The following is a 139,584-nucleotide window of genomic DNA, read 5'->3' as shown; positions in this document are numbered from 1 at the left end:
TCACTCTACTGCCCTTGCAGTGCCATGTGTGCAAAGTTGGGCAAAGCTGACTTAGACAGTGATGAGTCCACATATAACCAGAATCAGTCATGCTTTGTCATCACAACAGCCAATGCAGCTTATGAAACAATATGTCCAAATGCACTTTGGCGATGAAAAAGTCAGTGCTCCAGCTCTACAGGTAGAAGCTGTTCACACCATTCAGCCAACCTTTCACTTAGTCCAGGGATTGACAGTCATGGTCGAAACCCGCAACACCCCCTTCTACAGTTTCAACACAGCACAGAGTTGCTACTGATGCTAATCTCATCTGCACAGGCATGGACAGGCTGAGCTTCAATCCATCCAAGGACACACGTTCAGCAAACCAGTCTCCACAATATCCTCATTCAGGAGCTGCAGGTGCATTAGATTTGGCTTGGTATCTGGCTTGTTAAGACCTAATCATTGCAGGACTAAAAGTGAAAAAGGATCTAGCCGAGAGAAATCATCAGCAGCAGAACATTACATTCACAATGACCATAGGATTGATTTCGACAGCACAGAACTGCTGTGCCACGCCAGTGGCTTTGAGGCCACCTGGTGAAGGAAGCCTCTGAGGTAGAATGAGAGAAAAACAATTTTAACAAAGATGAAGGTCAAAAATCACTAAGCAATTACCATCAACGGATTACTTGCAATACCAGAGGAAACAACACACTGGACCATCGCTACACCACCATCAAGAATGCCTACCGTGCTATTCCATGCCCTCACTTTGGGCAGCCTGATCATCTGGATATACTTTTAGTCCCTGAGTTTCGGCAGAGACTGAAAACTGCAGCACCAGCAGGAAGGACGAAGAAGGTATGGACAAGGGAAGCACAGGGGGCAGCTACAGGACCTCTTTGAATCAGGTGGACTGGACTGTATTCAGGGATTCATCTTCCAACCAGGATGAGCATGCTGCAGTTGTTTCCGACTTCATTAACCTGTGTGGATGAGTGTGTGCCGACAAAGACTTACTGTATATTCCCAAACCAAAAGCTGTGGATGAACCAGGGGGTACGTCGTCTGCTGAAGTCTAGATCTGTGGCATTCAAATCTGGCAACCCAGGCCTGTACCAGAAACCCGGTATGATTTGTAGAGGGCTATTTCAAGGGCGAAGAGACAACGAGGTTGGAGGTGACATCAGATGCACAACAACTCTGGCAAGGTCTGCAAGACATTACTTCCTGCAAAGTGAAACCCAATAGCACTAATGGCAACGATGCTTCACTACCAGATGAACTCAATGCCTTCTATGCACGCTTTGAAAGGGAGAACACAACTACAGCTGTGAAGATCCCTGCTGCACCTGATGACCCTGTGATCTCTATCTCAGAGGCTGATGTTAGACTGTCTTTAAAGAGAGTGAACCCTTGCAAGGCCAAAGGTCCCGATGGAGTACCTGGTAAGGCTCTGAAAACCTGTGCCAACCAACTAGCGGGAGTATTCAGGACATTTTCAACCTCTCATTGCTTCAGGCAGAAGTCCCACTTGCTTCAAAAAGGCAACAATTATCCCAGTGCCTAAGACGACTAATATGGGCTGCCTTAATGACTATCACCCAGTAGCACTCACATTGACAGTAATGAAATGCTTTGAGAGGTTGGTCATGGCTAGACTGAACTCCTGTCTCAGCAAGGACCCAGACCCATTGCAATTTGACCTATTGTGCTGATAGACAATGGCAGACGCAATCTCAATGACTCTCCACACAGCTTTAGACCACCTGGACAACACCTACATCAGGATGCTGTTCATTGACTACAGCTCAGCGTTTAATACCATCGTTTCCACAATCTTGATTGAGAAGTTGCAGAACCTGGGACTCTGTACCTCCCTCTGCAACTGGATTCTCCACTTCCTAACTGGAAGACCACAATCTGTGTGGATTGGTGATAACATCTCCCCCTCGTTGACGATCAACACTGGCACACCTCAGGGGTGTGTGCTTAGCCCACTGCTCTACTCTCTGTATACACATGACTGTGGGGCTAGGCACAGCTCAAATACTATCTATAAATTTGCTGACGATACATCCATTGTTGGTAGAATCTCAGGTGGTGACAAGAGGGCATACAGGAGTGAGATATGCCAACTACTGGAGTGGTGCCGCAGCAACAACCTGGCACTCAACGTCAGTAAGATGAAAGAGCTGATTGTGGACTTCAGGAAGGGTAAGATGAAGGAACACATACCAATCCTCAGAGGGATCAGAAGTGGAGAGAGTGAGCAGCTTCCTGAGTGTCATGATCTCTGAGGATCTAACCTGGTCCCAACATATCGATGCAGTTATAAAGAAGGCAAGACAGCAGCTATATTTATTAGAAGTTTGAAGAGATTTGGCATGTCAACAAATACACTCAAAAACTTCTATAGTTGCACCATGGAGAGCATTCTGACAGGCTGCATCACTGTCTGGTACGGAGGGGCTACTGCACAGGACCGAAAGCAGCTGCAGAAGGTTGTAAATCGAGTCAGCTCCATCTTGGGTACTAGCCTACAAAGTACCCAGGACATCTTCAGGGAGCGGTGTCTCAGAAAGGCAGCGTCCATTATTAAGGACCTCCAGCACCCAGGGCATGCCCTTTTCTCACTGTTACCATCAGGTAGGAGGTACAGAAGTCTGAAGACTCACACTCAGCAACTCAGGAATACCTCCTTCCCCTCCGCCATCCGATTCCTAAATGGACATTGAATCTTTGGACACTACCTCACTTGTTTTAATACACAGTATTTCTGTTTTTGCATGTTTTTTGGTAATCTATTCAATATATGCAATTGGTTTACTTGTTTATTTATTATTTTTTCTCTGCTAGATTATGTTTTGCATTGAATTGCTGCTGCTAAATTAACAAATTTCACGTCACATGCCGGTGATAATAAACCTGATTCTGATTCTGAGTAACGCTTGCAATTTTCCAGTGATCCAGTACAATGCCAAAATCTATCAATTCTTGAAAGATCATTGTTAATACCTCCGCAATCTCCCCAGCTACTTCCTTCAGAACCTGAGGGTGAATTCCATCAGGTCCAGGAGATTTATCCAGCCTCAGACCATTAAGCTTCCTGAGCACCTTCTCAGTTGTAATTTTCACTGCAATACTTCACTTCCCTAACACTCTTGAATGTCCGGTATACTGTCTTCCTCTGTGAAGACTGATGCAAAATACGCATTCAGTTCCTCTGTGTCTCTCATCACAATATCTCCAGCATCATTTTCTATGGGTTCTATATCTACCCTTAACTCTCTTTTACCCTTTATATACTTAAAAAGGCCTTAGTATCTTCTTTGATTTAGTCACCAGCTTCTTTCATAATTCATCTTTTCCTTCCAAATGACCTTCGTTTCTTTCTGAAAGTTATTAAAAAACTTCCCAATCCTCTATTTTCCCACTAGCTTTGGCTTCCTTGTATGCCATCTCTTTTGTTTTCACTTTGGCTCTAACTTCACTATCAGCCATGGTAATGTCCTTCTTCCACTCGAAAATTTCTTATTTGAAATATATCTGTCTTACCCTTCCCCCATTTTTCGCAGAAACTCCAGCCACTGCCGCTCTACTGTCCTTCCTGCTAGTGTCCCTTTCCAGTCAACCCTGGCCAGTTCCCTTCTCCTGCCATTGTAATTTCCTGTATTCCACTGAAATACCAACACATTGATATTTAGTTTCTCTTTCTCAAATTTCAAAGTGAACTCGATCATATTGTGATCACTGTTCCCTACGGGTCCGTTAACCTTAAGCTCTCTTGTCACCTTCGGATCATTGTACAACAGACAATCCCCTGGCAGGCTCAACGACAAGCTGTTCGGAAAAGCCATCACTTAGACATTCTACAAATTCTCTCACTTGACGTACAGTACTGACTTGGTTTTCCCAATCCACTTTCTTGTTAAAACCCCCAACAATTATCATGACATTGCCCTTCTGACACACCTTTTCTATCTCCTGCTGTAATTTGTAATCCACATCCCAGCTGCTGTTTGGAGGCCATTAGGGTCCTTTTACCCTTGCCATTGCTTAACTCAACCCCTAGATACTCTACACTCGTGGTCACCAACCTTCTTAAGCCCAAGATCCCCTACCTCGACCTTAGTGAAAGGCAAGATCTACCAACTAAATCGTTCAGAGAAAAAACAGCTCAGATTGTACTTCCAATTTGAGGCCTTTTGAGCTGATTGTATTTGAATTACACAAAATACTTCTGTTAAACTTTCAAATTAATTCAAAAAAGAAAACACTGTAACTAGCATATCAAACAGGCCATAGTTGCCTTTCTGTAAGAATATTACAATACTTCACACCTTTAATTCTAAGTTTCATTATTTAATTTTATTTCAACATGAAAAATAAATGAATAAAAATTGACTGTTGCACTCAGTGTGATGACTGGGGCTGAATACTTTCTGCTAGTTCCTGAAATTTGGCTCATAACTACAGACAGCCAGTCTGAGACAGTCTGTGAGGTGTGAGTCAGTAAGATAGCTCCAGTACTTAGATTTAATAATTTTCATCTGTGAAAATGGAATTTCACATGGCGAAGTTGACCCGAAGTAGGCACTGACTTTTAGTGCTATACAGTAAAACCAACGTGCACACTGCGCATTGATGGGGCCCCATCAGTAGTAATTGCCACCAGTTTATGAATCGGGATGTCATTTTCACAGACATATTTTTGAAACTCATTGTAAATATCCTCACCTCTCGTTCTCTCCTTTAATTGCAAAAGAGTGAGGAAGTCCTCCTTTGCTGTAAAATCCTGGAAAGCCATTCTGACAAATACAAGCTGAGCTGTTTGCATTACATCCAGGGATTCATCGAACTGTAGTGAAAAATATCCACGTCCTCTGACAGTGATTCTACCCCCCTTGTCACTGTTGCAGGGCCAAGCGGTATATTATGTATTGCGGTTGTGATGTTGTTTTTGTTTTTAAAGTCATTAAAAACAGTCTCTGCGGTAACGGCCATTGCTTCCTTGAATAAAAATCGACATCTGTAAAAGGCTTCTTGTGTTCCAGTGGTCCCCAACCTCTGGGCTGCTGACCGATACATTGCCACGAAGAATGCAGGGGTGCAGCGGTAGTCGGAACACACCCAGCACTTCTTTAAGAAAAAAGCCAAAATAAAGATCATCTGGGCCGACATTAGGACATTAATTAGGGCGGCACTTAATTAATTAGCTTGTTTATTTTGGCTTTTTCTGGTGGTTGGTTTTGTGGTGCCGCTCCAGATTCCCTCTTTTAGTCAGTACTTGTGTTTGGTGGCACAACATACATACACACTTGTCTTTCACCAAAGTAAATAGAAATTCCTCTTCCCATTCTGGATGGGATTTGTAAGTTGTTGCCTTCTTTCGTGTAGCCTCCGCCATGCTATCAGGATATCACCAGCTAGTGTTGTATATTGATGTTTGCGACGGTTTATACTCTTATCTAATCTAATTGGTCGCTTTAATGTAGCACAAGCTACGCTGAAAACACGGTGCATGGCGGGGGAGCTACACACATGCACACTGGGGAGAAAGAACAGAACTAAAACTCCACAACCCGGAAACAGCTTTCAGTAGTGAAAGGATTGCTATATTACCATTATCCTAATTAGTATTACTTATTTTTATAATGCTCACATTACAACAGTATTTGTGTATTTATTTTTGATTTTTTTCGGGATCTACTGGGAAAGTCTGAAAGATCGACCAGTCGATCATGATCGACGGGTTGGCGACCATTACTCTACACCTTCTTATCCTTTGTCATCCCTTTCTAATGATTTAATATTATTTCTTATAAACGTTTCCACACCTCCCCCTCTGTCTATTAACATCTAGGCAATATCTATGGGATGAGAAACAGAGTTAAAGTTTCAGGTGCAAGAACCTCTACCTCAACGAGAAAAGAGCAATAACAAAGAAAGTTAAGATGCAGAGAAGGCAGCAGGATGAATGAGAAGGACAAAGGTGAAGGTCTGTGAAAAAGGTGAAGCCAAGCTCAACCTGCCACAAAGAGTCATAGAGCCCTTCAGCACACAGAAGATGAACATGGACCATCTAGTCCATGCCTAACTTATTCTGCTTGGTCTCATAACCCACACCTGGGCCATATCCCACCATACCTTCCCTTCCATGTACTTATCCAAACTTCTCGCGTGTTAAAATCAAGTAACACTCTGAGTGAAGAGGTTCTCCTGAAATATTTCACCTTTCACCCTTAGCCTATGACTAGAGCTCTAGTCTCACCCAACTTCAGTGGAAGGAGCCTGCTTGCATTTACCCTCTCTATACCCCTCATAATTTTGTATACCTTTATCACGTCTCCCATCATTCTCCACATCAACCTGAGAATTCCTAGTGTATTCTTACCATGTGGAGAAAGATATCAAGTTGACTTCATTCGAGATCGTTAAGCTAAGTATTGTACTGTGGTGCAAGATATGAACAAGACTCTTAATACTAAATACTGTGACTGTCCTCAAAAAAGGGGGCAGTAAATCATAAATACAAGAGACTGCTGGAAATCGAGAGCAACACATACAAAATGATGGAGGAACTCAGCAGGTCAGGCAGCATCTATGCAAATCAATAAACAGTTGACATTTTGGCCCGAGACCCTTCATCATAGTTGGAAAGGAAGGGGAAAGAAAAAAATGGGGGGAAGGGAATGAGTACAAGCCAGAAGGTAATACAGGTTTCCCCCGCCATCCGAAGGTAGAGCGTTCCTATGAAACAGTTCGTAAGCCAGAATGTCGTAAAGCAAAGAATCAATTACCATTTATTTATATGGGAAAATTTTGTGAGCGTTCGCAGACCCAAAAATAACCTACCAAATCATGCCAAATAACACATAAAACCTAAAATAACAGTAACATATAGTAAAAGCAAGAATGATATGATAAATCCACAGCCTATATAAAGTAGAAATACCTTTCCACAATCATTGCTGGCACTGTTCCCGTTAGCGAAAATCTCACGCAAGCGCTCTTGGCAAAAACACTCTCTCCAGTAACCTTTAAGCTATGAAGTTGCCAATTCATACCAAATAACACGTAAAAATACACAGCCTACATAAAGTAGAAATAATGTATGTACAGTGTAGTATCATTTACGGGAATCGTGAAGACATCGAGCACACTTATGATGGTGTGTTAGACTGAGTTATCGGAGTTTGGGGTGGTGTAGTGGCCCCCACCCTCCGGGCCACCCACCGATACTGATCCACGAAGCATGCAGGGCTACAGTGGTAGCCAGGAGGCACCCAGCACATCTTTAAGAAAAAAGCAGAAATAACCATGCTAATTATTCAGGTCCTGGCAATTATCGGCAATCGCCTTTGATCTGGGCTGACATTTACGTGACGGGCGGCACCTAATTAATTAGCATGTTTATTTCGGTAGCCTCCTGGCTACCGCTGCATTCTCCGCGAATCGGTATCTGTTGCGGCCTGGGGGTTGAGATGGTGGGACACTGGGGTGTCATCTCGTCGTCGTCTGTTTCCATTAGGGCAGGCAGCTCATCTTCTCCTATGTCTGCCTGCCTCGATGTCAAAGGTCGAGGTTCGTCGTCTGCTGTGGCTGATTTGGAAGGCTTGCTTGACTGCTGAGCCTCGCGCATTTTTCTATCATACAGTTCTTTGTAAGGACTCAAACCATCTTGCAAATATGCCCTAAACCGATGTACCCTTTCAAAATTAAAGTCGTACTTTATCATTGTAGCGAAAATCTCATGCAGTTGCTTCACATTCAGTTCCCGGACGAGTTCACTTTCGCTGCTGAATTCGGTTTCGATTGTTATCCTTTCCTCTTCCAATTGCATCAGCTTTTCATCTATCAGTTCTTGGTCATAGGATGCCAAAACCTCTTCAACATCATCTTCGTCAGCTTACACAAGCCAAACTCACGTTGTCCTTACTTCGTTCACCACGATCGAAACGCTTAATTATGTCTAGTTTTACACTAAGTGTACCACCCTTACGAGTTCTTTTAGGCTCTTCCGATGCCTTAGAACTCATCTTGCTAACGGATGCTCACAGGTACGTGTTTAAGCAATGCCAGCGAGAATGCTGTTCTGAATCCAGGGAGAACGGCTGCTCGGGGCGCGTGATTTTTTTCATCGCACGCTGATTTTTTCTTGCGCTGCTTTTTCCGCACGCTGCCTTTCTCGTAACAGTGAAAACATCTTCTGTTAGCGAAAACAGGTAACTAATGTAGGCCTTTCGTAACAGTGAGGTTTCGTAAAGCGGAAGTTCAAAAAGCGGGGGACACCTGTAGGTGAAGCCAAGTGGGTGGGGGGGGGGTGAAATAAGAAGCTGGGAGGTTATAGATGGGAAAGGCAAAGGTCCGGAGAAGTAATCTGATGAGAGAGATTGGATCATGGAAGAGAAGGAATGAGGAAGGGCCTGGGGGGAGGTGACAGGCAGGTGACGAGACTTGAATTGAATTGACTTTATTTCTTACATCCTTCACATACATGAGGAGTAAAGATCTTTACATTACATCTCTGCCTGAATGTGCAATGTGCAAATTAGAGTAATTTGTAATAAGTAATATGATTAACAACACAACATTAAGACATACAACAGAACAGTCAATATAGCTAAGAAATACAATTCTGTCAGTGTGATTGCCTGGTGGAAGAAGCTGTTCCAGAACCTGTTGGTCCTGGCTTTAATGCTATGGTACCGTTTTCCGGATGGCAGCAGCTGGAACAGTTTGTGGTTAGGATGACTCGGGTCTCTAATGATCCTCTGGAACCTTCTTACACACCTGTCGCTGTAAATATCCTGAATCATGGGAAGTTCACATTCACAGATGTGCTGGGCTGTCCACACCACTCTGCAGAGTCCTGCGATAGAGGAAAGTACAGTTCCCATACCAGTCAGTGACACAGCCAGTCAGGATGCTCTCAATTGTGCCCCTGTAGAAAGTTCTTAGAATTTGGGGACTCATGCCAAACTTCGTCAATCGTCTGAGATGAAAGAGGTGCTGTTGAGCTTTTTCTACCACACAGCAGGTATGTACAGACCAAGTGAGCTTCTGGGTGAGGTGTATACTGAGGAAACACAGAAACATAGAACATCTACAGCACAATACAGGCCTTTCGGCCCACAATGCTGTGCCAAACATGTGCTTACTTTAGAAATTACCTAGGGGTACCCTTAGCCCTCTATTTTTCTAAGCTCCATCTACCTATCCAGGAGTCTCTTAAAAGACCCTATTGTATTCACCTCCACCACCATCGCCGGCAGCCCATTCCACGCACTCACTACTCTCTGCATAAAAAACGTACCCCTGACATCTCCTCTGTACCTACTTCCAAGCACCTTAAAACTGTGCCCTCTTGTGCTAGCCATTTCAGCCCTGACTGAGGGAGGAAGGAGAAGATGGCAGCACGACATAGCTTGCAGCAGCCACTCCGGTGATGAATATCTGTTATCTGTCAAGTAGGGTGCTGTGCACAATCCTGATTTGGTGGAGGCAGATGTGAGAGCACGGAGGAACATCTGGCGAAACTTTTGCCTGCTTTGCTGCCGCTGCTCCTGTGTGATCCAGAATCTCCGGAGGAGAAGGCCCCTAGTCCTCGGCCTTGCTTGTTGCTCGGCGGCCGTGGTGGGGTTGAAGCGCTCGGCAGAGGATGGTGCTCGGTGTCGGAGAGCCGGTCGGATGCTCGAAGTTTTCGGACGGACTCAGAGTCCGCTGCGGTCGGGTGCTTCCAATGGCGCTGCATCGGCAAGTTTGCGGCGCTTGGAGGTTCAGGGCAGGGAGAGTTTCTCCCTTCTACCACCTGCGTGAGATGATGGGGCTATGAGGACTTGAGACTTTTTTTATCGTGCCCATGGTCTGCTCTTTATCAAATTACGGTATTGCTTTGCACTGTTATAATTAAGTGGTTTTGTCAGTTTTAGGCTTGGTTTGTCCTGTGTTTCTGTGATATCATTCTGGAGGAACACTATCATTTTTTAATGCATGCATTTCAAAATGACAATAAACGAGGACTGAGTGTCCTCATAATCTAATCTATCCATGCAACCTATCATCATCTTATACACCTCTATCAGGTCACCTATCCTGCTCCATCGCTCCAAGGAGAAAGAACACTGATCACCTGGAGTGGTCAAAGAACACTGAGGCTGTCAACAAGAAGGGTCAGAGCCGTCTCTATTTCCTGAGGAGACTGAGGTCCTTTAACATCTGCTGGACGATGCTGAGGATGTACTATGAGTCTGTGGTGGCCAGTGCTATCATGTTTACTGTTGTGTGCTGGGGCAGCAGGCTGACGGTAGCAGACACCAACAGAATCAACAAACTCATTTGTAAGGCCAGTGATGTTGTGGGGATGGAACTGGACTCTCTGACGGTGGTTTCTGAAAAGAGGATGCTGTCCAAGTTGCATGCCATCTTGGACAATGTCTCCCATCCACTACATAATGTACTGGTTGGGCACAGGAATACATTCAGCCAGAGACTCATTCCACCAAGATGCAACACAGAGCGTCATAGGAAGTCATTCCTGCCTATGGCCATCAAACTTTACAACTCCTCCCTTGGAGGGTCAGACACCTTGAGCCAATAGGCTGCTCCTGGACTTATTTCCTGGCAAAATTTACATATTACTATTTAATTATTTATGGTTTTATATTGCTATATTTATACTCTATTCTTGGTTGGGGCAACTGTAACGAAAATCAATTTCCCTCGGGATCAGTAAAGTATGACTATGACTATGACTAAAAGGCCAACCTTACTCAACCTATTCTCATAAGGCATACTCCCCAATCCAGGCAACATCCTTGTAAATCTCCTCTGCACCCTTTCTATAGTTTCCACATCCTTTCTGTAACGAGGTGACCAGAATTGAGCATAGTACTCCAAGTGGGGTCTGACCAGAGTCTTATATAGCTGTAACTTTACCTCTCGGCTCATGAACTCAATCCCACGGTTGATGAAGGCCAATACACCGTATGCCCTCTTAACCACACAGTCAACCTGCGCAGCAACTTTGAGTGTCCAATGGACTCAGACCCCAAGAAACCCCTGATCTTCCACACTGCCAAGAGTCTTACCATTAACATAATATTCTGCCATCATATTTGACCTACCAAAATGAACCACCTCACACTTATAGACAATTGACAATAGGTGCAGGAGTAGGCCATTCGGCCCTTCGAGCCAGCACCAGCATTCACTGTGATCATGGCTGATCATCCACTATCAGTATCCAGTTCCTGCCTTATCCCGATAACCTTTGATTCCACTGTCTTTAAGAGCTCTATCCATCTCTTTTTTGAAAGCATCCAGAGTCTTGGCCTCCACTGCCTTCTGGGGCAGAGCATTTCACATATCCACCACTCTCTGGGTGAAAAAGTTTTTCCTCAACTTCGTTCTAAATGGCCTACCCCTAATTCTTAAACTGTGGCCTCTGGTTCTGGACTCACCATCAGCGGGAACATGCTTCCTGCCTGCAGCGTGTCCAATCCCTTAATAATCTTAAATGTTTCAATAAGATCCCCTCTCAGCCTTCTAAATTCCAGAGTATACAAGCCCAGTCGCTCCAATCTTTCGACATATGACAGTCCCGCCATCCCAGGAATTAACCTTGTGAACCTACGCTGCACTCCCTCAATAGCAAGACTGTCCTTCCTCGAATTTGGAGACCAAAACTGCACACAGTACTACAGGTGTGGTCTCACCAGGGCCCTGTACAACTGCAGAAGGACCTCTTTGCTCTTACACTCAATTCCCCTTGTTATGAAGGCCAGCATGCCATTAGCTTTCTTTACTGCCTGCTGTACTTGCACGCTTGCTTTCAGTGACTGATGTACAAGAACACCTAGATCTCGTTGTGCTTCCCCTTTTCCTAACTTGACTCCATTTAGATAATAATCTGCCTACCCGTTCTTATCACCAAAGTGGATAACCTCACATTTATCCACATTAAACTGCATCTGCCCACTCACCCAGCCTGTCCAAGTCACCCTGCATTATCATAACATCCTCCTCACATTTCACACTGCCTCCCAGCTTTGTGTCATCAGCAAATTTGCTAATGTTACTTTTAATTCCCTCATCTAAATCATTAATATATATTGTAAACAGTTGCGGTCCCAGCACTGAACCCTGCGGTAACCCACTGGTCACCGCCTGCCATTCCAAAAGGGACCCGTTAATCGCTACTCTTTGTTTTCTGTCAGCCAGCCAATTTTCAATCTATGTCAGTACTCTGCCCCCAATACCATGTGCCCTAATTTTGCCCACTAATCTCCTATGTGGGACTTTATCAAAGGCTTTCTGAAAGTCCAAGTACACTACATCCACTGGCTCTCCCTTGTCCATTTTCATAGTTACATCCTCAAAAAATTCCAGAGGATTAGTCAAGCACGATTTCCCCTTCATAAATCCATGCTGACTTGGACCAATCCTGTTACTACTATCCAGATGTGTCGTAATTTCATCTTTTATAATTGACTCCAGCATCTTTCCCACCACCGACGTCAGGCTAACCGGTCTATAATTCCCTGTTTTCTCTCTTCCTCCCTTCTTGAAGAGAGGGACAACATTAGCCACCCTCCAATCCACAGGAACCGATCCTGAATCTATAGAACATTGGAAAATGATTATCAATGCGTCCACGATTTCTAAAGCCACCTCTCTAGGTACCTTGGGATGCAGACCATCAGGTCCCGGGGACTTATCAGCCTTCAGACCCAACACCATTTCCTGCCTAATATAAATTTCCTTCAATTCATCCATTACCCTAGGTCCTTTGGCCACTATTACATCTGGGAGATTGTTTGTGTCTTCCCTAGTGAAGACAGATCCAAAGTACCTGTTCACCTCGTCTGCCATTTCCTTGTTCCCCATAATAAATTCACCCGCTTCTGTCCCAATTCAAGGGCCCAATTTTGGTCTTAACTGTTTTTTCCCTTTTTACATACTTAAAGAAGCTTTTACTATCCTCCTTTATATTCTTGGCTAGTTTACCTTTGTACCTCATTTTTTTCTCCACGTATTGCCTTTTTAGTTACCTTCTGTTGCTCTTTAAAAGTTTCCCAATCCTCCGGCTTCCCACTCGTCTTTGCTATGTTATACTTCTTCTCTTTTATTTTTATACTGTCCATTACTTCCCTTGTCAGCCACAGCCTCCCCTTAGGATCGTTCTTCCTCTTTGGAACAAACTGATCCTGCACCTTCCGCATTATTCCCAGAAACACTTGCCATTGCTGTTCCACTTATCTGGGTTGAACTCCATCTGCCACTTCTCAGCCCAATTTTGCATCCTGTCAATGTCCCATTGTAACCTCTGACAGCCTTTCACACTGTCCAAAACACCTCCAACCTTTGTGTCATCAGCAAATTTACTAACCCATCCCTCCCCTTGCTCATCCAGGTCATTTATAAAAATCATGAAGAGTAGGGGTCTGAGGCACCACCAACCTCCATGCAGAATATGACCCGTCTACAACCACTCTTTGCCTTCGGTGGGCAAGCCAATTCTGGATTCACAAAGCAAGGTCCCCTTGGATCCCATGCCTCCTTACTTTCTCAATAAGCCTTGCATGGGGTACCTTATCAAATGCATTGCTGAAATCCATATACACTACATCTACTGCTCTACCTTCATCACATCCCCAAAAAATTCAATCAGCTCGTAAAGCACGACCTGCCTTTGACAAAGCCATGCTGACTATTCCTAATCATATTATGCCTCTCCAAATGTTCACAAATCCTGCCTCCCAGGATCTTCTCCATCAACTGAAGTAAGACTCACTGGCCTATAATTTCCAGGGCTATCTCTACTCCCTTTCTTGAATAAGAGGACAACATCTGCAACCCTCCAATCCTCCGGAACCTCTCCCATCCCCATTGATGATAGTCTTTGCCAAAGCCTCAGCAATCTCCTCCCTCGCCTTCCACAGTAGATTGGGGTAACCTCATCTGGTCCTGGTGACTTATCCAACTTGATGCTTTTCAAAAGCTCCAGCGCATCCTCTTTCTTAATATCTACATGCTCAAGCTTTTCAGTCCACTGTAAGTTATCCCCACAATCACCAAGGTCCTTCTTCCATGGTGAATACTGAAGCAGAGTCTTCATTAAGTATCTCCGCTACCTCTTCCAGTTCCAGACACACTTTTCCACTGTCACACTTGATTGGGTCCTATTTCTCACGTCTTACCCTCTTGCTCTTCACATACTTGTAATCCTGCTTGACAAGGCCTTCTCCTGGCTCTCTCATTTCATTCTTAAGCTCATTCCTGCTAGCCTTATAATTTTCTAGATCTCTAACATTAACTAGTTTTTTGAACCTTTCGTAAGCTTTTCTTTCCTTCTTGACTAGATTTACAACAGCCTTTGTACACCACAGTTCCTGTGCATACCATCCTTTCCCTGTCTCATTGGAATGTACCTATGCAAATATCCCCCCAACATTTGCCACATTTCTTCCATATATTTCTGAGACCATCTGCCCCCAGTTTATGCTTCCAAATTTCTGCCTGATAGCTTCATATTTCCCGACTCCAGTTAAACGTTTTCCTAACTTGTCTCTTCAAAGGAGATAAAATTGTGATCACTATCTCCAAAATGCTCTCCCACTGAGAGACCTGACACCTGACCAGGTTCATTTCCTAATACCAGATCAAGTACGGCCTCTCCTCTTGTAGGCTTATCTACATATAGTGTCAGGAAACCTTCCTGAACACACTTAACAAACTCCACCCCATCTAAACCCCTTGCTCTGGGGAGACACCAATCAATACTGGGGAAAATAAAATCTCCCATCACGATGACTCTGTTACTACTGCACCATTCCAGAATTGTCTCCCTGTCTGCTCCTCGATGTCCTTCACCCTCTCAACTCCAGATCCGTTGATGTCAATAGGCCTGTCTCTATTTCTCCTGTAGCCCACAACCACCTCCTTTGTTTTTGCAACATTGAGGGAGAGGTTGTTTTCTTGACACCACTGTCAGGCTGATGGCTTCTCCTCTGGAGGCTGCCTCGTTATTATTTGAGATAGGGCCAATCAATGTAGTATCATCTGCAAATTTAATTAGCCAGTTGGAGCTGTGGATGGCAACACAGTCATGCGTGTACGGACAGTAAAGGAGGGGGCTTAGGACACAGCCCTGGGTGGCTCCTGTGTTGAGGGTCAGAGGGGCAGAGGTGAGGGAGCCCACTCTTACTATTTGCCAGCAATCTGACAGGAAGTCCAGGATCCAGCTGCACCAGGCAGGTGAAGGCCGAGGTCTCTGAGCTTCTTGTCAAGCCTGGAAGGGATTATGGTGTTGAATACTGAACTGTAGTCCAAGAACAGCGTTCTCACATAAGCATCCCTATTCTCCAGGAGTGTAAGGATGGTGTGTACAGCTGTGGCTATTGCGTCACTTGTCCATCGGTAGGCGAATTGTAGGGGGTCCAGTGTGGGTGGTAGCATGCTGCAGATGTAGCCCTTGATCGGCCTCTTAAAGAGATAAGAGACCAGAGTGGGGAATAGAAGAGGGAAGTGTAAAGGAAAAAGTAAAAATAGCAGCAGGAGAAATCGATGTTCATGCCATCAGATTGGAGGATACCTAGACAGAAGCTGAGGTGTTGCCTCTCCACCCGGAGGGGGTCTCATTGTGGCAGAAGAGGAGGCCGTGGGCCGACGTGTCAGAATAGGATCGGGGATGGGAATTCCAAAGGAAAGGTGGGAAATACTGACTGAGATTAAACAATCTAAGAGAGAAAATACTGATGGTGTTTGAAGGCAGATAAATCACTGGGCCTGCATGAAATCTAACCCAGACAGTGGAAGGGCACGTTCCATTGGAGCAGAAGGTCCTCTCCAGAGCTGCCTCTCGGTTTTTTTTGCACTATCTTACTTCCCATTTTTCTATTTATGATTTATAATTTAAATATTTACTAATTTTAACTATGTTTAATATTTAAAATGTGTAATCCAGGGAGTGTGAAACGCAGAACCAAATATCGCTGTGATGATTGTACCTTCGAGTACCAATTGTTTGGCGACAATAAAGTATCATGGGGTAAAGAAGGTGCGGACGGTCACAAGTTCAAGTTTATTGTCTTTCAACTGTCAGTATGTGTACCACCAAACAATGTGATGTCTCACACACCTAACACTTCAGATAACATTACCACAAATAAATTAACAAATAATAAGGTGCATATATGATACAAGTTAAAAAGTAAACAGTATAGTGCTGCTGGCACTTCATATGTGAGGAAACCTGGGTGGTGACAGGGAGATCTGTAGTCCTACGGGTTGGGGGGAGGGAGATTTTCCCATCCTAATTCCAATGCTGTGGTACCTCCTGCCTGATGGTAGGTCGAAGAGATTGTTGGACAGATAGGAGAGACCAATGGCAATGCTAAAGGCCCTGCATACACAGCGCTTCTGATAAATATCTCTGATGGGTGTCAGAAAGGCCCGGATGGTCTTTGGATGACAGGGTGAAGTAGGGGAAAGGATGCCACAGGGCAAGGAGTGGGTTATTGAACGATGGGCTGGAGGTCCATAGAGGGGAGGGTATCACAGAATGGGAGGGTCATAGATTGTAGGAGGGTAGCCACAGGGTTGGAGGGAGAGGCAAGATTGGAAAAGGCTGTAGAAAGTGGTAAACTCAGCCAGCTCTATCAAGGGCACTACCTCACTACTACTACTTTATTTCTGCTTTTGCACTACTTACTTTAATTTAATACAGTATTTAATATCTATTAACTGTAATTGTTTGTTATATTTTTCACGTATTACACTGTACTACTGACGTAAAATTAACAAATTTCACGGCATGTGCTGATCCTGAATTGTGATTCCAAAGGTGATGCCTCAGAAAGGCAGCATCTGTCATTCAGACATGCCCTCTTCCCCAATGCCATGAATAGAGAATAAACTATCTCACTACTTTTCTTTCTCTTTTTTGCAATGTATCGCAATGCACTGCTGCAGTAAGACAACACATGCCACGGACATTAAACCTGATTCACGAAGAAGTGGATGAGGTAACTCAGAGAGTGAGAGGGTCACGGGTGAATGAAGTGATATCGGGGGTGAGAGAGTCATGGGTCGACGAAATCGGTAGCAGTAACCATGGCAACAAAGACTTGACTTTACAGGCACCGCCCACTCCTCTAAGGCGACATCCTCATCTTCATCCTTATCCTCTACTGCCGTCCAAAGCTCACCCTCCGACCGCCGTCCCTCTGATCCCGCACTCACTCCACTCACTCCCTCAGGCGTCGCCACACTGAAACTTCCCGCCGTTAGCCGCCTCTCTTACTAACCCGATAACTGGTTCTAGGTTCCGCCCACACCTCAAGACAATTGGCTCTGTCACCACAGCTCCACGAATAGGAAACCAGGGTCCTGCAGATCTATTGGTCCAACTCTCCCGTCAATCACCAGACGCCGGCGGCCGCTCGCGATCAAGTGGGGTTGACACCTTTAAAAGGACGCGCGACTTTCTTTTCAAACTGGCAGTGAGACGCTTTAAAACATATATGTTGTTTTGAATTTGCGTAACGCGTGTGACACAAAGCAAAACGCTGACGTTTATGTTTTATTGTGCTGCTTATTTGCATGAACAGCCACTGCTAGAGGCATTTTGAATCATCTCGGCTGTAAATTATTAAACGTACCATTTAATTTATTGTTTCATTTTACTTAATAGCTCTTTAGAGGTTTGGTAAACGGATTCTTGGCTGTTCTAAATTTGTAATAGCGACATCCAGTTCTCATTTGGGGGGCGGGGGCATTAACTGAGAGGCTGTCACAAACACACATATCCAAGGTACAAATACCATGACAAATGTTTTTTTTACAGCAGCAGCACGCTAGATTACAAACATAAATGTTGCATGAAATTATGGAATCCCTCCAAAAGTCTCTTTGAACCCCAACCATCAGGCAGGAGGTATTGGACAAGGACTGTTTTTTTATATTTCAAAATATACTTTATTCAAAAATAAAATTATATACAATAAACCATTCAATAACTTTCCATCCTTTACATACGTTTCCACTGTAGTCAGTACATATCCACCCACGTGGCACTCCAGTAGTTCACCTTACCACATCCTTGTTGAGGGGTATACTCCCCGCCACCCGACCACTCCTACTCCAGCGGGTGTAGAAACCTATACCGTGGTCCTTCCCCACCGGGCCCTTGCGGTGGCTGCACCGAGTCTCTGTTAGGATGGGAAACAGGTTCATCCTCCAAGCCATGAGGCTACTGAACTCTCCACCACATCACATATAAATAAAGCGCACGTACTTTTAAATTGCCTATACACGTGCCTTACTGTTTGTTAATTTATTTGTGGTTGTGGAACTTCATGTGTGAATGATATGTATGGTGTTTTACAGTTTGGTCTGGAGGCATGTGGTTTCATTTGTCGGTATACATGTGTACAGTTGAATAACAATAAACTGAAATTGAACTTAAATTTGAATTATGAAATTATGGATCTGGTGCTCCCAACATAGTGATACAATTATGACGAAGAGTCGCAGGGGAATGGGAACCAGAGTGCCAGAACAGATAGTGGAGAGGTTGGGGAGACAGATGTTGATAATACATAAGACTAAGTCAGGAATCAAAAGGTTGAGCAGAGTGCGACTACAGTCCTAAACTGCACCTATTTCAATGCAAGAAGTATCGTAGGAAAGGCAGATGAGCTCAGTGCATGGATCAACACATGGAATTATGACATTGTGGCCATTAGTGAGACTTGGTTACTAGTAGGGCAGGACTGGTGGCTCAATATTCCGGGGTTCACTTGTTTCAGATGCGACCGACAGGAGTGATTAAATGGGGAGCGGTAGCAGTACTAGCCAGGGGAGATGTCACGGCAGTGCTCAGTCAGGACAGGCTGGAGAACTTGTCCAGTGAGGTGTCAGGGGTGGAAATGAGAAATCAGACAAGCATGACCATGTTAATAGGCTATATTACAGACCACCTAACAGTCCGAGGGATTTAGAAGAACGAATTTGTAAAGAGATTGCAGACTTGCAAGAATAATAAGGTGATTTTAAGTTTCCACATATTGACTGGGACTTCCATACTGTAAAGGACTGGATGGGATAGGGTTTGTTGTATGTGTTCAGGAACGTTTCCTTCCTCAGTACATAGAAGTCCCAATGAGAGTGTGTGATACTTGATCTGCTATTAGGGAATGACAGGGAGTTTGTGTAGGGGAACAATTTGCATCTAATGATCACAATGCCATTCGTTTCAAAACAAATATGGAAAAAAATAGGTATGGTCCACAGGTGAGATTCTAAATTGGACAAAGGACAATTTTGTTGATATCAGGAAGGATCTGGCAAATGTGGATTGGGACAGGCTGTTTTCTGGCAAAGGTATACTTGGTAAGAGGGAGACCTTCAACAGTGAAAATTTAAGACCACAAAACTTGTATGCTGTCAGAATAAAATAGGGAACCTTGGTTTTCAAAAGATATTGAGGCCCTGGTTAAGAGACAAAAAGGGAGGTGCATTGCAGGTATAGGCAAGTAGGAACAAATGAGCTGCTTATAGAGTACAAGAAATACAAGAGAACACTTCAGGAAGAAATCGGGAAACTAATTCCTGATGAGGTTTCTGCCAGCAGCCAAAGTGAAGGAGAATCCTAAGGGATTCTACAGTTATGTTAAGAGCAAAAGGATTGCAAAGGACAGAATTGGTCCTCTGGAAGACCAGAATGGTAATCCATGTGTGGAGCCCAAAGAGATGGGGAGATCTTAAATGAATTTTTTTTGCATCTGTATTTACTCAGGAGTTGGAAACCCCCAAGTGAGGCAAAGTGACACCAGCTGCATGGGGTCTATAGAGGAGGAAATGTTCACAGGCAGATTAGGGTGGATAAATCCCCAGTGCCTGACAAAGTGTTCCCTCAGATCCTGCGGGAGGGAAATGCAGAAATTACCAGGACCCTAGCAGAGATATTTAAATCATTCTTAGTGACAGCTGTGGATCTGTCAGAGGATTGGAGGATAGCCATAGTTTAACAAAAGCTCTACAAATGAACCAGGAAATTATAGGCCAGTGAGTCTGACATCAGTTGCGAGAAAGTTATTGGAAGGCATTCCAGGGGACAAGATATACAAGTATTTGGATAGACGTGACTGATTAAGGGTAGTCGGGATGGCTTTGTGCACGGTAGTTCATATCTAACTGATCTTACATTGTGTTTCATGGAAGTTATCAGGAAACTGGATGACAGCAAAGCAGTGGATGTTGACTACATGGATTTTAGTAAGATACTTGACAAGTTCCCCCATGGGTGGTTGGTCAAGAAAGTTGAGTGTCTTGGCAGTCAAGATGAGGTAGTAAATTGGATTAGACATCGGCTTCGCTGAAGGAGTCAGAGAGTGGCCAGAAGGGCTTACTCCATGCTGTATCTCTGAATAAATAAACTCTTTGCACATGTAACTGTGATGTTTCCTGATGGTCATCATTGTACACGCCATTGTTCAGTGTGTCCCCCCAGTGGTCATCGTTGTACATGCCATTGTTCAGCATTTCCCCTGGTGGTTACATTTCTTTGAATGATTCCGGAATCTACTCTGGTACCGAATTACAGTATTTGAACTTGGATTATCGGATTGATTAACTCTTATTTACAAATTTGAATGGAGTATTTATCACCTTTGGGTGTAAGTAGGGCTGAACATGTTGGCCTGCCATCCTTTTCTCTTTTTCTATTTTGATCTTAGCCACTGTACTTTAACTCTCGACATTCCTGGTTCCCTTTGTTCTATCAGCACTTGATAAAATTATGAAGAAACAAGTTCAAAGTTCAAAGTAAATTTTTAATCAAAGTACGTATATGTCAGCATTAACCAATCTCCATATCCATCTTCTTGCAGGCAATCACGATTTTATGCCTTTATCTTGAGAGAACGAGACATAAAACTTCAAAGAACCTTGAATGAGAATCGTCAGAATCCAGCAACACGTATATCTAAAAATGAATAAATAAAAATAGAATAAAAATTGTTAAGACTACAGCTGGAGGTCATGGGTTAAGAGTGATAGGTAAAATGTTTAAGGGGAACATGAGGGGAAACATCTTCACTCAGAAGGTCGTGAGAGTGTGGAATGGGCTGCCAGCACAAGTGGTGGTTTTGACTTCATTTAAGGGGTTTAGATAGGTACGTGGTTGGGACGGGTATGGAGGCCAATGGGTTGAGGAAGTTTAAGTGGTTCAGCATGGACTACATGGGCAGAAGGGCCTGTTTGTGTGCAGGTTTTCTATGACAATAAATGAATATAGAAGTGGCAGGATATGTTGCGATTGTACTTGGTGAGGTCTCACTTGGAATATAGTGTTCGGTTTTAGTCACCCTTTAATAGCAGACATCCCACTTCTCCTGGAAGTTCCGGGACTCTCCCGCACAGTGGCAGCGCCAGAGATTTCTTCTTGCTGGTGCTACGGAGGGGCTGAATTATTCAGTGATGGTGCTGAGGGATGCACTGTATGGTAATATGTATTCAGACGCGAGGTGTTAAAAAGCCAGTGTCAAGTATTATGTGCCTACTATAAATGCCTCTTTTGATTCACAAGCAACAGCAATTGATAAATATAATATAGAAGTGAACTGTGACAGTGTCAACAGCATCAAACACAACCCGGGCTACACAGAGCATAAACAAAAAAAACAAACAGAGCATCTGAGCAACAGCAGACAACGTCAATCACGCACCAATTCCACAGTCAGCATCAAATGCGTGCTTTTCAACTGAAAAACACAAAACGAACCCACTGCTATTCGCAGTACATAGACAGCAATGCCAAAAGATACACCGTTAATAAGGTGTACAAATAAGGCAAACAACAGATGCAAGGCTTTACCAGGAGTTGGACAAATCGTACTCTGACCATGCAATACCTCAATTAATTCGGCTATTGAATTTAAAACAAAAATCAAGAGAATCATTGCTTGGAAGTCTAAGCAAAACCCGTAGGCTTAATAGCAGTAAGTGTAATATTTTAGGATTTGCAGAAAACATAAGGACTATGGGGTATCCACCACAAAATAATAACAATAATCAGCATTAGTCTAGGCCCAAATTTTTTAAAAAATCAACTGCACTCACCATTGATGTTTTCAGGGAAGCACAATCCGTCTGTTGTTGTGATTGGTGGTGAAAGCATCAATGATTTTCTGGATGTCAAGTGCTTTGGTCCTCCGGCTGTTTATGGCCAACAGAGCCAAGTTGCTGTTCCGAGCATCGCCGCTGCTATTCCTTAAGTAGTTTTTGAGGCGTCTGAGGCAAGAGAAACTCCGTTTGCATGAGGCAGATGTCACAGGTAGAGTCAGTGATATGCAGATTAGTTTGTATAAATCTATAAATGCATCGTGGTAGGGTCTCATTAGAGCTAGAAATTCCACTGTGTTGTTCGCTGTCTGTCCTTGCTTTTGTTTTGTTTCCAGCAGACACTGAGCCTGATGTAGCTCTGCAGTCAGGTTCACTTCAGTCACTCCATAGTATTGGGCCATTGGCCAAACACAATTCTTGTCTAGGAAGAACTTGTGTTTGGGACTCAATGCTGAGACTCCAGTCAGAGCACTCCCAGTCTCAACTGAGAACCGTCTTTTCATTTCAGTCAGAAGTCTGTCTATAACCGGATAGAAACAGTGGTTGCAAAGGTCATCAGAGGATGTGACAGGTGTGCGTTCAGTTTGGGCCTCAACAACAAAATCATGTCGGCGGTGGGATGGCTGGGCCTGTCTCCTATCATGTGGTCTGCCCTGTATACCAGCCTTGACGCACAGGTCCCTAGCTCTTGTCTGAATTTCACTCCATGATTCCTCTCCCCGTTTTGCTGAGAATGCATCGATAACAGACTGAGCCAAGTCCACAGCGGATGAAAGCTCCAAACTGGGAGATTGTAGCTGGTCTGACATGAATTTAGTGACTCAGAGTAAATTCTCAAACAGAGTGAGAAGTAAAGCAAACTGCTCGTCAATCAGTCCATTTACAGCTCTGGCCTCCGTTTTCCTCTGTGCATTTGGTTGACCCATAATATCCTGTAGTTTAGCTAGAATGGCAGGGAGTGATTTCCTTATGGCCCACAAAGCTGTATACTACCATGCCCAGCGTGTACCTGACAATTTCTTCAACTCCACGGGCTGTGCAGTTGATTCCAGTTCTCTCTGTTTCTTCATGAAAACATCGTGGCAACAGAGTTTGGAAAGAAGTTGTAAAGCAGCTGCACAGTTTCAAAAACTCACCCACTTGTGGTACATTGCTCACAACATCCACTAAAACAAGGTTAAGTCTGTGAGCATGGCAGTGTATATATAATGCTTGTGGGACCTCTTTCCTGAACCTCTCTAGTATCCCGTTATTGCACCTGGACATCACTGCCACCCCGTCATAACACTGACCTATACACACGTTCTTATCAATAACACACTGGGCGAGTATCTGTTCAATGCTTTTAAGAAGCGACTCTGCGTCCAACCCTTCTGCTGGAGTGAAGTGCAAGAATTCTTCAAGCACTGTTTCGTTATTCAAATACTGCACCACCACTGATATTTGCTCCTTTTTACTCAAGTCTTTACTTCCATCCACCATGATGGCAAAATGTCCAGCCTCCTTGATTTCTGCACTTATTTGAAGTCTGACCATATCTGCCATAATACCCATAATTTCATTTTGGATATCGTGATGGGTGTTTTTTGCATTTCCAGGATTGTCCTCTTTTTTTTTTTAGCTACAGTCTTATCAAACTTCCCAATTACACTGAGCAACTCAACAAAGTTTCCCCTATTGCCAGGTCCATCATTCTCCTGGTGTCCCCGCTGGGCAATGCCTTGGCACGCAGTATAGCGTAGAGACTCAACCACTGCTCTCATATACTCACGATTTTCTTGGACAATCTTTGCATGTCCTTTATCAAGCATATTTCCCAATCTTAAACTGTCTTGTTTTCTCAATCTGAATTCGGCCCGTGCCTCCATCGCAAACTTATGAGCTGCACTTACATGGTGGGTTTTGAAAGCTGTTGTAGCTTTCCGCCAGTTACGGTAACTGGTGACAGTGAAGTTAGACTCAGAATGGAACCCATGTTCTCCACACAGGAAATGCCTACATGCTAAGCAGAATGTAGCATCTTTTGTGATTGAATATTCCAGCCAGGAGTACAGGTCAAACCAGCCACGAATAAAACTCCTTTGCTTATTGCCAAACTGTTGCGAAGGGTACTTTACCAATGCTGGCCGACGGGGTCCTTCCTCAGGCTGCTGGCTAACATCGCTAACAGTATTCCCACTCGCACTAAGAGCAGCTTCTTCCATGTTCTCTTCCGAATCCCGCTCCATTTCTTATTCCTCTACTTCGCCCTCACACTCCTTCGATGAACTGCTGTCGTCCTCATCCCCACTTACTTCTTCCTGCATGTCACTTTCAATTAAGACAGGCTCAGGCTGAGACACCACTGATTCCTCTGGATGAGGTCGCTTTCTGACTAAAAATCGATCCACTTTTCACGCCGGCCAAAATAATGCACATGCCAGGCCAACGCTAGCTTGTAAAAGCACAATGTGCGTGTGTAGCATCCGTCAGTCTCGCGAGACCACGGATCTGCGCCTGGATGTATACTATCAATCTCTCGCGTGAGTGAGAGTGAGTGACATCACCACCTTGAGTGATCTTAGATCAGTTTAACTGATCTTAGGACAGCAACGGCAAGACATTGATAACGAACGAATAAGCAGAAGTGTAGAGTGGATCTGAGAGAGTTTATAACTTTATTGCTGCATGGGTGCTATGGTAATTGGGGGCACTGTTTCACTTGATCAGCTGGAAAAACAAGCTGTGTTCAAAACTATACAGAGAAAGCAAAGCAGCTGCAGTTAATTTCTTGGTGGTGCTATGGTGGGGCTACTGCAATTTCTGCTGGACCTTAGCACCGCCCCTGCTCCCACATATTGATAGTGGCTCCTTGACGCCCGCAAATTATATACAATATTCCCGAGGGGGAGGGGGAGAGAGAGAGAGAGAGAGAGAGAGAGAGAGAGAGAGAGAGAGAGAGAGGGGGGGGGAGAGGAGGGGAGAGGGGGAGAGGCGGGAGAGGGGTGGAGAGGGAGATGGGGGAGAGAGAGAGAGAGAGACAGAGAGAGAATCATAGGGGTCAAAAATAATGACAGTGTTGCTCGCTGCACTGTTTGCAACAATGACTTTTCTATTGCCCATGGTGGGTTAAGACTGTAAAAGACATGTTGAGGTGAGTTTAACAGGTGTCATTCATTCATTAGTATAGCTAACGTTATTTAAACTAGCTGGCTGGCTGCTAAGGAGCTACTCTACTGATGTCCTATGTGATGAGGTCAAATTCCCTGTAGTTAGAGGAAGGAGGAATTCACTTCCCAGCTTCTCACTTCATCCACCCACCTACCTTACCCCTCACCTGGCTTCATCTGGTCAGCCAGCCTGTCCTCCTTCTCCTCCACCCACCTTATTATTCTGGCTTCTTTTTCCTTCCATTCCAATGCTGATGAAGGGTCTTGGCCTGAAACACTGACTGTTTATTCCTCTCTGTAGATATTGCCTGACCTGCTGAGTTCATGCAGCATCGTGTGTGTTATTATATCTACTACCTGTTGTATAACAAAAAAGTTTCCCCTCAGGTTCTTATTAAGCTTTTTACTCACCCCTGCACTATTTTTCCATTCCCCATTCTGGTTCCCCTCTCACCCATTCTACTCTCCTCACCTCCCTCTGGGTCCCCTCCTCCTTCCCTTTCTTCCATGGTCCACTCTCCTCTCCTATCAGATTCCTTCTTCTTCAGCCCTTTACCTTTTCCACCCATCTGCTCATTTATTCCAGTTTCTTTCTTCCCCCCCAATGTCCAGCATGAACGTGGACCCATTGTTACTGATCACCTTGAACGGCCCCTCATACGGCCGCTGTAGCGGTGCCCGGTGTGCGCCCCTTCGTACGAATACAAACTTACAGTTCTGCAGGTCTTTGGGTACGCAGGTCGGGATCTGTCTGTGTCGTGAAGTCGGTATGGGGGCCAGGTTGCCGAGCCTTTCGCGTAGTCTGTCCAGGACTGCTGTGGGTTCTTCCTCTTGCCCCCTTGAGGCTGGTATAAACTCTCCTGGGACGACCAGGGGTGTGCTGTACACCGGCTCGGCCGATGAGGTGTGCAGGTCCTCTTTGGGTGCTGTGCGGATTCCGAGCAGGACCCAGGGAAGCTCGTCCACCCAGTTAGACCCTTTCACGCGGGCCATGAGAGCCGACTTTAAGTGACGGTGGAAGCGTTCCACTAGTCCGTTCGACTGTGGGTGGTAGGCAGTTGTGTGGTGTAATTGTGTTCCCAACAGGCTGGCCACAGCCGACCACAGGCTGGAGGTGAACTGGGCGCCTCTGTCAGAGGTAATGTGGGCTGGTATCCTGAAGCGTGCTACCCAGATTGCAATCAGCACTCGGGCGCAGGAATCGGCGGTGGTCTCGTTGAGCGGGACTGCCTCTGGCCATCTCGTGAACCGGTCTGTCATATTTAGGGGGTACCATGCTCCTCATGATGCTGGCGGGGGCCCCATGATATCCACATGAATGTGGTCGAACCTCCGGCGGGTGGGTTCAAACTGCTGCGGCAGGGCTTTGGTGTGCCGCTGCACCTTGGCCGTTTGGCACTACGTGCACGTTTTGGCCCATTCACTGACCTGTTTGCGAAGTCCATGCCACATGAACTTGCTGGAGACCATCCGGACAGTTGTCCTGATAGATGGGTGCGCCAAGCCGTGCATGGAGTTGAAAACTCGCCGCCGCCAGGCTGCCGGGATGATGGGGCGAGGTTAGCCGGCAGCCACGTCACACAGGAGGGTCCTCTCACCTGGGCCTGCGAGAAAGTTTTGCAGCTGCAAACCCGAGACTGCGGTCCTGTCGCTGGGCATCTCGTCGTCTGCCTGCTGCGCCTCTCCAGTGCTGCATAGTCCACCCCCTGGGACAGGGCCTGGATAGCTGGTCTGGAGAGTACGTCCGCCACGACGTTGTCCTTTCCCAAGACATGCTGGATGTCCGTCGTGTACTCGGAGATGTAAGACATATCGCTGCTGGATATGTCTTATTGAATTTTTTGATGATGTTACTAAGAAAGTTGACGAGGGTAAAGCGGTGGATGTTGTCTATATGGACTTCAGTAAGGCCTTTGACAAGGTTCCACACGGAAGGTTAGTTAGGAAGGTTCAATCGTTAGGCATTAATATGGAAGTAGTAAAATGGATTCAGCAGTGGCTAGATGGGAAATGCCAGAGAGTAGTGGTGGATAACTGTGTGTCAGATTGGAGGACGCTGTGTAGCGGTGTGCCTCAGGGATCTGTTCTGGGTCCAATGTTGTTTGTCATATATATTAATGATCTGGATGATGGGGTGGTAAATTGGATTAGTAAGTATGCAGATGATACTAAGATAGGTGGCGTTGTGGATGATGAAATAAGTTTTCAAAGCTTGCAGAGAGATTTAGGCCAGTTAGTTGAGTGGGCTGAAAGATGGCAGATGGAGGTCAATGCTGAAAAATGTGAGGTGCCACATTTTGGTAGGACTAATCAAAATAGGACATACATGGTAAATGGTAGGGCATTGAAGGATGCTGTGGAACAGAGGGATCTTGGAATAATGGTGCATAGTTCCCTGAAGGTGGAATCTCATGTGGATTGGGTGGTGAAAAAAGCTTTTGGTTTGCTGGCCTTTATTAATCAGAACATTGAGTATAGGAGTTGGGATGTAATGTTGAAATTGTATAAAGCATTGGTAGGACCAAATTTGGAGTACTGTGTACAGTTCTGGTCACCGAATTATAGGAAGGATGTCAATAAAATGGACTTCACCTCCACTGCAGCAGAAGTGGTTGAAGCAGGTTCGACGTTGTCGTTTAAAGTGAAATTGGATAGATATATGGACAGGAAAGGAATGGAGGGTTATGGGCTGAGTGCAGGTCGGTGGGACGAGGTGAGAGTAAGAGTTCGGCACAGACTAGAAGGACCGAGATGGCCTGTTTCTATGCTGTAATTGTTATATGGTGCTCTCCACTATCCAGGCATTTTCCTTCCCTCTCCTGACAGTCACCCAGTTTTCTGACCCTTGTAGCCTAGGGATGACTACCTCCTTGTTCCTATCTATCATCTCTTCACTTTCCCTAATAAGCAGGAGGGAAATCTATTCCTCAGCTTTTTTTCTCCAGTTCTGCTGAAGGCTCTTGGCCGGAAACATCGATTGTACTCTTCTCCATAGATGCTGTCTGGCCTGCTGAGTTCCTCTAGCATTTTGTGTGTGTTGTTTGTATTTCCATCATCTGCAGATTTTTTGTTTATGTTTCCAGATTTATAATTTTCATGCACCCTTAGGATCTTCTGAACTCCAAAGAATGCTTTAGCTACTCGTGATTTGACAACCATCTCTTCTCAGAAATTAGCTTGGTAAATCTCTTGGACTGCCTCCAATAGAATCAGGTTTATTATCACTATCCATTGTTTTGCAGCGACAGTACAATGTAAAGGGAAAATTACTGTAAATTGTGACACCACTCAATCAGCTAATCTGCCCTACTCTCTACATCTCTTTGTTGCCATATTACCAACATCAGTGTAGTCATTTACACATTTTTAGAAGGGCATTTGAGTTGTTCTTAGCCACAGACTCTTAATTTCTAAGAAAATAGGTGTGGCTGTGCCGCCTTTGTGATGACACTTGTGTACTGGTCCAGGACACATCCCCTGATATGGTAATACTTCAGGATTTAAATTGAAGATTATTTGTTTTTCAGTCCATTGGTACTCTCTTAGAACTCAAATCTATCCACTGACCCCCGGTTGAGAACCCTTCGTTTAAAAGAAACCTGAGAGAGGCCTTTGCTCAGAGCGTGGTGAAAGTGTGGAATGAGTTGCTGGCAGAAGTGATGGATTCAGGGTAAATGCATGGATGTGAGAGGTATGGAGGGCTATGGTGCATAAGACACAGGAGCAGAATTAGGCCATTCAGCCCATTTAAACTGCTCTGCCATTCCATCATGGCTGATCCCACTCAACTCCGTATACCTGCTTTCTTGCCATATCCTTTGATGCTCTGACCAATCAGGAAACGATCAACTTTCGCTTTAAATATACCCATGGACTTCACCTCCACTGCAGTCTCTGGCAGAGCATTCCACAGATTCAATACTCCAGCTAAAACAAATCCTCCTCAACTCTGTTCTAAAGGGTCACCCCTCGACTTTGAGGCTGTGCCCTCTAGTTTTTGATACCCGCACCATAGGAAACATCATCTCCACATCCACCTTAGCCAGTCTTTTCAACAGTTGGTAGGTTTCAATGATCACTCCCACACCGCCCCCCCCCCCCACATTCTTCTAAATTCCAGTGAGTACAGGCCCAAAGCTGCCAAATGCTCCTCATAAGTTAACCCCTTCATTACTGGAATAATCCTCATGAACCTCCTCTGGACGCTTTCTAATGACAACATATCCTTGCTGAGATATGGAGCCCAAAACTGTTGACAATACTTCAAAGTGTGACCTAACTAATGTCTTATGAAGCCTCAGCATTATCTCCTTGCTTTTATATTCTATTTCCCTTGAATAAATGCCAACATTGCATTTGTCTTCTTTACCACAGATTCAACCTGTAAATTAACCTTCTGGGAGTCTTGCACGAGGTCTCCTAAGTCTCTCTACACCTCTGATTGAACTTTCTCCCCATTTAGATAATAGTTTGCACTTCAGTTCCTTTCACCACAATGCATTAGTTTCCCAACCTTCTACCATCTGTCACTTTTTTGCCCATTTTTCCAATTTGTCCAAGCTCTGCTGTAATCGCATTGATTCCTCAGCACTACATAACCTCTCCACCTACCTTCACATCATCCATACACTTTGTCACAAAGCCATCAATTCTACTACCCAAATAATTGACAATGTGGAAGGTAGTGGTTCCAATACTGACCCCTGAGAAACACCACTAGTCACTGGCAGCCATCCAGAAAAGGCCCCCTTTGTTCCCACTTGCTGCCTCCTACCTGTCAGCTATTCCTCTATCCATGCCGGTATCTTTCCTGTTATGCCACAGCATATTATTTTGCTAAGCAGCCACATGTGTGGCAGTTTATGAAATGCCCCTGAAACGCCAAGTAAATGGACACCTACTGCCTTTCCATTGTCCACCCTGCCTGTTACTTCCTTGAAGAACTCTAACAGATTTGTCAGGGAAGATTTCCCTTCACAGAAACCATGCTGACTTTGACTTATTTTATGTTTAAACTGCACTGTCTGTACTAATTTTTTTTGTATTAATATCTCTTGTAAATTTATATTGCAATTGTGTATCAGTGCTTATATGGTTTACCTTTTGTGTACTAACTCAATAAAAAGATTTAAAAAGAAAGACTTATTTTATCATTAGTCTCCAAGTATCTTGAAACCTCATCCTTATCCTTAATAGATTCCGACACTTTCCCAACCAGTGCAGTTAGGCTAAGTGGCCTATAATTTCCTTTCTTTTTCCTTCCTCCCTTCTTGACATTTGCAATCTTCCAGTCCTCTGGGACCGTGCCAGAATCAAGTGATTCTTGAAAGATCATGACCAATGCATCCATTATCTCTTCAGAAACCTCTCTCAGAGCTCTGGAGTGTAGTCCATCTGGTCCAGGTGACACATCCACCTTAAGACCTATCAGTTTACTTTTTCCTTTGTAATAGCAATGGCACTCACTCCTGCTCCCTGACACTCACAGACCTCTGGCTAGTGTCTTCCACAGTGAAGATTGATGCAAAGTACTCATTAAGTTCATCTGCCATTTCCTTGACCCCCATTACAACCTCACCAGCATCATTTTCCAGTGGTCCAAAGTCAACTCTCACCTCCCTTTTACTTTTTATATAACTGCAAAAACTGCTTTGTATAATCAGCTAGTTTGCCCTGAGTTTTTGTTTTCCTTTCTTATAGCTTTATTAGTGGCCTTTAGTTGGATTTTAAAAGCTTCCCAATCACTTTAGCTATTTTAGATGTCCTTGGCTTTTATGCAGTCCTCAACTTCCCTTGTCAGCCACAGTCGCCTACCCCTGCCATTTGAAAACTACTACTGTACTTCTTTGAGACATATCTGCCCTGTGCCTTGTGAACTATTCCCTGAAACTTCAGCCATATCATTGCAGCGGGCCCGAGTCCTAATGGGAGGCATGATCCTGTGTTTGGCCAATTTAAAAGGTGACCTGGATAGACTGGAAAGACAGGACGTTAGGACTGGAGGTGAGGGTTAGGCCCATTCCGCTTGCTCTGTTGCAATGTTCACTCCTCTGCTGTGCTTCATGTCTACGAGCTTAGCAGTGATTTCTCCACTAATATGATGAACTGAGACAGAGGTTTTGGCCCTACTATGGCTACTCCAGGGATTCAGATCTAAGGACTCAATGTGGTTTGGAGTGCTGTTGCTTGCTGCTATTGTTTGCATGATGTTTGTTTTTTCTCTTTCTCTGTGCATTAGGTGTTTTTTTTTTAAAAAATGGGTTATTTCGTGTTTCTTGCTTTGCGGGTGCCTGTAAGCAGACAAGTCTCAAGGATGTATAATTTGTACATATGTTGATAATAAATGTACTTTGAATCCTTTGTTGCCCTTTGTATCTAGTACTGATAACTGGGAACAAACTAACTAGATCTGTGCCCTCTCATCCCATTTTTAAAAATTGAACTATACTCTGTTCTTAGGCTTCCATTTAAAAAAAACTTATTTCCTGTGCATCAAACGTTGTTTTGTTCCGACACATTCAATTTTTAAATTAGCATACCTCATGATGGTTGTCAATGTTGGGAGTATTCCCTTGCTACCTATAGAATGAGCTTAGGGTCATTTATGTCAGCCTAAGGATGAACAGCATAATGGTGATATCTTATCCAGAAGACCAACTCCGTGCATCACTCTCAGCCTACACTAATTTCCCTGGTTTGAGAAGACAATGCAAGTCTCTGTACTCCACGTTTCTCTTATAACATTTGTTATACAAAATCAAGAGTTGCATAATCTGTTTGTAAGACAATTACTTTTTGGTATTCACTATTTGTATTTGCTTTCTTAAAAAGTAAAACAAACAACAGTGATGGGAAATGCACACACAAATAAGATATGCTGAAAGCAACAGCCCAGCTGTTTGATTAACCACATGTTTGCAATGCAAATTAGGACCAGGTGGCACCTAAAGCTATAAATTCAAAAAGCATTAATTAACATGTTGTAGCCTAAATTTATATCGACTATCTTCCAAATAAAGATTACAATACATGTGCAAACATTTAGTTTTTCAGTGGAATATGGTTAGTACTTTTCTAACCTCTTAAGTGTGTATAGGGGAACACTGGTGAGCATAATTCCATTAGATTCAAGATAATTATGGAAGATAGAATCTCAACCTGAGGACCAGTCCCAAGTTGTTGAAAGGTCAATATTGATGGCATCAAAAGGGATTTGGCAGTTGTGGATTAGGATAGGTTGTTTTCTGGCAAAGGGATGCTTGGCAAGTAAGTGGTCTCCAGAAGTGAACTATTGAGAGTACAGAGTATATATGTTCCTGTTAGAGCAAAAGTCAAGGCTAACAGGTTTAGCATACTTTTGTTTTCTAGAGATATTGAGGCCCTGGTTAAGGCCAAAGTTAATTGGAAGGGGACAACAGCAGGGATGATCATGGAACAGCACTGGCTAGAGTTTCTGGAAGCAATTTGGTGCAAGATAGATTCATCCAAAAGAAGTAGTATTCTGAAGATAGAATGAGGCAACTGTGGCTAACAAGGAAAGACAAAGACAGCATAAAAGCAAAAGAGAGGGCATAAAATATAGCAAAAAAGTGGCAGCTAGATTAGAAACTTTTAAAAACAAAGAGGCAACTTAAAAAAAACATAGAGAAAAGATGAAGGTCAGCTAGCCAGTAATATAAACTAGTTTAAGAGGGCGCTGGTGATGCTCAGTGTACCAGTGGCAAAATACAAAACTATACACTTTATTAATAACAGTCACTGCCAGCAATGGAGAGGCATGCAGCGGCAAGACTAAGTGAATGGAGTTGGCAGGAGGCAGGAGTGAGGGAAGTTCCAATGTCTGATTGACAAACACTAGGCTGAATTGGAGAGTTCAGGTATGAGTGGAATTGTGACGGTGGGGTCCTGGCCCCAGAGCTGTCCAAAAGTGAGGAATGACTCAATGTTTGTACAATTTAAGCACTAGGCCAGATTGAAAAGGTTAGGATGTTGGGTGTTTGGTATTTTTTGTAAATGGGTTCTTTGGGTTTCTTTGTTTTGTGGCTGCCTGTAAGGACATGAATCTCAAGGTTGTATAATGTATTTCGAACTTTGAATAGCTTTTTCAAATGCACTAAAAAATAAAAGAGAGGCGAGAGTAGATATTGGACTGCTGATAAAATGACTGATGGAGAGGTAGTAATGGGGGACAAAGAAACAGCAGACTATTGTCGAGGTTGATAGGACTAAGCAGAATAATTGGCATGGTTGAGATGGGTGGGAGGGCCTGTTCCTGTACTGTAGTGCTCCATAACTCTTCTATCAATTAGATTGGTGACTGTTTAGAAGAAACTTAGCAATTATATAAGGTCCAGATCAAACACTAAATATGAAGTAACAGTACAAGCTTGGTTTTCCCTATTTTGTGCTCTTACATTATAGTTAATTAGCAAACATAAACAAGTTACCAATTACAAATTGCAGGATAATATTCTATAAATTGTATTACCTCATGAACTTAGTGTTCAATGCTTTTATATCTTGAAAATAAAAGTTATAGCAGTCCTCAACTCTGCCTCTCATGCAGAAAAACCACAAGTAAAGAAACACAATGTGCATTTATTTATCACTCACTACTGTGACGACAAACCAAGTTATCAGAAGATTGATGCTGATGAGAGACATAAGTGAGACAATGGAGAAACATTCAAAATGCTAATAAGAGAGAAGAGATAGATTAACGAGAAAGAAACACATTTCAGAATATTGACAGACCGGTTGCTTTGAACCTGAACTGTTTGAAGTTTGATGGACAGGCAATACCCCAACAGGGGGATAAAAAGAGCAGGTTCGCTAAGGCACGACACACACCATGAGATCACGAGATAACCAGACCCTGGAAGTGCAATGTGCCCCCACAAGTTGGTGGAAGTTTGGAGGTCTGGTCGCGGGAACCGACCATAGACGCACAGGGTGAAAGGGTACGATCGGTGGGAATTTGGTGTGTGTGTCCGCCCTTGCCTGGGTGCCGGGTTCACCGCGGAAGAACGGTCGTATCCAGAGCGGAGGAGTCACAGTCGGTGACCACAGAAGACATAACAAAGGGTCCGCCCGAGAGCTAACTGCGAAGAACTTCAAAGGTCTGCTGAATCAGATTTGCATATCTCTATCTCTTTCTCCAACGGCACAACATCGATTACTGCGAACTGTACTAAGCTGAACTGAACTCTGCGTCACTTGAGACTGATCAATTTACCCCTAGATTGCGATAGAGCTTGGTTGATTCCTATTACCCTAGTTCTGTGTACATGTGTGTTTTATCATTGCTAACCTGTTGCATTTATATCCTTACGATTAGAGTACTGTGTTACTTATTTCTTTAATAAAACTTTATTAGCTTCTGTTAAACCAGACTCCAACTAAGTGGTCCATTTCTGCTGGTTTGGCAACCCAGTTACGGGGTACGTAACACTACAAATACATTTTCTGACCGTGGCCCTTCAAAGTTCACTGCCACAGACCGCAAGGAAATATCAACAGATCAGTGGTGTCTGGGCAGAAAGTACACCTGAACATTGAAATGCGGTGCTTCCATAAATAAGTCACAAGCACAACATAGTATGTGCAGCATTTTCTATAATAGTTTAAAATATGTAAGTCAAGTTACCATATCAGGAATGAATGCAGTGTATGTTTCACTAGTTTCTTTCTCAGCTACTGCAGTGCAAGCTTAGTGATAGGTCGGTGGTTTATGTCTCATGTCCAGTTAGTAAAGATGCTTCAGGATTTGATCTAAAGAAATTACCTCAAATCATCAAGTTTTAATATAAATTATTTTTAATTTGGAGACAAAACAAATGCAGTTGTAAAAAAAAAAATTAAGCATCTCAGCCCCAGACAATGCTCAAGTTTTCCTCGATCTACTGCTTTTAATTTGGGACTCACTGGTGTCAAGCATTCCTGCATCAGGAAACTCACAGATCATATGTTAAGCTCCTACCAGTCCATCAAGCACAGTACAGATGTAGAATGTTTCTCAACAGTTGTTCCATTCACCTCATTTTGCTCATCAATTTAGCTATATTAGTTTGAGAAAATGCTGATTGTCCTTCAATACAATGAATTTTCCATTTTCAAATGAATAAAGATTTACATTGCAGTGCCATACTGGCAGATTAAAATGCACCCACTAGATTAGGATAACTCCAAAAATTCTAAAGAAATTTAACATTTAAGTCATTTAAGAATTGGTAAAATTACTTCACTGGACAGTTATACTGGCTACAAAGGAAATCAATTGCAGTTGTTGGGAAATCTCAGCTCCAGACATTGCTATAGGATATTATTAGGGACTTGATAGAATTTTAGCATCGATGAATAACAATTGTACCATTCCATGATTATTTTCATCCAAAACATCTGTAACCGTTGCCTGTCATTTGGTGGCATTTCATCAAGAATTTGTTGAAATGTAATGGAATGAATTTAGTTAAGTTAATTTAGCATTATCATTGTCCTTGAGAAAATCCAGGACATAGGAATATACAAACACTGCTAATTCAAGATACCTTTACTAGCACGTTGTTCTGACTTGAAAATACTTTCTTTATTATTCGGGTGGGGTCAGAATCACAAAAATTCTGTACCTAAAACTCTGGGAATTCCTTAGTAACATAGATTGCACCAATCAAGGCAGTAGCTGATAAACTTCAGAGCCAATTAGGAAGCAACAAAAAATATAGGCAACATACTGTGAATGAATTAAAAACAAATCCCCAAAATGTTAACTCAGACATATTTATTAAGCTATATGAAGCACAACTGGACCCTCTCAAGCTTCCCTGTTTATTAGCACCATCTCCTGTTTTAGCCTTTACTCTTTTCATTCAGTGGTTTACTTCCATGTACAGCTAACCTGAAATGTTGGGAGTTGAAAGGTCATCTTTGTGTACATCCATTTATAGTGAGAATGTTGTGGTGCGATCCAAGAGAAATAGTTTACAACTGGAACTGATCCTTTGCCCAACACCATTATACAAAAAAAAAGCATTTTCTGAGTTCTTGTCATGGTCCGGACGGTGAAGTCCGTATTCCGGTTCACGGTCCGGTCCATCGACCCTTGCTCCAGGTTTTCCTGTCTACCCTGTTTCTGTTCTTGTTGAGCTCTAATTGAGGCAGCTGATGCTCGTTGGGGCTGGCTGCATAAATACCTTCAGAGGCCAGGGTACGGCTGCTGGATTGTTCTTGTCCTTACTCCTTGTATCCCTTCCTCTGCCTTCTGTTTCCTCGCCTGAAGCCCTGCCTTGTCTTGCCGGTAACTCTCACCTCGCCTGACGTTCTCGTCTCACCTTGCTTTGCCAAAAGCCTTGCCTTGTCTTGCCGGTAACTCTCATCTCACCTGAAGTTCTTGTCTCTCCTTGCATTGCCTGAACCCTTGCCTTGTCTTGCTGGTAACTCTCGCCTCGTCTCGCCTGCAGTCTTGTCCTGGAGCCACCCTGTACCTAGCTCCCTTCCTGTCCCTTGCCTCCGCCCAGGTAAGCCAGGCCATCTTGCCGTTACCTGCAGTTGGTTCTGTTCCTTCCTGTCCCTTGCCTCCGTCAGGTAAGCCAGGCCGTATTGCCGTTACCTACGGTTGGTTCCGTCCTTTCCTAACCCTTGCCTCCGTCAGGTAGCCAGGCCGTCTTGCTGCTACTTACGGTTGGTTCTGTCCCTTCCTAACCCTTGCCTCCATTGGGTGGAGTACCGCGCTCTGCCCAGGAGGAGCCTCTGGCCTCAAGTCTCTAGCCCCCTGCCAAGCCTCGCCTCAAGTCTCTAGCCTCAAGCCTGAAGAGTCCAGCCTCACCTCAAGTCTGAAGACTCCAGCCTCCTTCCAAGCCTCGCCTCAAGCCTGAAGACTCCAGCCTCCTTCCAAGCCTCACCTCAAGCCTGAAGACTCCAGCCTCCTTCCAAGCCTCACCTCAAGCCTGAAGACTCCAGCCTTGCCTCGAGTCTCTAGCCTCAAGCCTGAAGACTCCAGCCTCCTCCTGCCTGCCAGCCAAGACTCGTCCTTGCCTAGTTCTGGGGTCCGAGCCAGAGGCAAGACCCAGGTACTGGGTCCTTGTCCAGTCTCTGGCTCGGAGTCCAAGCCCGGGCTCCTAGCTCTCTTGTCCAGTCCTGTTCCGGGTTCCTGGTTTTCATGTCCATGTCCTTGCCCTCTCCCTGTATCCTAGTCCTGTCCCTAGTACTTCAGTGTCTATGTCTTGCACTTGGGTCCATTCCTAGCCACCTCCCTATGACAGTTCTATGTCCATCTGCCTCATCACTTAGCTAGTTATCCCATGGCTTTGATCTGGATGGTCTATTGGCAAGTGAATGAGAAAAAAAAATCACCTGAGGAAGTTATAAAGCTCTGTTGATTTAGCCTGAACCTAATGTTTATCTGACCACCTGTCTTCTACCTGGTTCAAAACAGTAACACCAGGTTCATTCTGTATAGAGAATAGTACAGGAAGTACTTCCCTAATAGACAAAGCCATTTAAAAAAAAAAAATAGGTTACTTAAAAGCCTTTACTATTCAACACCACACTAAGTGCAACTTCAAGGTTAGGCTTATGAACTTGAATATATTAGGTGCTCACATTCAGGACTGAAGTGCAAAGTCAGAAAGAACAAGTATGTGTCTCTGTAGGTTTATTATTAATGTGAGGCAGTTTCTTTACTGTGAAGGTGCAGATATGGCCTGAGGCAATGATGTAGCATTCGCTTCTTATTCCTGGGGTTCAAAAAGTTTCGTCCGCTCTTGCACCATGAGACCTTCTTTCAGACTCTGAAAAATAAAAGACATGGTTAATTGTTATTTCTGTTTTAAAATAAAAGGATGCTTGGGGCTTGGGTTTTTAATCTGTAACATAAGCGGGATTGTTGTTAACTGTGATTCATTGCTGCTGATGGAAGTGAACAGCCTTGAATGATAGAATTTGGGAATTAAACATTCATTGACAATTAATGCAAGAACCACATAACATGCACCAGTTTTTTCCCCATTACAAATTATTATATGAGCTACACATGAAGCAAGTCTATTGCTGGGGCATATTAATTACTGCAAAAACCATGTACAATGTAGTTCAGTCACTTAATGTCCATATTACAACAGCCATCTATGAATAGATTCAATGATTCCACTCCTATATATTAAGGTCTTAAATCAAATTACTGTGCAACAACTAATATCGTAGTTTCTACACCGGTCTAACATTTCAAGAACTGCATTTGCCCCACTAAATCTATCATTGTTGTTTTTATGGCTTCATGCACCTATAAATATATCCAGATAAAAGTTTGAATTAAAGCTCAAATTCTAGAATGTGAACTCTTATTTGAGGGAACGACTTTGAATCACCACACTGTCTGAGATCAAGAAGATGTATAGTTACTCAAATGTTTAATTAACATGTCCTCATTGTATCCAAACCACATTCTGCAACAGTTGTTCACAACATACAGATAATTATTTTTCTCAATCACAAAAGTTTAAACTTAGCAACAAGGGTTGATAAAAATAGTAGGTCCTATAGTCAGTTCAGCATCCTATCATTTATATTAGAGAGCTGAAGGTAAAAGAACCCTTGTATTGGTAGCCTGTTGTTTCTGATGATGATGTAACCTGTGTGGGAGGATTTTTATAGTGAAAAAGCCATTGCACTGGGACAGTTCCACTCTTTAGGCCTCAAAAATCTTGGTCCAGTGGTACGAAAAATCATCACTAGTGGAGACTTCCTCGGCTGCAGTGCATGGCCATGACGCCTTCTGTGTCTTCGCTCTTCATGCCATTGGATCTTGTAGTTGATCTCATCTGCCAGTCCACTGGAACTAGCTTCACATGCTGGGATAGGCATATCCCTATCTCACTAGGGTGGGAGGTTCCCGGCTACCCTCACCTGGTCTAGCCCGCCTGTCTAATACATGCAAATAGTTACTTGGAGCCACAGGTGAGAACTGGGTGGCAAGTGGGTGGACAAGCTGCCCCTGGGTGGAACACAACAAACCTGCCGCCAGAGGTGCTACCCCTCCCCAGACAACCCCAAAAAAAACCCTTGGGGCAAATGGTCATAGTATGATAGAAGCCATCCTGAAATTTTGGAAGGAGAAGCAGATGAGAAGGGCTCTGGGAAACTCAAGACATTGCAAAGCATTTGGACCAGGTGGTGTGAGCCCAAAGATCCTGAAGGAGTGTGCTGAGCAGCTGTGTGGAGTTCTCCAGCACATTTTCAATCTGAGTCTCAGTCTGGAAAGGGTCCTGACTGTTTGGAAAATATCATTTGTGGTCCCATGACCTAAGGGACAATGCAAAATCTTCAATGACTACCGTCCAGTGGCCCTGACTCACCTCTGATCCTTGGTCAGATCAGACATTGATACCCTGCAGTTTGCCTACCAAGAGAACAATGGAGTTGATGATGCTATCATCTACCTGCTGAACAGAGCCTACTCCCATTTGGATAAGCAGGGCAGCCCTTTGAGGATCATGTTTTTTGATTTCTTGAGTGCCTTCAATATCATACAACCCTCATTGCTGGGAAAAAGCTCCTGTATTCCGTGCAGGTTGGCACTTCCATTGTATCCTGGATAATGGACTACCTGACTAGCAGAACACAGTTTGTGTGGCTTCAGAGCTGTGTGTCAGACATAGCTATGAGCACAGGACTGTATTGGTTCCCTTCCTATTTACCCTGTATACCTCGGACTTCAGATATAACACCAAGTCATGTCATCTTATGACTCGGAATAATTAGGTGTATAAAGAGGGGACAAGAGAATGAATACAGGGCCTTGGTGGAGGATTTTATGGAGATGGACTTTAGGAAGACTAAGGCTGTACTGCTCCCTCTTACTATTGATGGTGAGGATGTGGATGTAGTGAAGGCCTTCAAGTACCTGGGGGTGCTGACAGAACCTACTCTTCTCAAGAAAGGTCTGTTTATGTGCACTATGCTTCAATCAACACATATTTCAGAGGACATTAGAAGAATTGTAGAGATGCATGAAGCTGGAAAAGGCCATAAACGCATTTCTAAAGACCTGGGTGTTCATCAGTTCAGAGTAAAAATTGACTACAAATGGAGGAAGATCACACCAAGAGCACAACGTACAATACTGAAGGAGGTGAAAAAGAACTCAAGAGTAATGGCAAAGGACCTGCAGAAACCTCGAGAACTTGCTAAAGTCTCTGTTCATGGGTCCACTATAAGAAAAACACTGAACAAGAATGGTGTTCATGGAAGGACATCATGGAGGAAATCACTGCTCTCCAAAAAAAAAACATTACTGCATGTCTCAAATTTGCAAAAGGCCACCTGGATGTTCTACTATGTTTCTGGAACGATGTTCTGCGGATAGATGAGACAACAGTTGAACTTTTTTGCAGAAATGCACATTGCTATGTTTGGAGGAAAAAGGGCACAGCACACTAACACCCAATCCCAACTCATCCCAACTGTGAAGCACAGTGAAAGAGCCATCATGGTTTGGAACTGCTTTGCTGCCTCAGGCCCTGGACAGCTTGCAATCGTTTTGGGACTCAAAACTTGTATCATGACATTTTACAAAAGAATGTCAGTGTAGCAGTCCATTGCCTGAAGCTTAATAGAGGTTGGATAATGCAACAAGACAATGATCAGAAAGCCAACAGTAAATCAACAAAATGGTTTAAAGAGAAGAAAATTCGTGTTTTGGAATGACCGTGTCAGAGCCCTGACCTTAATCCTATACAAATGTTGTGGAAGGACATGAAGCAAGCAGTTCATGCAAGGAAGCCTACTAACATCACAGAGTTGAAGCAGTTTTTTTTTTTAAGGAGGAATGGCCTAAAGGTTCTCCAAGCTGATGTGCAGGATTGATTAACAGTTTCTGGAAATATTTGGTTGAAGTTATTGCTGTACAAGGGGGTCACACCAGTTCACATACATTTTCCAACAAATAGTGGATCATTTTTCACAATAAATAAATAAATGAACAACTATAATGTTTTTGTATTATTTATTTTATTGGGTTCTCTTTATCTAGTTTTAAGACTTAAGTGAAGATCTGATCACATATTAAGGTCATATTAATGCAGAAATAGACAAAAATCTACAGGGTTCACAAACTTTCTAGCACCACTGTATACTGCATATCCCAAAGAAGTATTCTAAAGGCAAGATGACACAACCATGGCTAACAAGAAAAGTCACAACCAACATAAAAGCCAAAGAGAAGGCATATAATAAAACAAAAATTAGAGGCAAGTCAGAGGATTGGGAAGCCTTGAAAACCAATAGAAGGCAACTAAAATAGTCATTAAGGTAAAGATGGAATACAAAAGTAAGCTAGCCAGTAATATTAAAGAGGATACCAAGAGTTTCTTCAGGTACACAAGTGCAAAAGAGAGGTGAGAGTGGATATTGGACCACTGGAAAATGGTGCTGGAGAGGTAGTAATGGGGGGGAAAGAAAATGGTGTACAAACTGATTTAAGTATTTTGCATCAGTCTTCACAGTGAACGTTACTAGCAGTATGGTGGAAGTTCCAGATCTCAGGGCACGAAGTGTGTGAAGTTACCATTATTAGAGAGAGGCTTAGACGAGTCACCTGGACCAGATAGTGTACACCCTAGGGTTCTGAAAGAGGTGGCTGAAGAGATTGTGGAGGCATTAGTAATAATCTTACAAAACTCACTAGATTCTGGAATGGTTCCAGAGGACTGGAAAATTGCAAATGTCACTCCACTCTTCAAGAAGGGAGGGAGGCAGAAGGAAACAAAACTATAGGTCATTTAGTCTGACTTCAGTGTCTGAGTAGATGTTGGAGTCAATTATTAAAGATGAAGGATGGAGGAACATGATAAAATAGGCTGTAGTCAGCACGGTTTCCTCAAGGGACAATCTTGCCTGACAAACCTGTCGGAATTCTTTGAAGAAATAACGATCAGGATAGACAAAGTAGAATCGGTTGATGTTGTGTACTCGGATATTCAGAGGGCCTTTGACAAGTTACAACACATGAGGCTGCTTAACAAGCTATGAGCACATTGTATTACAGGAAAGATTCTAGCATGGATAAAGTAGTGGCTGATTTGCAAGAGGCAAAGAGTGGGAATAAAGAGAGCCTGTTCTGGCTGGCTGCTTGTGACTAATGATGTTCTGCAGGAGTCTGTTGGGACCAATTCCTTATATGTTATATGTCAATGATTTGGATGATGGAATTGATGGCTTTGTTGCAAAGTTTGCACAGCATATGAAGATAGGTGGAAGGGCAAGTAATTTTGAAGAAGTAGACAGGCTACAGAAGGGCTTAGACAGATTAGAAGAATGGGCAAAGAAATGGCAGATGGGATGCATTTGTATGGGAAGTGTATGGCCATGCACTTTGGTTCACTATTTTCTAAATGGAGGGAAAATACAAAAACTGAGACACAAAGGGACTTGGCAGAATTCCCTACAGGTTAATTTGCAGGTTGAATCTATGGTGAGGAATGCAAATGCGATGTAGAACAGTTAAGGATGTAATGTTGAGGCTTTATAAGACACTGGTGGTGCCTCACTTTGAGTATTGTGAGCAGTTTTGGGTCCCTCATCTTTAAAAGAATATGCTGAAACTAGAGAGGGTTCAAAGGAGGTTCATGGAAAATGATTCCAGGATTGAATGGCTTGTCATATGAAGAGCGTTTGATGGCTCCAGGCTTGTACTCTCTAGAATTCAGAAGAATGAGGAGTGACCTCATTGAAACCTACCAAATGATGAAAGGGCTTAATAGAGTGGACGTGGAGAGGATGTTTTCTTTGATGTCTAAGACCAGAGGACACAGCCTCAGAATAGAGGGGTGCCCTTTTAGAATGGAGATGAAGAGGAATTTCTTTAGTCAGAGAGTGGTGAATCTGTAGAACTCTTTGTCACTGGCGGTTGTGGTTGTTAAGTCTTTATGCATATTTCAGGCAGAAGTTGATAAGATTCTTGTTTGGTCAGGGCATGAAGTGATACAGTGAGAAGGCAGGGGTTTGGGGCTGAGAAGAAAATTGGATCACCCATGAAAAAATGGCGGCGAAGACTTGATGGACCAAATAGCCTAATTCTGCTCTTATATCTTATGGTCTTATCTTGAATGTCTTTATGAAAATGGAGGTTTGGAGAAGGCAATTGTTGAAAGCATTGTGTGAAAGCAGTACATGATCTGATGTCAGTGCTGGTTTTGTTCATTTACAGTCAAAAGAACACAACTATTCAACTATTTCCATGAAACGTTTGCTAATTGGGGCAGTTGCTTAATTGGTTCAAAATGTTATGGTCCCAATGTGTCCCAATGAATTGGAATCTACTGTATACTGAAAATAAGAAAGTAACCAGGGAAAGAGAAGACCCATTAGTCATACTTTATTGATTCCGGGGGAATTGGTTTTCGTTACAGTTGCACCATAAATAATTAAATAGTAATAAAATCATAAATAGTTAAATAGTAATATGTAAATTATGCTAGGAAATAAGTCCCGGACCAGCCTATTGGCTCAGGGTGTCTGACCCTCCAAGGGAGGAGTTGTGAAGTTTGACAGCCACAGGCAGGAATGACTTCCTATGACGCTCGGTGCTGCATCTCGGTGGAATGAGTCTCTGGCTGAATGTACTCCTGTGCCCAACCAATACATTATGTAGTGGATGGGAGACATTGTCCAAGATGGCATGCAACTTGGACAGCATCCTCTTTTCAGACACCACCATCAGAGAGTCCAGTTCCATCCCCACAACATCACTGGCCTTACGAATGAGTTTGTTGATTCTGTTGGTGTCTGCTCCCCTCAGCCTGCTGCCCCAGCACACAACAGCAAACATGATCGCACTGGCCACCACAGACTAAAAAGACAATCTGTACTTCTACTTCCAGTTTACAGGCAGAGAGTGAGGAACGCAGCACCAGTGGTGAGGACCATGAAGGTATGGTCAAGGGAGGTAGAAGAGCACTTACAGGACTGCTTTAAATTGGTGGACTGGACAATATTCAGGGATTTATCCTTGAATCTGTATGCCATAGCTGTCTGTCATTGACTTCATCAAGACCTATGTGGAGGAGTGTGTACCTTTGGATTTGGGTATACTAGATACACCCAAACCAAAATCTGTGGGTGATCCAGAAGATTTGCAGTCTGCTGAAGGCTAGATCTGTAGCATTCAAGAGTGGTAATCCCAAACTATACAAGAAGTCCAGGTATGATCTATGGAAGGCTACTTCAAGAGTGAAAAAACAATTCTAAATTAAGTTAGAGATGGAATCTGATGCACATCAGCTCTGGTGAGTGTTGCAGGCCCTTACCTTCTATAAGGTGAAACCTAATGGCTATGATGCTTCACTCTCAAGATAAGCTTAATGCCTTTTATTCATGCTTTGAAAAGGAGAATAAAACTATACCTGAACAAATCCCTGCAGCATCTGCTGTCCTTGAACATCTTTCAAGGTAAACCTTGCCAAGGCCTTGATGGTGTACCTGGCAGGGCACTGAAAGTCTGTGCCAACTAACTGGTGGTAATGTTCAAGGTCCACAAAGAGCAGCCTCAATGACTATTGCTGAAGTGCACTCACATCTACTGTAATGAAGTGCATTGAGACGTTGGCCATAGCCAGAATCAAGTCCTGCCTAAGCAAGGACCTGGATCCACTGCGATTTGCCCATTGCCACGATAGGTCTACAGCGATGCAATCTCACTGGCTCTCCTCTTGGCCTTGGACCACCCCAACAATAGCAATACCTACATCAGGCTGCTGTTTATTGATTATAGTTTAGTGTTCAACATCATCATACCCTTGGTACTAATCAACCTTAGGCCTCTGCAATCAGATCCTTGACTTCCTCAGTGGGAGACCATAAGACATAGGAGAAAAAGTAGGCCATTCGGCCCAGCGAGTCAGCTCTGCCATTCAATCATGGGCTGATCCAATTCTTCTAGTCATCTCCACTCCCCTGCTTTCTCCCCATACCCTTTGATGCCCTGGCTAATCAAGAACCTATCTATCTCTGCCTTAAATGAACCCAATGACTTGGCCTCCACAGCTGCTCGTGGCAACAAATTCCACAGATTTACCAGCCTCTGACTAAAGTAATTTCTCTTGATCTCTGTTCTAAATGCATGTCCTTCAATCCTGAAGTTGTGCCCTCTTGTCCTGGACTCCCCTACCAGTGCAGATTGGAAACAACATCTCCTCCTCATTGAGGACCAATATCTGCACACGTCAAGGATGTAGCTTAGCCCACTGCTCTACTCTCACCACACCCACAACTGTGTGGCTGGGCACAGCTCAAACAGCATCTATAAATTTGCCAAGACACAACTATTGTTGGAATAAATTCAAATGGTGGCAAGGAGGTGAGATAGGTCAGCTGGTTGAGTGGTGCTGCAACAACATTGCACTCATCATCAGTAAGACCAAGGAACTGATTGTGGACTTCAGGAAGGGTAAGTCGAAGGAACACAGACTAGTGGTCATTGAAGGATCATCTGTGGAAAGGGTGAACAGTTTCAAGTTTCTGAGTGTCAACATCTCCAAGATCTATTCTGAGCCCAACATACTGATGCACTTACAAATAAGTGGTTACATTTCATTAGGAGTTTCCAAAGACTAGCAAATTTCTATAGGTGTATTGGGGACAGCATTCTAACTGTCTGATATGGAGAGGCCACTGCACAGATTGGAAAAAGCTGCAGGAAGTTGCAAACTCAGCCAGCTCCATCACGGGCAAGAGCCTCCCCAGCATCGAGGACTTCTTTAAAATGCAATGCCTCAGAAAGGCATCCATCGTTAAGGACCCCCATCACTACCATCAAGGAGATGCCTGAAGACACACACTCCGTGTCTTAGGAACAGCTTTGTTTTCTTATTTCTGAATGAACAATGAAGCCATATATACTACCTGACATTTTTTTGCTCTCTTTTTGCAATACTTGTTCAATTTAATCCTATACAGGTTTACCCCGCCATCTGAAGGTAGAGCGTTCCTATGAAATGGTTCGTAAGCCGAAATGTCGTAAAGCGAAGAAGCAATTACCATTTATTTATATGGGAAAAATTTGTGAGTGTTCGCAGACCCAAAAATAATCTACCAAATCATGCCAAATAACACATAAAACCTAAAATAACAGTAACATATAGTAAAAGCAGGAATGATATGATAAATACACAGCCTATATAAAGTAGAAATAATGTATGTAATGTATCATCACTGAACTGTTCTCTGGAGCAAAAATCTCACGCAAGTGCCGTCGGCAGAAAATCTCACGCAAGCGCTGTTGGCAAAAACACGCGCAAGGGCTCTCCAGTAACCCTTAAGCTATGAAGCTGACAAATCATACCAAATAACACGTAAAAATACACAGCCAATATAAAGTAGAAATAATGTATGTAATGTATCAGTTACGGGAATCGGGACAGCGCCGAACACACTGATGATGGTGTGTTAGGCTGAGTCGTCGGAGTTTGGCTGGTGCAGTGGCCCCCCACCCTCCAGGCCGCTGAGCTATACATTGCCACGAAGAACGCAGGGGTCCAGCAGTAGCCGGGAGGTACACAGCACATCTTTAAGAAAAAAGCCGAAACAAACATGCTAATTAATTAGGTGCCGCCCGTAATTGTCGGCCCAGATCAGTGCCGATTTCCGATTGCATCGTCTCTGATCTGGGCCGACAATTACGTGTCGGCGGCACCTAATTAATTAGCATGTTTATTTTGGCTTTTTTCTTAAAGATGTGCTGTGTGCCTCCCGGCTACCTTTGCATTCTCCGTGAATCGGTATCTGTCTGTGGCCCGGGGGTTGGGGTAGTGGGACACTGGGGTGTCATCTTGTCGCCTATTTCCATTAGAGCAGGCGGCTCATCTTCTCCTATGATTGCCCGCCTCGATATCGAAGGTCGAGGTTCATCATCTGCTGTGGCTGATGTGGAAGGCTTGCTTGACTGCTGAGCCTCGCGCATTTTTCTATCACACAGTTCTTTAATAAGGACTCAAACCATCCTGCAAATATCTCCTAAACTGACGTACCCTTTCAAAATTAAAGTTGTACTTTATCATTACTCATTCGGTTTTGATTGTTATCTTTTTTTCTTCCAATTGCATCAGCTCTTCATCTGTCAGTTCTTGGTGATGGGATGCTAAAACCTCTTCAACATCATCTTCGTCAACTTCCACAAGCCGAACTCACGTTGTCCTTACTTCGTTCACCACGATCAAAACGCTTAATTATGTCTAGTTTTACCTCAAGTGTAACACCCTTACGAGCTCTTTCAGGCTTTTCCGATACCATGGAACTCATCTTGCAAACGGCTGCTCACAGGCTCGTGTTTAAGCAATGCCGGCGAGAATCCGGGGGAGAGCGGCTGCTCAGGGCACGCTGCCTTTTATCATGTGAAATTTTTTTTTTTTCCGTAACAGTGAAAACATCTTCTGAAAGCGAAAATAGGGTACTAATGTAGGTCTTTCGTAACAGTGAGGTGTCGTAAAGTGAACGTTCGAAAAGCAGAGCACACCTGTATATCTACATCTATACGTGTGTGTGTGTGTGTGTGTGTGTGTGCGCGCGCGCGCGTGCATATGTGTGTCTATATTTTTTTTGTAACTGAAAGCTTTTTTTGTATTGTACTGCTGCCTCAGAACAACAGGTTTCACAACATATGCCAGTGATATTAAACCTGATTCTGATGCTGTGCATAGAAACAGAGAATGTGGGCAAGGTCTTAAATAAATTCTTCTTGTCTGTATTAAGAAAAATATTGTAGTTAGAATTCAGGAAAGGCGAAGACGGAATTCTCAAATTAGTTTCCATTAAGCAGGATGCATTAGTGGACTTAATGAGATGGAAACTAGGCCGTACAGGAGGCAAGGAAGACATTGCTGTGGCTTGATATCTAAGTATCTCAAGCCATAATGAGGGACCAGATAACTAAAGGATAGCAGGTATAGTATCTTTATTCAAGAAGAGTAGTCGGAATAAGCCAGACGTCTGTGTGTCAAAATTGAGCAGTACGGAAATTATTGGAGAAAATTCTGAGATATTGGGAAGGGAGGGCTTAATCAAAGATAGTCAAATAAGGTAACCTGAGGAACTTGAGTGAATTTTTCAGAGGTAAAAAAATGTATTGATGAGGGTACTGTGGTTGATGTAGTCTGAATGGACTTTACTCAGGCCATTTACAAAGTACCACATATGGGTTTTAAGGTAAGTTGGATCCAGACTGCTTTAGTAGTAGAGGATTGCTTTTCTGATTGTATCAGCGTGCAATCGAGATTCATCAGAAATGGAGAGCTTTAGTTATGAGGAGAGAATGAGTTCGTTTTTCTTGGAACAGAGGACTTAAGGTTGATTTATCCTTCTGCGTCGTAGCCTACGCAAGTGGCCTACGCTGTTGTGAGCATTTATACTTGTGCGTTGGAGTGTCTGCGTCGCTCTGCAATTCACCGCCAAGATGCTAGTTGGTGGTGGGGTTTCTATGCCACTGTGTTGAGTTCCTTCGTGTTGAAACTCAACAAGAAGAAACTCAAACTTCAAACAATGGCGACTGAAACTAAAGGAGGGTGAATTTTCTGTGCTTGTCCGGCCATTGAGAGACTTGGATGAGGAAATGCATTTCAAATATTTTCGGATGTCGGCAGGTAGATTTGTCGATTTGGTTCATCATCTCCAACCATTTATTTCGCATCAGTGTACGCACAGTATACTCAGACACCGGCAACTACCATTCGAGTTTTAGCTTCACGTGGAAGTCAACAGGCTGTAGCAGCTAGCTACAAACTGGCGTCAAGCACAGGGTCCTCCATAATTTCGGAGGTCTGTAAAGCTTTATGGAAAGCATTGCAACCAGAGTTCCTTCCCTGCCCCTCAGTCGCCCAATGGCAAGCTATTGCAGCGTAGGAGGAAATGCAATGCTACCAAGCGGACCAATCACAGTTGTTGCGGTCTGCGTCACCACGACACATAGTTACATTTTTGGGGAGGTGTGTGTCAGGCTACGGCATAGGGTACGCGGCTATGCCGTACCTATGGCGTAGATTTGACGCAGAAGTATAAATTGACCTTAAGGGGGAAACAGTGGAGGTATATAAAATAATGAGGGGCATAGTAAGAAACTTATTCTCCCATAGCAGAAGTACCTAGAAATGGAGGGCATAGCTTTCGTGTAAGGGGTAAGAGGATAGAAGGGATCTGAAGAAGAATTCTTCATAGCCAGGAGGTGCTTGAATCTGGAACATGCTAACTGGGAGGGTGATAGATGCAGGTACAGTACTCTCAGACATTTAGCAAGTATTGAGACAAACAATGAATTGCCATGGCACAGAGGGAAATTGCCCAAGTACTAGTAAATATGATTACTATGGATAGGTACTTGATGGTTGGAATATATACGGTTGGCAGATGGGCCTGTTTCCATGCTGTTTGACTCTTCCCATTATGATATATTTACCATCTATGACAGAAAACTCTGAAATGGAACATAATCTTGTCAGGGGTCTATGATCAACCCTCTCCCCCATCACTTTCAATTCTGGACACATCTTATAACAACACACACAAAATGCTGGTGGAACGCAGCAGACCGGGCAGCATCTATAAGAAGAAGTACAGTCGACGTTTCGGGTCGAGACACTTTGTCAGGACTAACTGAAAGAAGAGATTTGAGAGGGGGAGGGGGAGACCTGAAATGATAGGAGAAGACAGGAGGGAAGTTGATTGGCAAAAGGGATACAAGGCTGGAGAAGGGGGAGTATCATGAGATGGAAGGCTTTGCTGAACACCTACGCTCTGTCCGCCAGAGAAAGCAGGATCTCCCACTGGCCACACGTTTTAATTCCACGTCCCATTCCCATTCCAATATGTCAATCCATGGCCTCCTCTACTGTTGAGATGAAGCCACACTCAGGTTGGAGGAACAACACCTTATATTCCATCTGGGTAGCCTCCAACCTGATGGCATGAACATTGATTTCGCAATCTTCTGTTAATGCTCCTCCTCCCCTTCTTACCCTAGCTGTTATTTATTTATTTATTTATTTATCTCTCTCTTTCCCTCTCACAATAACTCCTTGCCTGTTCTCCATCTTCCTCTGGTGCTCCCCTCCCCCTTTCTTTCTTCCAAGGCCTTCCATCCCATGATACCCCCCCTTCTCCAGCCTTGTATCCCTTTTGCCAATCAACCTCCCAGCTCTTGGCTCCATCCCTCCCCCTCCTGTCTTCTCCTATCATTTCGGATCTCCCCCTCCCCCTCTCAAATCTCTTACTAGCTCTTCTTTCAGTTAGTCCTGACGAAGGGTCTCGGCCCGAAGCGTCGACTGTACCTCTTCCTAGAGATGCTGCCTGGCCTGCTGCATTCACCAGCAACTTTGATGTGTGTTGCTTGAATTTCCAGCATGTGCAGATTTTCTCGTGTTTGCGGTTTTAAACACCTCATAACAAGCCATTCTACCTGTGTGCCAGTTATGAAGCAGGCTAGAGAGGAACATCTGTTGGCATGTGGCCCATGTTAACTGTTAATAAATGCCTATATACAGTGCCTATAAAAAGTATTCCCCTCCCCCTAGGAAGTTTTCATGTTTTATTGTTTTTCAACATTGAATCACAGTGGATTTAATTTGTTTTCTTTGACACTGATAAACAGAAAAAAATTCTTGTGTCAAAGTGAAAACAAATCTCTACTAAGCAATCTAAATTCAGTTTTGGGCTTCTTGTTTTAGAAAGGATATACTACCATTGGAGAGGGTTCTGAGAAGGTTCACAAGAATGATTCCGGGAATGAAAAAGTTACCATATGAGGAACGTCTGGCAGCTCTTGGGCTGTATTCCCTGGAGTTCAGGAGAATGAGGGAGGATATCATACAAACATTCCAAATGTTAAAAGGCCTGAACAGATTAGATATGGCAAAGTTATTTCTCATGGTAGGGGAGTCTAGGACAAGAGAGCACGACTTCAGGATTGAAGGGCATGCATTTAGAACAGAGATGCAGAGAAATTACTTTAGTCAGAGGGTGGTAAATCTGTGGAATTGGTTGCCACGAGCGGCTGTGGAGGCCAAGTCATTGGGTGCATTTAAGGAATAGATAGATAGGTTCTTGATTAGCCAGGGCATCAAAGGGTACGGGGAGAAGGCAGGAGAGTGGGGATGACTGGAAGAATTGGATCAGCCCATGATCGAATCGTGGAGCAGACTTGATAGAGACTTAGCCACAGAGACTCTAGGTTGTAATTGCTACCAAAGGTGCATCTATTAAATACTGACATGACAGGGGTGAGTAATTATGCAATCAATTATTTAGTGTTTAATAACTGTAATAAGTTTAGGCCAATTTGTAGAAATTTGTTTTCACTTTTGAAACGAGAGTCTATTCTGATGATCAGTGTCAAAAAAGCTAAATTAAATCCATTCTGATTCAAAGTTGTAAAACAATAAAACATGAAAACTTCCAAGGGATTAAATACTTCTTATAGGCACTGTAAACGCACAGCACATCTTATAATTAACTAATCCTACTAATGTCAACAAAACAGAAGAGTTGGTCACTGACTTCCGGAAGCGGGGCAGAACACAAGCCCCTGTATGTATCAATATTGCTGAGGCGGGAAATATTGAGAGCTTCAAATATCACCAGTAGTTTGCTCTGGTCCAACCAGACACTATAGCCAAGAAGGTATACCAGTGCCTCTGCTTCCTCAGAAGGCTAAGGAAATCTGGCATGTCTCCGTTGTCCCTTACCAATTTTTATAGATTCATCACAGATATCACCCTATACAGATATATCACAATTTGACATGGAAACTGCATTGCTCAAGACTGCAAGAAATCACAGAGTTGTGGACATGACTCAGTACATCACAAACACCTCTATGAACTCTGTGTACAGCTCCCCGCTGCCTTGCGAAAGCAGCCAACATAACTAAAGACCCCTGTACCCTGGTAATTCTCAAGGTAACATGTCTGATCAACTGGTGTCCTGTCGCACTCACCTCAATAATAAGCAAATGCTTTGAGAGGCTGGTCAAGGACTACAACTGCAGCATGTTACCACCCACACCGGTTCCCTACAATTTGCCTACCGACACAACTGATCGACAGATGATGCAATTGCCACAGCTCTACACACCTGGAGAGGAAGGATGCTTACGTGAGAATGCTGTTCTTGGACGACAGTTCAGCATTAACACCATAATTTCCTCCCAGGGCTGTGTCCTAAGCCCTCTCCTTTACTCTATGTACATCCATGACTGTGTCACCACCCAGAGCTCCAATCTGTTAATTAACTTTGCAGATGATACTACATTGATTGGCCTTACCTCAAATAATAACAAGGCGGCCTACAGAGAAGTCATCACCCTGGCACAGTGGTGTCAAGAAAACAACCTCTCCCGCAATATTGCAAAAGCAAAAGCAAGGGTGTTGGTTGTGGACCAAAGCAGGAACAGAGACAGACACACCCATATTGACATCAATGCATCTGGGGTTGAGAGGATGAACAGTTTTAAGTTCCTAGGTATACACATCACTGAAGAACTCACATGGTGTGTAAGTACTGTCTGTGCGATGAAAAAAGCACAACAGCACCTCTTTCACCTCAGACGGTTGAAGAAATTTGGCAGGAGTCCCCAGATCCTAAGGACTTACTACAGAGGCACAATTGAGAGCATTCTGACTGGCTGCATCACTGCCTGGTATGAGATTTCCAGCATCTGCAGATTTTTTCGTGCTGGTATGGGAACTGTACTTCCCTTAATCGCAGGATTCTGCAGAGTGGTGCAATCAGCCCAGTGCATCTCTAGATGTGAACTTCCCACTATTCAGGACATTTACAGTGACAAGTGCACAAAAAGGGCCTGAAGGATCATCGGGGACCCATGTCACCCCAACCACAAAGTGTTCCAGCTGCTACCATCTGGGAAATGGTACCGCAGCATTAAAGCCAGGACCAACAGGCTCTGGGACAGCTTCTTCCATCAGGCCATCAGACTAATTAACTCACACTGACATCATTGTATTTCTGTGCTATATTGACAAATTAGTATAAATTGCACATTCAGACAGTGATGTAACATAAAGATTTTTTACTCCTCATGTATGTGAAGGATGTAAGAAATAAAGTCAATTCAATTCAATTCTCCTCCCCCCCCCCCTTGTCCCCAACCCTTCCAAAAGATACAAAAGCTTGAAAGCACATAGCACCAGGCTCAGGGACAAATTTGATCCTGCTGTTGTAAATATTACATATGTACAGTGCAAGAATGATAATGGAGTAGGAAAGGAAAGGTACGTCGTATCCGGAATTTCTCCGGTTAGCGGACGATTTCCCTCCACGCCTCTCTGACGTGGTGGGGAACTGCGTACGAGGCAAGTTACAGCAGTGGTTTGCCGTTGCCTTCTGCCGGGTGAGTTTCCAAAGAGATCACCAGCTCGTAACCCAGCACGGATGGAAAGCGTGCAGGGGAGCCGGCTGGATGGATTCGAACTCGGGACCTTTCGTCCTGAAGTCTGGTGCTGATGCCACTACTCCACCAGCCGGGTTGATAATGGAGTAGCAGCATACCTTTAAACAACTCACAAGAGTTTATATGCCGGAAAACATTAAAAGCATTAAAATATCAAGCAGTAGTAAATCAAGGCAACTGGACACGCTATGTTGTCTAGAAGACTTTTCACCACTCATCTGAGAGGCTCCTTCAGATCTGATCCATGGGTGGGGGGGGGGTAGTTTTCTGGTTTATAAACTCTGTGAGTTGTTTATAACAGTCACGAGGGCCCTTAAGAGTCATAGAGGTAATAAGAGGGTCATTAGTCTTATCTTTGCATGAATGGAGGTGTGAGCTGTTGTGGAGATGCTGGGGTAAGTATGGTAGGACTGTATTGTAAGTAGGTGATAGGTGTTGTTGTACCCCATCCCCTCTGAGGGTTCAGGTGTGGGTTTTCCAATTTGACAAAGATGGCTTCTTTAACCTCTTTTTCAAACCACCTGTCCTCCCTGTCCAAAATGTGCACATTGTTATCATAAAAGGAGTGTCCTTTGTCCTATAGGTGTAGATATACAGCTGAGTCTTGACCTGAGGTGTTACCCCAAATATGTTGGGCCATCCATTTGCGAAGTGGTTGTTTTGTCTCGCTGATATACAGATCTGTGTAGTTCTTATTGCATTGGATAGCATTAAAAATATTGCTCTGTTTATGTTACAAACATACTCAGACAGAAACTCGTCCACCCCAAGGATCCTACACCCAAACATAAACAGAGCAATATTGTACATGCTATTTAATGCAATGAGAACTGCACAGATCTGTACATCAGCAAGACAAAACAACCACTTCACAAACAATTACATTGTGTTATAAACAGGTAAAATTGCAAGTATTGTTTCTAACAATATTCTCTGTGATATTTCCACAAGATTGGTAGCTGAATAGCAGGTGATAGAGTGTGGACGAACACCAGGCAGTGAAAGTAGACATTGAAAATAGAGCGAGGCTTCTGAACAGAATCTGGGAGAGAGTTGCAGAATAATGGTACGGTTGACCTTCACTAATCCGACTACCTGTAATTCAGTTCCTTCGATAATCTGGCACTGAACAGCAGATACGGAATTGCCAACAGGGTATAATGTTGAAGAATGGATGAATATAGATGAAGATGAGCCTACTGTTCATCATTATACTGACTCGGAAATCATGCAGATGGTTGTACATCCAGAGAAGGAAGATATTGGAGGGGAAAGCAATGATGAAGATGAGGAAGTTGTAGCAGAGAGACTATTGAAGGCTAAGTTAACAGGTGAATTGCTGAAAGGATTAGAGCAACGATGTTTGATAATTGAGCAAGAAATAATGAGTGTTTATAGGCTGCAGGATAAGCTAATCAAACAAAGACCAAAATATATGAAACAACTTACCTTGGAAGATATGTTCAAGAAAATTGCCAGAAAAAGTGCAACAGGGGAGCTAACACTTCAAAATCCAGTGCCATCAACTTCTGCTCACCCAGATGTGCTGCCACCAACATCAACAGTCTTTGAAGAAACTGTTGTGCCAGTTTCAGCACCAACTTCTGATGCTTCGCTCATTTTTCAAGATGAAGATACTGATGATCCTGACAATCCCACACTTGCAGACATGTAACTTTGCCTGAAGGTATATTAAACACCTGTAGTCACACTGATATGCTACGAGTGAAAACAACAGAGTCGAGCAGGGTCGGGTTGACTGTTTGAATCCGCACGCACTTAAGTACCCGCTCCCAGCAACCCCCGCTCTCTGCGGGGCAGAAGCGACGTCGGCCTCTGGGCCGGGGTCTGCCCCGCACTCAGCTTCCTCTCGGTTGCCACTGGCTGCGCGTTCGCCGGCGACTGCTGGAGCCAGTTTGATTGCTGCGTGGGTGAGCCGCCACACGCCTCACTTTAGAAGCGGAATTGCTCAACTTTTCTATATAAGTTAATTCCTGTACATTTACCTGTACCTTTTATTTTATCTGTGCCTGTACAGTATATCACTTTATTAAAATTTCACTTGCTACTCATTTAATATTTCTGTTTCATTATTATCTAACTTGTACTGATTTACATGATATTTTAAAGGTATGATGAGGCGGTTAGCTATTGCTTAATGTAGCGGTCCCCAACCACCGGGCCGTGGACCGGTACCGGGCCACAAAGCATGTGCTACCGGGCCGCGAGGAAACGATATGATTTGACGATATGAGTCAGTTGCACCTTTCCTCATTCCCTGTCACGGCCACTGTTGAGCCATTACGCATGCGAGGTCATTACCCGCGCGTCATCCATTTCAGTGCGGGAAGAAGATCAACTCCTCGAGCTTGCAAATGACGGCGGGCTGAAAAGTATGTTTGACATAACATCTCTGCCGGCATTCTGGATCAAAGTCAAGGCTAAATATCCTGAGATAGCCACGAAAGCACTGAAAACGTTGCTTTCATTTCCAACATTTTTCTGCGAAGCGCAGTTTTCTGCAATGAATGCAAACGAAAACTAAATTGCGGAATAGGCTGGACATAAGAAACCCCCTTTGAGTATCGCTGTCTCCCGTCACCCCTCGACGGGACCGTTTTGTTGCAGGGAAACAAGCCCAGGGCTCCTACTGATTCAGCGATATTGGTGTGTTACAATGATTTTATATGTTCATACGGAAAAAATATGTGCTGTGTGTTTAATATCCAAACGTTACTTAAAATGTTATGATGCTATTGACTTACTTATATAACCATATAACAATTACAGCACGGAAACAGCCCATCTTGGCCCTTCTAGTCCGTGCCGAATGCTACTCTCACCTTGTCCCACCAATCTGCACTCAGCCCATAACCCTCCATTCCTTTCCTGTCCATATACCTACCCAATTTTTTATTAAATGATAATATCGAACCTGCCTCTACCACTTCTACTGGAAGTTCGTTCAACACTTACTTCAAGCTCCCCTGTCCTCCCCTGATAATTGACTTATCGTATATTCATGCGAGGAAAATATGCGCTGTGTGTTTAATATTAAATTTGTTAGGTTAACCCTTTTAGAAAGGAAATTGAGTGTATTAGCCACTTATCACCTATATTCCGGTCGTGATTAACAGCCCCCCCACCCGCCGAACAGAATTGCCAAAAATGATTTAACGATTTGCAGGGAAAAAAAACACCGGCAGGTATACGTATGCGCACTGGTGCTCGCAGAAGGCTTCATGGTCATTGTAGTCTCTCCTGGGGTAAGCTCAACGTATTTGACTGCTACTCTTGTCCGTTGGTAACCTCCCTCCTCCCACCACCCCCCCGGTCAAGAATATTGTCAATATTAAACCAGTCCACAGTGCAAAAATGGTTGGGGACCCCTGGCTTAATGTGATCCTTCTGTAATTCGGCATTTTCACTAATCCGGCACTCCTCAGGTCCCAATGGTGCCAGATTAGTGAAGGTCGACCTGTACTTTGTTCTTTATTATAGCAATAATAAAAAAGTCTTTCTTGGGAAGTATAAGTTAAGGGAAACAGTTGGATCCCTAAAAATGATGGTAAATCTATTAAAATGATAATGAGACTGCCATACCTACAATACTATAAAGCAAATGTAGTAGATATAGAAAAGTATGGCCAAAGTTAAGACATCTACCAGAAGGTTGAAGAAGCTATTTAGATTAGCCAGAGGCTCAGGAGATATTAATCAAATTTCTTAACAGAATTGATCAGCTTAACTCTACAGATGAAGTCTACAGGATTCGGAGCAAGAAGACTGCAACTGAACAGCTGATTTTTCAGAGCAATGAGAGTTTTTTACTACTCGGGGTAAAAGAGAGGCGAGATTGCACAGGCGCAAAACGTCAGCCAGTAGAGCGCAAAAGGCTTAAAAAGGCAAGGAATCTTCAACAGTTTTTGATTCGGAGCAAGGCGGCTGCGAGTGGGGAGTTCCGCCTGCTGCTCAATGGAGTAACATACAAATTCTGTGGCTGCCTTTAATTCCTCCTTTTCCTCAGTTTAATCCTTGAATTATTCAACTTTTATTTTCCGGATCTTGGAGGGAAATAGCGGTTATTATGTCGTATCCTTTAAGAAGTGGAAAACAGCCTTTTGAACTCAGCAATGGAAAGGGCAAAACTTCGAAAGAAAAATCAGAAGACATGCCTGTCTGGGCTGAGCGTTTGGAATGCATGTTGATGGATCTCGATAATAAAATGGATAATAACACTTCTGAGTTGAGGTCGTTCCGACTGAGTTTACAGGCTATTGAGGAAAATATTCTTTCCCTGAATACTGAGCTTAAAGAATCGAAATGTCAGATTGCGGATATTTCAACCCGACTGGAACAGGCTCAACGCAAAATTGTCGATTTAGAGGCAAAGACTCGAAGAAACAACATTCATATTTTAGGTCTTCCGGAAGGTTCAGAATCTGGAGATCTATTGGATTATTTTGCCAATATGTTTCAATCTCTGTTCCTGGATATTCTATCTCAGCCTCTCGATATTGAAAGAGCGCACAGAATTTTCACTGCGTCAGGTAAAGCTCAACCAATTTTAGTCAACTTTCTTGAAGACTGTTTAGTACACGGAGTGAATTAATACAGCGGATAGATTGTGAACTGGTTTGATTATCTGTTTCTATTTTGCTTTTTCTTTATTAATTAAGTGATAGGTTGCTTGCAGTTTATATAGTACTTTTTTTATTTTTTGGAGTGTTTAGTAATAGATAATTAGCTTTAATTCTTTTCTTAAATAAGGCAGTAAGTTAAAGAATAATGGCGCGGCTTTTCTCTCTTTAGAGATTGAACTGTTTAGGTTAATAGTATTGTTTTGGGGCCTTTGGAGACTGTCATTGCATTCTTTTAGCTTATGTTTACTGATTAAGTTTAAACATTTTTTCCTTTGCTGGGCTTTTTTTTAAATCTTATTTTACGTATTTACATATTTTCTTTGTAAAGGGGAGGGGGGAATTGGGAGAAAAAACTTTTAATCATTATTTAAACTGAGCGGCACGCGCAACCCCGTTCTTATGTCTTTTTTCTTGGGGATGCATTCCAGTTCTTTCTTTCTTTCACTGGATTTTCTTCCTTGGGGATGGTGGGATGCCTGGTGGTATTTTTGTATCTTGGGGTTTGTTGTGGGATTTTTGTTTCACACACAACTTTTGTATTTTGTCCCATTATGGAATTCCGGAGCATGCGCATTTTCTACTTGGTTATGTTCATCACCGCCATCTTTGATTAGCCCGCGATGGTATGCGTGTATTGCCGTGTTCAGAATAATATCCAACGGTATTTAAACAGATAAACGTTATTAGTTGGAATGCACATGGCTGGAATCACCCTATTAAACGAAGGAAGACTTTTAAAATTATTAATCGATTCCAGCCCGATATAATTTTTGCTCAAGAAACGCATATCAGAACGGGCGATCAAAATAGGTTTTTTAAAACATGGAAGGGCCTTCAGTATCATGCTACTTGTCATAATAAAACAAAGGGAGTATCTATTTTTATTAAATCTAATATTTTATTTATTCAAGAAGACATTGTTTCAGATAATAATGGTAGATTTTTAATTATTAAAGGAACTACTTGTAATAAAAAAATTGTCCTGGTTAATCTATATGGACCTAATATAGATGACCCTTCTTTTTTTAAAAATGCATTTGGTTTATTACCAGACTTAAATGAATATATGCTGCTAATGGGAGGTGACTTCAACTGTTGTTTAAATCCTTTGATTGACAGAAGTTCAACCAATCAGCAGCTTCCGAGTCGTTCGGCAACACTTATTAATTCCTTTTTAACTGATTATGGTTTGATAGAAATCTGGAGAAATTTACATCCTAATGACAGAGATTATTCTTTTTATTCACATGTTCATAATAAATATTCGAGAATTGATTATTTTATAGCTGATTTCCGATTTTTGTCCGAAGTTCAGAAATGTGAATATGATGCTATTGCAGTCTCAGATCATGCGCCTTTAAGTTTAACTTTTGAGTTAAATGATGTTAGTAATGTAAACTTGCCGTGGCACTTTCCAGAAAATTTATTACAAAGCTCAGACTTTGTTAAATTTATAGAGATTCAGATAAAAGATTTCTTTCTTTTTAATAATACGGGAGATGTTTCGAAATTGATTATATGGGATACACTCAAAGCATATTTGCGAGGTCAGATAATATCTTATTTGGCTAAACGTAAGAAACAGACAAAAATAGAGTTAGATACAATTTCCAAACTAATTAAAGATCTAGATAGTACTTATGCAGTTTCTCCTAATGTTGATCTATTTAAACAAAGGGTTGACTTCAATCTCAATATAATTTACTATTAATTTATCCGATTGAAAGAAATTTGCTTAAATTAAAAAGTCAATTTTATATGTCTGGAGATAAAAGTAACAAGCTATTAGCATCTCAACTTAAAGCAGTTAGAGCTAAAAGACAAATTTTAAAAATTCGTAAGAGAGATGGTAGTTTAGCTTCTAATTATGAAGATATTAATAAAATTTTTCAAGACTATTACAGTGAACTTTATAAATCTCAGTTTCCAGCTGACCCTTCTAATATGTATGCCTTTTTACAAAAGATTGATTTTTCTAGAATATCTGTTGAAGATCAGCAAATTCTTGATGCTCCTTTTACTGAAAGAGAAATTCAGAAAGCTATTCTTTCAATGCAATCTGGTAAAGCTCCTGGATTGGATGGTTTTACTGTAGGATTTTATAAAAAATTTGAACATTTGCTTACTCCTTATATGTTAGAAATGCTTAAAGATTCTTTTATGTCAGGAGAGTTACCTTCCACATTTTATGAAGCTTCTATTTCCTTAATCCTTAAGATAGATAAAGATCCTACTGATTGTGCTTCATATAGACCTATCTCATTATTAAGTGTGGATGCCAAAATTCTTTCAAAACTAATGGCTAATCGGATGGAGAATATATTAGCAAAAATTATCTCTCAGGATCAAATGGGTTTTATAAAAGGCCGTTATTCTTTTTCTAATACTCGGAGATTGTTAAATATTATATACTCATCCCTCTCTAAGACTCCCCAATGTGTTGTTTCTCTAGATGCTGAAAAGGCATTTGATAGAGTTGAATGGAAATATCTATTTAAAGTTTTAGAGAAATTTAGCTTTGGTACTAGTTTTAATAAATGGATTCGATTGATATATAAAAGCCCTATTGCCACTGTTATCACTAATAACTGTTATCCCTTTTTCCAACTTTCTCGGGGTACGAGACAAGGATGTCTGTTAAGCCCTCTGTTATTTAACTTGATGTTGGAACCCTTGGCTATTGCACTTCGTGAAGCTAAAAATATTCAAGGAATTTCTATAAATGGGACTATTCATAAGATCTCCCTTTATGCAGATGATCTTTTGGCTTATATTTCAAATCCCAAAGAATCTATTCCTAGCTTATTGAAATTATTAAATGAATTTGGATTGTTTTCAGGATATAAATTAAACCTGCATAAAAGTGAATTATTTCCTTTAAATGATTCCGCTTCTATATAACATTCCTTTAAAAGTTACGGATTCTTTTAAATATTTAGGTATTAACCATTACAAAAAATTATGGAGACCTTTATAGAGCTAATTTAGTTCCCTTAGTGGATTTTATGAAGCAATTTTTTTCTAGATGGAATCCACTTACACTTTCCTTAGTAGGTCGAATTCATGCAGTTAAAATGATGATTTTACCAAAATTTTTATATGTATTTCAAAACATTCCTATTTTTCTGACTAAGAAGTTTTTTGATCAAGTTGACTATATTATTTCATCTTTTGTTTGGAATAATAAAATACCAAGAATTGGAAAATGTCATTGACAAAAATTAAAAAAGGATGGAGGTCTTACTTTGCTTAATTTAAAAATGTATTATTGGGTGGTTAATATACGTTATGCATGTTCTTGGTTGTGTTGGACCGATAAGAACGACCATCCTGGGTTGACTTGGAATTGAAAACTGTGAAACAATTTCACTTAGCTTCGTTATTAGGAGCTCCTTTACCTGTACAATTAGCCAAAATTTCTATTCTAAATATAAATCCTATGATCAATCATTATGAATTTGGTATCAGTTTTGTAAGTTTTTTAATCTTAAAAAAATTAACCTTCTTAGTTTAATTTATTGAAACTATTTATTTAAACCTTCACTTAATGATCCTACCTTTTCTCTTTGGAGGAATAAAGGAATTTTTTCCTTTATGGACTTGTTTCAAGAAGGTCGATTGATGTCCTTTGAGAAATTAGTAACTAAATACTGTCTCTCATATTCACATGTTTTGCAATATCTTCAGGTCAGACATTTTTTACAAGAATATTTAAGTAATTTTCCATATATACAAGATTCTGACCTGTTAGACATTATTTTAAAAATGAACCCTTTACTGAAAGGCTTTATTGGGAAAATTTATAATTTACTATTACAACAGGACAATTATCCATTACTTAAGATCAAGCAGGATTGGGAAAGAGAGCTTAATATGACCTTGATAACAGAGGATTGGTTGCGAACTTTGAAGCTGGTTAACTCTTCTTCGATTTGTGCCAGTCATTCTCTAATTCAATTTAAAATTGTACACTATTATTATTTGACAGAGGAGAGATGGTCTAAAATTTTTCCTAATGTAAATAATCAGTGTGATAGATGCAAAACTGAGATAGCTACATGGACACATGTGTTTTGGTCATGTTCTGTATTGAAACAATTTTGGAAATCTATTTTTTCTATAATCTCTAAAGCTTTAAGTATCAATTTACAACCTAATAAATTGACAGTTTTGTTTGGTATAATTCCTCAACACATTCACGGTATTTCTATATCTGACCAATATGTAATTGCATTAGTCACATTATTGGCTAGAAGGGCTATTTTATTAAAATGGAAAGATGCCTCTGCTCCCACTTTGATACAATGGTTCTCTCAGGTGATGTTATGTCTTAGTTTGGAAAAAATTAGAAGTCGAACTTTTGATCCTAAATATGACTTTGAGAAAAGGTGGGGCTCTTTTGCCCGTTATTACTATTTGACTTGAGTTAATTAAGATGGTCCTTTTCTGATGCTTGGTTATATGAATTTGGTTGGTGGTTTGATGTCTTTTTTACTATGGAAGCTTGTATGGCGCATAGCTCCGGGTTTGTGCTCCAAATGGGTTTTTTCCCCCCTTTTTTTTTTAAAGTTATTAGGGGTTTTTCTCTGTTTTAGTTAGTAGGGGTTCTTTTTTTTTCCTTCTTTCCTTTTCTCCATTAAAAAAAAGCTTAAATACTTTGTTTATTGATATACTGTTTAGCCTGGTTGATAGTTTAACTTTTACTCTACATATGGATATGTTATCTTGATTATTTTGATGTATTCTTCTCTGTTGTTGATTTTCAATAATAATTAATAAAAAGATTTAAAAAGAAAAGAAGGCTGCGAGTGAATAGCTCGTTTTACTACTCGGGGTAAAGAGAGGTGAGACTGCGCATGTGCGTGACGTCAGCCAGCAGAGAGCGAAAGATTTAAAAAGACCACCATATCCAGTGGGCAGGGTTCGGAGCAGGCAGTGGAGTGAGAGATGGCAGAGTGATAGGGCTTTGGCTCAACAGGCTTAGGCAGTAATGGGAAGAGGCGAGGTAGGTTTACCTGTGTTAATTGAAGAAAGGAAGTAGTATGAATGTGAGGCCAGTTTTCTGTGCTCGGTGTCAGATGTGGGAGGTCCTGGATTCTCCCAGCCTCCCGGATGGCCGTATCTGCACCAGGTGTGTCGAGCTGCAGCTCCTAAGGGACCGAGTTAAGGAACTGGAGATGCAGCTCGATGACCTTCGCTTGGTTAGGGACAGCGAGGAGGTGATAGAAAGGAGTTATAGGCAGGTGGTCACACCGGGGTCACGGGAAACAGACAAGTGGGTCACAGTCAGGAGAGGGAAGGGAAAGAGTCGGGTACTAGAGAGTACCCCTGTGGCCGTACCCCTTGACAATAAGTACTCCTGTTTGAGTACTGTTGGGGGGGACAGCCTACCTGGGGGAAGCAACAGTGGCCATGCCTCTGGCACAGAGTCTGGCCCTGTAGCTCAGAAGGGTAGGGAAAGGAAGAGGATGACAGCAGTGACAGGGGACTCTATAGTTAGGGGGTCAGACAGGCGATTCTGTGGATGCAGGAAAGAAACTCGGATGGTAGTTTCCCTCCCAGGTGCCAGGGTCCAGGATGCTTCAGATCGCGCCCAAGATAACCTGCAGTGGGAGAGAGAACAGCCAGAGGTCGTGGTACATATTGGTGGCAATGACATAGGTAGGAAAAGGGAAGAGGTCCTGAAAACAGACTACAGGGAGTTAGGAAGGAAGTTGAGAAGCAGGACCACAAAGGTAGTAATCTCGGGATTACTGCCTGTCCCACACGACAGTGAAGATAGAAATAGAATGAGGTGGAGGATAAATGCGTGGCTGAGGGATTGGAGCAGGGGGCAGGGATTCAGCTTTCTGGATCATTGGGACCTCTTTTGGGGCAGGTGTGACATGTACAAAAAGGACGGGTTGCACTTGAATCCCAGAGGGGACCAATATCCTGGTGGGGAGGTTTGCCAAGGCTACTGGGGAGAGTTTAAACTAGAATTGTTAGGGGTGGGAACTGAACTGAAGAGACTGGGGAAGAGGAAGTTGGCTCACAAATAGAGAAAGCTTGTAGACAGTGCAAGAGGGAGGATAGGCAGGTGATAGAGAAGGGACGCGCTCAGACCGAAGGTTTGAGATGCGTCTATTTTAACACAAGGAATGTTGTGAACAAAGCGGTTGAGCTTAGAGCACGGAACAGGACTTGGAGCCATTTATTCCTAACTCTTTTTTTGATTCTTTAGATTCGATTCTTTCTTCCTATATATGGAAGAACAGAAAACCCCGATTAAATAAAGCCCACATCAAAAAATTTAAAAGAATGGAGGCCTTGCTCTACCCAATTTTAGGTTTATATTATTGGGCAATTAACATACGAAATCTTACATTCTGGTTATATTATATTAATTGTGAGGACTGTCCAATATGGGTCTTTTTGGAAGCCAATTCTGTTACGAAATTTTCTATTATTTCTCTTCTTGGATCCTCTCTTCCTTTATCTTTAAATAAATTAACTGACAGTTTGGTGGTTAAACACACTGTGAGGGATCTGGCTACAGTTTAGAAAACACTTCGGTTTATTGAGATTTTCCCTTTCTAGTCCTATTTTTTCTAATTTTTTTTTTAAACCATCTACGACCGATCTGTTTTTTAGAGAATGGGATAGATTAGGCATTAAACGATTTCAGGATCTGTTTGTTGGAGGGTATCTTTCTTCTTTAGAGCAGCCCTCAGTGAAATATAACCCACTTCTTTCGATATCTAGAGATTAGAGATCTTTTTTAAGATCTAAACCGCATATATTTCCTACCAGCCCGGATAAGAACATAATAGATGTAATTTTTAATTCGAAACCTTTTGATAATGGTCCAATATCTTATATTTATGGTCTGTTGTTGGGACTGAGAATGGCTCCTTTAGACAAAATTAAAAAAGATTAGGAAAAGGATTTACAGACTTTATTATCTGATGAGGCCTGGAGGGCTATTTTCAAAATGGTTAATTCTTCATCATTATGTGCTCATCATTCCCTCCTACAATTTAAAGTGGTACATAGGGCTCAAATGTCTAAAGACAAGCTCTCTTGTTTTTTTTTGCAGATATATCTCCTTATCGTGAAAGATGTAATAATGGAGAGGCTTCATTAATTCATATCTTTTGATCATGTTCGAGCCTTGAAAAATATTGGAAAGATGTATTCCAAACTTTTTCTGTACTTTTTAAAGTCAATTTTAAGCCCAATCCTTTGACTGCCTTATTTGGTATTGTTGAGGAAAGAGCTGTAATTTTGGACAACACACATAAAAATTGCTGGTGAACGCAGCAGGCCAGGCAGCATCTATAAGAAGAGGTACGGTCGATGTTTCGGGCCGAGACCCTTTGTCAGGACTAAATGAAAGAAGAGATAGTAAGAGATAATTTTGGAGCCTTCTCATTTGTGGGTATTGGCTTTTATTTCTCTTATGGCTAGGAGGGCAATCTTGCTTAAATGGAAGGAGGTTGCCCCCCCCCCCCCACACACATGCTCAATGGTTATGCAATGTTGCGTCATGTTTAAATTCAGAGAGGATTTGTTGTTCGATTTCTGATTCTAATCAAGATTTTCAAATGCTATGGGGACCCTTTCTGAACTACTTTGAAAATCTTCGAATTGTTATTGTTATTAAAATATAGATCTGGGCTATTATTATAAAACACAGTAAGGTAAAGTACTCTTTTTTTCTTTTGTTTTTTTTACCAACCAGCTTTGTCTTGGTAGTGGGTGTAGATTTTTTAATTAACCATATTATTGTATTTAATAATTCAATTTATTTTATTTGATTAATCATTAATATGGGATACCATGATTGTATCTGTGTGATTTATACATAGTGCATTTTGTGCTACCTTATTTTGATTTATAATAAGTATCCTTATGAATTCTGTATTTGTGTATATGAAATATTTAATAAAAATGTTGGAAAATGTACTTGAAGCCATAACGTTGTGGCCATTACTAAGACTTGGGTGGCTGAAGGGCAGGAATGGTTACTTCAAGTGCCGGGTTTTAGGTGTTTCAGAAAGGACAGGGAGGGAGGCAAATGAAGTGGGGCCGTGGCACTGTTGATCAGAGATGGTGTCACGGCTGCAGAAAAGGTGGACGCCATGGAGGGATTGTCTACGGAGTCTCTGTGGGTGCAGGTTAGGAACAGGAAGGGGTCAATAACTTTACTGGGTGTTTTTTATAGGCCGCCCAATAGTAACAGGGATATTGAGGAGCAGAAAGGGAAACCGATCCCTGGAAAGGTATAATAATAACAACAGAGTTGTCATGATGGGAGATTTTTAATTTCCCAAATATCGATTGGTATCTCCCTTGAGCAAGGAGTTTAGATGGGGTGGAGTTTGTTAGGTGTGTTGAGGAAGGTTTCTTGACACAATATGTAGATAAGCCTACAAGAGGAGAGGCTGTACTTGATCTGGTATTGGGAAATGAAGCTGGTCAGGTGTCAGATCTCTCAGTGGAAGAGCATTTTGGAGAAGGTGATCATAATTCTATCTCCTTTACAATAGCATTGGAGAGAGATAGGAACAGACAAGTTAGAAAAGCGTTTAATTGGAGTAAGGGGAATTATGAGGCTATCAGGCAGGAAATTGGAGGCTTAAATTGGAAACAGATGTTCTCAGGGAAAAGTATGGAAGAAATAGGGCAAATATTCAGAGGATATTTGTGTGGAGTTCTGCATAGGTACGTTCCAATGAGACAGAGAAGTTATGATAGGGTACAGGAACCGTGGTGTACAAAGGCTGTAATAAATCTAGTCAAGAAGAAAAGAAAAGCTTACTAAAGGTTCAGAGAGCTAGGTAATGTTAGAGATCTAGAAGATTATAAGGCAAATTTGCCGATGACACAAAGCTGGGTGGCAGTGTGAAATGTGAGGAGGATGTTATGAGAATGCAGGGTGACTTGGACAGGCTGGGTGAGTGGGCAGCTGCATGGCAGATGCAGTTTAATGTGGATAAATGTGAGGTTATCCACTTTGGTGGTAAGAACGGGAAAGCAGATTATTATCTAAATGGAGTCAAGTTAGGAAGAGGGGAAGCACAACGAGATCTAGGTGTTCTTGTACATCAGTCACTGAAAGCAAGCATGCAAGTACAGCAGGCAGTGAAGAAAGCTAATGGCATGCTGGCCTTCATAACAAGGGGAACTGAGTACAAGAGCAAAGAGGTCCTTCAGCAACTGTACAGGGCCCTGGTGAGCCCACACCTGGAGTACTTTGTGCAGTTTTCGTCTCCAAATTTGAGGAAGGACATTCTTGCTATTGAGGGAGTGCAGCGTAGGTTCACAAGGTTAATTCCTGGGATGGCGGGACTGTCATATGTCGAAAGATTGGAGCAACTGGGCTTGTATACTCTGGAATTTAGAAGGCTGAGAGGGGATCTTATTGAAACATATAAGATTATTAAGGGATTGGACATGCTGGAGGCAGGAAGCATGTTCCCGCTGATGGGTGAGTCCAGAACCAGAGGCCACAGTTTAAGAATAAGGGGTAGGCCATTTAGAATGGAGTTGAGGAAAAACTTTTTCACCCAGAAAGTGGCGGATACATGGAACGCTCTGCCCCAGAAGGCTGTGGAGGCCAAGTCTCTGGATGCTTTCAAGAAAGAGATGGATAGAGCTCTTAAAGATAGCGGAATCAAAGGTTATGGGGATAAGGCAGGAACTGGATACTGATTTTGGATGATCAGCCATGATCACGTGAATGGCAGTGCTGGTTCAAAGGGCAGAATGGCCTACTCCTGCACCTATTGTCTATTGAATAGGAAGGAGCTTAAGAAGGAAATTAGGAGAGCCAGAAGGGGCCATGAGAAGGCCTTGGCAGGCAGGATTAAGGAAAACCCCAAGGCACTCTACAAGTATGTGAAGAGCAAGAGGATAAGACGTGAAAGAATAGGACCAATCAAGTGTGACAGTGGGAAAGTATGTATGGAACTGGAGGAAATAGCAGAGGTACTTAATGAATACTTTACTTCAGTATTCACTATGGAAAAAGATCTTGGTGATTGTAGTGATGACTTGCAGCGGACTGAAAAGCTTGAGCATGTAGATATTAAGAAAGAGGATGTGCTGGAGCTTTTGGAAAGCATCAAATTGGATAAGTCGCCGGGACCAGATGAGATGTACCCCAGGCTACTGTGGGAGGTGAGGAAGGAGATTGCTGAGCCTCTGGCGATGATCTTTGCATCATCAATGGGGATGGGAAAGGTTCCAGAGGATTGGAGGGTTGCAGATATTGTTCCTTTATTTCAGAAAGGGAGTAGAGATAGCCCAGGAAATTATAGACCAGTGAGTTTTACCTCAGTGGTTGGTAAGTTGTTGGTGAAAATCCTGAGAGGCAGGATTTATGAACATTTGGAGAGGTATAATATGATTAGGAGTAGTCAGCTTGGCTTTGTCAAAGGCAGGTTGTTCCTTACGAGCCTGATTGAATTTTTTGAGGATGTGACTAAACACATTGATGAAGGAAGAGCAGTAGATGTAGTGTATATAGATTTCAGCAAGGCATTTGACAAGGTACCCCATGCAAGGCTTATTGAGAAAGTAAGGAGGCATGTGATCCAAGGGGAAATTGCTTTGTGGATCCAGAACTGGCTTGCCCACAGAAGGCAAAGAGTGGTTGTAGACGGGTCATATTCTGCATGGAGGTCGGTGACCAGTAGAGTGCCTCAGGGATCTGTTCTGCAACAGATCCTTACTCTTTGTGATTTTTTATAAATGACCTGGATGAGGAAGTGGAGGGATGGATTAGTAAATTTGCTGATGACACAAAGGTTGGAGGTGTTGTGGATAGTGTGGAGGGCTGTCAGAGGTTACAACGGGACATTGATAGGATGCAAAACTGGGCTGAGAAGTGGCAGATGGAGTTCAACCCAGATAAGTGCAAAGTGGTTCATTTTGGTAGGTCAAATATGATGGCAGAACATAGCATTAATGGTAAGACTCTTAGCAGTGTGGAGGATCAAAGGGATCCTGGGGTCCGAGTCCATAGGATACTCAAAGCAGCTGCGCAGGTTGACTCTGTGGTGAAGACGGCGTACTGTGTATTGGCCTTCATCAATCGTGGAATTGAATTTAGGAGCCGAGAGATAATGTTGCAGCTATATAGGACCCTGGTCAGACCACACTTGGAGTACTGTGCTCAGTTCTGGTTGCCTCACTACAGGCAGGATGTGGAAGCCATAGAAAGGGTGCAGAGGAGATTTACAAGGATGTTGCCTGGATTGGGGAGCATACCTTATGAGAATAGGTTGAGTGAACTCGGCCTTTTCTCCTTGGAGCGACGGAGGATGAAAGGTGACCTGATAGAGGTGTATAAGATGATGAGAGGCATTGATCGTGTGGATAGCCAAAGGCTTTTTCCCAGGGCTGAAATGGTTGCCACAAGAGGACACAGGTTTAACATGCTGGGGAGTAGGTACAGAGGAGATGTCGGGGTAAGTGTTTTACTCAGAGAGTGGTGAGTGCATGGAATGGGCTGCTGGCAACGGTGGTGGAGGCGGATACGATAGAGTCTTTTAAGAGACTTTCAGATAGGTACATGGACTTATTAAAATAGAGGGCTATAGGTAAGCCGAGTAATTTCTACGGTAGGGACGTGTTCGGCACAGCATTGTGGGCTGAAGGGCCTGTATTGTGCTGTAGGTTTTCTATGTTTCTATGAAGTGAGTGCGTATCCAGACCACGGATCTCATCGTCTCCAACTCTGGTTCCAACGGCCCTGAATGCCTCAAGACCATGGTCCCTGCTGACTGCCACTTAAACCTCGATTCAATCAGACACTTCCAGACTGCAGATCCTGCCGTCTTCAACTCCAATTCCAAAGGCCCTGGGCAGTTTCAAACGATGACCCTTGCCACCTCTCGCTCGGACTTCGATTTGATCAGATGCTTCCAGACAACGGATCCCACCATCTTCAGCCAAGATTCCAAATGCCCTGGATGCCTCCAGGCCGTGGATATCACCATCTCTAACTCCAGCTCCAATGACATCAGGTGGCTCCAGACCACAATCCCACCTCTGCCAAATTCGATTCCAACACCACCGGCACCTTCAAACCGCAAATTATGTGGCCTCTACCTCTAGTTCCAGCCTCGACCTTGGCTGCCACTACCTCCAGGCCGAGACCTTCTTCGCTCCGCTGGGTCCCTGGGCTTCCCTGCCCCAACACTACTCTCCAATCCCAGGTCTCTCAGGCTGCCCCATCATGTCTTGGGTTTTCAGAGCCTCCATCATTCTCCCAGCCTACCTTCCCTGAACACCCAACCCGCCTCCCTCCTCTAATGCCATAACTCTTCTCCCCCCTCCCCCTCTGATCCCAGTTCTACTCTCTACCATGTCTTCACCATTCCCTCTGACCTTCCCCTCTCCAAGACAGAACATTCTGTCTTTACCTTTGTACTTTTTTGCCCACACCTCAGTGAGTTCTGCACCCACAATGCTGAGCTCTTCTTCATTGCCTCCGTCTCTGAGCCGACTTCTTTGAAGAGAATTCTCCACCCCACACAGATGACTCCTTTTCCCACCTCCAACCTTCCTCCTCTCCTTGGACACCTCTCTTTGGTACTCTGCCTGCTCTGGATCTTTTCATCTCTAATTGCTGACTAGACATCAACCAGCTTGATGTTAGCACTCTTTCCTCAAAGCTTCCCCCCTCTGAACACACTGCCCTCAATTCTCTCTGCATCCATTCTCAGGTTATGAAAATACATCAATGATCATCAGATCTCATGTTTGACAGTTAAATGTGGAGCTAAGGTGATGAACTACAGCAAAGCAGTGAAGCGAGGCCCCCTTAAGGGTCAACGCCAATGGCTGAAAACGTGGCAGGAGAGGTGGAATTCAAACCAGGCTGATGCTCAGGGGGATGAGTCCTCTTCTACCTGGTATTCTGTTGGCAAATATGCAGACACTGCTAAGTAAGTTTGATGATCTCAGGGCAAGATTGCTGAATCAGAGGTAGATCTTAATTGTTTGTTGTACTGAACTTGGTTAATGGCAAATACTCTCAATGCAATGATACAATCAGAAGGTTTTATCAATTTCAGAATGGATTGAACAGCAAACTGTTAAAGAAAAATGTGGCGGCTTTTTAGTCAATTCTCGTTGGTGCACAGATGTTGGGGTTATGATGACTTTTTGTCCCCCTGACTTAGAACAACTAATGACTAAATGTAGACCATTCTATTTGCCTTGGGAGTTCTTATCTGTGATCCTGACCGCAATTTACACACTACCAGTGGCCGATTATAAACAAGCACTGGCGAAACTGCACAATGTTGTCTGTGAACAAGCAACAGCCCACCCTGAAGCATTTCAAATTATAGTCAGTGACTGCTTGAAGAAAATCCTGCCCAATTATCACCAGCATATAACCTGTCCCAACACACTAGACCACTGCTACGTTACGATAAGGAATGCCTGTCGTTTCTTCCCGAGACCGCATTTTGTCAAGTCGGGTCATCTGGCTATAGTCCTACTACCTGCATACAGATAGAGCCTAAAATGTAAGGCTCCGGAGATCAAGACAACTAAGAGGTAGCCATAGGAGGCAGAGGAATGGTCAGTGGACAGACTGTGTTCAAGAATACATGTGAAGACCTGAATGATTACTTCAGGGTCATTACAGACTTTATTAAAACAGCTGTGGATGAGTGTGTTCCCCACCAAAGCATTCAGGGTTTTCCCCAAAAGCCCTGGATGAAGAATGAAATCCGGAATCTGCTGAGAGCCAGATCAGAGGCATTCAAGTCTGTAGATCAAGAATGCGACAAGAAAGCCATCTCACGGGCAAAGTGGAGATTCTGGACTAGATTGGAATCAATAAGGGATGTCAACAGCTGTGGCAGGGTTGCCATAACCTCCTACAAAGTGAAATCTTGCGACATAGGGGACAGCAGAGTCTCACTTCCAGATGAGCTCAATGCCTTATATGCTTGCTAGATCACCAGAAAAGTGAGAACCTGTCACACACCCCCACATCTACTGATGGTTCTCTGGTCTCAGTATATGAAGATGACGTGTGGACTGCCTTCAAGAGACTGAATCCAAGGAAAGCACACAGTACGGACAGAGTACCTGGCCGAGTACGGAAGACCTGTGCTGATCAACTAGCTGGTGTGTTCATGGATATTTTCAACCTCTCACTTTGGCAATGTGTGGTACCCACCTGCTTCAAGCAGGTCTCAATCATATCAGTGCCCAAGAAGAGCACAGGAACCTACCTAAATGACTACTGCCCAGTGGTGCTTACATGCACAGTGATGAAGTGCTTTGAGAGGTTGGTGTAGAAGCACATCAGCTCCTGTCTGAGTGGCGACATGGATCCACTCCAATTCGCGTACCGAAGCAACAGGTCTACAGCAGCATTGCCTCATCACACAATCCTGGAACATCTGGACAGCAAAGATGCGTACATCAAGATGCTCTTTATAGATTACAGCTCAGCATTTAACGCCATCATCCCCTCAAAACTAATCAATAAACTCCAAGATCTGGGCCTCAATACCCCCGTGTCATTGGATCTTGGATTTCCTCACTTGTAGACTGCAGTCAGTCTGGATTGGAAAAAACATCTCCACAATCTCCATCAGTACAGGAGCACCACAGGGATGTGTACTTAGTCCCCTGCTCTACTCCCTCTATACCTATGACTATATGGCTAAGTACAGCTCCAACACCATATACAAGTTTGCTGATGACACCACTTTTGTGGGCTGTATCAAAGGTGATGACGAATCAGCATACAGGAGGGAGAATGAAAATCTGGCTGAGTGGTGTAGTAACAACAACCTCTCACTCAATGTCAGTAAGACCAAGGAACGGATTATAGACTTCAGGAGAGGGAAACCAGAGATCCATGAGCACAAGAGTGCCTCTATTTCCTCAGAAGTTTGCGGAGATTTGAAATGTCATCAAAATCCTTGACAAATTTCCATAGATGTGTGGTGGAAAGTGTGCTAACTGGCTGCATTACAGCCTGATATGGGAACACCAATGCCTTTGATTGCAAAATCCTACAAAAGGTAGTGGATTCGGCCCAGTGCATCACGGGTAAAACCCTCCCAACTATTGAGCACACCTACTTGAAATGTTGCTATAGCAAAGGAGCATCCATTATCAAAAATCATTACCACCCACGCTATGCTCTTTTCTTACAGTTGCCATCAGGTAGAAGGTACAGGTGCCTCAGGACTTACACAACCAGGTTCAAGAACAGTTACTAACCCTCAACATCAGACTCTTGAACAAAAGGGGATAACTATACTCATTTAAGAACTCTTTTATCTTGTTATTTCATTCTCATTACTTGTTATTTATTTATATCTGCACTTGCACAATTAGATGTTCATTGATCTTGTTTACAGTTTCTGTTGTATAGATTTGCTAAGTATGCCTGCAGAAAAAAGAATCTCAGGGTTGTATGTGGTGACATGTATGTACTCTGATAATAAATTTTACTTTGACTTTTGACTTTGACCGATCCTAACTTTAGCATCAAACCTGTAGATAAAGGGGGTACAGTTGAAGTGGGGCAGACTGACCTCTACCTTGCTGAGGCCAGGTGGCAACACTGAGGCATCTCCTTTTGTTTACCACTTAAAAAGGGCCATCAGAAAATTGTCTCCCACACCAATACTAACCTCATAAAATTTTACAGACTCCCATCTACTGCAATCAAACTCATAGTTCCCTTACCTGCACTGCCTGTTTCTACATCCTACCGAGATCCACAAACCTAATTGTTCAGGTAGGCCCATTGTCCCTGCCTGTTCCTGCCCCACTGAACTCGTGTTCGCATATCTAATCCATTCTAACCCCTCCTTGATTCAGACATTCCCATCTATATCTGTACTGAAATGTCAGTTGATGGATGGCCATGAGAAGTTCATGTTTTCTCTAGCTGGAGTAGTGACTACCTAGAAACATAGCCAATGGACCAAAGGTTGTGAAAAATTAAAGGAAGCACTGGTCAGGTAATTGACGATATGGGAATAACCATTTGGAACCCAAAGGTTTTTTCATTTCTACCCTCAATCTGTTTCTTAACCTCTGCTTACAGCGTTATTAGGTAAGACAATGCCTAGAGGCTTCAGAATGGACATCAACATCCATTCATGCAACTTACAACTGGATGGCATGATTAGCATAAAATGAGACGTTTCTGCAACTTCATTACATGAATCAGTTTCACTTTGTTTCCCTACTCCCCAACACACAGAACAGAGGCAAGGCAAGGCCTTTAAGAAAATACAAGAGATGTGCATGCAAAATAGGACATTTAGCCACTCTGATACCTACATAATAGCAAACTTAATACTTGCATCTTTCATCTTTCCCATGAGACCCATTCTATTACAGACTGCTTGAAGAAGAAGAAAAATTTTGAGAACCAGTGGAGAGAGGTAAAGCAATCAACCTTTGTACATCAGAAGTACTGGATACTTGTTGGACAAGACAAAATAGTTATTAAAGCCACATGTGCTTACACCTACAGCTTCATATCAAAGTTTAACTGATATAAATAAATTTCCTTACAGTACATCAGTTATCAGAATGAGAGTGCCATTCTACTGTGGTAGTTAGGTTTGGAACAGCAGAGTGTCACTAATGAACAATCTAAGACTCAATGACATAGCTAACCGGGATTTGTAGAAAAAGCTGGAGGAACTCAGCAGGCCAGGTAGCATCTATGGAAAAGAGTACAGTTGACGTTTTGAGCCAAGACCCTGGTCTCAGCCCGAAACATTGACTGTACTCTTTTCCATAGACGCTGCCTGGCCTGCTGCATTCCTCCAGCATTTTGTGTGTGTTGCTTGGATTTCCAGCATCTACAGGTTTTCTCGTTTGGAATTTGTAGAAATATTTTTATGTTCTTAAGATTTTCCCCAAAGCTTTAAGAACTAAAAAAATCAACAGTGTACTTTATTATGCACAAGACCATAGCAGATCCTAGAACCTGTTCACTTTCCAGCCCAGTGGCAACATATTCATTCCCTAGTTTCCAAAGGTCTATCCACTTCTGACTTTTCTTCCTATCCAAACTGAATAGCCTATTTTTCCAACTAGTCTCATTGAAACATACAAAATTCTTAGGGTAAATGATAAGTTCTTTATTCATCTCCGTAGATGCTGCCTGACTTGTATGTTTTGCTCAAGATTTCCAGTATCTGCAGAACCTCATGTTTATAATAGATGCAAGATGTTTCCCTTTGCTGTCCTATCAAGAACTAGGGAAATACTTTCAAAATAAAGGCTAGGCCATTCAGGACTAAATGAAGAGGAAATTTCTTGACACAGAGATAAATAATCTTTGGATTCTCCATCCACAATGGCTGTGGAGACTCAATTGTTTATACAATGTGGAAATGGGCCCTTAGGCCCAAGTTATTCATGTTGAACAAGATCTATCCAAGCCAGTATATATTAGACAGATTAATTGATTTTAAAGCAATAACAGATATGGGGTTTATATCAGTAAGTACAATTAAGTGAAAGATGAACTATTGAATGGCGGAACTGGTGCAAGGGGTTAAATGGACTACTCCGCCTGTTTATGTACTTTGATACTTCTTACAGCATCAACTTGTCTATTTACAAGCTCTCTGCATCCTTACAGCTCACTTTTCCTCTAAACTTTGAATCATAAGTGCAATTCAATGCAATAAATAATAGCATTTGACCTCAGTTAATGAAGGTTATAGAAAATGATTTAGAACCAAATGTTAGTGGCTTATGGTACCCTACTGAGATAGCCTCCTAATTCTTTACTACTAACCTTATTTAACATCTTTTATAATAGTTTGCCTTTATCTACCCTGATCTCAAAAACTACAAACTCCATTGGACTGAGAAAATTGACCAGACACACAAACTTGGATGGCAGTGTGACTAAAGAAAACAAAAGTAATGTGTCCAAGTAACCATATGACATAACAATTACAGCACAGAAACAGGCCATCTCAGCCCTTCTAGTCCGTGCCGAATTCTTACTCTCACCTAGTCCCACCGACCTGCACTCAGCCCATAACCCTCTATTCCTTTCCTGTCCATACATCTATCCAATTTAACTTTAAACGACAACATCGAACCTGCCTCAACCACTTCTGCTGGAAGCTCGTTCCACACAGCTACCACTCTCTGAGTAAAGAAGTTCCCCCTCATGCTACCCCTAAACTTTTGTCCTTTATCTCTCAACTCACGTCCTCTTGTTTGAATCTCCCCCACTCTCAATGGAAAAAGCCTATCCACGTCAACTCTATCAATCCCCCTCATAATTTTAAACACCTCTATCAAGTCCTCCCCTCAACCTTCTATGCTCCAAAGAATAAAGACATAACTTGTTCAACCTTTCTCTGTAACTTAGGAGATGAAACCCAGGCAACATTTTAGTAAACCTCCTCTGTACTCTCTCAATTTTATTGACATCCTTCCTATAGTTCAGTGACCAGAACTGTACACAATACTCCAAATTTAACCTCACCAATGCCCTATACAATTTCAACATTACATTCCAACTCCTATACTCAATGCTCTGATTAATAAAGGCCAGCATACCAAATCTCTTACTAGCTCTTCCTTCAGTTAGTCCTGACGAAGGGTCTTAGCCAGAAATGTCGACTGTACCTCTTCCTAGAGATGCTGCCTGGCCTGCTGCGTTCACCAGCAACTTTGATGTGTGTTGCTTGAATTTCCAGCATCTGCAGAATTCCTCGAGCATACCAAAAGCTTTCTTCACCACCCTATCCACACGAGATTCCACCTTCAGGGAACTATGCACCATTATTCCTAGATCCCTCTGTTCAACAGTGAAGGACAAATGTTAAACTGAGGAATTTCATGCAGCTCAGATGACAGATCAATCCAGTAAGTAGCTCCAGATCTATGGCTGGTGCAGTGTGATCCAAGCAAGGAATTTATGTAAACCCCTACCATCACCATTTTGCAGAAATTTAGGATGCACAGAGCTGTGGGAGGTGGAGGAGTGGTATTCTAGCTTTCCTCAGAGCATAGACATAAATACAAGACAGCTAGATGATGAGTCTAAATAACAGATAATTTTAGGACCACTGCATCTTCTCAAAGGCAGTAATATTTAGTGAGGAGGACAGCAGGCATCACTGCTTGAATTCCTGAGGGAAATATACTGATTAGATGGCTTTGCATGACAAAATACTAATTCCAATTTTTTCAATGCTCTAGATCCAGCTTTGTTCTTTTTAACTGGATAATAAGCATTATTCATATTAAAGAGATGTCAAAAAAGAGAGGTAGCCAGTAGCTCAATATCTCATAACCCAGCAATGAGCCAGTTTTTCACTGTTTGCCCAGTACTCACCTTTGACCTCAGGGACCTCATAGACCTGCCAGAGCTCAACTTGTCCTTCTTCAAAAAGTCAGGGTTACTTTTTGATTTCATGATATCTGGAAGTGGCGGATAAAAACAAAATAGAAAAGCAAAGATAAATATTTGAAATCACTGCATTGTTAAAAGAAATCAACCTCGTAAAGTTAAGAGGTCTGCTGAACTAAAGAATGATGCAATTTAAACATTTTGAAAGACTTATGCTGTGGGTCAAGATTGAAAATATTCACTAGGGAACTACGGCTAGAGCCCTGTTAAACACATAACTCCAACAAATCTCTGACAACTCAGACACAACAAAATATGTGGGAAGAATATGAACAGAAAAATTGGGACGGCAATCTGTCCATTGAGTATGGTCTGACATTTTTATTAAAAGTGGCAGCTGCCTGTGGAATCCTAATTCCTAGTCTTCATATCATTTAGTTACAAGGTGAATGTTGTTTCTTTTAAATAGCTCTGCAAAGGGAATTAAATGTACCGAGTTTAGGTTGTGTGCAGTCATTATAGAAAACACTAGGTTTCCTCATTGACCTGTGTGCTATTCAAATAATACCTTTCTGAATTTTGAAATAAAGAAACGCTGCCATTTGCTCGAACAATGCTCAACTCAGTGTAGATACCTTTATACTTACCTGTAGCACACTTCTTGTCCTTAAAAGAAGTGCAAACATACACCATTAAATTGGTTTAGTAAAATAAGAAAGAAAATTGTATAGAATACCTTCTGAAATAAAAATGAGTATTTATCAAGGAAAATATCACTAACGTATTTTTACAGCATTGATTTTTTTTAGATGTTATTTAAGCATTAATGACGGTAAGGGGCTGTGTTTGTTAATCAGAATGCTGGTAAAGGAATAATAAAGTTAGTAACATAGGAGTTACTGAACTCTGGCAGATGAATAGGACTTAGTTGTCATTGGCTAGAATTACACGACTGAATCAAAGATCACCATATCAAAAACATCTTAGCACAATCATAAACCAATTATCCTGTCTTTTCCTCACATTGAGCTTAGCTCCCTCTTAGCACAGATTTCAGAATTCTATTTTTCCATTTTCAACTCCTATCCCATTTTATCAAGTTTTTTAATAATTAAATTAAGTTACTTTTTGAATGTAGCAATTTTGTTTAACAAGAAACACCACTTGTATTAATCTAATCTGCTTCTCATTGTTCTCATGTCTTTAAATCTCTGCCCCATCTATTCCATTTTTCATTTTGAACAATTCATGTCTCCCGCTTGGTTTTATTTTCTGAGAAGGTGGTCCTAATTTCTTCATATTTCTGCACATTTTAAACTTGATATGATTTCCATTAATTTTGCGTTGCATTAGGTCTTGTGTAGTGATGATAACAAAATTTCAGATGTGACCTAACTTTAGTTTTATATAATTACTGTAATTAATTAGTTACACATCTGTATTCACTTACCCTCAGTGCAGACTGTAGTTCATCCTTTAGAGGATTAATTTCCTGTTTCAGATACTCAATTTCAGATTCTTTGACCCGCAATAAAACCTGCAAATTTAAGTTAGAAACCTTTTATACTTTTCCTAACGATAATTTATGAGGCACTCAGCAAATACTTGAGCAGACAGAAGGAAAGGAAATGTGCAAAAGAGTTTGTGTTATGATGTACGAGCAGTAATAGATGATTGGAGTGAAGGAAGTAAAAGGTGATTTGATAGAGATGTTTAAGATGGTAAGTATCTAGATTGAGTAGACAGCCAGAGACACTTTCCCAGGGTGGAAGTGGCTAACACAAGGGGGCATAATTTTAAGGTGCTTGGAGGGAAGTACAGGGGCGGGGAGGGGGATGTCAGAGTAAGATTGGTTTATTTATTTGGGTTTTTTTCCCCACACAGTGTGGTGGGTGCATGGAATGCTCTGCCAGGGGTGGTGGTAGAGGCAGATACATTACGGGCAATTAAGACTTATCTATTTAAGACTTAGATAGGCACATGGATGATAGAAAAATGGAGGGCTCTATGGGAGAGAAGGGTTAGATTGATCTTAGAGTAGGTTAAAAGGTTGGCACAACATCATGGGCCAAAGAGCTGTAATGTTCTATGTACCATAGTGGCCCTTCTAGTAAAGGTGCTCGCACTGCGCTTTTTGATAGGGATTTCCAGGATTTAGACCCAGAAATGAAGGAATAGAGATGGACATCCAGCTCGGGACTTGGAGGGCAATCTGCAGGAGATGGATCTGGAAGGTCTGGGTGGAGGGAATGAATATTTAGGGTAGCTAAAGAAGTGTCAATCAAGCAACTGTTTTAATCTGAGTGATGTGGCACTTTAAGAGTTGTTGGAATGGCACTCATCCAAACAAGCAGGAAGTATCAATCGCACTTGTAATTAATGATTTGAGACATTAGCAAAGCCTTTCACAAGATCCCACATGGAAGGTTGGTCTAGAAGATTAGGTCCCATCGAATCCGGGAAGTGCCAAGATCTACCCAGATTCAATATTGGCTCAGAGATGGGAAGCAGAGGGTGGTAGTGAAGGTTATTTTTCAGAATGGAACCAGTGACTAGCGGTGTGCTGCGGGATCAGTATCTGGACTCTTATTATTTGTTTTATATTTATAAATAATATGGATCCAAATACTCAAGGCTTAATCAGCAAATCTGTGGATGACATGAAATTAGGAGGCGTTGTTGATAGTGAAGTTAACATAGATAACCTGTCTCTACAGTTCCTGACACACTTAAGTATCTCCAACATTCTCTATTTAAGACTCTCAATATCAACAGTAGCTTCCTGTTGTCAAGTATGTCAAGTCCTCATCTCTGTTCTAGTTAAATGTATGTACTATAAACTAGTGCATTTACAGGTCTATTCCAAAATGTTACACAAACAAGTTTATTCTCCTGGGCTGTTTCAATCCACAAAATCATAAGCCTGACCACTTTCTTTATTCAATTCACAAAACTCAATCACAAATCCCTGCTTCAGGTAAGCTTGATTCAAATATTCAATTCAGAAGACTTAAAGAATCAGCATTTTGCTCTGAAAGGGAGAATAAAACTACATCTATGCGAATCCCTGCTCAATTTAGTGACCCTGTGATCTCTGTCTCAGAGGCCGATGACAGAACATCTTTCAGCAGAGTGAACCATCACAAGGTGTCAGGCCCTGATGGTGTACCTGGTTTGGCTTTGAAAACCTGTGCCAACCAACTAGCGGGAATGTTCAAGAACATCTTCAATCCCTCACCGCTGCAGTTAGAGGTTCCTATCTGCTTCAGAAGGGCAACAATCATACCAGTGCTTAAGAGAAGGGAGAGCTGCCTCAACAACTAGCACCCAATGGCACTCATGTTTACTGCAATGAAGTGCTTTGAGAGGTTGGTCATGGCTACAGTCAATTGCTACCTAAGCAAGGACCTGGGCCCGTCGCAATTTGCCAATCGCCGCAATAGGTCTACAGCAGATGAAATCTCACTGGCCCTCCACTCGGCCTTGGATCACCTGGACAATAGTAATACTTGCATCAGGCTGCTGTTTATTGATTACATCTCAGCATTCAACACAATCACACCCTCAGTTCTAATCAACAAGCTTCAAATCCTGGGCCTCTGTACCTCCCTCTGCAAGTGAATTCTCGACTTGCTCTCCAGGAGACCACAGTCTGTACAAGTAAGAAATAACATCTCCTCCTCGCTGACAGTCAACAGTGACACACCTCAAGGATGTGTGTTTAGCTCTGCTCTCCCTGCATTCACGACTGTGTGGCTGGGCACAGCTCAAACTGCGTCTATACATTTGCCGACTACACAACTATTGCTGGCAGAATTTCAGATGTTGACGAGGCGGTGTACAGGAGTGAGATAGATCAACTGTTTGAGTGGTTTCACAGCAACAACCTTGCACTCAACATCAGTAAGACCAAGGAATTGATTGTTGATTTCAGGAAGGGCAAGTTGAGGGAACACGCACCAGTACTTATCAAGGGATCAGAAGTGGAAAGGGTGAGCAGTTTGAAGTTCCTGAGTGTCAACATAAGGCATAGGAGCAGAATTTGGCCATCAGCCCATCAAATCCTCTCTGCCATTCTATCATGGCTGATTTTATTATCCCTAACAAACCCATTCTCCTGCCTTCTCCCTGTAACATTTGACACCCTACTCAAGAATTTGTTCACCTGTTTTAAATATACCCAATGACTTGGCCTCCACAGCCATCTGTAGTAATAAATTCCACATCACCCTCTGGCTAAAGAACTACCTCCTCATCTCTGTTCTAGATGGATGTCCCTCTATTCTGAGGTTGTGTTCTCTGGTCCAAGACTCCTCTGCTATAGGAAACATCCCCTCCAAATCCACTCTATCTAGGCCTTTCAATGTTCAATAGGTTTCAATGAGATTCCCCTTCATTCTTGGAACTCCAGTGAGTACAGGCCCAGAGCCAACAAACACTCCTCACACATTAACTGCTTCATTCCCGGAATCTTCATCGTGAACCTCCTCTGGACCCTCTCTATTGCCAGCACATCTTTGCTTAGATAAGGAACCCAAATGAGAAGAGAAGATGACGGCGCGACGCAGCTCGCAGCGGCCACTCCGGTGGTGATGTCTGTTATTTGTCAAGTAGGATGTTATGCACAATCCTGATTTGATGGAGACGGACGTGAGAGCACGGAGGAAAATCTGGTGAAACTTCTTAAATGCCTGCTTCGCTGCTGCTGCGACTGTGTGGTCCAGAATCTCCGTAGAAGGCCCCGAGTCCTCGGCTTTGCTTGTTGCTCGACAACCGGGGCGGGGTCGAAGCACTCGGCAGAGGATGCTCGGAGAGGCTATGTTGGAAGGGCTGGTCAGAGGCTCGAAGTTTTTGGATGGACTCAGAGTCCGCTGCGGTCCGGTGCTTCCAATGGTGCTGCATCGGGAAGTTTGCCGCACTTGGAGGTTCATGGCAGGGAGGGTTTCTCCCTACTGCCACCTGTGTGAGATGATGAGTCTACCGGGACTTTGAGACTTTTTTTTAAACCGTGCCCATGGTCTGCTCTTTATCAAATTACGGTATTGCTTTGCACTGTTATATTTATGTAGTTTTGTCAGTTTTAGTCTTGGTTTGTCCTGTGTTTTCTTGTGATATCATTCTGGAGGAATGTTGTATCATTTTTTAATGCATGCATTCCTAAATGACAATAAACGAGGACTGAGTGTCCTCATAATCTAATCTAATCTAAAAACATGCTCACAATCTCCAAGTGTGGTCTAACCAGTGCCTTAAAAACATCAGCATTACATCCTTGCTCTTACATTCTAATTTTCTTGAAATGAATGCAAACATTGCATTTGCCTTCTTTACCACTGACTCAACGTGCAAGTTAACCTTTAGGAAATCTTACACAAGGACTCCCAAGTCTCTTTGCATTTCTGATTTCTGAATTTTCTCCTTGTTTAAAAGTTTACTTTTAGGGAATATTGCTATTAGCAATGTAAATCAACAGAACGGCCACATATTGGGCTATAAAAGACTGGAGTTCAGACACAGCATCTATTAAGTTGAGCTGAAATATTACAGAAGTCCCCTGCTTTTCGAACGTTCGCTTTACAACACCTCGCTGTTACGAAAGACCTACATTAGTTACCTGTTTTCGCTAACAAAAGATGTTTTCACTGTTACGGAAGAAGGCAGCGCGTCCCCTGAGCAGCCAAGCTCCACCCCCGGAACTGCATTCTAGCCAGCATTGCTTAAACACGTGCCTGTGAGCATCTGTGCTTTATGTCAATTTATTTTGAGCATCCGTTTGCAAGATGAGTTCTAAGGTATAGACATATCATCGGACAAAGTCAGCATGGATTTGTGAAAGGAAAATCATGTCTGACGAATCTCATAGAATTTTTTGAGGATGTAACTAGTAGAATGGATGGGAAGAACCAGTGGATGTGGTATATTTGGATTTTCAAAAGGCTTTTGACAAGGTCCCACACAGGAGATTAGTGTGCAAACTTAAAGCACACGGTATTGGGGGTAAGGTATTGATGTGGATAGAGAATTGGTTGGCAGACAGGAAGCAAAGAATGGGAATAAACGGGACCTTTTCAGAATGGCAGGCAGTGACTAGTGGGGTACCGCAAGGCTCAGTGCTGGGACCCCAGTTGTTTACAATATATATTAATGACTTGGATGAGGGAATTAAATGCAGCATCTCTAAGTTCGCGGATGACACGAAGCTGGGCGGCAGTGTTAGCTGTGAGGAGGATGCTAAGAGGATGCAGGGTGACTTGGATAGGTTAGGCGAGTGGGCAAATTTATGGCAGATGAAATTTAATGTGGATAAATGTGAAGTTATCCACTTTGGTGGCAAAAACGGGAAAACAGATTATTATCTGAATGGTGGCGGATTAGGAAAAGGGGAGGTGCAACGAGACCTGGGTGTCATTATACACCAGTCATTGAAAGTGGGCATGCAGGTACAGCAGGCGGTGAAAAAGACGAATGGTATGCTGGCATTCATAGCAAGAGGATTCGAGTACAGGAGCAGGGAGGTACTAATGCAGTTGTACAAGGCCTTGGTGAGACCACACCTGGAGTATTGTGTGCAGTTTTGCTCCCCTAATCTGAGGAAAGACATCCTTGCCATAGAGGGAGTACAAAGAAGGTTCACCAGATTGATTCCTGAGATGGCAGGACTTTCATATGAAGAAAGACTGGATCGACTAGGTTTATACTCGTTGGAATTTAGAAGATTGAGGGGGGATCTGATTGAAACGTATAAAATCCTAAAGGGATTGGACAGGCTGATGCAGGAAGATTGTTCCCGATGTTGGGGAAGTCCAGAACGAGGGGTCACAGTTTGAGGATAAAGGGGAAGCTTTTTAGGACCGAGATTAGGAAAAACTTCTACACACAGAGAGTGGTGAATCTGTGGAATTCTCTGCCACAGGAAACAGTTGAGGCCAGTTCATTGGCTATATTTAAGAGGGAGTTAGATATGGCCCTTGTGGCTAAAGGGATCAGGGGGTATGGAGGGAAGGCTGGTACAGGGTTCTGAGTTGGATGATCAGCCATGATCATACTGATGGCGGTGCAGGCTCGAAGGGCCGAATGGCCTACTCCTGCACCTATTTTCTATGTTAAGTGGAAGGAATATAATGTCAGGCATCGGAAAAGCCTAAGAGAGCTCATAAGGGTGTTACACTTAGCGTAAAACCAGACGTAATTAAGCGTTTTGATCGTGGTGAACGAAGTAAGGACAAAGTGAGTTTGGCTTGTGGAAGTTGATAAAGATATTGTTGAAGAGGTTTTGGCATCCCATGACCAAGAACTGGTAGATGAAGAGCTGATGCAATTGGAAGAGGAAAGGATAACAATCAAAACCAAATGCAGGAGCAAACAGACTGAAAGTGAAGTCGTCCAGGAACTGAACGCGAAATAACTGCGTGAGATTTTCACAGCAATGATTGCAGAAAAGTACAACTTTAATTTTGAAAGGGTACGTAGGTTTAGGGCATATTTGCAGAATGGTTTAAGTGCTCACAAAGAACTATATGATAGAAAAATGTGCAAGGCTAAGCAGTCAAGCATACTGTCGTTTTTCAAGCCTTCCACATCAGCCATAGCAGACAACGAACCTTGACCTTCGACATCGAGGCAGGCAGAGATAGAAGATGACCTGCCTGCCCTGATGGAAACAGACAACGATGAGATGATGACACCTCAGTGTCCCACCACCCCAGTGGTCCCAACCTCCAGGCCACAAACCGATACATTGCCGCGAAGCATGCAGTGGTAGCCGGGATGCGCACAGCACAGTGTTGCTTGTTCAAATACTGGTTCCAAAGCAACTTGACTAAATTAGCATTTTTCAGGTTTTTTTCCTGGACTAGAATTGTGAATGTGGGACTGTGCAAGCCATGTATCTGGTTCTTGAAAACCATTCCATTACCTTGGCTCACTATCACTGGTCAATAAAGGTGAAAAGGTCACAGGATATGAAGGAGACATAAGGACATTGAGGAAAGGAAAACTGGAAGTATGACAATAGGGCAAGAGATGGATGTGCTGTGAGGCAGTTTATGGCTGTACAATATACATCCGGACAAGAAAGACATTATTCAGGTCTTCAGAAAGTAGCAACTTAAAGTTGTGAGAGGCCTTTATTGTTGCCATGCACATGATCTGATCTGGCAATCTCTTTTCTGTTTCTGGTGATATGGATAATCCAGGACAAACTTTGCCGTTACGGGCCAGGGTTTTATTCCTTTCCACAAATCCCAATAACATTGGGATCTTTCTCTCTTTTCATTATCCTATTCCAAATCTGCATATAGTAATTCCATAATTTCTATAATGTTTAGGAAATAAAACTAGAAACTACAGACTTATATTTGTTTAACATTTGACCCAATTTCTAAGCCCCAAAACACTTCTGATATTTGGAATGTAACTCATATAGCACGTAGGATCGACAGTTGTTAATCTATACGCAGCAAGATCCAACAAACATCACCAAGATTAAGAGCCACGTTATTTATTTCAGTGGCATCACTAAGAGATAATCACCAGCCTGGTCACCAGCTCATTTTGCTTTTCTTCAAACAGTGCTGTGCAAATCTTTTACCAAGGTGCACCTTCGACAGAGCAGACTGCTTCGTCAATGTATGTAAACAAGAGCATGGATTTTACATTGCAGAGATAGGTGTCAGCATGGGAACCACAATCTTGCCCTGTATCAGGTGCTGCTTTCAAAGGTAACTCTAGCATATACCCACAGTTTAACTATTCCCAATTCAGATAAGGGTCTTCGGGATAGATTAGGCTATGGTGAAAGGAATGGAGATGTTGGTTACGAGGAACAGTATGGGAAAGTTAGTTTAGGTTACATTCAGCTCCATATGACTTGAATGGGTTTACTAAACCCATCAATTCTATCAATGCTTGCAGCCACCGGTTCGCTTTTAGAGAGGATGTCATCACTAAAGATCAAATCAACTCTCTGCTCTTCTCTGGGAGAACAAAGTCGCTTATTTGTATTTGTACTGTTGTTGAGTAATGCAAGCTGTCAGAAGGATTTAGCTCTGATATGAAATTGAACACACATTCCCTTTCTGCACCAGAGGGAGAGAATTCACAATTCAAGTATCCAGTTTCACATCAGCAGCAGGCAGCAGAAAAGAACATGAAAATAATCAACTGTTAACACAAGGTAGGAGCAGAAAAAATATCCTGTAATTGAAGATCAAATAAATTGCTATCTAAACGGATCAAGTACAGAGATGGACAAGAGTTTTGAAAGAAAGGGTCGTATTTAACTTACATACCTCAATAACAACTTCCTCACCTGAACATTGTGGGTTCAAACACCATTCCAGAGCTTTCAGCTCAAAACTGCAGGCCAGAACTCCAGTGCAGTCTCGAGGGAATGGCACAGCTATATTTTAGATGAAGTATTAAACTGAGGTCCCACTGCTCTCACAGATGGAGAACTCCAGAGAATAGTTCCTCAGACATTATCACCAGAGATATTGATTATCTGGGAGTCATACACTCATGCTCTGCTGTGTGCAAATTAGTTCGCATGCTTCCTATTGTATATAACTGTGATTGCATTTTGAAAATACCCACCAACTATCAAGTGCTTTACAAAATCACAAGATCACAAAAGCCAATTAAATCCAAGTCTTTTTACTTAACTGAATATGGTTTTGAGCGAAAGGCAATTAGAGCACAGAATTCAGAACAAGTTTATATCAACTGTCACCAAATACTATATTTGCAGCACAATGTGAAAATTACCATGCAATTAAAATCAAAACTGCCCAATCTCTTCGCACCTAAATGTCTTCAGAATGCTCTCACTTGTATGCTACCTTCCCGTTATCCTGTCATTGCTAACTACTTGCACGGCATTGACCAGCTTCTCTTCCGTACTCACTGCATTCCGCTCATCACGGACCAAACCCAACACTGATGTTCAACCTGCAGACAGAGTTAATGCTGATATTGCACAAAAAGTAAATTCTACCTTTCTGAGAACAGCTCATATCTTCAAGCAACACACATCAAAGTTGCTGGTGAACACAGTAGGCCAGGCAGCATCCCTAGGAAGAGGTACAGTCGACGTTTCAGGCCGATACCCTTCGTCAGGACTAACTGAGTTAGTAAGAGATTTGCTTCTGGATCTGACTCAAACACTGAAGACTGGGTTAATCCCAGACAATGACAGGCCTCGTTCATGTGGAGACCTCTCCTCCACTGCCTCCAGACTCACACAATGTCCACTTCTACTTCCTCACAAGATCTACGATTTGGACTGTACAATAGTTCTAGTCTGTTATTAATTTCTACCATAATTTCTCCTCTAACACACTCTTTCCATCTGCAACACGTTCTTTCTCCTTGCACTGCCAATATAATTTCTCCTGCCCTCCATCTATCATACAGATTTCTTTTTGTTTTCTCCTTCCTTCCAAATCTTATCTTATTGTCTTTTAAGTCAATGACATTCCATCAGAATTTTCAAGTTCTGATGGAACGTCATTGTTTTAAAAGGATAAACTGACAAGAAGTAAGCTATGAGAGGTAATGCACAATAAAAACAAGACATGCAGTTGATATAGACACAAAACACAAAGACTTAGCTGAACATTCCAGTAGTTTCTAATTTTATTTCTGATTTCCACCATCCCCAGTATTGCTGGTATGGACATGGAAATAATTTGAACCATAATTAAGAAGTGATTCATAGATTTGCAGGTACTTGTGGTATTCAAACATACAAATAATTGTTTCATGCATCATACAGTTGCTATATATAATCCTAAATTCCTGTGGTTATTTTGGACTTTTATCTGACTATTTCTTTATTACTGTTGAAAACATTTTTCACTTAATTTTGCAGTTATCCTCCAGTTTTGGGCACGAGAGTTAAATTCCTAGTAACTCCAAGATCTTGTCAGTTAAAAAGCATTCCACCATCCGACCACAGGCTTTACTTTGACTAGGATATAGAACAATCTACATTTTGGAATCTCTAGGGGCAAACATTGAAGATTTCCTTTGATGTTAGAATAAGAAATGCAGAAAACAAACAGGAAGGATGCAGGAAGAAAACTAAAGAAAGTCACCAGCAAAAGAAAGAACAAACAAGCAGCATATATATCCAAAAAAAAAGATACAGTATATATTTATACATACGTTGGAAAAAATAATATGTGCATTTATTAATATTATTAAAAGTGAGAATCTAGGACAGTTCATAAAAGGAGATTTGACATTGGTGTACAAAATTCTGATCATTTAAGAAGGGGTAAGCAGTGAAAAACTGCTCTCATCAAAGGGTTCAGAGACAAATTGGCAGATTTAAACTGACTGGCCAAAGATCCAGGGATGACAAATTAACAAACTTTTTAGAAACAAGGAGATTGGTTGAAATCTGCAAAACTCTGACGAAGCATGGTGGATGCAGGCACACCTGTGCTTTCTGAAAGAAACTGGTTAAATACTAAAAATTTTGAAAAGCCAGCAGAACATATCTGACTACGCTGCTCTACAGAAAGGCCAACACAGACCCCATGGGCCAAATGACTGTAACAACAGCCAGCAAGCAACAAATTTCACAAAATGTGCCAATGATATTAAACCTGATTCTGATTCCGGCCCATCGTCCATGCCAAAACCATTTAAACTGCCTACGCCGAACGACCTGCATCAGGACCAGTGCCCTCCATACCCCTACCATCCATGTATCTATCCAAACTTCTCTCAAATGTTGAAATTAAGCTCCCACGCACAACTTGCACTGGCAGCTCGTTCCACGCTCTCACCACCCTCTGTGAAGAAGTTTCCCCTCATGTTCACCTTAAACTTTTCACATTTCACACTTAAGCCATGACCTCTGGTTGCAATCCCACCCAATCTCAGTGGAAAAGACAAGTGGCCACAAATTGAGAAACATTATTCTGAACTTGATACAGAGAGACAGTAATACAAAAGCAAAGATGCATAAATAGGACCATAAAAACAATTAGTTCCTTGCTGGAGGAAGAATGTCAGACTTTTTCAGAGAAGCTGGTTCTAAAATTTATCAAGAGGATATCAGGGATGAGAATGCAAGGAAAGATTACGATAATACAATGGTATTATGAAGATCATGTGGAGGGGCAGCTAGCATTGAGGAAGCAAGGAGTCTGCAGAAGGACTTAAGATTGAGAGAATGGGCAAAGAAATAGCAGATGGAATATAGTGCAGGGAAGTGTATGGTCATACACTTTGATAAAAGGAATAAAAGTGCAGACTATTTGCTAAGTGGAGAAAATTCAAAACTTTTGAGGTGCAAAGGAACTTGTGCAGAACTCCCTAAAGGTTAACTTGCAGGTTGAGTCGGGGGGGGGGTGGGCACGGTAAGGAAGGCAAATGCAATGTTAGTATTCATTGCAAAAGGACACAAATGTCAAAATAAGGATGTACTGCTGAAGCTTTATGAGGCATGGGTCAGACCGCACTTAGAATAGTGAGTAGTTTTCAGCCCCTTATCTATGAAAGGATGGGCTAGCATTAGAGGGGGTCCAGAGGACGTTCATGAGAATGATTACAGGAATGAAAGGGTTAACCTAAGACTGCCCACCTCAATGTCGAAGGTCGAGGTTCATCATCTGCTGTGGCTGATGTGGAAGGCTTGCTTGACTGCTGAGCCTCGTGCATTTTTCTATCATACAGTTCTTTGTAAGCACTCAAACCATCTTGCAAATATGCCCTAAACCGATATACCCTTTCAAAATTAAAGTTGTACTTTATCATTGCAGTGAAAATCTCACGCAGCTGCTTCACATTCAGTTCCTGAACGACTTCACTTTTGCTACTGAATTCTGTTTTGACTGTTATCCTTTCCTCTTCCAATTGCAGCAGCTCTTCATCTATCAGTTCTTGGTCATGGGATCCAAAACCTCTTCAACATCGTCTTCGTCAACTTCCACAAGCCAAACTCACTTTGTCCTTACTTCGTTCATCAAGATCAAAACACTTAATTATGTCTAGTTTTACGCTAAGTGTAACACTCTTTTAGGCTTTTCTGATACCTTAGAACTCATCTTGCAAACGGCTGCTCACAGGTACATGTTTAAGCAATGCCGGCTAGAATGCCGTTCCGAATCCGGGGGTGCGCGCTGCCTTTTTTCGTAACAGTGAAAACACCTTTTGTTAGCGAAAACAGGTAACTAATGTAGGTCTTTTGTAACAGTGAGGTTTCGTAAAGCGAACGTTTGAAAAGCAGGGGACATCTGTATCCATCTAGAACAAGGATGAGGAGGAATTTCTTTAGCCAGAGGATAGTGAATCTGTGGAATTTGTTGCCACAGACAGCTGTGGAGGACAAGTATATTTAAAATATAGGTCGATAGGTTACTGAAGGTGTCAAAGGTTACAGGGATAAGGCAGGAAAATGGGGTTGAGAGGGATAATAAATCAGCCATGACAGAATGGCAGAGCAGACTCAATGGCTGAATGGCCCAATTCTGCTCTTTGTTTTAACATAGAACATAGAATAGTACAGCACAGTACAGGCCCTTCGGCCCACAAAGTTGTGCTGACCCTCAAACCCTGCCTCCCATATAACCCCCCACCTTAAATTCCTCAATATACCTTTCTAGTAGTCTCTTAAACTTCACTAGTGTATCTGCCTCCACCACTGACTCAGGCAGTGCATTCCACGCACCAACCACTCTCTGAGAAAAAAAAAACTTCCTCTGATATCCCCCTTGAACTTCCCACCCCTTACCTTAAAACCACGTCCTCTTGTATTGAGCAGTGGTGCCCTGGGGAAGAGGCGCTGGCTATCCACTCTATCTATTCCTCTTATTATCTTGTACACCTCTATCATGTCTCCTCTCATCCTCCTCCTCTCCAAAGAGTAAAGCCCTAGCTCCCTTAATCTCTGATCATAATCCATACTCTCTAAACCAGGCAGCATCCTGGTAAATCTCCTCTGTACCCTTTCCAATGCTTCCACATCCTTCCTATAGTGAGGTGATCAGAACTGGACACAGTACTCCAAGTGTGGCCTAACCAGAGTTTTATAGAGTTGCATCATTACATCGCGACTCTTAAACTCTATCCCTCGATTTATGAAAGCTAACACCCCATAAGCTTTCTTAACTACCCTATCTACCTGTGAGGCAACTTTCAGGGATCTGTGGACATGTACCCCAAGATACGTCTGCTCCTCCACACTACCAAGTATTCTGCCATTTACTTTGTACTCTGCCTTGGAGTTTGTCTTTCTAAAATGTACCACCTCACACTTCTCCGGGTTGAACTCCATCTGCCACTTCTCAGCCCACTTCTGCATCCCACATCTTCGACAATCCTCTACACTACCTACAACACCACCAACCTTTGCGTCGTCTGCAAACTTGCCAACCCACCCTTCTACCCCCACATCCAGGTCGTTAATAAAAATCACGAAAAGTAGAGGTCCCAGAACAGATCCTTGTGGGACACCACTAGTCACAATCCTCCAATCTGAATGTACTCCCTCCACCACCACCCTCTGCCTTCTGCAGGCAAGCCAATTCTGAATCCACCTGGCCAAACCTCCCTGGATCCCATGCCTTCTGACTTACTGAATAAGCCTATGCTTTACGTTGATTTGCTTTGCCATTGGTGGTGATAGTTGCCAAAGCTGATCATAATATTCAAAAAGCTACAGGATATAACAGGCAAGAACAGGAAGCAAGTAAATAAGTTCAGTAAATCAGAACAGGAAAGACCCAAGTTCACCATGAATGTGGCAAAATAACTGCTTGCACTAACAGTTCTGTGTTTCATATTTTATTTAGTCTCAGACAGCTATTGAGAGGCGCACAGTAGATCAAAAACTTTAGTAAGATTGCAGAGATGGGAGTATATACTACAAGCTTGAGAGTTGAGAGTTAAAGGGCAAAAGTTTAGGGGTAACATGAGGGGGAACTTCTTTACTCAGAGAGTGGTAGCTGTGTGGAACGAGCTTCCAGCAGAAGTGGTTGAGGCAGGTTCGATGTTGTCATTTAACATTGGATAGGTATATGGACAGGAAAGAAATGGAGGGTTATGGGCTGAGTGCAGGTCGGTGGGACGAGGTGAGAGTAAGAGTTCGGCATGGACTAGAAGGGCTGAGATGGCCTGTTTCCGTGTTGTAACTGTTATATGGTTATATAAGCTTGGCAGCACCGTGCAAACTTCTCACTGACCACATTACCTGCATGGCATTTTGTAATTGAAAACTTTCACCATCTAAAATGCTGTGTCTATCATTTCAATCTTAAGGGCTCTGCTACTACCAGACATCCCAGCTCTCCCGGAAGTTCCGGGAATCTCCCACATATTAATAGTGGCTCCCTGATGCCCGCAAATTATATACAATATCACGGAAATCAATTTTTTTGAGAGCGAGAGAAAGCAAGAGAAAACGCGACAGCGACCACGAGAGACAGCACGCGCGAGTGAGAGTGACAGCAAGCAAGCAAGAGCGCGAGAAAGAGAGCAAGCAAGAGCGTGCCATGGCACAGTGTTCCAAAAAAAGAAAATATAAAAGAAAATATAAAGTGTAGCCCTGCCTAATAGGTGTCAAAAATAATGACAGTGTTGCTCGCTGCACGGTTTGCAACAGTGACTTTATTGCCCATGGGGGGTTAAGACTGTAAAAGACATGTTGAGGTGAGTTTGACAGATGGTATTTGTTCATTAGCATTGCTAACATTATTTAAACTAGCTGGCTAGCTGCTAAGGAGCTACTCTGTTGCAAACATCCCATCTCTCCCGGAAATTGATGGTGCTACCTCCCTGAAATGAGTTTTTGCAGGGTGGGATGTCTGTACTATTACCCTCTCCAAATTGCCATCAAAACCAAGGCAAGTAATTACATAGATCAACTGTTCTCCTTATGTCCATCGTGAACAGAGCAGATACTACAGCGAGACCAAAGCAAGAGTTGAATACATAACTGAACAGAAGCCAAAGGAAAATATTCATTTCTTAAACTACTGTCAAGTCTTTTAAATTTCAATTTGCACCTGCCAGTTCAGTTCTAGATTCAAGAGTACTTTGTAGCTACAAGAGAGCAATGTGTTATACAGTTATACAAGAGAACTTAGTGATTAAGATTCAGTAAATTTTGCCGTTCCCACTCTCTGCATCAGTCAGCCCTACACACTACCATCTATTAGCTTCCCGTGAGTCAGCAAGCTGCCTCCATATCAATGAGTAAACAGCTGCACCTCCAGTCCATATCACCCTCCCCACCCAATTCACATCACTCAGCAGCCGCACCTCCTGCTCTGTCACTGCCTTTCTCCTTATTAGATGCAACACAATATCCCACACTTGCTCTATTAGAAATCAGAGTTGTACAGCTCATCACACTCCTGCCCACCTACACTAATCACATCTGCGATTATAATGGTATGCTTTGGCTATTCAAGTCCAGTTGTCTCTTAAAAGTAGTGATTGCATCTACTTCTACTTCTGGCAGTGCCTTCCAGATATCCACTCTCTCTGCATTGAAACTTGGGCCTCAAATCCCCTTTTAAATGCCTTCCTCTCACATTAAATCTATCCCTTCGTGGTTTTGGTAACCCTATGATGGGAAAACGATTTACAATCTACCTTTTATCTATACCTCTCATAATGTTAGATAACTACTAGAGATCAACCCTCAACCTCCCTCACTCCAGAAAAATTAGCCCAGCTTTTCCAACCTCTTTCCAAAACTACAATCCTCCAACCCCAGCACGAACACATCCTTCCTGCAGAATAACCAGAACTGCACGTGATACTCCAAGATTGGTCTAACCAGTACAGCTTTACAAAATGTGATACCCCATGTCCCAGTCTATGAAGACAGGTATCATCCTCTTGCTAGGTGTCATCAGCCTGCACTCCATCTCATGCTCCCTACTGTATACTTTTTCAGCTCAATGTCTTTAGTCAAAGATGGACAAAATTATGGTCAAAGACAAAATTCAGGAAAGGTTTCAAATAGGAAGACTAAGGTAGATAAGACAGATTTACTAAGACTATACTAATGTGTGATGTGGAACAAGAAGGTATAAAGTCATGGCCAAGAGAGCACTGGGTCCTGTATCAAAGGCAAAGATGTGTGAGCTGCAGGTGGACGGAGAGAGAAGTGACACAGAGGATACTCGACCAGAAGCTCAACTCGAGGATAGGGAGGAGAAATACAATTTATAAACACAAGATTCTGCAGATGCTGGAAATCCAGAGCGAACACACTCAGCAGGTCAGGCAGCATCTATGGAGAAAAATAAACAGTCGATGTCTCAGGACAGGAAGGGGGAAGAGGCCAGAATAAGAAGGTGGGAGGGGGAAGGAGAACAGGCTGGCAAGTGATAGGTGAAGCCAGGTGAACAAGAAGCTGGGTGGCTGGGAAAGGGGGGATAAAGAGAGAAGCTGAGAGGTGATCGGAAGAGATATAAGGCAGAAGAGGAATCTGATAAGAGAGTAAACCATGGGAGAAAGGGAAGAAAGGGCCCCAGAGGGAAATGATAAGCAGGTGAGAAGAGAAGGAACGAGAGGGGAGCCAAAATGGGAAATGTAAAAAGACTTTCGTTTTGAATAATGTTCAAAGAAAATGTAACACAATTTATCAAAATTGTTGGTGAACACAACAGACCAGGCAGCATCTCTAGGAAGAGGTACAGTCAACGTTTTGGGCCAAGACCATTCATCAGGACTAACTGAAAGAAGAGCTAGTAAGAGATTTGAAAGTGGGAGGGAGAGGGGGAGATCCAAAATGATAGGAGAAGACAGGAGGGGGAGGGATGGAGCCAAGAGCTGGACAGGTGATTGGCAAAAGGGATATGAGAGGATCATGGGACAGGAGGCCCAGGGAGAAAGTAAAGGGGGAGGGGGGAAACCCAGAGGATGGGCAAGGGGTATAGTCAGAGGGACAGAAGGAGAAAAAGAATGTGTGTATATAAATAAATAACGGATGGGGTCTCCCCCTCCCCCTCCTACTTTCAAATCTCTTACTCACTCTTCCTTCAGTTAGTCCTGACGAAGGGTCTCGGCCCGAAGCGTCGACTGCACCTCTTCCTAGAGATGCTGCCTGGCCTGCTGCGTTCACCAGCAACTTTGACGTGTGTTGCTTGAATTTCCAGCATCTGCAGAATTCCTCGTGTTTGCATAACACAATTTATGCTTTGATGTAGAATTTGTGCTGGATTTTAACTTCCCACAGTTTATCTTTAAGAAATTCTGACTCATCAAGCCTGGTTATTGGACAAGCTCCCTCAGAATCAGATTTATTATCACTGAGATATGTCATTTTTTTTCTGCTTTGCAACAGCAGTGCAAAACATTAAAAAATGACTATGTTACAATAACATCTAACATTAATATCTCTCATTAATATCCAACAGAAAATTGCATTGAAAACACCTGCAGTTTTCCAATCAGTTGTCTGATTATCCTTCTTCTACTGGCACCATCCATGAAGAACAACAATCTGAAAGAGATGCAGATATCTGTAGAACTGCAGCTCAGCAAGAATTGAAAGACCAAGGATGGTGTCATGAACTCTAACTGAATCACTTCCAACTAAATCCACAAGCAAGACATCTTCTTATCAAAAGACAAAGCATGCAGGCAATAATTAAATACCTGCTTTAAAACTGAACAATGTAAGCTTATTATTAAACATTTTTAAAAACTGACCAAGTGAATCAACTGGACAGTTAAAGCATTTAAGAGTCTCACAATACCAGCTGAGAATGAGACATTAAACTGAATTGTTGATTTCATGGAGGGATATAACTGTAGCTAATAATTTACATACAGTGGATAAGAATTTCTGAAGGGAAAACTTGACACAGCAAAGAAATGAAGTTGCAACACACCCAAAATGCTACAGGCTGCATCTATGGAAGAGTACTGTTGTTACCGCTTGCGCAATTTGGGTTTTTTTTGCGCATGGAAGTGGAAGCCGTTTGATATTTTCTTTGGTTCCATGGTTCTTCTTTGCTTTGTGACTGTCTGTGGGACAACAAATCTCAGGGTTTTACACTGCATACATACTTTGATAATAAATGCACTTTGAATACATGGTGATGTCCTCAACAAAGATAGAATGGCAGATATAATAACTGAAAGTGTACAGCAATAGTAAGTGCAGTGATTTTCTGGGATAATTAGAAAAATGCAAATTCAAAATGTAATAATTTATTGAGATAACTCTGGAATTTTAAATCCCATGTTTTTTGGGGTGGGTTGTTACAGAATTCATTCTTGCACTTTTCAACTCAATCAATAATTGAGAGCTTAAGAAATTAGTGCATGTTACAAATGCTAAAATACAGTAATAAAATAAAACTAAAGATGCTGTAAGAAAAACTTCAAATTGTCCAAGAATCTTAATCTACAGTACCTCTGCTTATCATAGAAACACAGAAAACCTACAGCACAATACAGGCCCTTCGGCCCATAATGCAGTGCCGAACATGTACTTACTTTAGAAATTACCTCGGGTTACCCATAGCCCTCTATTTTTCTGAGCTCCATGGACCTACCCCGGAGTCTCTTAAAAGCCCCTATTGTATCCGCCTCCACCACCATCGCCGGCAGCCTATTCCACACACTCACCACTCTTTGCGTACAAAACCTACCCGATATCTCCACTGGACCTGCTTCCAAGCACCTTAAAACTATGCCCTCTCATGTTAGCCATTTCAGTCCTGGGGAAAAGCCTCTGACTATCCACACGATCTTATACACCTCTATCAGGTCACCTCTCTTCCTCTTCTGCTCCAAGGAGAAAAGGCCGAGTTCACTCAACCTATTCTCATAAGGCATGCTCCCCAATCCAGACAACATCCTTGTAAATATCCTCTGCACCCTTTCAATAGTTTCCACATCCTTCCTGAGCACAGTACTCCAAGTGGGGTCTGACCAGGGTCCTATATAGCTGCAACATTACCTCTCAGCTCCTAAACTCAATCCCACAATTGATGAAGGCCAATGCACCATATGACTTCTTAACCACAGTCAACCTGCGTAGCAGCTTTGAGTGTCCTATGGACACACCCCAAGATCCCTCTGATCCTCCACACTGCCAAGAGTCTTACCATCATATTTGATCTACCAAAATGAACCAACTCACACTTATCTGGGTTGAACTCCATCTGCCACTTTTCAGACCAGTTTTGCATCCTATCAATGTCCCACTGTAACTTCTGACAGCCCTCCACACTATCCACAACACCCCCAACCTTTGTGTCATCTGCAAATTTACTAACCCATCCCTCCACTTCCTCATCCAGGTCATCCTTCTGTAAGGGTCCCAGAACAGATCCCTGAGGCACACCACTGGTCACCAACCTCCATGCAGAATATGACCTGTATACAACAACTTTTTGCCTTCTGTGGACAAGCCAGTTCTGGATCCACAAAGCAATTTCCCTTTGGATTCCATGCCTCCTTACCTTCTCAATAAGCCTTGCATGGGGTACCTTATCAAATGCTTTGCTGAAATCCATATACACTACATCTACTGCTCTACCTTCATCAATGTGTTTAGTCACATCCTCAAAAAATTCAGTCAGGCTCATTAAGTGCCTTATGCCTTTGACAAAGCCATGCTGACTATCCCTAATCATATTATGCCTCTCAATGTTCAGAGATCATGCCTCTCAGGATCTTTTCCAACAACTTACCAACTACTAAAGTAAGACTCACTGGTCTATAATTTCCTGGGCTATCCCTACTCCCTTTCTTAAATAAGGGAACAACATCTGCAACCCTCCAAACCTCTGGAACCTCTCCCATCCACATTGATGATGCAAAGATCATTGCCAGAGGTTCGGGGGAGGGGAGGCAGTCCATTTGGAAAGACATTCCACATATTCTCCTTCTTGGTATCCAGTAAGAACTTGATATTCCCTATCTACCTGCAGGACTAACATAACATTGCCTTTTTGACATACTTTTTTCGATGTACACCCTATCCTCGTTATATGCAAGGGATACGTTCCCCGAAGTTGACGCATAATGTGAATAATTATTTAAAAGGAGAAATAGGGATGCGTTCCAGAGGGCTTCCTAAATAGGTTTCATCTGTAACTTATTCACATTTTTATACCAATACGACACAAAAGCAGAACTACAAGACAACATTTGCATTATATTTAATTAAGGTAATATTCAATGTAATAAATCACAGAAAGTTAACATCCTTTGGTGTACAGTACTCACCAACAGTGGCAGGTGTGTTCGCTCCGGGTTGTTGTGGTGTCGGGCAGCTTTATATGGATAAGGTGGTTGGTTGCGGTCGCCAGGATAATATCAAGCACAGCAAGGGGTGAAAGAAGACGCACAGAACTCAGCAGAAAGATTTCAGCGATTTGCATAAAGTGGTGAGGGTTGTTTGCTTGGCAGCATTTTGTTTTTCAGCATTAATTTGCTTGTAGGAAAGAAGGGTTGACGACAGGGAACGACTGAAATGCTGACTCCATTCTAAACTTGTGTTCATGTCCACCGCCATTTGTGTTCCGACTTCCACTATTCCCTCACCGTCAGTAAACTCCCAGGATTTTCAAAATCGTCTGTTGCTTGCAGCGTCTGAGAGATAGTTCGTCGTAAAAAAATACGTACGCATCGAATGTGGATCACACCGGTCGAGTGGTTGAATCAGCGATGTTGTGTTTGGCGGCGGAAAACGCACTGTTATGTTCGGATGAATTGAATGCTGTCCAAATGTCTAGGATGGGCTGGCGCATTGTCAAGCAACAAAAGCACTTTAAAGGCAGGATTCTGTTCCCGGCAGGAGATGCCGCACTGTTTATAATTTCCAACTAACTTTCAAGTGTTAATGCGGTTCTCTGCCACTCGGCTGACGGCCCAAGACATGACATCGGACGCTTAGGAAGCATAATTAAATATTTCAAGCACAGAATCACTGCCCCGTAGGTAAAACCAACAGAAGTCCAAGATCGCACATCCACACCTTGCCAAAACCAATGCGAGAGTGGCGGGAGAGAGATTGTGAGGCACGCACACGTGACTGGTAATGGCGGGAAGGCGGTGCTCCTCGCATAAGTGCTTTCAAATGAAATGGATTGCAGATGCTCTAACTTGCAATAGAAACAGAGCATGCAGCTGGACAGAAAATATCCACAAGAAATGTTTTGTAAAGCAAAAGATAAACTGTGACCATATTATTCCATTATAATCTGAATTCTGCTCATCACAATCCCTAGCCATCATATGAGATCTTGTTGGTTTCCTTTGTGCTGATGGCATTACTTTTAAAGAATCTTTCCAAAAACAGACATATCAGCTGCTGGATTGAAATAAAAGTAATGTTGTTTCAATAAGTGGACAGTTTTCAATCTTTTCTAACTGTACCTTTTTCTATCAACCAATATCCTCTTTACAGACCCAAATGTCAGAGTTTGCAATCTCTTTTATGCCATGGACCAACACAATTAAGCAAGGGATCCGTGAACCCCAGGGTGGGAACCTCTTCTCACATTTGTCCAAATGTGCACACGCACGTGTGTGTATGTGTGAGAGAGAGAGAATATTGATTGTGAGATATGGGTGCCAATGTGAGAGACTGTATTCACAACAGCAAAGATTACAGTTTGTCTCCCAGTGAGTGCAAGTCATGAATAGAAGTGATTGTGAGAAGCTGTGAGGAAGCACACTCGAGAGAGCGAACATCAGTGCACGTGGATGAGTGTGAGCAAAAAGTACAAGTGTGAAGCAAGATTCCTGTAAGTGAGAACTTCAGTGTGCGGGGAAAAACTGTCCGTGTGCGTACACGTGTTTGGTGTGTTCATGGTGAAACTGAATGAGCCTCACTTCATATTTTGGGGTTTTTCAGCTTCACCTCTCCTTTGTACAAATTGGCCATCCTGAGAATCTGCATAGTTTTTTCCCAGTACCTTTTCACTGAGACCATTCAAGACTCGATCTTGACCTTGATGCAGTAGTTGATATGGAAATGGGTCCAGTGAGTCAATGCACCTACGTGTTCGGCTTAGCTATAACTCGTGGGGCAGCACATTCCACAGGCTCTTGGAATGCTGGGAAATATTTAAATGAAGGCACTGCACCTCGAATGAAGAAATACCACAAAAGGAAGAGTAATTCAAGAGAGGAAAAGGGGTTTGCATTTTTAGTGTAGAAACAGTGAACCCAGGGGTCTTTAATTAAAACTATGGAATTCAGTATAGCTTTCGACAGTGGTTACAAAAACTCCAGTAACCATGGATACCTCTGAAATAGGGAAAGTTAAAGTTAAAATCTTAATAGCCTTGGAGTCAGTGGTAACCATGGGGACAATGGAGATTTTAGAATATTTTCACAAGATCACAAGACAAAGGAGCAGAAGTAGGCCATTCGGCCCATCGAGTCTGCTCTGCCACTCCATCAAGAGCTAAACTATTCTCCCATCCAGTTCCAATTTCCGGCTTTTTCCCCATATCCCTTGATACCCTGACTGATTAGATACCTATCAATCTCCTCCTTAAACACCCTCAATGATCGGGCCTCCACAGCTGTATGTGGCAACGAATTCCATAAATCCATGACCCTCTGGTGAAAACAGTTTCTCCTCATCTCTGTTTTAAATGGGTACCCTCTAATTCTAAGACTGTGGCCTCTTGTCCTGGACTCACCCACCAAGGGAAACAGCCTTTCCACAGCTACTCTGTCCAACCCTTTCAACATTCAAACTGTTTCTATGCGATCCGCTCTCATTCTTCTATACTCTAATGAATACAGTCCAAGAGCCAACAAACACTCCTCATATGTTAGCCCCTGCATTCCAGGAATCATCCTCGTAAATCTTTTCTGAACTCTCTCCAACATCAGTACATCCATTCTAAGATAGGGGGCCCAAAACTGCACACAGTATTCCAAATGAGGTCTCACCAGTGCCCCATAGAGCCTCATCAACACCTCCGTACTCTTAGACACTATTCCTCTTGAAATGAATGCCAACACAGCATTCGCTTTCTTTACTGCCGATCCAACCTGGTGGTTAACCTTCAGGGTATCCTGCACGAGGACCCCCAAGTCCCTTTGCACTTCCGATTTCTGAATTTTCTCCCCATCTAAATAATAATCTGCCTGATTATTTCTTCTTCCAAAATGTACAACCGTACATTTCTCAACATTGTATCTCACCTGCCATTTCTTTGCCCACTCTCCGAAACTGACCAAGTCATTTTACAAGGAAAGCCACAGTACTCTTGCTGTTTCTCTTTGCTTTTTGAAAGAAAAGGCAAATCGAGTCATAAGTGACCATTCAGTTTAATTGGGCCAATTGTGGCACAAGTTAGCGACGCTAGTGGCTTCCACAAAGCAGTGAACTGGGCTTTTCAGACAATTCCACTCCAAAATGTTCAAATCAAATTTGGTGCAAACAACAAAAGGTTAATCATGTTCACAAAGTAACAGTTTCAACCACGAAATGTCATCTCTCCATTTTTCTGTCCCAGTGTGTGACTATCTCATGCTGTTGGAAAGCTTCCACACGTCACTGTTTTTCCCCATTTACTCATACGAAGTCTTACTATCTATTTTTTTTTATTTTCAGAAATAGTTTTTCCCTGAGCAGTTTGTTGCTAGTTCTCATCACAGTAATCACATTGCACATTTAGACGGAGACGTAATGTAAAGATGTTTACTCCTCATGTACGTGACGGATGTAAGAAATAAAGTAATCCAATTCGATTCAATTCAATTCAGTAAGTGACAACTGACTCCAGTACACACTTGCTGTTTGAACACGACAGAGACTGTTGGCCCGAACAATAGATTACTTATTCCAGTGCAAAGACCTCCAAGAGGACAACAGCCGGGAAAACCAAAAGGAAGCGACTGATGAAGGAAGCCCTGAATGCCACAAGAGATGGAGGACCTTCAGTGCTGCTGTAAATGCCAGTGGCAAAATGGCCACTGCCTCTCCAGTGCACCCTCCGTAGTGTGTCGTCTGGTCCTGAATCAACTAATTTTAACAGTGTTAAATATCCGTTACACAAGGGCAGATTGATTTAGTAGCTCTGACTGGAAATTGGATGCTGAGAGGAACGTTCACTTCAATTCCAGTCAACTGAAAGAGCTTGATTATTAAAGTTGGGGAGGGGCAGCATGGTCGACCAGCAATGGGGCAAAAAGTTTCAAAGTTGAGGAAGGTTCATCTTTATTTTACTCTTTATCCCTGAATTACACCCAGTCAAAAGGGAAGATGGAAGGTGTTTCAGGTAAATACAAATTGAAAGGAGCCTCTTCTCCAGGACTGCAGAGTAAAGGAGTGCCATCTTAACTCTTCCTGAACAAAGACTTGTCCACCATTCCATCCAACCACGTTCTGAACATATAATGTACTGTGCAAAAGTTTTGAGCACAAAAATATAGCTAGGGTGCCTGAATTTTGCATAGTACTGCAGTAATTTTATATATTGTATTGTACTACTACTGCTGCAAATTGAGCAAATTTCATGACGTGTGAGTGATGAAAAACCTGATTCTGATATGGGTCTCTATCTTGGACAGAGAGTGGGAAGGGGACAGGGAGAGGGGAATCATGGTTGGGAAAAGGGGAAGGGAGAGAGGAGGGAGTGGGAAACACCAGAGAGATATTCTGTAATTGTTTGGAATCAAATCACCTTCCCCATGTCACAGGGCTGGGTGTGTCTGCACCCACACCACCTGCAGCCGTCAGCCCTGGCACTCCGTCTCTGCCACCTGTCTCACATCCCTCCCACAGTGTTTCACCTTCGCCATTCCCAACATTCTTTGTTCCCGCCAGATCTATAACCTCACTTTCTGTTCCATGTGGTCAAATACAGCACTGTACGAATAGTCTTGTGCCCCCTTGCTGTATATATGTGCCTAAGACTTCTGCACAGTACTATATCGTAAACCCTGAGACCCCTGACCCAGAAATTCATCGTTATCCTCCTCATTCCTAACTGCCAAAGGTCCCCTTCCTAGCCAGAGTTCAACTTCTGGGAATTTATGCGTATAAGTTTCTGGTTGGATTCAATTGCCTGTCTTTATATAACATTTGATCTCACCAACACACTAACACTACATCACACCTATTGTTTCTGCATAATTTTGCACAATCAACATGCAGAATCTGAAAAATACAACGTCACTGACACGGATGCCAAGCATTAACAACTATCGGTCTTTATCATGTCCATTGACAAGAAGAAATTTTAAATAATTAAACTATTTTCTCATCAGACACTGCAGATATCAGTCAAGATTTTGTCCTTTGTGAACTTTATTGAAAAAAGAGAATGTTGTGTTTCTTAATAAATAAGAGCTGGACCTAAGAAGAACAAACTCATATCCGATGTGAGTCCCACACATGATAATGATCATTGTACAATTATAGACTGGCTTCTTGCTTGACCCTGATGGGTCCCAGGGTTGCTGGATCGTGGTTGGAAGTCTTGTCCCTGTCATGGAGGGAGGAGGATGGATGGTTGCCTCCATTGTTCTTGTGGTATTCTGCCCTGAATTGATCCTCTTTGTGGTCTTTATCAAGGCCAGGCATTGGAATTTCCTCGGTTACCTCCTCCTTCTCTGTTACTGGGGCAACCTTGTCCAATCTTTCTGCCTCTTCATTCATGTCGATTTCATCGTCGATCTTGGGATGATCCTCATTGGTCCGTTTGGAGTCTGGTGCCATGGGGCAGCAGCCCTTCTGGTGCCTCTTCAGGCTGCATAGGTGTTTGTAGCTCTTGGAGCAGAGGTGACACTTGTGTGGCCTCTCTCCGGTGTTGTGTACACGCACGTGCAACTTGAGGGTAACGAGCCCGGTGAACTTGGCTGAGCATTGCTTGCAGTGGTATGGCCGCTCTCCGATGTGCAGGCGAAGGTGGGTCTTCAAGTTACTGGTGCCAGTGAAATGTTTGTGACACACCTGCCCGAGCAAAACAAGGAAAGATAAGTCAAGCATTGGAAGAAAAGCAAAACTGTGCCACATTAAAATGAGTTTCATTCCTGTCTCATGGGGTATGTGGGTTAAAACAGAGGCAAATGTCTATGTTACGCAATCCTACTCTACTTTTTCTCTAAATGTTGTATGTTATGGCCTGTATTTCATTAACATTCTTTCCTTTCCTCACAACCACCGCCACCCCCATCCGTTCTGCTTTCCTGAATGAGCCGCGGGCTCTTCAGATGCCATCTATGATCTGAAGCCTCATTCAACTGAACCAGCCCTTTGGTTGGTCTCCATAGTGAGAAGTGCCAACCAAGACAGTTCTGCACAGAAGAAGCATGTCATGTGAACAATCTAATAGTACACCAGAGAACTCTGGGTTTGATGCAGATTTGTCAGTAATTTGTAAAATATTCCAGGTGTGAAGGCCAGGTGAGCTCTCTGCCTGAGCACCCAGGTTCCAATTGATGGAACCCATGACATTGGCCTTGGCCCGTCAGAGCCTGTTTGTAAAATCTCAGGATCAGTTCATTGGAAAAATTCAGAGGTCCTGTCTGCACTGGTGCCAGACTGGACTCAATAAGTATGGCCAGTTAGGCTCTGACTAGTTTTGTCTGGATCACTACAAGGCAGCCTATCAGAAGCAGAAGGACAAATTTCCACTCTCCCTTCAGTTGGAGTGTCCCTGATGATGGTGCTGCTTTCCTGCAACAGTGTTTCATGTCGATGTGCTCAATAGTTAGAAGGGCTTTATCTGTGATGGGCTGGGCTGTATCCATTTCTTTCTGTGGGATTTTCTGTTCAAGGGCATTGGTGTTTGCACACCAGAATGAGATGCAGCCAGTCAATATACTCCCCACTGCATATCCATAGAGGTTTGTCAAAGTCACCCCACCTGTGAAAGCAGTGATGGTATTCAACTGTGGGGTGTGTCAATATTGTCTGTGCTGCTTTTCACAATTAATGTCAGGAACCATGGCTGACTCTCTTTTAATCACCTCAGTTTATTTCCCAAGTTTCCTTGCATGCACTCTCTTACCTGACACTGGTGAGGCTTTTCCCCAGTATGTACAAGGTAATGTTTCTGAAGATAGGCCTGTTGTGTGAATGTCTTACTGCAAGTGTGGCAGGAAAAAGGTCTCTCTCCAGTGTGGATCTTCAAATGCATCTGCAAGGAAAGGAATGGAGTTAGATCATAGTCTGCTGGAGGCTGGGTCCTATGTTCCATCAAAGTTGCATTAGTAATAGCTACACCAGTTTAATAGTAGTTCAGTCATTCATTTAAAATTTCCTTTACGTCTCACACACACAAGATAGGCCGAAGAGCTTCTTTCAGTTCTGTAGTGCTCTGTGACTCGAGGTAACACAAAAGTGTATGGCCACTTTCGCAGATTTTAGGTTTTTGAAAACTAACTTTTATTTATCTGCGAACTGTTTGAACAAGCGTACCAACACCAAATCCTGACCAATAATGATGAGATCATTGATTTGGTTATACAAGCATGTTGGGTTAAATATAGAGCAACTTCACTCATAGTTTTATTGAAACACACCAAATAATTCAGCATCAAATTAAACTCAGTGTTTTAGATTACCCTGAGATCCCATCCTGTGTCATGTTGTCTGATTTGGTTTGAGCAGGGTCACAGACCAATTGCCCATCGTTCCTCTGTGTCTGTAACCATTGTCTCTTCTGATACATCAGTGAGCTGAACCCTTAACTTTGCTTCTCTCTCCTCTGCTTGACCCTCAGAGTATTTCCACAACTTTCTCCTCAGGTTACAGTTCTGAGTTTATTATTTCAGAAAATGCTTGTGTGCTACTGGAATTATATTGTTTGATTAAGCATCCCTTGTTGTTTGAATAATTAATTCTGGGTTGTATGTAAAAGGGCATGATTGGCATCATGCCAGCACACCAAACGTGTGATTCTCGCTTAAAGTAAAAGCAAACACACGAGTTATCTCCCAGCTCCCTTGTTTGCCTTTCAATTCGTTTCAATGTTTTGAATTTACAAAACATAACAGTATTTAGTATTTTATCGTTTATATTCTGAGTTACCAGCAACCTGGTCACAACAATTTATGGGAGAACATAAACAAATGCAAGAGCTTGCATTTCTACCCTTTGTACCTGTGAAGAAAGAAGAAAGCCCTTAACTCAGAGTGGAGTTATAGGGACGTCATCATGACAGCGTTTTTTTCGCAGGCTTTCTTATTTTTACGAGGCCGAGTTGCTTGCTCGACGTTAATCCCAGCACAGATGGAATGCGTGCAAGGGAGCTGGCTGGATTTGAACTCGGGAGCCTTCGCTCCGAGGTCCAGTGCTGATGCCACTACGCCAACAGCCGGCAACCCTTTGTGCCTGTACATCATTCAATAACTTCATGGCAATCTTTTACCTCCGAACGGAGTTGGTCTTCCAGTCTTTTGAGCTGCACCGCCCAGCATTCCCCCAATTCAATCCTAGCCTGAGCATGGGACAATTTACAATGACCAATTAGCTGACCAAAGACCAGTGTGTCTTTGGATTGTGCGAGGAAACTGGAGTCCCCAGAGGAAGCCCATGCTGTTACGTACAAACTCCTTACAGACAGTGGCAGGAATTGAATCTGGGTCGCTGTCGCCTTTGAATACCGAAAGGTGTTAACCCCTTTCCCCTTCATTCTCCAACAGCTAAGCACCAATTATTCAACTACTTACATATATGGTAAGTGACTGAGACGCCACAAACCCAGCCAATAGGAAAGTGCAAAAATTCAGTTTTCTGGGTGAAGAAATCTCATTTCACCAGACTAGCAACCCTTTATTTTGAAAGTGCCCTCTTGTTCCAAATCATCAATCCCTCTCTATCCTGTCAAACCTCAAATGAACTTTGGACAGTTTACTTCACCAATGATCAGTCGACCTGTTTTAAATATCGGTCGGAAATCCCCACAGTTTCTGAGGGCATTCAAGTGTATCTGCCACAAATACTCCCTTTCTTGGAGGAGGGAAGGCGGGAACAACGCCCTTCACACAAGTAGTTATGTGCTTCTGCATGTCCCACCCCTGTCACCAGTGAGGAAGCAGATGGGAGTCCCAATGCAAAGAGTAGCCCCAGCTGAGAGTGCAAGCCTCTGCAAGTTCCTACAAGTAGAAAGATATGTACTTTAAGGTCAGATAGATGACCAAAGCGCTTCGAACACACGTTGCACTTGTATTTGATCTTCCCATTCTGTTTTTTCAGTGGGTAACGAAGTGACTGAAAACCAGGGAGATCTGCAGAAGAGGTCTTTGGTTTGCTCAGATTCATCGCCTCTTCACTCCCTGGAGCACATGAGTCAGCTTTCAGATGCATTGGTGGTTCTGAGTTTATTGAGGTACCTGAAGATGACGGCTGGGTGAGGGGCATCTCCTTCAGGCCCACCCCTGGAGCCATGGGCGAGGAGGCTCTGGTGGGAGCAGGGATAGGAATGTCTTTTGGCTGCTCTGAAACGTGATCCGTTTGCCTTTCCTCTGGAGCAGCATGACGGCAACACAGTCGGACTCATCATGGCTTTGGAAATCCCAGCCACCACAAACTGGAGGCATCTTGCCAAACAGGCTGAGGTTGTTCAAAGTGGCTGGGCTGCCGAGCAGATGAAGGCCATTGAATCCAGGTGAATACTTAGGCAATGCATGTCTGGTATAGTGAGGAGACAGAGTGCTGTATGTATACATGTATTGACACAGGAGGTGGTCTCTCGGTGAATACATCCGGTAGGAGACCAAGCCCTGGGCATGGCTAGGATGTCCATTCATGGGCAGAGGGAGTTTGTTGGAAGGTGAGGTTTTGAACTAGGAGAAAGAATGCGAGGGGTTTGTTGAATTACAGAGATCTTGGATCTTTGAGTTGAATTGTTCCTTTCCGGTGGTTGTTCATCATCCTTAACTTCATCGAACTTTGAACCATTTTTGTCTGATGCAGATCTGCTGACTACATCTGAGGAAAGCTTTTCACTGAGGTCCATTATTTGGCTGTCTGGAGTGATGGGTGGGGTATCTCTACGTCCAGTTTTTGTTCCTCCTTCTTTGCGTTGTTGTAATTACCACCTGGCCTTCTTGAATGTCATCCTTTCTCTGAGGAAGCAGGCCAGTGTATTCAGGAACCAGGTCTTTGTATCCCTTGAGATTGTGTTCTAGAAAGACGAAGACAAACCAGATCATTAATCAGGGGAGATGAAGAACAGAAACACCAGTGAATAGGACGGCAGGGTCACATAGTGGTTAGCATTACACTTAAGTGGGTGGGGTCCAGGTGCAAGGGGCTGACGAAACGTGGAGAGATCACAGTCATTCTGAATTGTGCTGAATCATATAATGACATTGCGTTGAATTATGTTTGTGAAGCCAGTAGATTTGGAGGATAAGAAACCACCAAGTTTAGTTTACTACCGAAACACAGAAAGTAAGAAAGAAACCATATTTACTGAGTTATTGACTTCTAATTCCCCATCCTTTCCATTAGACAATAGACACAATTTTTATTTAAAATACTTTGCAACCGCAGGTTCAGAAATGTGACTGTCCACCATATCCATTCTCCTCATATTGTATAAATTTTCATGGTCACCCCTCATTCTGCAGTGCTCCAGGGAATAAAGATCCAGCCTCACCTGATAGGCCTCCACTGAGCCTCCCTGGATCAGATAGCATCCTTGTAAAACTCTTCTGCACGTTCTCCAGCTTGACAATGTTTCTGCAAAAACAGCGTGACCAAAGCTGTAAACTCCAAATGCAGACTCACCAATGACAGAAAAAACGCAATTTCATGTTGCTACTTCGAAACTCAGTGCCCTGACTGAAGGCCAGCATGATAAACACCTGCTTCACCTCCTTTTCATCTTGTGTGGCCACCTTCACTTCAACATCCATGTCCCTCTGTTGTACAACACTTGTCAGTGGCCTGCCATTCACTGGTTCACTCCATAAATCCTACCCTGTCCAAAATGCATCACCTCACGCTTACCTAAGTTGCCATTCCTCAGGTGTTCAGCTTACCTCACTTACCTGGAGGGCAGGTTGTGTCAAGTTTGTGTGACACTCTGATTCCCCACCCCCTCTGCTGGCCACCTCCCTCACCTCACCTCAAATACCTGGAAGGCAGGCTCAGAGTGATTCAAGTCGAGTTTGTATGACACTCTGATACAACACTCAACACCCACACCCTCCTCTCGCCATCTCCCTCACCTTACTTCAATTACCTAGAAGGCAGGCTCAGAGTGATTCAAGTCGAGTTTGTATGACACTCTGATACAACACTCAACACCCACACCCTCCTCTCGCCATCTCCCTCACCTTACTTCAATTACCTAGAAGGCAGGCTCAGAGAGATTCAAGTCGAGTTTGTATGACACTCTGATACAACACTCAACACCCACACCCTCCTCTCGCCATCTCCCTCACCTTACTTCAATTACCTAGAAGGCAGGCTCAGAGAGATTCAAGTCGAGTTTGTATGACACTCTGATACAACACTCAACACCCACACCCTCCTCTCGCCATCTCCCTCACCTTACTTCAATTACCTAGAAGGCAGGCTCAGAGAGATTCAAGTCGAGTTTGTATGACACTCTGATACAACACTGACCCCTGTTCTCGTCATCTCCCTCACCTTACCTCAATTACCTGGAAGACAGGCTCGGACTGATGTAAGTCGAGTTTGAATGCTGAACAATGTGCGATTTGGAGTTTCGATTGCTGAATTTAGAGAGAGTGTGAGCCACTGTCTGTAGCAAACATTACCTCACTACCTGCAGCTCTGTGACATCACGGTGAGGTAGACGTCCCTGAGTCCCAAACCCCTGTTCGAATCTGTCCTGTATTTCATTTACATACACAATTTGTTGTTCAGTTAAATGGTAGTTTGCCTTTTTAACCATTGACATGAAACTCTGGTGAATTGGGGCAGCCATTTAATTGGGCCAAAATTATGTTGGAAACCACTGTGTTTTTATAAGATGAACTAATCCAAGACTGAAGTTGTATTTTAATGATTTGTACTTTTCAACAAACACATGTATTTTTCACAGTCTGTGGTGGGTCGTCCCTACTTACAGGCATTAAAAGTTGACAGCAGTTAAACTAATGGTTTATCACCTTTCTCATTTCTCATTGGCTGAACATTCGCACACTGCCCATGTGATGTAATTGTGCAGCACTGATTGGTTTATTCTTTTCTCAGGGATTTCTGTCATATGGATGACACATGGTGATGGATTTTTCAGAGCGACATCTTTGCTTCTTTCCTTTTCTTTTATCTTCAGCTTCTGATTGTTTTTCATTCACCTTAGCTTCATTTCTCAGCTCTTTATTTAGTTTCCATAGTATTTGTATGTTTGTCTGTACTTTAAAATAAACAATAAGAATTTCAGACTGCCCGCCATTCTCAACTCCTGGAAGAACCTTCAGGAGAATAAAATTAACAAATCTAATAACGTACTGGTCCTGATGTGGCCCAACTAACCGGAATCCTCTGTAGTATTATTATTATAATAATTATTATTCAGTTTTTTCTTTCTTTTTGTATTTGCATAGTTTGGTGTCTTTTTCACTAGTTATTTATCTGTCCTGTTGGACGCAGTCTTTCTTTCCTTGTATTTGCTGTGAATGCCAGCTAGAAAATGAATCTCCACGTTGAATATCATGACATATATCAGAATCAGAATCAGGTTTATTATCACTGGCATGTGACGTGAAGTTTGTTAACTTAGCAGCGGCAGTTCAATGCAATACATAACCTAGCAGAGAGAGAAAAAAAATAATAAACAAGTAAATTGTTGTTGAGCCCACTAGGGGATTGGCTGTACTGGATTGGGTATTGTGTAATGAACCAGAGTTGATTAGAGAGATTGAGGTGAAGGAACCCTTAGGAGGCAGTGATCATAACATGATTGAGTTCACTGTGAAATTTGAAAAGGAGAAGCTGAAATCTGATGTGTCGGTATTTCAGTAGAGTAAAGGAAATTACCATGGCATGAGAGAGGAACTGGCCAAGGTTGACTGGAAACGGATACTGGCGGGAAGGACGGCAGAGCAGCAGTGGCTGGAGTTTATGCGAGAAGAGAGGAAGGTGCGAGACAGGTATATTCCAAAAAAGAAGAAATTTTCAAATGGAAAAAGGATGCAACCGTGGTTGACAAGAGAAGTCAAAGCCAAAGTTAAAGCAAAGGAGAGGGCTTACAAGGAAGCAAAAATTAGTGGGAAGACAGAGGATTGGGAAGTTTTTAAAAGCTTACAAAAGGAAACTAAGAAGGTCATTAAGAGGGAAAAGATGAACTATGAAAGGAAGCTAGCAAATAATATCAAAGAGGATACTAAAAGCTTTTTCAAGTATATAAAGAGTAAAAGACAGGTGAGAGTAGGTATAGGACCGATAGAAAATGACACTGGAGAAATTGTAATGGGAGATAAGGAGATGGTGGAGGAACTGAACGAGTATTTTGCATCAGTCTTCACTGAGGAAGACATCAGCAGTATACCAGACACTCCAGGGTGGCAGGGAAGAAAAGTGTGCGCAGTCACCATTACGACAGAGGAAGTACTCAGGAAGCTGAGTAGTCTAAAGGTAGATAAACCTCCCGGACCAGATGGAATGCACCTCCGTGTTCTGAAGGAAGTAGCTGTGGAGATTGCAGAGGCATTAGCGATGAACTTTCAAAAGTCAATAGATCCTGGCATGGTTCTGGAGAACTGGAAGATTGCAAATGTCACTCCGCTATTTAAGAAGGGGGCAAAGAAGCAAAAAGGAAATTAGACCTGTTAGCTTGACATCGGTGGTTGGGAAGTTGTTGGAGCCGATTGTCAAGGATGAGGTTACAGAGTACTTGGAGGCAGATGACAAGATGGGCAGAACTCAGCATGGATTCCGTAAAGGAAAATCCTGCCTGACAAACCTATTACAATTTTCTGAGGAAATTACAAGTAGGCTAGATGAGGGAGATGCAGTGGATGTTGTATATTTGGATTTTCAGAAGGCCTTTGACAAGGTGCCACACATGAGATTAACAAGATAAGAGCCCATGGAATTACAGGAAAGTTGCATATGTGGATAGAGCATTGGCTGATTGGCAGGAAACAGAGAGTGGGAATAAAGGGATCCCATTCTGGTTGGCTGCCGGTTACCAGTGGTGTTCCACAGGGGTCCGTGTTGGGGTTGCTTCTTTTTACATTCTACATCAACGATTTGGATTATGGAATAGATGGCTTTGTGGCTAAGTTTGCCAATGATACAAAGATAGATGGAGGGGCTGGTAGTGCTGAGGAAACAGAGAGTCTGCAGAGAGTCTTGGACAGATTGGAAGAATGGGTAAAGAAGTGGCAAATGAAGTACAATGTTGGAAAGTGTATGGTTATGCACTTTGGCAGAAAAAATAAATGGGCAGACTATTATTTAAATGGGGAAAGAATTCAAAGTTCTGTGATGCAATGGGACTTGGGAGTCCTCGTACAGGATTCCCTTAAAGTTAACCTCCAGGTTGAGTCAGTAGTGAAGAAGGCGAATGCAATGTTGGCATTCATTTCTAGAGGAATAGAGTATAGGAGCAGGGATGTGATGTTGAGGCTCTATAAGGTGCTGGTGAGACCTCACTTGGAGTACTGTGGGCAGTTTTGGTCTCCCTATTTAAGAAAGGATGTGCTGACGTTGGAGAGGGTACAGAGAAGATTCACTAGAATGATTCCGGGAATGAGAGGGTTAACATATGAGGAACGTTTGTCCGCTCTTGGACTGTATTCCTTGGAGCTTAGAAGAATGAGGGGAGACCTCATAGAAATATTTCGAATGTTAAAAGGCATGGACAGAGTGGATGTGGCAAAGTTGTTTCCCATGATGTGGGAGTCTAGTACGAGAGGGCATGACTTCAGGATTGAAGAGCGCCCTTTCAGAACAGAAATGCGAAAAAAATTTTTAGTCAGAGGGTGGTGAATCTATGGAATTTGTTGCCACGGGCAGCAGTGGAGACCAAGTCATTGGGTGTATTTAAGGCAGAGATTGATAGGTATCTGAGTAGCCAGGGCATCAAAGGTTATGGTGAGAAGGTGGGGCAGTGGGACTAAATAGGATAAAATGGATCAGCTCATGATAAAATGGCAGAGCAGACTCGATGGGCCGAATGGCCTACTTCTGCTCCTTTGTCTTATGGTCTTATGATCACTCCCTAAAGATGTCCTGGGTACTTTGTAGGCTAGTGCCCAAGATGGAGCTGACTAGACTTGTAACCTTCTGCAGCTTCTTTCAGTCCTGTGCAGTAGCCCCCCCATACCAGACAGTGATGCAGCCTGTTAGAATGCTCTCCACGGTACAGTTATAGAGGGTTTTGAGTGTATTTGTTGACATGCCAAATCTCTTCAAACTCTGAATAAAGTATAGCTGCTGTCTTGCCTTTTTTATGACTACATCAATATGTTGGGACCAGGTTCGTTCCTCAGAGATCTTGACACCCAGGAACTTGAAACTACTCACTCTCTCCACTTCTGATCCCTCTATGAGGATTGGTATGTGTTCCTTCATCTTACCCTTCCTGAAGTCCACAATCAGCTCTTTTGTCTTACTGACGTTGAGTGCCAGGTTGTTGCTGCGGCACCATTCCACTAGTTGGCATATCTCACTCCTGTATGCCCTCTCGTCACCACCTGAGATTCTACCAACAATGGTTGTGTCGTCAGCAAATTTATAGATGGTATTTGAGCTGTGCCCAGACAACACAGTTATGTGTATACAGAGAGTAGAGCAGTGGGCTAAGCACACACCCCTGAGGTGCGCCAGTGTTGACTGTCAGTGAGGAGGAGATATTATCCCCAAAACACACAGACTGTGGTCTTCCAGTTAGGAAGCTGAGGATCCAATTGCAGAGGGAGGTACAGAGGCCCAGGTTCTGCAACTTCTCATTGAGGATTGTTGGAATGATGGTATTAAATTCTGAGCTAAAGTCGATGAACAGCATCCTGACATACAGTAGGTGTTTGTGTTTTCTCAGTGGTCTAAAGCCCTGTGGAGAGCCATTGAGATTGCGTCTGCTGTTGACCAATTGTGGAGATAGGCAAATTGCAACGGGTCCAGGTCCTTGCTGAGACAGGAGTTCAGTCTGGTCATAACCAACCTCTCAAAGCATTTCATCACTGTCGATGTGAGTGCTACCGGGTGATAGTCATTAAGGCAGTCCACGTTATTCTTCTTAGGCACTGGGATAATTGTTGCCTTTTTGAAGCAAGTTAGAACTTCTGCCCGTAGCAGTGAGAGGTTGAAAATATCCTTACCAGTGTGGTAAACCATATATATGTCGTAACTGGGTTAACTGTCTGGACATGCCCCTCTGCTGACTGCCCCTGTGGCTCCTCCCATAGATCCTATATAAAGGTGTTTCGCCTTGCCCCTCCCCCTCAGTCCAGGGGCAGACACTCACCATGGAGGTCGTATTGTAGAGCGGATAAAAGCCTTTCAGTATTTTACCCAACTTCAGTCTCTTGGAGTTATTGAAGGTGCTTCAATTTTATTCGCTGTACATTTTAAAGCATGGAACATGCTCTGAGACCCGACACGTTGGAGGCTGCTCGTTTGGCGATCGAGCTGGCCGACACGTTGGAGGCTGCTCTGCATAACTCCGAGGCTCTCCAGGCACACGATCCCCCGATGGCCTAGTGGGCGCCGCAGACCCCGCAACCCACTAGCGAATCGACCTCGGCTGCCGCCAGTCGCAAGTCCACGCAACCTGCCAACGAATCGACCTCGACTGCTGCCAGTCGCGAGTCCGCTAAGTGCTACCTCTGAGGACTGGAGAAGTACCCCCGGAAACGCTCCGCGGCCCAACAAGCTACCCGCTCCAGCTACGGAAGGAAGGGCCACGTCGCCAAGGTCTTTAAGTCCAAACCGCGAGCGGGATCGAGCAGTGCCGCGTGCGAGACATGGGGAGCCGCCATCTTGCCTGCCGCCATCTTCCCTGCACGCTGCCACCACATGCGAGACATGGGGGCGGACATCTTAGTCGGCGCCCCCTCCCACCGCCTACGACCAACAGGTGTTCACGGGTCACCCCACTGCGCCGGACCAAGACAGCGACTCAACCCTGGCCTCCGTGACCCTCGACCAAAGCGCTCCCCACCAGCTCGCAAGGTCAATGATGGACATCCTGGTGGAGGGGCGCAGGACAAGCTGCCTGTTTGACACGGGCAGCACGGAGAGTTTTATCCACCCGGCCACGGTGCAGCATTGCGGACTCATGATACGGCCGGTAAAGTCAGAGGGTCACCATGGCTTCCGGGTCGCATACAACAGACATCCGGGGGGCGGGGGGGTTGTGTAGCGACGCTGGTGGTGCAGGGCACAGAATATCGAGACTTTACGTTACTGGTCATGCCTCAACTGTGTGCCCCTGTGCTATTGGGGCTCGGCTTCCAGAGCAACCTGAAAAGCGTGACAATGAAGTATGATGGGCCCCTCCCACCAATTACCGTCGTAAATCCCCAGTTTTGTAAGGATACGTCATGTACCCTGCTACTGACAACACACACACCGACCCGTACATCCCACCCAACACCATGCCAACTGCCACACCACCAACGCCACTTGCGGCCTCTCCACCCTCAAGATCCCTCCCCCACCGCTGTTCGCCAACCTGACCCCCGACTGTAAACCTGTGGCAACTAAAAGCAGGAGGTACAGCGCGGGGGACAGAGCCTTCATTAAGTCGGAGGTGCAGCGGCTGCTCAGGGAGGGGGTCATTGAGACAAGCACAAGTCCTTGGAGGGCGCAGGTGGTCGTTGTTCAGAACGGGGAGAAGAATAGGATGGTCGTGGACTATAGCCAGACCATCAATAGGTTCACGCAGCTCGACGCGTACCCTCTACCCCGCATCGCGGATATGGTCAATCAGATAGCACAGTACAAGGTGTACTTGACCATAGACCTAAAATCCGCTTACCATCAGCTCCCCATCCGCCGGGAGGACCGCCCTTACATTGCCTTCGAGGCGGACGGCAGGCTTTATCAATTCCTGCGCGTCCCCTTCGGTGTTACGAATGGTTTATCTGTCTTCCAGAGGGCAATGGACCGGATGGTGGACCAGTGCCAACTGAAGGCCACGCTCCCATATCTGGATAACATCACCATCTGCGGTCACGACTGGCAGGATCACGACAATAACCTCCAAAAATTTCTCCAAGCGGCCAAAGCCTTCAATCTCACCTATAACAAGGACAAGTGTGTATTCGGGACCACCTGACTTGCTATCCTTGGGTGTGTCGTGGAGAATGGAGTCATTGGCCCTGACCCCGACCGTATGAACTCCCTCTTCCCAACACCCTCAGAGCCCTCAAAAGGTGCCTGGGCTTCTTTTCATATTATGCCCAATGGGTCTCTAACTACGCAGACAAGGCCCGCCCCCTGGTCAAGTCCACCACATTCCCCCTCTCAGCCAAGGCCCACGCGGCCTTCAACCACATAAAAGGGGACATTGCCTAAGCAGCAATGCATGCGGTGGATGAGTCCATTCCCTTCCAAGTAGAGTGACGCCTCTGACTTTGCACTGGCTGCTACCCTCAACCAGGCAGGAAGACCAGTGGCATTCTTCTCCCGTACTCCTCAAGGCCCTGAAATTCGGTACTCCGCAGTGGAGAAAGAGGCCCAGGCCATAGTGGAAGCTATTAGGCACTGGAGGCACTATCTCTCCAGCAAAAAGGTTCACCCTGCTAACTGACCAGCGCTCAGTCGCATTCATGTTTAGTAACCAACAGCGGGGTAAAATCAAAAATGATAAAATTCTGAGGTGGAGAATCGAACTCTCCACCTACAACTATGACATCATGTACAGGCCTGGGAAGCTCAACGAGCCCTCCGATGCCCTATCCCGGGGAACATGTGCCAGCGCGCAGATCGACCGGCTATACGCCCTACATGTAGATCTTTGCCACCCGGGGGTCACCCGGCTTTTCCACTTTGTGAAAGCCCGGAACCTGCCTTACTCCCTTGAGGAGATCAGGATGATGACCAGGGACTGCCAAGTCTGCGCAGAGTGCAAACCGCACTTCTACCGACCCGAAAAGGCACAACTCATCAAGGCTACCCGTCCCTTTGAGCGACTGAGTGTTGACTTTAAGGGCCCCCTTCCCTCCATCAACCGCAATGTGTACTTTCTTAACGTAATTGACGAATACTCGCGGTTCCCCTTCGCCATCCCCTGCCCCGACACCACTACCATGTCAGTTATAAAAGCCCTGCGCAAGCTCTTCACTCTGTTCGGATACCCATGCTATATCCACAGTGACAGAGGGTCCTCGTTTATGAGTGACGAGCTGCGCCAATACCTACTGGTTAGGGGAATTGCAACTAGTAGGACCACGAGCTATAATCCCTGGGGGAATGGACAGGTAGAGAAGGAGAATGGCACGGTGTGGAAAGTCACACTCTTAGCCCTCAGGTCAAAGGGACTGCCGGTCTCCCGCTGGCAGGAGGTCCTTCCCGAGGCACTCCACTCCATCCGCTCCCTGTTATGCACGTCCACCAATGCCAATATATATACCCACGAGACACCACGCACTCCAAACTGTACATAGACACCACACGACACTCCCATACCGGGCACGACAGATACACACGAGGGATTACCGACGCCTAACGTGCTGAAACCTCAAGTCAGGCCGGAGCCAGCACAACCGCCGTCGCCGATGCAATCACCACTGGTGCTACGTAGATCACAGCGACGGACTCGACCGCCTGATAGACTTAACCTGTAAATATACTTCTTGTAAATATTGTCAGTCACTTCACCCCGCGGGACTCTTTTTTTAAAAAATGGAGGGGTGAATGTGGTAAACCATATATATGTTGAACTGGGTTAGCTGTCTGGACACACCCCTCTGCTGACTGCCCCTGTGGCTCCTCCCACACTTTCCTGTATAAAGGTGTTTCGCCTCTCCCCTCCCCCTCAGTCCAGGGGCAGACACTCACCATGGAGGTCGTATTGTACAGCGAATAAAAGCCTTTCAGTATTTTACCAAACCTCAGTCTTTTGGAGTTATTGGAGGTGCGCTTCAACCAGGTACTCCATCGAGATCTTCTGCCTTGAGAGGGTTCACTCTCTTTAAAGACAGTCTAACATCGGCCTCTGAAATGGAGATCACAGGGTCCTCAGGTGCAGCAGGGATCTTCACAGCTGTAGTTGTGTTCTCCCTTTCAAAGTGTGCATAGAAGGCGTTGAGTTCATCTGGTAGTGAAGCATCACTGCCATTCATACTATTGGGTTTCACTTTGTAGGAAGTAATGTCTTACAGTCCCTGCCAGAGTTGTTGTGCATCTGATATCACCTCCAACCTTGTTCAAAATTGTCTCTTCACCCATGAAATAGCCCTCCCCAAATCATACCTGGTTTTCTGGTACAGGCCAGTGTTGCCAGACTTGAATGCCACAGACCTAGCCTTCAGCAGATGACATACCTCCTGGTTCATCCGTGGCTTTTGGTTTGGGAATGTACATTAAGTCTTTCTAGGCACACACTCATCCACACAGGTTTTAATGAAGTCAGTAACAACTGCAGCATACTCATCCAGATTGAAAGATGATTCCCTGAATACAGTCCAGTCCACCGATTCAATGCAGTCCTGTACGCACACCTGTGCTTCCCTTGTGCATATCTTCTTGGTCCTCACTACTGGTGCTGCAGTCTTCAGTCTCTGCCTTGTGACGAGAATACACATAGATAAGATGTTAGCTGTCCTGTGTGATCCGCAGTTGGTCTGCCACCTGTCCTCAGGGGGGAAGGAGAGATAAGGAACAATGAAGCAGCATGTGGAGATGTTAATGAAGGAGCCATCAGTCTGGGTATTGCCAAGATCGGCTCCCCCTTTGAACCCTGAGCTGTTTGAAGTGATGGACAGGCGATACCCCAGCAGGGGGATAAAAAGGGACAGGTTCGCTAAGGCAGGACACACGACACCCGAGGTAACGAGACCCTGGAAGCGGTGCGCCTCTCACAAGTCGGTGAGAAGCTCTTGGACGGCTGATCGGGGGATCAGCCTTAAACGCACGGGGTGGAAAGGTACGATCAGCGGGAACCCGGTGTGTGTCCACCCTCGCTTGAGTGCCGGGTTCACTGCAGAGGATCGACCGCATCTGGAGGAGGGGTCACAGTCAGTGACCTCAGGTGACATCACCAAGGACCTGCCCGGAAGCTGCTTGTGAGCCATATCGCCGGTCTGTGAGTGGAAGCCGTGTCTGAATGATCAGTCGTTCCCGTTCTATCTCTCCCTCCCCCCACGTTGTCCATCGCCATGGCAACGATTACTGCGAACTGAACTATTAAATCGAACTGAACTTTGTGTCACTTTGAAATTGGTCATTTACCCCTAGACAATGATAGAGCTTGATTGATGCTGTTATCTTAATTCTGTGTACATGTGTGTTTATCATTGCTGAACTGTTGCATTTATTATCCTTTCGATTACTGTGTTGCTTGTTTCTTAAATAAAACTTTCTTAGTTCTAGTAATCCAGACTCCAACTGAGTGATCCATTTCTGCTGGTTTGGCAACCCAGTTACGGGGTACATAACATAAGTGGGGGCTCGTCCGGGATTTTGAACGCTAAATTTGGGACGGAGTAAATTGGTTGGGTTAAAATTCCCGAAATAAAGAAAAGACAAACAGCAGAAATGGAGGCTGAGGAATTTATAAAGGCACCGACCTTGGAGGCATTAGAGGATGCCAGGAAAGCAGAATTGGTAGCTGTGGCCAAACGGTTGAATCTTGCTAAGGTGAAGTCAACAATGAGGAGAGAGGAGATACACAGACCTATCGTAGAGCACTATGTATCTAAGGGTGTGTTTCCCCAAGGCGAGCTGGAGGTGGTGTCTATTGAAAAACCTGCTGGAGACGTGGTACAGGTGCCGCTTGAAAAACTGAGACTCGAGCACGAGTTCCGGGTAAGGCACTTAGAACACGAAGAGAGACGGATGGAGAGAGAGGAGAAAGTGAGGCAATGGGAGCGAGAAGAGAGAGGGAAACAGAGGGAAAGGGAATTTGAGCTGGAGAAGTTAAAGATAAGGGCCGAGCAGGGGTTCGTGCCGAACCAAGGTGGAGGGTTCCGGGCGACCCAGGAGGTTAGGCTGGTTCCCCCATTTGACGATACCGACGTGGATCGGTACTTTCTCCACTTCGAAAAAGTGGCTATAAGTCAGGAATGGCCGAGGGATAAGTGGGCTGTTTTACTTCAGAGTGTACTGAAAGGGAAAGCCCAAGAAGCTTACTCCGCTTTGTCCGTGGAAGATGCCCAGAGGTATGAGGTGGTGAAAGAGGCCATCCTCAGGATTTATGAGTTGGTCCCGGAGGCATACCGGCAGAGGTTCCGGAATGCTAGGAAGCAGTGGGACCGCACTACGTGACCGCACGTATTTAGGGTTTGCCCGTGAGATGCAGACATATTGTGAGCGTTGGTGCGCCTCAAAAGGGGTAGAGGGGGATTATGACAGACTGTTACAGCTGATCCTGATTGAGCAGTTTAAAGGTTGTGTCCCTGAGGGTATGAGACCCTACCTCGATGAGAAAGAGGCAGCCACGTTAGCCGCAACTGCTAAGTTAGCGGATGAGCATGCGTTGACGCATAAAATGAAGTTTGCCCCTAGTAAAGGCTACCAGAAGGGTAGTCAGGACGGCGGGGAGAGTCCGCCGGAAAAGTCAAAAAGTAATCCGGGGACTAGTGAAAAGGATAAGGCAGACCGGGAGCAGTCTGGTAGGAAGTCTCCTGGGGTCGTCTGTTATAATTGCGGGAAAGTCGGACACTTTGCGTCCAGGTGCTTTGCCCCAGAGAAGGAGACGGGAAAAGGAAAAACGGCGATTTTGACTGGCTGTATCGAGCTGGTAAACGAGCCGCTGGGAGAGGACAGGTCTGCCAAAGTTCAGGAAGGGCGCGAGAGGTTTATCTCGGCCGGATTGGTGTCAGTGAAGGAGGGGTTAAAACCAGTTCCAGTGCGGATCTGGAGAGACACGGGAGCGTGTCAGTCACTAATACTGAAGAGTGTATTAGAGTTTAGCTCAGAGACCCAGACTGGGGAGGTAAAGGTCAAAGGTATTGGGGAAGGGACAGAGGCAGTCCCTTTGCACCAGATACACTTACAAAGCAACCTGGTCTCTGGACTAGTCACGATCGGGGTGAGGTCCGAATTACCGATGAAAGGCGTGGAAGTCGTTCTCGGTAATGACCTCGCCGGGGGAATTGTGTTCCCAGCCGTGAGATTGACAGGTCAGCCTGCCAGCATTGAGGCCCTGCCCATGGACTCACAGGTTCATCACGGGACCGCGGTAATGAATTTAGCTGACACGTTTCTGCCAACCTTGTACGAGAAGAGGGTAGAAAATGGAAAGAAAGAGTGTAATGAGACAAGAGGCAGTGAGGGAGCTGGGACAGACGTAGCAGTAGCCAGGAAAGAATTTGTGCCGACGCAGGAGCGAGACGAGGGGCTGATGGTTTTGGCGGAGACAGCTCTCTCTGACACAGCTTTAACAAGGGAACTAGTAGGCTATTGTGCGGAGGAGGAAGGGCTAAGGAAGAAAGGGAAATCAAGTACAGTACCCGTAGATGAGGAGTGGGGGGTGGTGCAAAAGAGTTATGGGGGTGAGGTTTTTAACATGGCCCACGAGGTACCCCCCGGTGGACATTTTGCGGTGCTGGAGGAAACAGTTGGTGGAATCATGAAAGAGGTTTACCGGCTGCCCAGGGGGAAGGATGTTATTGATCATGACCGACGCGAACTGAGACTGTCACAGGCTTTTGATATGCTAACAAACCTAGTCGGTGTTAGCGTGGAAATCAATGAAGCTAGGGGCCCCCTGATAAGAGGAAAAAACCATTTTGGAAAGATTAATATGGGATCGATCAGATGGGAGAAGGCTATTGTTTTGGCCAGGTCTACTGATAAGGTCTCTCCCTTAATCCCCAAACAAAGCGAATCTTTAGCAGAAGTAATTAAACGACTTGCACCCGTGTGTTTGTTTGTCCCGAGGCGATGCAAAGAACTGGGACGTTGGGGGGTGTCCGTTACAATAGGTCAGACTAGCAAACAACATTCATATATAATGAGTAATTCAGTGACTAAAGGGCTGATGAACACAGAGGTGTGTATTGGCAATGTAATACAGCTGTCTGAAGCCAGCTTGATAGTGAACCTTGAAAAAAATGAGTTCGGCCACGCGAAGGTCATATACCTGGGAATTGTGGTGACACAGGGGCAGCTGGCAGCGATGCAAGCTAAAGTGCGGGCTATCTCTGACATCCCAACCCCAACAGACAAGAGGGCCCTCAGAAGGCTCTTGGAGATGGTGGGGTACTGTAGGAAGTTTTGCAATAACTCTGCGGTCACTACCCCTCCCCCTCCTACTAAGCCCTCGTGAGAGAAAACTAAGTCGGAATGGGACGACCCTTGTTATTGTGGTCTGGGACAAAACCAAATGAGAGGTTACATTGATCGAAATTCATCAGTGTTTTTGGCCACTATGAAGTTTGCTGAGTTGGAGCCTGGTCTAAGGGATTATTAATAACACCTGTAAAAGGAACAGAAAATGTGATGACTGTCAAGGTGCTGACAACTTCAAACTCACTGTGTTAGCCGAATAGCTGATAAAGATGTATATTTGTGCGTGTATCAAATAATGTATTCATGTTTGTAATTTTTACCTCCCGGTAAAAATCCTTAAAGGGGGGAAGTGTGACAAGGATACACATAAAATTAAGATATTTGCTGGCCTGGGCTAGCATCAGTGGCATCAGCAGTTGGACTGCCACCTGTCCTCAGGGGAAGGAGAGATAAGGAACAATGAAGCAGCATCTGGAGATGTTAATGAAGGAGCCATCAGTCTGGGTATTGTCTAGAGTGGCTCCCCTTTTGAACCCTGAACTGTTTGAAGTGATGGACAGGCGATCTGGAGATGTGTAATGAAGGGACGGGAGAGAGGGCTGTCTAGAGCGGCTCCCCCTTTGAACCCTGAACTGTTTGAAGTGATGGACAGGTGATACCCCAGCAGGGGGATAAAAAGGGACAGGTTTGCTAAGGCAGGACACACACGACACCCGAGGTAACGAGACCCTGGAAGCGGTGCACCTCTCACAAGTCAGTGGGAAGCTCTTGGACGGCTGATCGCGGGATCAGCCTTAAACGCACAGGGTGGAAAGGTACGATCAGCGGGAACCCGGTGTGTGTCCAGCCTTGCTTGGGTGCCAGGTTCACTGCAGAGGATCGACCGCATCTGGAGGAGGGGTCACAGTTGGTGACCTCAGGTGACATCACAAAGGCCCCGCCCGAAAGCTGCTTGTGAGCAATATCGCAGGTCTGTGTGTGGAAGCCGTTTTGAATGATCAGTCGTTCTTGTTCTCTCTCTCCTTCCCCCCACATTGTCCATCGCCCTGGCAACGATTACTGCGAACTGAACTAAATTGGACTGAACTTTGTGTCACTCTGAAATTGGTCATTTACCCCTAGACAACGATAGAGCTTGATTGATCCTGTTATCTTAATTCTGTGCACATGTGTGTTTATCATTGCTGAACTGTTGCATTTATTATCCTTTCGATTACTGTGTTGCTTGTTTCTTTAATAAAACTTTCTTAGTTCTAGTAATCCAGACTCCAACTGAGTGATCCATTTCTGCTGGTTTGGCAACCCAGTTACGGGGTACGTAACACACCTTAAACATGTGAGGAGTTTATTGAGCTTATGAGCGATCGAGTTCTGTCAGAGATCATCAAGTGAAGTCAAAATGGCCAAATATTTTTCTATTAGCATCGATTCAAGCACAGATGTTGCACACATAGATCAGCTCACATTCATTTTACATTATGTGTCAACTGATGGAAACATTCAGGAGCAATTCTTACGATTTCTACCCATTGAGAACCACACAGGAGAGGCTTTATGTGAGTCTCTGCTCAGAGTTTTAGGAGAGATGAATATTGACATAAGCAACTGCATGTGGCAGTGCTATGAAAATGCTGCAAATATGTCCAGTGCATACAAAGGCTTACAATCCTGGATCAAGGAAATCAATCCACTTGCTGAGTGGGTTCCAAGTGCAGCACGCACACTGAATCTTGTTGGAATCAACAGTGTCAACTGTTGTGTTGAAACAGCTGACTTTTTCAGCTCCGTGCAGAATGTGTTCAACTTCTGCTCCAAGTCAACTTTTAAGTGGAAGGTGATGACCGCAGGACTTCAGCCTATTGCAAACAAGCGCATTGAAACTCTGAAGTCCCTCTCTAATACTAGATGGGCTGCACATGCAGAAGCCACACAGGCATTGTGTGGAAATTATGCCAATATTCAAGATTCGTTAAAGAGCATTGCAGATGACAATAATCAGAATATGGCAACTAGAAATGAAGCAAGGTCACTATACAAAAAAAATGGACAAGCTTGAGATAGCTTTTCTGAGTAAATTGTGGCATTGCATTCTTCAGTGCTTTGAAAGTGCAAGTGTTGCATTGCAAGCTGTAAATCTAGACCTATGTAATGCTGTGGATTTGGTGAGATCACTACGGGGATACATAGCAAGCTTGCATGATCAATTTGATACTTTTGAGACCCAAGCTAAAACTATGTCTCCAACAGTCTCACAAGTGTACAAAGAAGACACCCAACGACAAAGAAAACGTAAAGCCTTTCTGGATGAATCCACAACACCTGATGTTGGCTTGCCAGCCAGAGAAATATTCTCAGCTACTGTTTTTTAGGTAGTGATGGATAGATTACTTGCAGAGATTGATTGCTGTTTGCATCATATAATGACCTTAACAACACATTTGGCATCCTAATCAATATCCCTTCTCTCTCTGTACAGGATCTGCACAGGGGAGCATCTGATCTCCAAAGCAGATATTCAACTGACCTGGAGTTAGACTTTGTGGAGAAGATTGTCCATTTCAGGGAATTAGTAAGTGGTAAAGATATTTCATCCACAACGGAGCTTTTGTGCTTCACCGGTGAAAAAAAACAACAACTTGCAGGTCATCTTCCCAAATGTAGGCATTGCTTTGAGGCTTTACCTGACTCTCCCCGTCACAAATGCAAGTGGTGAGCGATCTTTCTCCAAGCTCAAGCTAGTGAAGAATAGGCTCAGATTCACAATGGGACAGGACAGGCTGAATTATCTTACTCTGGTATCACTTGAAAGTGATCTTGTTCAGAAACTGGATTTTAGTGATCTGATCAAGGACTTTGCTGCAAAGAAATCCAGAAGAACTAGGCTTTAATTTTGAAAAACAAGCATCTGACTTTGTAAGTATCTAGGCTTGTGTGTCAGTGCTGTTCCTGTTTTTGCAGCAATAGGCTAATAGTTGACTGTTTACAAACCTAGTAAGTAATAAGTGGTCTTTACTCTGCAAGCCACACAGCAGAGCAATAGGTTAGTATGTGCTAGATCTCATTTTTCAAAAAGATTGTTGGAGTATGTCAAGTTTCCTAGTTTGCCATGGTGCCATCTCTCTTGGCCTTTTTGTCTCTCATTATCATTTTACTTTCTCAGAACACACGGTTGAGAAAAATACCTAGATAAAAATGCTTTGGCATTGTTTGAGAAATAAGGCCTACAGTATGTGCAGCGATAGCTAAATAAAGATTTAAGATTGGGTACATCATACTTCATCACCCTCATAACTTTACTAAGCCAACTAAGCCTAGGTCAATTTTTGAGTGCTTTAGATGCTGTCCTTCAAACTAAGAATTTGCATTACTTTCTGTCCTCCCTCTTAAGGCCTGTAAGTTTACAGCCTATGTATTGTACTAAACCAGTGTCTTGGTCCTCAGCTTTGATATTTAGACCAGTACGACCTTTGCTCTTGTTCTTGCCTTTTTTTCCTTGGTACAACAGCATTTTACGGTGTCGGCAGGGGCCCATGAGGGCCTCCAGCCCAGGGGCCCCGGTGCCACTAAATCCGGCCCTGACCATACACTTCCTGACTCTATTCCATCTGCCACTTCTTTACCCACTCTCCTAATCTGTCTAAGTCCTTCTGCAGACTCCCTGCTTCCTCGCACGACCAGCCCCTCTACCTATCTTCCTATCGTCTACAAACTTGGCTACAAAGACATCAGTTTCATCATCCAAATCATTGACATACAACATTAAAAGAAGTGGTCCCAACAGCAATCTCTGCGGTACACCAACTAGCCACTGACAGCCAATCAGAAAAGGCCCCCTTTATTCCCACTTTTTGTCTCCTGCCAATCTGCCAAAGCTCTATCCATGCTAGTATCTTTCCTTAATACTCTGGGCTCTTATTTTGTTAAGCAGCCTCACATGCGGCAACTTGTCAAGGGCCTTCTGACAAGGATACAAGGATAAGTGCCAGGAGGGAGATCAGTGGGGAGGGATGGGCGGGACGAATGGACAAGGGAGTTACAAGGATAAGTGTCAGGAGGGAGATCAGTGGGGAGGGATTGGGGGGAACGAACGGACAAGGGAGTTAATGGACAAGTGCTACACATGCCCTTACACTTCCTCCCTTACCACCATTCAGGGCCCCAGACAGTCCTTCCAGGTGAGGCGACACTTCACCTGTGAGTCGGCTGGGGTGATATACTGTGTCCGGTGCTCCCGATGTGGCCTTGTATATATTGGCGAGACCCGACACAGACTGGGAGACCACTTTGCTGAACACCTACGCTCTGTCCGCCAGAGAAAGCAGGATCTCCCAGTGGCCACACATTTTAATTCCACATCCCATTCCCATTCTGACATGTCTATCCACGGCCTCCTCTACTGTAAAGATGAAGCCACACTCAGGTTGGAGGAACAACACCTTATATTCCGTCTGAGTAGCCTCCAACCTGATGGCATGAACATCGACTTCTCTAACTCCCGCTAATGCCCCACCCCCCCTCGTACCCCATCCGTTATTTATTTTTATACACACATTCTTTCTCTCACTCTCCTTTTTCTCCCTCTGTCCCTCTGACTATACCCCTTGCCCATCCTCTGGTTCCCCCCCACCTTGTCTTTCTCCCCAGACCTCCTGTCCCATGATCCTTTCATATCCCCTTTGCCAATCACCTGTCCAGCTCTTGGCTCCATCCCTCCCCCTCCTGTCTTCTCCTATCATTTTGGATCTCCCCCTCCCACTTTCAAATCTCTTACTATCTCTTCCTTCAGTTAGTCCTGACGAAGGGTCTCGGCCTGAAACGTCGACTGTACCTCTTCCTAGAGATGCTGCCTGGCCTGCTGTGTTCACCAGCAACTTTGATGTGTGTTGCTTGAATTTCCAGCATCTGCAGAATTCCTGTTGTTTGTGTATTTTATCATGTGCCTCCAAGTACCCTGAAACAAACATCCTTCACAACCAACTCCAATACCTTCCCAACCACTGAAGTCAGGCCTATCATCTCCGAACCTGTACTCTTTCCACTCCCCCAACCTTCTTATTCTGGCTTCTTTCCCCCTTGTTTCTCAGTCATGATGAAGTGTTTTGGCCTGACACGTCAGCCATTTATTAACATTTATTCCTTTCCACTGATGCTGCCTGACTTGCTGAGTTTTTCCAGCATCTTGTACAGTACGTGTTACTCTGGATTTCCAGCATCTGCAGAATCTCTTGTGCATGTCAACAATTCCTCCTCGCCCACCCCCCCCACAGATGCTGCTCAACCTGCTGATTTTAAATCAAAAATCAAATCAAATTCTAGTTTAATTATCATTCAACCATACATGGATACAGCTGAATGAACCAGTGTTCCTCTGGGGCCAAGGTGCAAAACATACACAGCACATTCAAAATAGTGAGCAAAAAAACAGTCACGCAAAATTACACAGATATAGTTCAAGACTCTGAGCGACTGTCCCACAAATTGATGCTACAGTTCCTGACAGTTAGCAAACACTGCAATCCAGCCTGTTGCAGCACCAGTGGGAGAGGTCAGCCCACAACCGAGCATGGTCACCAAGCTACACGGCCTCCACTGTCCCCTCTTCTGGGCTGCAGCAGCAAGCAAGCCTGCGGCTTGAGGCCTAGTGCTCTCTACACAAGCTGTCGCATTGGTTTTTATGAAATGCTGGAATAGGATTGAGCAGAGTTACCAATGGTGTAGGAAATGGAAAATACATTTTAGTATCAGCCAATGCATTCCTTTAGGGTGTCTTGAATAAATAGATCAGGGGAAAATGTGGATGTGGAGGTTTGAATTTTTGGGAGCTGTCCATAGTGAATCTCATCAGGGGGTTTTTGAACAAGGTAAAGGTACTTGGAGTCACAAAGTCATACAGCACAGAAACAGGCCCTTTGGTGCATGCTGACCAAGATTCACATCTACGCTAGTCCCCAGCCGGTCCAGATCCCACTGCAAGCTTTGACAGTCTTCCTTGCTGTCCATAGCACCCCCAATTCTGATGTCATTCGCAAATTTGCTGATCCAGTTAAACACATTATCATCCAGATCATTGATATAGATGACAAGTAACGATGGATCCAGCACCAGTCCCTGTGGCACTCCACTGGTCACAGGCCTCCAGTCAGAGAGGCAACCCTCTATGGCCACTCTCTAGTTTCTTTCATGAAGGCAATGTCTAATCCAATTTACTACCTCATCTTGAATGCCAAGTGACTGAGTCTTCTTGACCAACCTCCCATGTAGGACCTTCTCAAAGTACATGGAAATAACATCCACTGCTTTGCCTTCATCAACTTTCCTGATAACTTTCTTGAAAACTGTTAGGGAAATTAATTTGCTAAAGAATTTTAATTAAAGTTGGTCACCAATAAATTGGACACAGGCTTCGAGGTAACTAGAGAATACCTTTGTTCATGAATAAGGGAAGAATGACTCACTAACAATGTGATCCTCATGTCTTCCACAGAACAATAGTCACAGTCTTTTTTATACATGCACACAGAAAGTCAATTACATCAGTCAAAGTTAAAATGTATTCATTCCTGTGTGCCTTATCAATTCCCACAAAAATGCCAGCGGTAGACTCTTTTCTGCCTACAACACACAGATAGGTTGTCAGAACATCCTTGATACTAAGATAGATTATTGCAAGCGTGCAGAGAACCTAGGCTGAATGGCGAGTCTTTATTTATGATATAAAGAAGGTTCATTGAATCCTTGGATCCAGTAAGTCATTAAGGTACAAAAGTATAATTTGTTTTATATGTTGGTACCAGTCAGGTGAAGGAAAACCAGACACACTGTTTCATTGTCAGAAACTTGACAGCCCACAGGGTCCTCCCTACAATTTATGACCTTCACTGTCTCCATCTTGTTTACACTGCTGTGTCACGCACTAAGATCAGCACTAGGAATTTTGTTAATTAAAGGAAGGTGCAGGCTGTTAACAACTCAGATATTTTACCCTATATTCAGAATTTTCTTCCACAATTAAGTCATGTAGCCTCGTGGTATACAGCAGTAGATTAGAGGGCAGTACCACGTAGTCTTGTGCTTACAGCAGTAGGCTAAAGGGCAGCACCACGATTCTCCGCTGATTCAGGCATTAAGCAATACAGACATACAAAGGTATTTACCTGACCCAGTTGGCCAAAATCCTCCACAAAGACTCTATAAGATTGGTTAAACATGATCTACCAGACACAAAGCCATGTTGACCATCCCTAACCATTCCCTGTCAGTTCAAATACTTATATATTTGGTCCCTTAGAATAACTTCCAGTTAATTTCCCACTACTGATGTCAGGCTCACCGGCCTATAATTTCCTGGCTTATTCTCCGAGCTTTTCTTAAACAATGAGGCATTAACTATCCTCCAAATCCTCCAGCACCTCACCTGTGGCTAAAGATGATTTAAGTTGCCCCTGCAATTCCTGCACTAGACTCACACAGGGTCTGAGGGAACACCTTGTCAGGCCTTGGGGATTTATCCACCCTAATTTGCCTCAAGACAGCAAACACCTCCTCCTCTGTAATCTGTACAGGGTCCATGATCTCACTGCTGTTTTGCCTCACTTCTGTAGATTCTGTGTCTGTCTCCAGAGTAAATACAGATGCAAAAAATCCATTTAAGGTCTCCCCCATCTCTTTCAGCTCCATACGTAGATTGCCACTCTGATCTTCCAGAGGGCCAATTTTGTCCCTTGTTATCCTTTTGCTCAAAGTCCTTTGAATTCTCCTTCACCTTGTCTGCTCAAGCAACCTCATATCTTCTTTTAGCCCTCCTGATTTCCTTCTCAAGTGTTCTCTTGCATTTCTTGTACTCCTCAAGTACCTCATTTATTCCTGCCTGTCTAAATCTGCTATGCACCTTCTTTTCTTAGCCAGGGCCTCAACATCTCTTGAAAACTAATGTTCCCTAAACCTATTATCCTTGCCTTGTATTCTGACAGGAACGTACAATCTCTGTGCTTGAAAATTTTCACTTTTGAGGCCAAGTACAACTTTGCCAGAAAGCAATCTGTCCCAGTCCATACCGACCAGATCCTTTCTGATGCCATCAAAAATGGCATTTTTCCACTTTAGAATCTCGATCCGAGAATCAAACCTATCTTTTTCAATAATTTTCTTAAAGCTAATGGCATTGTAGTCACTTGATGCAAAGTGTTCCGTTACACGAACCTCTGTCATCTGCCCTGTCTCATCCCTCATAGGAGATCTAGCATTGCACTTGACATGACACGTAATGAACAAATGAGTATCACCCTCTCTCTGGTTGGAACTTCCATGTACTGATTAAAGAAACTTTCCTGAACACATTTGACAAACTCTTTCCCCTCCAGACCTTGAAGAGTACATTGTTAATCATTACATTGTCAACCACCTCCTCTGGCAGCTAGTTCCATATACTAACAACTCTCTAGGAGAAGAAGTTGCCCCTCAGGTTCCTATTAAATCTTTCCTCTTTCACCTAAAATCTATGCTCTCAAGGGAAGTAGGCCGACTTTCTGAAAAGGAGAACAGGATAGAAGGTGTCACCATGGTAGCGAGTTGGTGATAGATGTCAGTGCAAAGTTTGCTTTCTGAGGTGGATGCAGAGAGATGAGGAAAGAGGAGAGAGATGGACCAGTGAACTTGAGGGCGGGGTGAAAGTCGGGCGGCAAAGTTGAGGAAATTGACAAGCTCAGCACAGGAAGCAGCACCAATGCAGTCATCAAATTACCAGTGAAAGATTTGGGGAGCATTACCAGTGTAGGTTTGGAAGATAGACTGTTCCATATAACCGATGAAAAGTGAATAGGAGTCTACTTCATCGAGCACCTTCATTCTGTCCACTGTTGCAGCCAGGGTGTCTCTGTGACCAGCCATTTCAGTTCCACTCCCGATTCCCACAGAGACATGGGGAGACAGCCTACCAGAGGAAAGCTGCAGAGACCAGGTCTCTGGCATTGAGTCTGGCTCCATAGCTCAGACAAGAAGTGGGGAGAAGAGGAGTGCAGTAGTGACAGGGGATTCTATAGTTAGAGAAGAGACAGGAGATTCTGTGGTCGTGAAGGAGACACCCGGATGGCATATTTGCCTCCCAGGTGCCTGTGTTATTATGTGTGTACATTACCAACTCCCAGTGGGCAATGCAGGTGGTTCACCCCGGGGACCAGAAATGACTATGATGCCATTCTGTAAATAAATTGTTCTAGCGTTAAACCCACACTAAGTCTGTTTTCATTAAAAACAGACATAACGTGGTGTCAGAGGTCGGTGTGAAGTCTAAACACGGAGAATAAATGTGTGCTTCTTAGAAAAAGGAGGTTCTGATGGAGAGAACTGCTAAAGTTCACCAAATTCACCAAGAAATTCAGGTGAGAGGATGAAAATTCCCGTCATGGATAGTACTCTCGCACCTGAAATGCTTCAAACAGCAATTCAATATATACTTATCGGCTAGTGGAGCGGGAGGGGTTGATGAAAAATTGAAAATGTCCATTTTTCTACATTAATTGGCAGTGATGCTTTGGATATCTAGAACTGCTGTCAAGTTGTTGATGCAGCCTTTACATTGGACGCTAATGACAACATTTGAGGTGTATTTTGTCCCAAGTAAAAACATCATGTTTGAGAGAGAGATTTTCCCCCCTGTGACCAGAAGAAGAGCTTACAAAAGGTTCAAAAAACTAGATCTAGAATGATTATAAGGCTAGCAGAGAGGAGCTTAAGAAAGAAATTAGGAGAGCCAGAAGGGATCATGAGAAGGCCTTGGCAGACAGGACTAAGGAAAACCCCAAGGCATTCTACAAGTATGTGAAGAGCAAGAGGGTAAGATGTGAGAAAATAGGACCAATCAAGTGTGACAGTGGTAGAATGTGTATGGAACCGGAGGAGATAGCAGAGGTACTTAATGAGTACTTTGCTTCAGTATTCACTATGGAAAAGGACCTTGAAGATTGTCGGGATGACTTACAGTGGACTGACAAGCTTGAGCATGTAGATATTAAGAAAGAGGATGTGCTGGAGATTTTGGAAAGCATCAAGTTGGATAAGTCACCGGGACCGGACGAGACCTACCCCAGGCTACTGTGGGAGGCAAGGGAGGAGATTGCTCAGCCTCTGGCAATGATCTTTGCATCATCAATGGGGATGGAAGAGGTTCCGGAGGATTGGAGGGTTGCAGATGTTGTTCCCTTGTTCAAGAAAGGGAGTAGAGATAGCCCAAGAAATTATAGACCAGTGAGTCTTACTTCAGTGTTTGGTAAGTTGTTGGAGAAGATCCTGAGAGGCAGGATTGAAGAACATTTGGAGAGGCATAATATGATGAGGAATAGTCAGCATGGCTTTGTGAAAGGCGGGTTGTGCCTTACAAGCCTGACTGAATTTTTTGAGGACGTGACTAAACACATCGATGAAGGTAGAGCAGTAGGCGTAGTGTATATGGATTTCAGCAAGGCATTTGATAAGGTACACCATGCAAGGCTTATTGAGAAAGTAAGGAGGCTTGGGATCCAAGGGGACATTGCTTTGTGGATCCAGAAATGGCTTGCCTACAGAAAGCAAAGGATGGTTGTAGACGGGTCATATTCTGCATGGAGGTCGGTGACCAGTGGTGTGCTTCAGGGATCTGTTCTGGGACCCCTACTCTTCGTGATTTTTATAAATGACCTGGACAAGGAAGTGGAAGGACGGGTTAGTGAATTTGCTGATGACACAAAGGTTGGGTGTGTTGTGGATAGTGTGGAGGGCTGTCAGAGGTTACAGCGGGACAGTGAAAGGATGCAAAACTGGTCTGAGATATGGCATATGGAGTTCAACCCAGATAAGTGTGAGGTGGTTCATTTTGGTAGGTCAAATATGAAGGCAGAATATAGTATTAATGATAAGACTATTGGCAGTGTGGAGGATCAGAGGGATCTTGGGGTCCGAGTCCATAGGACACTCAAAGCTGCTGCACAGGTTGACTCTGTGGTTAAGAAGGCATATGGTGCATTGGCCTTCATCAATTGTGGTATTGAGTTTAGGAGCCGAGAGGTAATGTTGCAGCTATATAGGACCCTGGTCAGACCCCACTTGGAGTACTGTGCTCAGTTCTGGTTGCCTCACTACAGGAAGGATGTGGAAACCATAGAAAGGGTGCAGAGGAGACTTACAAGGATGTTACCTGGACTGGAGAGCATGCCTTATGAGAATAGATTGAGTGAACTCGGCCTTTTTTCCTTGGAGCGACGGAGGATGAGATGTGACCTGATAGAGGTGTATAAGAGGATGAGAGGCATTGATCATGTGATAGTCAGAGGCTTTTTCCCAGGGCTGAAATGGCTAGCATGAGAGGGCGGAGTTTTAAGGTGCTTGGAAGTAGGTACAGAGGAGATGTCAGGGGTAAGTTTTTTTACGCAGAGAGTGGTGAGTGCGTGGAATTGGCTGCCAGTGACGGCGGTGGAGGTGGATACGATAGGGTCTTTTAAGAGACTCCTGGACAGGTACATGGAGCTCAGAAGAATAGAGGGCTATGGGTAACCCTAGGTAATTTCTAAGGTAAGGACATGTTCGGCACAGCTTTGTGGGCCAAAGGGCCTGTATTGTGCTGTAGGCTTTCTATGTTTCTGTTATCTTTGATCACTACTTAGCTGAGCTTCACACTGAGTAAGTCCTATGAGTTTGGAGATTTGAGAGACTCACTAGTTAGAAACAAAATAGTTTGTGGAATCCCCGATAATGGGCTCAGTGAAAGATTGCTCTGTGAAAATGATTTGATGCTGGAAAATGCTTTGAATATGTGTAGGGTAGCAGAGTCCACATGAACACAAGCTAAGGCAATACGCTGTGAAAACAGAGGAGCAATGCACAAGACATTTCCCAAAGTAACAGTAAAGCCAAGAGGAAGGCTCAAACAGCAAACGTGGAGATAGTCTCATTCGAAAGACGTGTCCTGCTTATGGAAAGTCCTGCAATAATTAAGGGATGAATAATCATTTTGCAAAGTGCTGCAAAGCTGGGGACTCCCAAGAGAAAGGTGCGCACTGTTTGTAAAGAAATGGAGGAAGTCTTTGTGGATTCACTGCAGTCTGCAGGGGCTGGTAAAACAGAATGGATCACTCCAGTGACTGTGAATGAGACAGTTATTCTATTCAGGCTTGATACCAGAGCCCAGTTGAATCTTTTATCTGTGGGTGATTACAAGACTCTCAAAGTAACGAGCAAGATTTACCCAGTGAAGTTAAAAATGACGGGCTGTACTGATTGTGGTAACGCTCTGATTGTTCTGCTATGGTCCGCATTTGAAACCAATTCAGGCAGAATATTGAATCTTAAACCATTGTATAATTCAGAAATTAATCTGAAAAGGAGACATACTTGTATTTGATGCTACAGAAAGGAATACAGCAATTCTGTCAGCTCTCCCTCACCTAATTTCATCTTTTCATCATCCTCTCTCCATCTTGCTCTATCTATCGCCAACAGCCTCTGTACCCCCTGTCTCCCTCATCCGGTTCCAGGTGCCCCTCACCCTGTCCCCATCTAGTTCCACCCATTACCTGCCTCTATCCACATCCCTATGTACTGATATAAGCTAGCAATGCTTCCTGTTTCCTCTCAGTCCTGATGCAGGGCTTCGACCTGACGCATTAAATTACACATTTTGTCTCTTAACTGATATCTGTGCCAGGGACTACTGACGTTTCTGACAAAGTGAATAACTCACAATGTGCTCCTAACGTCCACCTGAATAGATTTGAACATTATACGGTATCAATGAAGGTTGAGCCTGTCTCCTTTGGCCACTCTGCTTATAATTACACCTGTAGTTACTAACCATGCCTTGTCCATTCTTATCCAAATCACTGATATAGAAGGCAAACAACAAGAGACTTGGCACTGACCCCTGAGGTACACCATTAATTCCTCCAGCATGAGAAACAACCTTCTACCATTACCATCAAACCACAGAGTGCCCCAAAAAAGAATCCCGCAGCCACTGCTGCTCTGAGGCAATTGAATCTGCACCTTCCTCCAGCAGCAGAAAGAGAGAAACCAGTGAAATGCAGGCAGATGCCACTGAACACCTGTCACCTGCTCTGATCCTCATCGATTTCAATCTTGCTCAATGCTGTAATCAGCGAGGAGTAATGAAGCTGACCATGGCTTGTGTTCTGCCATTAGGAAATGATGGCTACAAATTCTGCACTCAACCTCACTGAATTCCCCAGGAGATGACAAAAGTTCCAGATCGCTCAATCGGTCCAAAAATACAGAATCAAAATAAAAACTACAGGGTGCAATCAATTGCAGTTTAAGAGAAGAAAGATATTTTTCAAAAGTAATTGTTTCACTCAGGTTCACCGATTGACTAGGAAAGGCAATGATTCACAACAGTTTGATGCTTTGAGCAGCAGCCAATCAGTGTTGACAAGAACAAATTAAAGTAAGTGGAGTGGCCATTGTTGGAGTGGTCAGAGTTAGAGTAGGTGTTTTGAGGCTTTGGCTCTTCGAGGCTTCAGCAAAGTGAGGCTTGAGTGAGAGAAGGCAAAAAAAAAGCTGCATGTAGAGTTTTTTTTCTCACCCACAGTTTATAGCTTTTCTTCTTTATACTTGCTCAGATAGGAACGGTAGAGGCGCTGCTGGATAGTGAACAGGATTGTGAAATGCTCCTCTTGCAACTCTTGCAGGATGTGGGAAGGCCGGGAGCCCCCCAGTGCCCCTGATGACTACACCTGCAAGAAGTGCATCCAGCTGCAGTTTCTACCAATGCACGTTGAGGAGTTGGAGCTGGAACTGGATGAACTCAGGAGGCTGAGGGGGTGATAGATAGGACATATAGAGAGTTAGTTACACCCAAAGTGCAGGACACAGGAAACTGGGAAGCAGTCAGAAAGGGGAAAGGGGTTAAGGAGCCAGTGCAGAGTACCCCTGTGGCCATCCCCCTCCACACCAGGTATATCTCTTCAGATACAGTCGGGGGTGGGGGGAAATGACCTAACACAGGAGGATCGCAGTGGTCAGGTGTCTGGCACTGAGTCTGCCTCTGTGACTCAGAAGGGAAAGTGGGGGAGAAGAGGCACGCGGTGGTGATAAGTGATCCATTTGTTCAGGGAACAAAGGAAGTTCTGTGGGCAAGAATGAGATTCTCAGATAGTATGTTGCCTCCTGGGTCTGGGACGCTTCGGGTTGAGCCCTCAGCATTCTTAAGTGGGAGGATGAACAGCCAGAGGTCGTGGTTCATGTAGGTATCAATGACATGGGTAGGACGAGTGATGAGGTTCTGCAAAGTGAGTTTAGGGAATTAGGTACTGAGTTAAAGGACAGAACCTCCAGGGTTGTGATCTCAGGATTGGTACCCATGCCATGTGCTAGTGAGGCCAGAAATAGGAAGACTATACAGTTTTAACACATGGCTAATGAGTTGGTGCGGGAGGGAGGATAGACGATTTTTGGATCATTGGGCTCTCTTCTGGAAAAGGTGTGACCTGTACAGAAGAGACAATTTGCACCTGAACTGGAGGGGGAACAAATATCCTTGCAAGAAGGTTTGCTAGTGCTGCCTGGGAGCAGGGGTGGGGGTGGATGAGTGGTTTAAACTAGAATTGAAGGGGGATAGGAACCAGAGTACCAGAACAGTTAGAGGAGAGGTTGTGGAGACAAATGTTGGTAAGACCTCAAACAAAGTCAGGAATCGAAAGGTTGAGCATGGTGTGACTAGTGACCTGAGCTGTGTACATTTCAAAGCAAGAAGTAGGAAAGGCAGATGCGCTCAGGGCATGGATCAACACCTGGAATTATGATATTGTAGCCATTAGTAAGGCTTGGATGCAGGAGGGGGCAGGACTGGTAGCTCAATATTTCAGTGTTCCATTGTTCTAGATGTGACAGAGCAGGAGGGATTAAAGGAAGAGGGGTGGTGTTAATAGTCAGGGAAAATGTCACAGCAGTGCTCCGTCAGGATAGACTGGAGAACTCGTCTAGTGAGGTGTTAAGGGTGGAACTGAGTAAGAAAGGTATGACCATGTTAATGGGGCTATATTACAGACCACTCAACAGTCCGAGGGATTTAGAGGAACTCATTCATAAAGAGATCGCAGACTGTGACAAGAAACATAATGTTGTTAAAGTAGGTGATTTTAACTTTCCACATATTGACTAAGAATCACATACTGTAAAAGGACAAGATGGGATAGTGCCAAATGTGTTCAAGAAATTTCCTTAATCAGTACATAGAAGTCCCAATGAGAGAGTGTGTGATACTGGATCTGCTATTAGAGAATGAGACAGGGCAGGTGACAGAAGTTTGGGTCAGGGAACACTTTGCATACAGTGATCACAATGCCATTAGTTTCAAAGTAAATATACAAAAAGATAGGTACTGTGCTTATAAAGAATATTCACCCCCCCGATAGTCTTTTTCTATTGATCTCTGTCAAAAAAGCCAAATTAAATCCATTGTGATTCAATGTGGTAAAACAATAAAACATGAAAGCTCCCAATGGGGGGGCGGGGGGAATACTTTTTATAGTCACCATATGGTCTGTGGGTTGAGATTCTAAATTAGAGAAAGGCAATTTTGATGGTATCAGGAAGGATATGGCAAGTGAATTCGGACACTTATTTCTGGCACAAGTGTACTTGGTAAGCGGAAGGTCTTCAAAAGTGAAATTTTGAGAGTACAAAGCTTGCATTCTGTGCCTATCAGAATAAAAGGCAAAGATAACAGGTTCAGGAAACCTTGGTGTTCAAGAGATAATGAGGCCCCGGTTCAGGAAAAAAAGGGATGTATTGGAGGTATAGGCAGGTAGGAACAAATGAAGTGCTTATAGAGTATAAAAAGTGCAAGAGAACCCTTAAGAAAGAAATCAGAAAGAAAGAAGCCATGAGGTTGCCTTAGCAGACAAAAGCAGTGATAGTTGATGTCTGCAATGGGAATGTGAAAATCAATTTGTCCAACTATACCGTTTAATTTCTATAAAACACAAACCATCGTGCATCAGACTTGATGACTTTGTAGATTCCATGACATCATAAGTAAACTGGGATAACCAACTCAAAAGTGCTGTCAGCAGAACCAGAATCAGAATCAGGTTTATCATCACCGGCATGTGACGTGAAATTTGTTAACTTAGCAGCAGCAGTTCAATGCAATATATAATATAGAAGAAAAATAAATAAATACAATAAAAATAATAATCAATCAATTACAGTATACGTATATTGAATAGATTAAAAATCATGCAAAAAACAGAAATAATATATATTAAAAAAGCAAGGTAGTGTCCAAGGGGTCAATGTCCATTTGGAATCAGATGACAGAGGGGAAGAAGCTGTTCCTGAATCGCTGAGTGTGTGCCTTCAGGCTTCTGTACCTCCTACCTGATGGTAACAGGGAGAAAAGGACATGCCCTGGGTGCTGGAGGTCCTTAATAATGGACGCTGCCTTTCTGAGACACTGCTCCTTGAAGATGTCCTGGGTACATTGTAGGCTAGAACCCAAAATGGAGATGACTAAATTTACAACCCTCTGCAGCTTCTTTCGGTCCTGTGCAGTAGCCCCTCCATACCAGACAGTGATGCAGTCTGTCAGAATG

The 139,584-nt window shown here is 43.5% G+C and overlaps 1 long non-coding RNA gene and 1 pseudogene across 2 annotated transcripts; both read right to left on the bottom strand.

Annotated features, from left to right (window-relative positions):
- Positions 1-35,109: 35,109 nt before the first annotated feature.
- Positions 35,110-99,681, bottom strand: LOC140185537 (uncharacterized). 2 transcript variants are annotated; one of them, XR_011882644.1, is made up of 3 exons: positions 98,932-99,681; positions 77,707-77,792; positions 35,110-38,050 (listed from the first exon to the last, which is right to left on the bottom strand). It is a non-coding gene; the product is annotated as an uncharacterized lncRNA (long non-coding RNA). The 2 variants fall into 2 exon arrangements; XR_011882643.1 differs by lacking the exon at positions 98,932-99,681 and adding an exon at positions 79,172-79,242.
- Positions 99,682-104,089: 4,408 nt separating this feature from the next.
- Positions 104,090-109,542, bottom strand: LOC140184950 (uncharacterized; annotated as a pseudogene).
- Positions 109,543-139,584: the final 30,042 nt, after the last annotated feature.

The sequence above is a fragment of the Mobula birostris genome, chromosome 20 (genome assembly GCF_030028105.1).
Source record: "Mobula birostris isolate sMobBir1 chromosome 20, sMobBir1.hap1, whole genome shotgun sequence".
NCBI lineage: Eukaryota > Metazoa > Chordata > Chondrichthyes > Myliobatiformes > Myliobatidae > Mobula > Mobula birostris.
This window is presented reverse-complemented; position numbering and strand designations above follow the sequence as displayed.